Raw genomic sequence first — 144,179 nt, 5'->3', positions numbered from 1 at the left:
AGTCAAATGTGCGTTCGCATATCCAATCCCGTAAGTAAGTTCATATGTCTGGCATACATTGTCACGTGTGTGCATCCTCTACAAGTGGTTGTACTTTTGTGTACTTTACTGTGCAGTACTGTATAGAGTACAGAAGTACTGTATCTTTATTTCAAGCCCCCGCCATCAACATCAGGAGTGAATGAAGTTGCATCTTGCCCTCCATCTCCTATTGCTGATGATCCTTCAGTCCTACCATCTCCCACCTCCTCTCCCTCCTCCAGTCAGTAACTCTTCTTGCCTGTTCACTCAATGCCAGCTCCTTTAAGCCAGGTGTTGTACTGTACTACTGTACTTTTCAAGGTACTGTACTGTAAGATTTATTTTTTTATGTTTGTGTTTGTTTTTTATGTATTATTTGTGTGAAAAGTATTATAAACCTATTACAGTACAGTACTATATAGCCAATTGTTTTAGTTGGGTACCTATGCTAACTTTGTTGGACTTAAAGAACAAATTGGACCTAATGAACGCACTCTCAGAACAGAACTCGTTCGTATGTAGGGGACTTACAGTATGTGTTTCAGGAAGGCTGAGGCTTTTGTTTTGTCTCTAACACCTGAATAGTGCCTGACTTATAATAGCTACTAAATACATAGTTTTTTGATGAATGAAGCAATCATTCATAGTAGAAGGAATGAAAATACAGTGTGGATTGTGATTTTCTGTTGGAAAGACATATAATAGGACACTGTATCATGGGAGATCTGGAAAACTAAAAGGAAATTGAGGGAATGGGGTGAGTTTGGGGTAAATAGGTCAAGATATGAAGTTCAGGGCAAATAGGTAAAGATATGTATCAAAATAAAGTAATGACTCAAATTCCTGTGCTTATCATATTCTTAAGTGAAGTGTTCATATAGATACAAAGTAAAGGTTTTCACTTTTGGGTTAGCTTGCTTTTTATCTTAAACAAGTAAAGATTTAAACAACAATTAGAAATGTAGTAAGATTAATGTGTGACCATGAAACCATTAACTAGCTAAGGGAATTCTGGATAACAAGTGGAAGTTAAATTAAAACAAAACAAAACAAAACAAAAAACTGTACATGTATCAAAAAAAAAAGACATGTTGTAATATCATGGCATGTCTTTTATACATGAAAAATAAATAAAAAGAATAACATCTATATATGTGGCTCTGTATGTATAGTATCTCCTTTAATCTTCACAATGGCTTCACGGCGTTGGTATTATTATATCTTTTATAGAGCTTAAATCATTTGTCTGGACACATATCTAGTCACCAAGCCAATTTTAAGGCAACCATCAATACAGATTTTACTCTTACTAAACTTCTATTTCCAAAAGTCCAATATCTATACCTCAGTGACTGTGGGCATATTACTTCCTGTAACTGGAAGCACTTTTCCTTTGCTTATTTTGTTTGTTTGTTTTGTTTTTAGTCTGGTGTCATCTGAGGAGTATACAGTGTAATCACAGGATCAATGCTTTTTAGAGATTACAGGTTAGAAATCATGGCAGATGTCATCCATAGAAAAGAGAAAGGGAAAAAGGAGAATCTGAGTGTGTAACTAATGTTTAGAGACCACGAAGCACACACATGAGAGAGATTTCAAAGGAAGCTGCTCAAAATAACAGCCCTGGCTTTTCATAGGTTGTCTTTGACTTATAAAAATGGAGCTGAAATAGAGCAAACAATGGAGCTGACAGTAGGCTAGCATGGACCAGAGCAAGTTTAATCAAAAGGGAGCTGAGTCATTGTGTACCCAATTCTCAACATTCCTGCCTGCTAGGGAAGAGGGAAGCTAGGAGAGGGTGAGAACTGGCTCTGGCTGAGGTTGCCAGGGTGGAATGAAAATTTCCAAACCCTGATTGTTAGAGAAAGGAGTTACAAATCCTTTGAGTGTGCATGAAGTTTTCTTCATGAATAAGCAAACAACATATGGAAAATCATATCTTTTTTTCCCCATAAAAATTAACTACATCATATCAGAAGTATTTATGGAGGCAGAAAACTAAAAACCCTCTTAGAAAAAGCATCCTCTTTCCTTCATATTGCTGCTATCCCTTAAATGTCACAAATGCCTCAATCATGGCATTTATTGTATTGTACTGAAATTATATATTTATGTCTTTCTGTGTGATATATCACTGACCTTGCCTTATTCATTTTTTTTTAAGCTTCGAGGCTTAACAGAGTGCCTGGTACATAGAAAGCATTCAACGCACTTTTGCCGAATCAATGAATTCTGTTTGCAGATTGAAAGACACGGCGACTGTGCAAGGGAAAGGTGACTTTTAGAGAGGATGGTGATCAAATGCTATGAGAATGAAGCTGAGAAACTGCTGTTGTCACTCAGCACATTTAGTATCAGGGAATCCTGATTATACATAAGAGTTTGAGCACCACAAATAGCTTATATTCACAAGATTCAGGAAAAGATGCATATGAATATTTTTGTGTTTTCTTCCTAGCTCATTAATGATTGTGAGTATAACAGGAAAGGTCACTAGTTACTTTATAATGATAGTTGGAAGAGGAAGCATCTACACAATTTTTTTTTCCCAAAGTACTAGGGGAAGGTTATTGAGATTTTTGCCAAGATTATAGAGAACATCATGTTTCCTCTGGACTGCTACTGCTTGAAACTCTTCTGTGAGCTTAGAGAAATTTTCTTTTGTTACTGCAAAGAGTAGCATAAAAATTTTTGAGTGAAAACAAAAATGTCAAGAAGTATTTCCTGAGGTTTGATACCATGAGACATTCTAATTACATACAGTTTTATCAACATATTCTCCAAATATTGGGATTGCAGTTATGACAGGAGTCATTTATTTTTGTCTTTGACATATTGGAATTTTCTTTCTCCCTACCTGTGGGGTAGTATATGGAGTGGACCCTAACTAGGTACAAAGCTTTTAGCTTACTTTTACTTGAACAACTTTTTTTTTTTTATTACCAAGACTGTAAAATTCTTAATTGGAATACAGAATGCCCTTTCTCTTCATCTCCATGCTGCCCAAGACATGCCTTAGTCAGGCATGAATTCACCAAAACTCTGTTGAGTGTGTGCGCTGAGCCAGGCATTATAGGAAGTATTGGGGGTGAGTGAAGAACAAGACAGCCAAGTCCTCTGCTCTCATGGCCCTTATTGCCTAGCTGGGAAGAAAGTATTTGGTAAAATACATTTGATGATGGGAAATGAGAAATAAAGGGTGCTACAGATGTATAATCTGGAGCCATAACCCCATTTAGGAGTTCTGGAAGATCTGAAAAGGCTTCTTTGAGTAAACATATGAAGAATGAGACTTAGAGTAGCACTTGTCAAGTACCCCATTGCCCCTGCAGGCTGTAAAGGTAATTCAGATATTCAAATTGATAATATATTTCTGGACAGTAATTACTATTTCTATAACATAAGCTATTTTTATGATATATATATAATATAACATAAATACTATAATTATACTATTATATATTATAATCATCATACATATTATATATTATATATACTATACATTGCAATATTGAAATATATTATACATTTTACTATATATATATATATAATTGCCAGTTAAATTTTTGGTTTGTTAAAAAATTAAAAGGGTTTCTTTAAAGAGTTTATGTGGTTATTAGGAGAAACAATCGGATCTTCATTTTTTAAAAAATGAAGCAAAACTTATATTATGTAAAACAGTCACTAATTGAGAAAACATTGTTTAAAATGTAAAATGTCTGGATAAGTTGTTTGCATTCCATCTAATTGGGCAGTATAGGTCCAATCAGCAAAAATCATTCTATTTTAGGAAAAAATGACATAGTCGTAGATTTTGTAAATGATTCACGAAAGCTATGTAAAAGGCACTTTACTCACTAAATTAGTCCAACATGTTTTCCAGATACATGATCTAAACAAAAATAAGTTAGTTTCTGATAACAATTACTAGCAAAAAGGAAAAGTTGGATTTATTTAGGCTTCCACTCTTAAATCCCTTTGATATTTGAGACTAGGTATTGTTTTAAAGAAATCTATGAACAAAATAATAGCAGCAATGGATATATTTAACTTCCTTCCTTTTTCTCTCCACAATAGCAAGCACTGTTTTGAACAAACCTGGGTTGTGTTGGGACTGCGCTACCATGTCCTATTTTCATCATGTCATATACCTAGCAAAAATCTGATCCCATTTTTATCTACAAAATGTAGTATGCTACTATAGCAGTATTTAAATAAGCATAGTTTGAACACCTACCATAATTATTTTATAACTTTGCCAGACTATAAAACAACATGAATGGCCAAGAAAGCCTCACTGAACTGTTCCCAACTTATTTCTCCCAACTTTGGCATTGTAAGGTGCTAAGATTTGGTTCCTTTTTCTTTTTCATAGATTTAAAAAATGTTTTCTTCCAATTTTGAAAACTCACATTTTCCGTGCTTTTTTGCGGGACCAGTCACAAGTGACAATTTCCATAATGGGAAAAAAATCCTTCAGCTACCTAGAAGAGGCATTCAAGTCTGGAAAGGGCCTCAGAAGTCATGTAACCTAGGCTCACTTTAAATGCTTGAGTTCTTTTTACAGTATACCTGCCACGTGGTGGTCAAGCTGCTGTTTGGATGCCTTCAGTGACAGGGTGTTTTGCTGTTTCAGAGACAGCTTGTTCCCCTGCTGTCAGCCCTGGTTTAGACATTTATTCTCCTTTTCAGCCCAAATATATTTTCTGGTAATTTCTTCCCATGATTTTTAATGCTGTCCATTAACTCTGGGCCACGTTTAGTGTATCTATCCCTCTCAATCTCACTCCATGCAAACAGCCTCTGAGTTTCCTAGACATGGCTCTTGTTCTCTGGGGAGGACAGCAGCACTGAGAGTGGTGACTGGTCGGGGGGGCAAGGCTTGTGTGTAGTTCTTGGTGTGTGAGGGTTTGGGGGTGGGAGAGGTAGAAAGGTATGTCTCAGAAGTAGGAGGGAAACATGAGGGCACTAGCCACCTGGAAATAGTACCACAAGGGTGGATGAGAGGGAACAGAGCTTGCTCACTGAGAAGTTTGAAGGCAAACTTGGCTGACTTCACTGTTTGTCTAAGACTGTATGCAAAATGTATCATGTTAAAGTGATATTTTACTGAGGGAGATTATGAATTATTTTCTGTCTTTTCTGTCAAAAAGAAAGCTCCAAATATACTCTTAGAGCTCAAGGTAAAATCACGTATAATTTGAAAGTGGCTGCAAGCCCAATGCGCCTTCAAGAAAAAATAGTGGTTAAGGGAGTAGACTCTGGGGTCAGACTACTTCAGTTCAAATCAAAAGCCTACTACATGGGATGTTTGATCTGTGGGTCTCAATCTCTTCATTTATAAAAGCAAGATAATGATAGAACCTACTTCATCTTACAATTGTGAGGGTTAAGGGAGCTTATATTTTCACAGTGTATTAATTTATTTCAACATTATTTTATATCTTTGATAAGCCAGGTATCCTGCCTGGTACTGAATCTTTTGAAGGAAGCAGAAATTTAAATTTGTTTTTGAATATTAGAACAAATGGTATTACACTGTACTTCTCTATGATATTCTCCTTGATTAACATTTTCAGTAACTTTATATTAAACCTCAGATTTGGGGAGTGAAGTTAACTGGCTTCAGAACTCATGGAAGATTAATATAGTTAACAGACCGTTTATGGTTCCACCAAAATATCGACATAGTTAGGAAGAAAATATGAAAAAGTATTTTGTCACTAAATTTTGCGTGTCACTTTTTTGTTGTTGTTTACTAGATTGTCTTTGCTTGAACAATAGATCCCTAAAAAGCCTTGCTTTTAACATCACATTTTTTGCAAGAAGGAATGTCAAATATTTTTCAAGAAAAAAAAAATCTAGAGCTGAACTTGAGTTGATTGAGATGCATTAAATAAATGAACAGTTTTTACCTTGTGTTACTGAGATCATTTATTTCAATTGCAGTGAGTTTCTCTCTCATAAGCAATCATTCTGTATTTGAATTACCTCTGTGAAAAAGAAGAAAAAAAAATCTACAAACTCAGTTTATGTCTTTAACTTCTCCAATACATACCATGTTTCAGCATCAATGTCTTCTGGTTTTGTTTTCTTAACAAGGAAGTCAAGGACAAATTATCCTCTTATTGACTTTCCTATTGTGTTAGACTGAATAACTATAATATCTGTGGTTTAGAATATTACTAAATATTTAAAATTTTTCAATGGTAACAAACTATTCTGGTTGCTATTTTTTCATAAGAAAATACATGGTTTCAGGTTACTCTCTAAGTATGTATTTTCAAGTATTAAGAATAATTGGATACTTACTAAAGTTTGCAAAGATATGTGAAAAATGAAAAGAGGGGATCAAATAAAAAACTGTACCTTCTTACATGTATGAGTGGCTTTCAACTGAGGAAAGAACAATTTCCACATCAGTGCCAAAGAGGCCAATGATTCTTACCCTATGCCTCAACCAAGACCCAGAAAACTACAGTAAATTATGTCTTACTGTTCTCAGTACATAACATAGACATTTGACCTCATGTTGCAAAAGATCTCATATATATGAACTAGGGAAGAGAATGTTATACTTGGCCATGAATGCTACATTAAAAAAAAAAAGAGATTCAGTTACAGTTTACAATTTTGTTAATATGACAGATTTATTATTGTTTTGGAGTGCTTTCTCAATCATTTTGGAAGCTTGCCTCACAGTCTTTCTCCTTGCCTGTAGATAGATGGGCACTGGTGAAGAGTTCTACTCAGAGGTTAGTGAAGCCTCATTGTACCTTATTATCAGTATCCACAGTCTCTTGTCCATGCAGGATGGTGCCACTCAACCCAAAGATACCTGGAAAGTAGAACATTTTTTAAAACTGGAAGAAGTTTTCAAAATCAACTATTTCAACTATGTTATTTTCATAACATGTATGGAAGAGTCAGCTGAGCTCCACATGAGCAATGTAGCATATGTGCAGGAGCCTGGGTAATGTAATGGTTACAAACCTTCACTCCTATTGCCTAGACGTTTGACTTGGGCAAGATTACTATTTTATAACTCACCAGGCCTCCTTACTTTCATTATTTATCTAATGATCCTCCAAATAGCACTGCTCTATTCTGAGGAATAAAAGAGAGAAAGTGTATATAACAGAGCAGTGTATTCCATTACCAAATCAGAGAGAGGGGAAAGTCCTCAAACAGATTTAATCTAATTGCATATTGATCATATGTTGAAGTTTTCACTTCCCTTCATAGAGCCATCCCTCTGGATATACATGCCCTGAGCAATTAATGTGGAGTCACCCAATGGAGTGGGCTTGATTGAGATCTGAAAAAAAATTCAGGCTCAGAGAGATGGTTGTCCTGCCAGATAATCCACTAGCAATGTGTTGGTGATTGTCTATACATTGTCTGTCAGCAGATAGTAGGGAGAAGGATAGCTTGTTGCTGACTTATCTTACAAGTGACGTACAAGTGACTAATTTGTACTGGTGAAAGACAGTGGCTCTTTGCTTGATGCTCAGGGTCTCTCAATCATATCTCATTCCTCATGTCAATATTTTTTTTTATCTAGTCTGAGAGTTTATGCACACACACACACACACAATCTACAGGGACCCACCATAACTTTTCTCTCTTATAATTTGGCTTTGGAAGATAAAATTTAAGTATCTTGTTGCATTTCTTTTCTATTTCCACAATATAGCAGACACTATTATTGCTCATCTCTTCTCTACTTATTTTTTGCATTGGAACGCCAATGGAATTCAGATGACAGTTTTCCCAGTTAAAATACTTACCTCATCTATCCAGATTCCCTTGTGGCTAGACATGGCTATATGTGTTAAATATGGCCAGGAAGATATAAGTAGAAATAGATCTGGTGGGGCTTCCAGATAAGCTATTGTTTTTCTGATTACAAGAATAAATAAATAAAAGGTCAATTTGGCATGTCTTCTGTGTATCATTCTCCCCTTCTTCTTGTCTTGGGCACTAATATAATGCCTGCATATGAAATGCTCATCCTATGAAGATGAACAAATAAAAAGTTGGAACACAGAGAACTGGAATTAATTTTGGTCTTTGACAACTTTTTTGAGCAACTATGCCATCCTAGGACTGCATATTTCAAGAATTCTTGTTACTTGATCAAGATGGCAGAGAACAAAATTAATACAGACATCTGTTGCATTTCTATATATTAACAACAGAGTATCAGAAAGAAAAATTAAGAAAACAATACTATTTACAATTGCCTCAAAAAGAATAAAATACCTAGTAATAAATTTAACCAAGGAGGTGAAAGACCTATACTCTGAAAACTATAAGACATTGATGAAAGAAACTGAATAACACAAATACATAGAAAGATACACTGTGTTCATGGATTGGAAGTACCCAAAGCAAACTACAGATTTAATGCAATTTCTATGAAAATACCATTGGATTTTTTCACAGAACTAGAAAAAATAATTCTAAAATGTATATGGAATCACAAAAGACCCCAGATAGTGAAGGCAATCTTGAGAAAGAAGAATAAAGCTAAGGGTATCATGATCCCTGATTTCAACCTATACTGCAAAGCTAGAGTAATACAAACAGTATGGTCCTGGCACAAAAATGGACACAAAGATCAATGAAACAGAATAGAGAGCCCAGAAATAAACTCATTCTTATAAGGTCAATTAATCTATGACTAAGGAGGCAAGAAGACAAAGTGGGGAAAAGACAGTCTCTTCAATGAATTGTGTTGGGAAAACTGGACAAATAAATGCAAAGGAATTAAACTGGACCACTTTCACATATACAAAAATAAACTCAAATTGGGTTAAAAACTTAAACGTAAGAATTGAAACCATAAAACTCCTAGAAGAAAATGTAGGCAGTAAACGCTGATATCAGTCATAGCAGTACCTTTTTGGATCTGTCTCCTCAGGTCAGGCAAGGCAAACAAAAGCAAAACTAAACAAGTGGGACTACATCAGACTAAAAAGCTTCTGCACAGCAAAGGAAATATCAACAAAACAAAAAGGCAACCTACTAAACAGGGAAAGATATTTGCAAATTATATATCCTATAAGGAGTTAATATACAAAATATACAAAGAACTCATGCAACCCAATATCAAAAAAAACAAGTAATCCAAGTAAAAAATGGGCAGAGGATCTGAATAGACATTTTTCCAAAGGAGATATATAGGTGGCCAACAGACACATGAAAGGATACTCAATATCACTAATTATCAGGAAAATGCAAATCAAAACCACAGTGAAATATCGCCTCACACCTGTCAGAATGGTTGTTATCAAAAAGAAAAGAGGAAAAAAAAAAAAAAAAGAAAACAGGGGCTTCCCTGGTGGCACAGTGGTTGAGAATCTGCCTGCCAATGCAGGGGACACGGGTTCGAGCCCTGGTCTGGGAAGATCCCACATGCCGTGGAGCAACTGGGCCCATGAGCCACAACTACTGAGCCTGCGTGTCTGGAGCCTGTGCTCCGCAACAAAGAGAGGCCGCGATAGTGAGAGGCCTGCACACTGCGATGAAGAGTGGCCCCCACCCGCCGCAACTAGAGAAAGCCCTCACACAGAAATGAAGACCCAACACAGCCAAAAATAAATAAATAAATAAATTTATTTTTTTAAAAAAAGACAATAAATAAAGATGTTGACAAGATATGGAGAAAAATGGAACCCTCGTACACTGTTGGTGGGACTATAAATTGTTTCAGCCACTATGAAAAACAGTATGGAGGATCCTCAGAATATTAACAATTGAACTACCATATGACTCCAGCAATTGTACCTCTGGGTATCTATCTGAAGAAAACAAAAACACTAATTCAAAGAAATATATGCAGGAACTTCCCTGGTGATCCAGTGGTTAAGACTCTATGCCCCCAGTGCAGAGGGTATGGGTTTGATCCCTGGTCAGGGAACTAAGATCCCACATGCCATATGGCACGGCCAAAAAAACCCCCCAAAAAACAAAGAAATATATGCACTCTTATGTTCACTGCAGTGTTATTCACAATAGGCAAGGTATGGAAGCAACCAGTGTCCATCAACAGATAAATGGATAAAGAAGTTGTGGTATATATTTGCAATGGCATATTACTCATCTATAAAAAAAGAATGAAATCTTAACACTTGAAACATCATGGATGGATCTAGAGGGTACTATGCTAAGCGAAATAAGTCAGACAGAGAAAGACAAAATATTATATAATTTCACTTATATGTGTAATCTAGAAAACAAACCAAATAAACAAACAAAATAAAATAGAAACAAACTCGTAGATACAGAAAATAAACTGGTGGTTGCCAGCGGGGAGGGAGTGAGAGAATGGACAAAATAAGTAAAGGGGATTAAGAGGTACACAATTCCTGTCACACAATAAATAAGTCAGGGGCGGGGGGTATAATTTACAGCCTAGGGAATATATTTGACAATATTGTAATAACTTTGCATTCTGACAGATGGTTGCTAGACTTGTTTGGAGATCATTTCATAGTGTATATAAATGTCAAACCACTCTGTTGTACACCTGAAACTGATATTTTATGTCAACTATACTTCAAGTAATGAAAAACGATTTCTTGCTATATGATAAAATGAAACCCTGGGTATTTGCAAACCCTCACTGATGTCTAAACAATCCTCTTTTCATAAAAGAAAAGGAGATCGTGTTTAGCCATCTGGATTGGAGCAGGTGCCAGAGCATAGGGATATTCCCAAAACATGATTGAAGTACTTCAATAGCAGAAACAGCATTATTACAAACTATACTCTGAAATGTTCTCCTGTCATACATGAAAATTGCTTAGTACAATGTCTATCACAAAGTAAAGATTTTACAAATTGAACTTATTTTTAGAGGCATGTTGAAAATGAGAAAACTCATGTTTTCTGACTCCAATTCCAATGTCCTTTCCATTATACCACTACTTGGATCAGTAACCCAAGAAGCAGTGAGCACCCAAAACCAGTAATTCACTATATGAATTAACATCTGTCCCTTGGGAAAGAGTCTAGAACATAGCTACCAGGTTAGAAAACAGTCTAAAACTCCTTATGGGACCTTTATTTTCCTACCCCAAAGATCTTCTAATTATTATTATTTTTTTTTTTAGTTATTGTTTTCCAGCCATAAACTTCTTTGTTGGTGTGATGAAGTCAATGGACCCATTCTAGAATAATACTTTTAAATGCATAAAATCACATGCATAGACTTTAATAAAAATCAGAGAAATGAAGTGCAGTTATAAAAACACCTGTAACCCAGAAATTTTTGAAACAATTCTTCCTAGAGTTATAAGACTCATGACCTGACACTTTTGCAAAGGTGTTTCTGTTAATAATGTTATTGCCATTGTGACATAAGACATTCTTGAAGAAGAGAAATAAATATCCACCATTAAACCAGGGGCTGCCTCTTCGTTCAGTCCTTGTGTGATAAGGGGCTAAAGAGCTTTTGTGGTTACCAATGGTAAGATGGATTTTCACGAGCACTCACATGTACACACAAATTTTAAAAGGTTAATATGTGAAGCTGACTCCCAGGTAGTTATCAGGTGCCTTGCTCTTCTCAGAGTGTAGCCAGCAGATGGAGCGCTGCAAAATTATGTGATGATGAAGCTAGCTATATATGTAGAGTGAGGGTCTCCTGAGTTATCAGATGGAATCGGGTCTTTTGAATAATGGAAGATTACCAGGCTTTAGGAAGAAGTAGGGAAAGAGAGGTGATGGAATGTGGGGAAAACACATAAAATCATTCCTGTATATATCAATCATATATTCCGGTATGTATTTGTAGGTACTCTAATTTCTACTAATTGCAAATGAGAGCAAAGGGCTTTCTAAGATAAGGATTTAGCATAGGCAAAATACAACTCAACTATGGATATTAAGTCTTCAGTTATTTGTATTAGACAGATTTATAACATTTATCACATTTATCATTTCTCTTAATATCAATTGGTTATTTTACCTCTTGGTTATTTTATGCACACAATATACAATTCTAAGTCACTCAAAGCAAAAACACTTTTCTTGCATGATGTACGTAGCATTACCCAATAAGTGGCTAATAGATTGTATTGAGTCCCTTATTGGTGCCTTTATGCTTTCTTGACAGTAAAGAAAACCAAAACTCAGAAAGAGAATAAAACACTCCCCCTCAAAAAAAGGTTTTCCTTCCTTTCTCCCCTTCCCCCAGTAACTGTCATTCAAACCATGATTGGACTAATTGCGTTCAAATACATCAGAATATTTTTATATTTCTAACTATGTACATATTCTCAAGGTGAAAATCTGTGAGAAATAATTTGTGCAGCAGTGCTTTATAGCTGCCAAGAAATTTGGCAATTTCCTTTTGACCCAGGGACCAATGAGTTGCATAGCTTTTCCACATAATCAGACTCCTTGGTGCCTGGGGAAACCTCACATTCCACCTTGAACTCTGGTTGTAACTTTAGTTCCAACTGGGAGCTGACCCTACTTCTTACTCTTTTCCTTTCCATTTGTATGGCTTCCAGAATCCAGTCTGAAAGTCAGTCCTGGAGAGTTGTTTTCACACTCAGGTTATTATTATTTTTTTTGTAATATTTTGGCAAAGAATTAAGCTAGTGCAACCTTCAGAGGTCTATTTGTCTAGCCAACTCAGACATGGGTCAGTGGAGATCAGGAAATAACAGTGTCCAGAACTATCCTATCAGTGGTGTCTGTGTCCAGATTTGTGGGAACATACGCCCACCTCAAACTGTATGAGGCTTTGATCTTGATTTTGCCTGTGACATAAAAACATTGTACAGCTGTGAAATAATGTCTGACTGTATTCCTCTGAGTTTGTCACGCCACACATTTGACAAGACTGAACATTTAAGAGGATTCAAGGTTGTACAATGACCTTTAGGTAGTATTGTGAAAACTAAATTTAGTAGGTTAAAATCGTTGTGGCATGTACTATGTCTCTCCAATCATTTGAGAAATTTCTTTTAAGTAAAATTGCATTAATCTGAACTTTCAGTTCTGTATTGTCATACTGTTAGGTTTCTTACAACTTTAAATGACTTAGAAATTTTCTTTCTTTTAGAGCTCAAAGTAGAAAGAATTTTTCTTTTATTCATGAAATAGCACTGATACAGTTTAATTAAAAATTACATACATAGATTGATTAGTAAAATGCAAAATATTATATATTACCTTTAAACCAAAACATATATTGCATTAACAATAGAATTGTTTTTACACAGGAGGATAGTATTGTTTATTTAAACACTGAGCGGGAAAGGAACTATACTTACACACACACAAAATGAGGAAATAACCCCCAGGTTACAATGAAATGTCTATGAAATGTGAATTAAAATAAATACAAATATTTTTTTCCAACAGGCATGCCCAATACAGTGGTAACATTTACAAATTGCTAGCAGCATTTTAAATAAACTTAAGTTCAAAGCTTTCTGCTTCCATTTTGACACTATTAAAAACACGATGTTCAGGTTTTATTAACATTTTAAATCTGAAAGACATTATGCGTATCTTGCTAAGGCTCCTGCAAAGTATGTTTGCATCACTATCATATTGGGGCTAAAATTTAATGCATAATGCACATGGGAATAGATATATATAGTCACTTGAAAAATGTTTACAAGTAGAATGGACAAGATTCTTTAGACGGTTTATGTTAAAAAGAATCAGAAATATTGTATTCAGTCTGATTCTTTAAAAATTCATTCAAAAAAAATTTCATTCAACAGGTGGGACTGAGCAACAACTGCTTTGCAAGCTTTATGAGAGATGAACAAGACATAATCTCTGGCCTTGATGTATTCAGAGACTAGTGGAATAAATCTGTACAGGAGCAATTGAAAAAAATAATGTTGTAAGCGCTGTAATGGAGGTTGTATGTGGTCTTAAAGGAGGAGCATTAGAGAGAAAGTACTGAGGGTATTGGTGAGAGAGAAGATGAGGGAAGAAACCAATACTATATGAAATTAAAGATTTAGAAGAGGGTATAATTCATGAAGTGAGGTGCCATTGGTGATTGGAAGAGCCGTTGAACAAAAAAACAAAGAACAGAGGTTGAATCTTTTATTTCATATGTTAAAAATCAGGACAGTAGACCCCAAATGGAGTCACTTATGCTAAGACCCACTTCCCCAACAGAGACTTAATTACAGTTTTGGCTCTTCCAGAAACGGAATCTTTAAAAAGTCAGTTAGGAATCTTCTGATCAGCACTAGTTAAATCATCTGCCTGATAGACCCCTGTCGTCTCCTAAATGAAATTAGCCTGGCAATAACAGACCCAGTTTTGCCTGGTATAGCTTCCTTGTTCCTGTTCCCTTCTGGGTATGAAAGTCTTTCATTTTGTACAGGTCCTCAGAGCTCCCTTCTAACTGCTACATTGGATGCTGCCCAATTTAAATCAATTTTTCCTCAAAATAAACTCTTAAAATTTTAAAAATATGCCTCAGTTTACCTTTTAACACATAGACGTGACCTTGGAAATGGTAGGCAACCTTTTGAGACTTCTCATGTCTAAATTAAGGTTACTATTGACAATATCAATCATTTGTTGTAAGCATTAAACAAGCTAATTAATATGGCTTGCCCAGTAAAACTCTTAGCACATAGTAACAGCTAAACGGGTTTTTATTTCTTTCCTCTACCACTGAACATGTGAGTGAATGAGTCTTGAGATGATTATAGCCACCAATCCTGGAACCTTCCAGATGAGTCAGATGAGGACCCAGACACTTTGGAAGAGACACATCATCCCAGCTATGCCTTGTTTAAATGTCTGACAGTTCAGAGTCCATGAACATAATAAATGATTGTTTTATACCATAAGTTTTATGTAACCTGTTATCCACCATCAAATAACTAGAACACACCCCAACCCCAAACCTTAACTCTAAGGCTGGATTTATTGGTAGAGACTAGAGATGATTGCGGTCATTCAATATGCATATAGCCTGTAAATTCATTCTTTGAACAAGACTGGGAAGATTGAGGTGCCTAACAGCAAATGGTTTAAATATTCACTGAAAGTCTCAGGTCAATACAAAGGGCTTAAAGTCAGGACTTAGAGAAAAGGCAGGGTGGGTCCAGGAATTGGAAGTCTCAGAGTCAGTGAACTAAGACTCAGAGAATAAAATAACTAGGGCTGTAAATCTTTGTGGTCATAGAATGGAATATTAAACAGTAAGACTCATTGATGTAGTAATTTTACCTAATCAGAAGTTTTCTTATCTTCATAAGATGCGGTGAAGCTGACTCAGTTGGAGTTCATAAGGAGTTTTGAATACATTTGCAAAAGGCTATAGAAGATTACTATTAGCAATGTAGATTTTGTGACATAATTATTAATGCTCACAGTAACAATAATGATAATATATCACTCAGCTCTTTGCCATAGTCCAAACTGTTCAGCAGAATATTGTTCTTCCTTTATTGTTCAAAAATAATTGAGATGAAAAGACAGGAACAACGTCACCAGCATCAGGCTCCTGTCATGAAAATCAACTGCAACACATCAGGGAGTAACAAAAATCATGTTCAAAACAATGATTCCTATCATCTATCTTTAGGGTGGGGAAACAATACAAAAGCAGCTAATATTTACAACAGCGACCAGAGTGAGATATTTAACAACCTGTAATATGAGTGCCAACTAACTTTCAGACTATGCTATGCATTATGAAGAAAGAGAAATTACTACACAATATACCACAGAGTAACTGAAGTTCTGTTTTGCAACATCAATCATTGCACAAGGTTTCAGAACAAAAAATGTAGCAAAAATAGAGAGACAACTACAGAGGACAGTTGAACACAGTTGTGAATGTTTGGTAGTAGAAAAGAACAACTGGGGAATTCCCTGGCAGTCCAGTGGTTAGGACTCAGCAATTCCACTGCCTAGGTCCTGGGTTCAATCCCTGGTCGGGGAACTAAGATCCCACAAGCCGCACGGCATGGCCAAAAAAAAAAAGAACAACTGATGGATTAAAACAAAAAGGAAAATATTGGGGAAAAGGAACAATGTTACTGTGGGAATGAGATAGTCCTGGAAGAGGAATGGATGATTGAGGACAAAGGTTCATGGTAAAGACTTCACATTAGAGAAGAAACTATTATTCTCATATGTCAGTGAACATAATAAAACTGGACATGAATTTAGAGACACACTGAGTTGAGGAGCTTGATAGGAGGGAATCATAAATTCAGGGATCTCAAGAAGAATGTATTTCAACTACAAAAGCTGTGTGAAGTTAAGAAGACAGTCAAGAGTAACCTCAGAATAGAATTGTAGAAGAAGTTCTATGTAATCAATAATACATAATTCTTCAATATCCAAAAATTTATTGTCAAACTGCAGTAGGAGATTTAGACACAGTTCTGAGGAAAAAGAAAAAAGAAAAAGAGAGAGTATATAGTGAGAGGTGTGTAACACGCACAACCCGTACATTTCAGAGGATAATATATCAAAAATGTTTACACTACAAATACCGTATGCTGGTGCACATACATGGAATCTAAAAAAACGGTACTGATGAACCTAGTGGCAGGGCAGGAATAAAGACACAGATGTAGAGAAGGGACTTAAGCACACGGGGGTGGGGAGGGGAAGCTGGGAGGAAGTGAGAGAGTGGCATGGACATATATACACTACCAAATGTAAAATAGATAGCTAGTGGGAAGCAGCCGCATAGCACAGGGAGATCAGCTCAGTGCTTTGTGACCACCTATAGGGGTGGGATAGGGAGGGTGGGAGAGGGCTCAAGAAGGAGGGGATATGCGGATATATGTATACATATAGCTGATTCACTTTGTTGTACAGCAGAAACTAACACAACATTGTAAAGCAATTATACTCCAATAAAGATATTAAAAAAATTAAAAAATAAAGGTGCCAAATGCGAAAAAAAAAAAAAGTTTATACTAAAGAAAAGTTTGTGAAATTCTAAGTGTTGGCCCTGCCCGCAGCTGAAAGAGGTTCTTTCTAGTCAGTTTTTCATTCTGTGACTCTGCCATACTGCCCTACCTTAAAAAGGATCAGTGCCATAGCCAAAAGTAATATCTATCACCTAAAGATGTACATACCCAATGGCCTTTGAGATGACCTCAAGGTAGCTCCCAGTAAGAACATACCATATTGCATGATCTGATCAATTTCCTCTCAAACAGTGTGATATCAGGAAATAAAGAGTAATAGTGAAATAGATATAGTAGTAGATACAAAATGTACAGCCATAGAGAGACAGGAGAAAAAGAATTGGAAACACAGAGAGAAACACAAAGATGGGTTGAGTCACAAGAAAGCAGAGCCACTAGAACAAGAAGCCACCCACTCTTCTGCGGCATGTGTAAGGTATGGGGGTGAATGGATGCATGGGTGTAATCAGGTGCTCAATGAGGTTACCGATCAAAACTCTAACTTGGTATAATCTGCAGTATCTGCAGTGTAACTCAATACTATGGTTCATATCAGGAATCAAGTTCTTAATTGAACTCCTGAATTGCAAAGTACAAGAGGTCCAAGAATCATGATGTTTGGATCCTATGTGTATTCTGCTTGCTCAGATATTCCCTGCAATATGAAATTGACTAATGGGTTGCCTATTCACTTTGATCTGGTCTGTTCACATGTTCTAAGAAAATCATCAGAACTTTGAAAAAAATAGAGTCATATAAAGTATATTTATATTAATAAAAATTATGTTTCAATAACTATGCAAAGGTTAAATATATATCAGTGTAGGCAGGTGTTAATTTTTATTCATATGCTAAAGCAGGTGTTTGAAGCATAAGCATTGAAAGCGGAATCATGTTCACTATATAATATTAAGTGAAAATAGTGATTAAAATTTTATTATAAATTTGTAAATATATAGATATTAAAGAAAAAACAAAGTAAATTCATCAACATTGATGTTAATGGTGGCAAGTGCCGGGCTGGATAAGAGGCAATTTTCTTTCCATCTAATGTGTTGTCTTATTCTGTAATGCACAGAAGGTATTTGATAATTATGACATACTAGAAAGAGTCACCTGAAACTAAAAATTAAGGCAAGAAAGACAATGTCTTGCTTAAAGTTTACGTTTTTAGTACTTTAGGGATTATCTGCTTCAATCCAACAAGAATATTAATTCCTATCTCTCCTCATTTTAGGATAATGTATCTCAAGCTACGGCACTGTTTTAGTACCTTCTCCTCAGTTCTGCCTGATGACCAGTGGTCCATTATAGTTTTGTTGCAGGAAGGGGGACACCTTCCAGGGCCTGAGAGTGGGCTCTTGTCCAACACTCAGAAATGAATTGTCCAAGGAGACACACATGCTGACAAAGCAGGAGACTTTACTGGGCAGGGGCACCTGGGTGGAGAGCAGGAGGCTAAGGGAACCCAGGAGAACTGCTCTGCCACGTGGCTAGCCGTCTCAGGTTTTATGGTAATGGGGTTAGTTTCATGGTTGTCTCTGGCCAATCATTCTGACTCAGGGCCCTTCCTGGTGGTGCACACATCGCTCAGCCGAGATGGATTCCAGCGAAGAGGATTCTGGGAGGTTGGTAGGACATATGGACTGGTGTCTCCTTTTGACCTTTCCCGAATTCTTCCGGTTGGTGGTGGCTTGTTAGTTCCGTGTTCCTTACCAGGACCTCCTGGTTAAGATAACTCATGCAAATGGTTACTGTGGTGCCTAGCCAGGGTGGGTGGTTTCAGTCAGTGTTTCCCCTAAAAGTTTTCAGGGTAATCTAGGTTCTTTCTTATGGAAACCTTGAAATGATGGCCAGAGATTTAACATGTAGCGTGTCAAAATACTCTCAAGGCATTAATATCAAATAAAGATCAGAATGCTGGTAGGTAACGCACATATTAAACACTGTTTCCATCACATGAAGGGGATAACACTCTCTTCCTAGTCACCACCCCCTCTCACCTGGTTACTGCCATAACCTCCTAACCAGCCTTCCTGCTTTACATCTGGCACCCTGCCGTCGGTCTCAACATGACAGCCGGAGAAAATTTTTTCAATTATAAGGATCATTTCACTTCTCTACTCCAAACTTCATAAAGGTTTCCCATTTCATTAAAAATAAAAGCACAAATGTTACCAAGAAGAATTTACATGATCTTTCTTCTCTGCACCATCACCCACTAGTCTTTTCTTTGCTCACAGCATTCTAAGCACCCCGGGCTCCTCACTGTTTCCTGAACACAGTGTGCAAACACTTCCATTAAGGTCACTGGCCTGGCTGTTCTCTCTGCCGGGAATTCTCTTGAGTCAGATATCTGAGGGGCTACCTTCTCAACGAGTCCTTTAATGATAATCATTTTGTAAATTGTAACCAGCACCTAGCATAGTTCAATCACTCATAATTCCCATTACCCTGATTCACCTTTCCTTTTTCTATAGAATTTAACATATTTTAATATTCAAAATAATTTGCTTATTTATTATGTATAATATTTACTGTTTGTCTCTACCTACTAGAATACAAGCTCACAAAGGCAGGGATCTTTGTGTGTTTTAATCACCAGTGTATCCCAAGTACCACGATTTGTGCTTGGCCTACAATAGGCGCTCAAGAAATATTTGATGAATGAAAGAGTAAATGGATAAATACATCTTTTCTTATGCTCAAATAAAATAAAAGGAAAACGTAAATTTATTAAACTAGAAACAAGTAGGCATAGGTTTCCCAACAATATTTTTACAGCTTTTTAAACAAATGCGTTATCATTAGTATTCAAGGTTATCCCAGATAACGTGGAAATTTCATCCCAACTTTCCAAAAGAAATAATTGGTATGGCAGAATCAGTGGATAACTCCAAAACCTTGTGCTCCCTCTGGTTGTTTCTAGGAAGAAACTGCCTAGCCAGGGATTACATTTCTCTGTGTGACTAGTTCCTGCCAGTAGAATTTAAGTAAAAGTAACGTGTATCACTTCCTAACCAAGGTGACTACGTAAGTGGGTGTACTTATTTCTAAACCATCTCTTTACCTGTCTGTCAGCTGGGAATAGAGAACTCCGAGACATAAGAAGATAGAATGTCACAAGATGAAAAATCCTCGGTCCCAGAATCACTACATGGAGGAAAGACACCTGCGAATTAATACTTGCATTTGATTGTTATATGAGTGGGGAATATACATTTATTATGTGAAGTGTGAAGTCATTGAACTTCGTGGATTTATTGGATATAACAGTTGGCATGACTTTAAATGCAAAAAATAACTTAGTTAGGCTCTAAAGTTAGGCATCATGTATTTGCAGAGGATCACAATTACAGAATTCTTGGTCTTCTAGAACTGCACAGTTCAAATGCCCAGTCAGAAAAACCTAACTTCCCATAATGAACCATTGTTGCTGAATGACATTTGTAAAGTCAAATGTTTGAGGAAGCTGTTAATAAGAACAGCATACTATATAGAGTCTGATTTTACAACCAAAATTTATTTGTAATGTAATTACAAAAAAAATGTAATAGATGAACTAAATGAGTGTAGGTAGAAGTGCTTGCTAAAGGCTTATACCACATTTAGTTCATGTGAATGATTAATAAAGGATTATATAAAGAAGTTATGGTATGAAAGAGGATATATAAATAGATGAGAGTCTCCAAGAACATGTGCAGAAAACTAATGGCAGATATCATTCTCAGATAAATATAAAAAGAATTTAGAAGCCCATTCTTCAGATTCTAATCTGGGTGCCTTCACTTTCTGAGCTGCAAAGTTTCGAAAGAAAGAACAAGAGCAGCTAAAAGATATTATCAGTTGTCATAATTACTGATGAATTAAACAACTCTTCCTAAAAATTCAGAATAAAATATATATATTTATTCCATAAGGTGGATCTATGCTATTTCCATTCTGCCATAGTAAAAAAAAAAATTCTGAAGAGAACTTCGTTAATAAGACTATCAGTTTACAATCTAAATATCAAGACATGAAAATATTACTGCTTTATATCCTCATTTAGAGTTAATTAAAAATTCTTCAATTTCTGAATAAAAAATTTAAAAAATATGTCCTGTCTGCTGAAGCTAAGAAAATTGGCTTCACAGCTGGCTGACTGGTTCACTCAGCAAGAAATTGGTCAACTTTCCAAATCTGAAAAAATGCATTTCACACAGTGCCAAGAATCATAAAATTGCTAAGCCAACTGGGAGTTAAAGAACTCAGACAAATTAGACCTGGTTTGGAAAAATAAGAACAGTTCAAATCTTCACTGACCCTCTCAAGCTAAACTATGTCTAACACTTGGACCCATTTCACTGAATTTTCTAATGTAACTTTCTTAGTGTAATAAATATTCGGTCTTAAAACTCTTCATAGCCTATGGCTTCTCAACAGTAATCCATTCTTGATTTCCTTGCCATGTTCTGGCAAGCTAGCTCACCTTTTCAGCATACACGTTTCCTTTTTTGACCTTCAAGGGAAGAGAATCCTTGGTGTTTGTCTAGAATATTATGGCTACAATGTAGGACGTGCCTCCTACCACTTGGCGAGCAACATAAACTGTCTCCTGCTCTGTCTTGCTAGGAAGTTGAGAGGAAGTTTGCCATTTATAGTGTTTAATATATTTCCTGTAAATGTGTAGGAAATGCTTGTTTGAAGTTCTGAAGCAAACTACCTTGATATTTACAGAGATGAGATAAACTACTTGATGAAAGAAATCACATTCAAGAAAGGATCCTATGAGAGGAAGGCAGCCTGTTTATTTACATGAAGATCAAAGAAATTTCAAATGAATTGAGACTACATTTTTTTTTCCCCTGAGTGATTGCAAAGAAAAATCTATATGGCTGAAAGAGAAAAGTGGTAAGTCTTTAATGACTGTATTTTGAGTTTTTGTATTAAAAAATTAGTAAGCAAAATAAAACCATATGCTTGTAAAATTTTTAGTTTTTAAAAAAAAATTCTACATTTTCCACACTGATCAATATTAAATTATAATGAAATAAATTAAAGTTATAGTTCATTGATATTGTGCTTGGTAATTTTTTAGAAATTACGGACAACTGTGCTTATTCAAGCACAAAGAAAGCTACACTTAACAAATAAATGCTATCAATGATTAAAGGCCTTTATAATCAAAGCCAGTAGAGTATTGTATAGATGCCAGGATAATTTAATACAACCAAGAGAATTCCTCTAAATACCCAACACCATAATGATTTGCTGCCTAATACAATATTCTTCTCTCTAGAAAAGAATAGATATTGTCCCCAAATGAGAAACTTAAGAGTGCTGTTTCATGTGAGGGAAAACCACACATTCTTAAATCATTAGCTGTTCCCTTCTTTTATGTAATTTATCTCCTTTTTCTCTCTTACTAAGGTTGACTGATCTTTAAAGAATAGGAAGGAAGGCAAAAATACAATCAACTTCAAAAATCACTTTGGCACAGCGCAGCAAAATTCATCTAATTAAAACATTATACAGTATGCTAATAATTATGTTTCCTATAGTGCCTTTTCATCAAGGATTTCAAAGTCAAATTTACAATTCCTCAATTATGCTTTGGACATCTCTAATCCCGACGGCTGGTAAGTCTTCCTCCCTTCCCCCTTCCTAATGTGTGCTCAAAGTTCTAACTGAATTTAATGGACTATCATTTTGCCTCCAAATCTGCAAGACTTGGGTTCTCTTTCAACTTCTTTTGCCTTTAGCTGAGTGACTGATTCTGGGTAATTTGTAAGCAGAAGTTGGGCAATTTAAAAATGTTCAAAATCTGAATTATAGGCTTTTAAAACTGAATAAGCGTTTATGACTTTTTAGTCACAAGTGCTTAGCTTAAAGAGAAGTACCAAAATTCTGCCTTCACAAGCTAAAGGTGATTAGCAAAGAACGAAAGTAAAGCATGGAAGTTAGTGCTTTTAAGGTCCTTATAAACAATGGCATCTCTAAATAGATTAGCTGTTTAAATATGTGCTATTGCCCTCATAGCCCAAGTATTTCTTGAATGTACCCCCTCCCCCTTATCTTAACAGATATATAAAACTGTATTTGACTTAATCCCTGTACACATTATCAAAATTCCCAATCAGTTGGGTCTAACTAAGGCAATTTCACTGAATAATGTTCCTTCTTCTATAATTATGCTGCCTGTGGTCATTAGTCTCTCAACAGGCCCTTTCTGGACTTCTGTAACTAGATTTATTTTTTTCTGCTTTAAAAAGTAATGACTATCTTGAGATAGATAGATAGATTTTTTTTTTTTCTTCCTTCAAAACAAGAATATTTGTCTACCGATTTTGTTATGTCATTTCATTTTTGAGGCTTGGCTTTTAACTGTTCTGATATTTTCTTTTTCTTGAAATTCCTTTGCATGATTCAAACATTTAAAAAGCTTGCCTTAACTAAGTTAGAATTTTTTATTACCACAGTTTTAAAAGCACTAAATGTTCAGCTTGGCACTATATGCTAAGGCCTAAATTATCTAGAGTCTAATTCCAAATCTGTCATTAACTGTCCATGTATCGTTCAGCAATCCAGATAAACACACTAGTTCTTAGTGTCTTCTAAAACAAAGTGAATGACCTTAATATGTCGTTAAATATTAAGAACTATGCAGTTCAAAGTTAAAGCTTAATTCAGGTGCCTTGACTTTCCTGATACTTTATTAGCTAAAAACAACAATGCAGTGGGTATTAAAAGCCTACTCTCTACAAGGTACCGTGTCAGTAGGACACACGTTAATAGAAAGAAAAACCAGAAATGATCCTTCCTTCATTCACTCTTATATCTGTACAATTTTTACCTGTTTCCATATATAGTATTTTATTTGACGTTCCTAACAATTTATGAGATGGAAAGGAAAGTTATTATTAGCCCCATTTAAGAGATAAAGGCAAGTATCTTCAAAAAGATCAAGCATTAAAAAAAAAAAAAAAGATCAAGCATTTATTAGAAAATTCTAGAGCAAGTGAGAGAGGCAGAACTAAAACTATGTAAGAAGTTATTATTGCTACATATTGATTAGTGTGCACTGTTTTTGAATGACATTCTTTAGGCCTCTCTTCCTGAACCACATAATATTGTCCCACTGTGAAACAAGCATTACAATTTTGTATTTACTTCTAATGCATCTCAAAGGGAACCTTGTTTAATGATGTAACATTTGTAAATCTCTTTGAATAAAGGAATCATTTAAATGCAAAGTACTGGTGAACATTATCCCCTTTACTCTCCCACTGAGTACATAAAAATCAAATAGGGCTAACTGTGATCTTTTAGGAACATAAAAATGACATAAATTGACTCTTTGCACCTTCCTACACCAACCCCTGGTAAAACTGTGCACCTCAGGCAAATTTCTAAGTGAGGTTATGCTGCCCAGGCCACAAGTTCTCCGTAGAGCATAGCGGGGGAAATTGACAAGCTGAAAACCTTTCTTAAACTTGCACTTGGTCTCAAATCAGCAGGTATTGGGAATTAGTTTTTCACACAGCTTGAGCAAATGCATAGACAGAGGGGAAATCATGGCTCTTGCACAGGAGGGGAAATCATGGCTCTTGGAATCAAAAATAATGCTGCATGACTGAGAAAAAGAATTCTGCACAATTTTACCAGTCCTGCTGCCATTGGCCATTGTGAGCACCTCCTCTTCCTCTTTTCCTCTTATTTCCTTCCAATTTCCACTTCCAACATAGGCCTTTAACATGTTGTTCAAAAAACTCTGCTATTGGTATCCTAGTGGGTTTGCTGCTTGAATTTCTTAATAAACTAGATTTCCCCAAATTCAACTCTCTTTGATCCCATTCTTGACTAGGATGTACCCCTTCACCTATCCAATATAATTCCTAAACTTCCGCTTAGGATATTAAAAACTTCACAAGCAGTGCCTGACTTTCCTCTTTCATCCAGGCTGTCATTTTTGGTGCCCTTTTGCTTATTAATGTTTCTGAAGGATTTCTCATGCCTCCCCATATGTATCTCATCTTTACCTATGCACCAAATCTGCAAAATCCTGCTTAGACACATCAGAGAGTGACACATTTTAAAATTATTGATGTAAAATCTATGTACAGTGAAAGGCACAGATCTTAAATGAAAAACTCAATGAGTTTTGATAAATGTATACATCCTGTAAACAACACCCCCAAACAAGATATAGGACTTTTCTACTACCCATTAAATCCCCATAACCCTATAAGCTATCAGTACTGTGGCTGGCTTCTTTGCAATTCCATATAAATTCTAGATACCATTTATCAGGTTGAGAAATTCCCTTCTATTTTTGGTTTGTGAAGGGCTTTTATCATGATCGCAGTTTAAATTTTGTCAAATGATTCTCCTGCACCTATTGAGATGACCACATGATTTTCCTCATTATTCTGTCAAAATTTTTATCAATTTTTAAAAATATTATACCAACCTTGCATTTTCAGGAAAAACCCAACTTCACATTGTTGTCTTATTTTTTTATACATTTTCAAATTTGATTTTCTAAAATTTTTTAAAATTTTTGTATAAATATTTATAAGTGATCTATAATTTTTTTTTCTTGTATTGTCCTCGTTTGGTTTGGTGTCATGGTAATGTTAGCTTCATAAAATCAGTTGGGAAGTGTTCCTTCCCTCTTCCTCCATTTGCTGAGAGAGATTGTGTAAGATTGATATTATTTCTTCCTTAAATATTCTATAGATATCACAAGTGCTGTTGTATTGGCTTAGAGTTTTCTTTGTGGGAAGGTTTTTAATTACCACTTCATTTTCTTTAGTAGATATAGGGTAATTAAGGTTTTTAATTCACTTGAGTCAGTTCTGGTAACTTGATTTTCAAAAAAATTTTGGTTGCCTCTAAGCTAGTTAATTTATTGTCATAATGTTGTTCATCATCTTCCCTCATCTTCATTTTGCTGTTTAAAACATGCAGCAATGCCCCCTCTTTAATTATGATATTGGTAATTAACATTTCATTTCTCTTTTTATTGATCAGTCTAGCTAAAGGTTAATTGATCGTATTTTTTTCAAAAAAATTTTTTGTTTTTCTCATAGTTGTCCATTTTCTATTTCACTAATTTACACTTTTACTAATATTACTTCCTTCTTATATAAATTTAGATTTAATTTGCACTTTTTTTTTCAGTTTCTTAATTGGAAGCTTAACTCTTGGTTTTGAACATTTCTTCTTATATAATGTAAGCATTTAAGTATAATTTTTCTTCTAAAATTAGTTTTAATTGTAATTCACAGACTATATGTATATATCATACAGATATAATATATAAATATATAATACATCTAAAATATACTTTGTATTTCGTTTACATAAATTCAAAAAATTTAATATTTTCCTTGTGATTTCTCTTTAGTCTCTCAGTAGTTTATAAGAATTTTTAACCGCTTTATTCAGATATACTTCACATACCATATACTTCACCCATTTAAAGTTTACTATTCAGCCACTTTCAGTATATTAAGAGAATTTATTACCAGAATAAATTTTAGAATATTTTCATTTTTCCAAAAAAGAAACTCAGTAACCCTTGGCTATTTCTACTCATTTCTCCTATCCACAGCTATATGCAACCACTAATCTACTTTCTGTCTATACAGAGTTGTCTATTCTAGACATTTTATATAAGTGGAATCATATATGCGGTCCTTCTTGAGTTTTTTTTTTTTTTTTACATAGCATAATGTTTTCAAGTCATACTCATGTAAGCCAATTTCTTATAATAAATCCCTTTGTATAAATACACAGATATCCTATTGGTTCTTTTTCTCCGGAGAACCCTAACACAGATTTTGGTACAGAATTTTGGTACAGAGAGTGGTTCTAGAGGAATAAAATGTTAGGTATGGGTTTTCTTAACTGATTCTGGGGTTTCCAGAATAGCTGTCTAATCTGGTTAGATTTAAAGACACTAATGTCTCTATTTCTAGTAGTAAATAGAGCACTGATAGTCCATGGCATTATCTGGCCATACAGATAAGCAAAGATCACAACTGGATATTCATAATCAAACACTTATAAGAAGCAAGGATCTAGGTGACAGTGTATATGATACTTTCGAATATTTTTGTCAAACTAACAATTAAAGTGAAATTGGCTGGTTGTTCCTAAAGTTGCTGGACAAAGCGGGGAAGAAAAATAATGTGCCCAGGGATTAGAATTCCCAGCTCAAGTGCCACGTAAGTGACCTGAAATCTTCCACGTGTGCCCTCCAAGAGACCTTTGTCACCTATAGCCACAGGGCTGAGATTGCTGAAAACCAAATCCAAAGCCTCATGCTGTGAGTGGCTGAATTACAACCCAAATTGAATTCCCAGCCTCACTGGGTATCTATTTTACAAAGTGAGGACACTAATTAGGAAGGGATGGGATCCTCAAAGTTGGAATCTGGATGTGTGAGAAGAACCTGAGATGAAGCTGGGGAAACTGAGCCCCTAAATTCCTGAGTCTTCTTTGCCAGTAGAAGCAGCCTCACCACCTCACCTGAGGGAATTAACCCTGCACTGCTTGAGGAAACTGTAATGGCCTCCCCTGAAGCAGTTGCTCTGCAAAATGATGTTGATCCTCCTCAGAACTCATCCCCACGACCCCTCTTTTCTACTAGACCAATAACTAGATCCAGGGAGCCCAGCAGGCCCCTGGATGAGGTACAAAGTGTGACCCTGAAGAGGTGTGCTAAAAATAATGACTTGAATTTTCTAAGTCATACAGACAGAAATTCAGAGACTATATATGAAAATGGATATTAAAGGAGTGGTATAATGGTGGAAAAAACCATAAAGTTAGATCAGGCTAAATGTATTTCTATGAGCCCACTAAGCACAGCTATTGCCTTTAATGTTGCAGCTCAGGGAGTTAGAAAGGGGTCTAACTGGTCATTGGTTGGTTGGCTGAAACACAGACCAAAAAGTAGCCCACAGTAAATGAGTTAGAAGTGCCAGACCTGCCTTGGTTTACTATAGAGGAAAAGATTCAAAGATATGGGGAGATTGGAATGTTACAGTAGATTTGTCCTTTAAGACCTACTCGCCCACCCTGGAAGGACTGAGAAGACACAATTTTCCCCATGACTGTAAGAAAAATATTTTAAGACTTCTTGAAGAGTTCTATGATGGCTATTCTCTGTAAGCCAGATCTTACAGTGAGAACTGTGGGCACTGAATTGGGAAACTTAAATGCAACGGGAGTAGTAATTGGATCCAAGGGTAATGGGGGCCAAGTGGCAGCACTCAACTCCTAAATGCAAGGTGGGTAGTAGTTACCACAATGGACAGCAGAGTAAAAGCAACATGTGTAGCAGAAGTGTTATTGTTAAAATATTCACTATACTCCTTATAACATCCTCCTCATTGGGCCCATCCTGTGATATTATATTCCCCACCCAAACTTTCTCACAATTGGAAATGTGACTTATCTTGACCATTGTTATATGAGTAGAAATGACATGTACTCTTTCTAAGTAGAAGCTTTAAAATTATGGCATGGGTCTTCTGTGTCTCTTTTTCTTCTGTCACAAGAATGGCTCTACTCTAGAGAGGGGCTCTTCCTTCGCCTAGATCCCAGTGGGAAAGGGATGTAGAGCAGAGACACAGACAACATATAATGCAAATAAAAATTATGCTTTTGTTTTTATGAGTTACTAGAATTCAGATATGTTTTTTATTGTAGCACAACCTCATAAAACTGACTGTTACTCTGTGGAATGCCATGTAGTAACTGGAACTCATGTTTGGATCTGAAATACTTAGTGGTGATTTTACAAAATGAAGTACAGTGTAAGTTCTCTAACACAATATTAGTTAAGTAAATTAAAAACATAACAAATGAGTCAAACTACATATTTTAAAAGGGTGCATACAAATTCAGTAAAGCATATCAAATACATTACAACTTTTGCCTGTGGGAGCTAAGGAAAATGTGAATGAAGAACAGAGATAAAAATGTGTAAAATAATAAATGAATATTAACCTACGTATGCATATGCTTACATGCATAATACTTATATCCTTGAAAAGATGAGAAATGTTGAAAATGTGAAAACTAATAAGAGTATAATTAACTCAACACTGCACCTGAGGACCAAAAAAGGAACAAACAAAATTATCAAAGAAAGAGAGGAAAAAAACAAATTTTAGGGAAGTTAATAGAGGAGAATGTTTCACCAAGTAGGCAGATATTTAACAGCACCAAATGCCATGAAAGGTCAAAGTAGAGAGGAATTGACAAGTGACTATTTGCCTTGCCTTTTATAAAGTCACTAATGCAATCCTATACTTCTATAAGTGTAGATATTATGAAAGCATGGGGCTGATTTAGAAGGGAAATTTGGAAGCAGTTTGTCAGGGAACTGTGTAATTGCATGTATCCCTCCCTCCTAACCTTTTGCAAGAGAGAAGTGGATTTGATAGCTTTAATTGTATATCTAAGCTGGAAAAAAATTCTTTTCACGGGTTTTGTGGTGACAGCACCTTAGAAGTGTTGGCCAACTTACAAGGTGTTGTGGAAAGTCCCTTTGGCATTCAGCAAAAATTGTCAGTCACTTTCTGTCTACTCTTTGAGAGATGATAGTTGTCTTACTTTAGAACACGTAATAGTTACTTTTAAATAAGCTTTTATTTCCTTGCTGTGCTTTTTATTTACTGAGCCCACTGGACTAGTTTCTGCCAGCTCAACAAGGTGTAAGCGCCTAGCAGGTAAGGGCTGGCTTCAGTTGCCTTGTATTCTCCAGGTGTGCTCTGTGTCCTTGGCAGAACACTAGAGGACAGAAGCCTCTGCACAGTGATGCTTGTAGCTTTTCTCCCTTTCTGATTTCATATTTGCCTAAAAGAATTGAATTTGTGGCAAAACAAAATTTTGTTCTGTAGTTTGTCTCAAGATCCCCATGGTCCAAATTTTCGATGGCTACATTATTCTACAATTTTTATGACCTTAGAGCTTCCTGATATGATACTTGTTTATCTCTCCTTCTCATGCTTATTTTATTGGAAAGATGTTGGGGAGTTTGTGATAAGGAAGTAGAATCTTAATTTCTCAAAAAAAAAAACCTTTAGTTGTGAAGTCTCAACAGGAAAAAATGTTTAAGAGAAAGGAAGATAAGAGAACAATACAGAAATTAAAGGAGATGATTATTTTTTTAAATTAGAATTGAAATTTTTTGAAACATTAATATTTTAAGTAATAAAAGTAGATTATTGTATTTGAGTAGATTGAAGGATACAGGCATTTAATTCTTAACCTCAGTTCACTTCCACCTCTCACAACATTCTCCCAAGATGCATTATGTGTTATGTAAATTATTTTGAGTTCATGATAAAAGAAAATTTTCCTGAAGTTTGATCAAAGGAACAATAGTCTTAAGAGGTATCCTTTGAAATAAGGAACAATTCTGCCTTCTATATTATCTTGGAGACTCCCAGTGCACATAAATATATTAGAAGCTCTAAGATTAACTGACTTAAAGGAACTGTTTAACTTGATTTAATATAATTTTTCCAAACTTATTTGATCCCATAAAGTTTTTTTTTCTATAATAGCTATTAATTTGCCTTGGAAATAAGACTTTTTTGGAGCATGCTTTGGTAAATATGGCAAGGGTATTTGCATGTTAAAATTGTGATACTTGATTACTATAGTGCCTGACATAACCTTCATTTGGTAAATATTTATTGTAAATTTAAAGCCAATGAATTTACCTTATTTCAGTTGACTAAACAATAGCTTAAGATAATTAGCAGAGGTGTTATAATCCCTGCTGAAAGGAAGAGGAAATGAAGGTTAGCAGAATAAGTAAATTCCCAAAGGTCATGCATCTAGTTGGTTGAGGAAGTCAGGAATTAAGGGAGATTTTTTTCAATTGGTGATTTTTTGCACCAGTGTCAATTTATTAGGCAAACATCTAATTTATTTAATAGCTATAGATGACCACATTGTATAAATTATCCCCCCAAATAATTTTCAAAAACCAAATATTATGTTATAACAATGTATAGTGATCAAATAGAATAACAATCAAAATTTTGTTCAAGCTTCTAGTGTATAGCCCAGTTATCAGAAAGAATTTAAGAGATAGGATAAAGATAACATTCTAAATTAAGGAAAAGGCAAAATAAGTTTTAACCATTGTTCGATTTTTAAAAGAAGCCAGACACTGTAGTCATGGCATTCATTTTGGTATAAGACATAGTGAGGCCAGAATATACTATCTTGCACTGAGCAGTAAAAATGGCACTCAATTTTTTTAAGTGTGAATAAATATTATAATGTATTCTAAAATTCCCAGCAGCATAAAATGACCTATAAATTGACATAAATTCTATAAATTTCTACAGTCTTTCAGATTTCTACACCCTGAAGCAACCACACTCTCTTGAAATGAGCTCTAGCTCATAAGATTAGCAAATAGGTAGTGAAAAGGAGCAGGAACAATCTGCTTAGACATTCACACCTACATATCGGTGCTGAAGGCACAAGGACCAAGGAAAGGCAGTGCATCCTGCATCCTGCTGAAAAGCACGTGGCTTGTCCATTGCTTTAGGAATCTTTGATCAATGTAGACCTATTAAACACAATTTAAATTTATATTTATCTTCACTATTACATCCCAGAAGGCTTCAATATTACACTAAACTTTCACCATCTGTTAAGATCCTCAGTTTATTGTGGAGAAGAACCAACATTAGTCTAATATTATTCATGGGCTATGTCTGAATTTTTCACTTCATGACTCTTTAATATTGCATTAAAATGGAACAAAATAGCATTGATTTCTTAATTTTAAAACTAGAACTCTTGCCAAGAAAAGCAGCATCTATATCAGTTTATTACAAACCATTTCATAAACTTCAAAGGATCTAGCATAATATATATACCTAACAGGCATTTAATAATTGCATTTCCATTAAATGGTGAATGTGGCAGAATGCTAGAGGCTGTCTAATGTTCATTGGTCCTTTCTTTCACTGTTACATTTTACCCATATTAGAAAAGGTAACCTTGAAAAAAAACCTATATTTTTCAGTGTCTTTTGTAACTTGCAATATATAGTACAAGTTTTACCGATTTTATTAATGGCATATGAACAGAAGTTATATACGACACTCCAGTTTTACCCTTTAGTAAAAACAGGCCACATACTGCCCTGGTCTCTTTTTCCATTCCTGTGGCTGAGAGATGGAGGAAACTTGAACCTGAGAGGGAGGCTTCGTGTTGAGGATGGCAGATCTGTTCCTATAGCCTTGGACTATGTACCTCTGAACTGTTATATGAGAGAGAAATAAACTTCTTTAGTCATTGTATTTTGGGATTTCTTGTTACAGCAGCTTAGCCTAACATATAGTGAGCTGCATGGAAACATATTCAGAAAAGGAGGTAGACATGGATCCTTCCCCCAAGTGTAATACCAGCAACAGCAGGAGGAAGAATAAATTATTAATAATAAAATAATACTTCCGACTATCCTATCATTTTGTGGTTTAAGAGTTTAAGCACTTTAATATTTAGTGTCGAGAACACTTCCCATCTGTGTGACTGTGCATGCCATTTAAATATTCTGTGCCTAAGTTTCTACATTTGTTAAATGAGTATAACTTCCGTTCAATGTTGCTTTGAGGAATAAATAAATATCTGAAAGGTTGCAATAGTTAGACATTAATTGTCCCATTCTAGTCTTTTCTAATATATTGCATTGCCTCTATATGCTAGAGGGTTTGAGTTTCTCTCAACCTAGGTTGTCTAGAAACCTGGGGCTCCATGGACATAGTCTCAGAAATAGACTTTCTGTGATTTTTAAAAGGGTTCAATTATTACTCAAATTTGAAAAGATGGTTTATTAAGTAAGCTTACCAGCTGAAGAGATTATGTTTTATCTCTGCATATACCTTTGTATCTAATGTTATGGTATGCATATAGTTAAATGGATGCCTTTAATTACATGTTGTATTAAATACATCACCTTTAGAAACTATGATGATTAGCTAGTACATTGAATTATTTTACCCTGTGGACATTTTATAATGTTTTTGAGGAGGGATTTTTTGCTTAAAAATATGATTTTAGTATTACTGTCTCATAGGCAACTAATTTAGGCAAATAGATAATCTGGATGAATTAGATAAATTAGCTCCATCTTCAATTTTGTTTTTTAGTTTTGGTTTTGTTACTTTATTTTGACATGTGGATAAGTCACTCCGTGACTTAAAGATTCTTTGAGTAATTATTCTATCTGAAGCATATGGAGTTCAGTTTTAAGCTATGGGGCAGAGGATAAAAAGAACACTGTTGTAAATTTTATTGTGATTATATTGAATTTTAATAGTTCATTTAACTCAGGATAATTTGCTTCTTAGATTACTAGATAATGGTTTTGAGGATGAAGCAGTATTTTATTCTTTTCTGTATACCATCATTTGCATAATGCATGTAAATGGAAGAATGAGTAAATGAATGAATGGATAAGAGAGTGATAAGCCATTAAAATACTCCCACCTTGGGTTATTAGATGCTGCTTCAAAAGCTGGCTGTGTAAGGAGAGCACACTCCTCTCTTTTTCTCACCCTACAATCTTTTAGGAATTATTAGATGGAGAGCCTGATGTGCCTCTGAAAAAACAGTTAGGTCTACTGTGGCTATGCTGTGTTCCAGAGTCAGAGACTGCTATAGATTGAATGCCTGTCCTCGCAACAAATTCATATGTAGAAACCTAATCCCCAGTTTGATGGTATTTGGAGGTGGGGCTATTGGGAGGTGATTAGGTCATGAGTGTGGAGCCCTCGTGAATGGGATTAGTGCCTTTACATTAGAGATTAGAGACCACAGAGAGCACCTTCACCCCTTCTGCTATGTGAGGTTACAGTAAGAAGACTGTCATCTATGAACCAGGAAGCAACCCTTCAACCCTAATGCTACATCTGCTGGTGATTTTATTTTGGATTTGCCCATCTCCAGATTTGTGAGAAATAAATTTCTGTTGTATAAGCCATCCAGTCTATGGTATTCTGCTATAGCAACCTGAACTGACTAAGACAGAGACCTACCTTCTCCCACCACTGAGGGGAACATATTCCTTTCTCCCATGCACATACATGTAACACTGGGGATCCTTCCATTGCTGTAATAATTGGATATTAATATAAACTCTGTGCACTAAAAATTGGTTATGGAAATAAATTGTCTGTACTGGGAGCAGGAAATCGAACAATTTTGCTTTATTTTCCTTATTCACAAAGAAGAATCGAAGGAAAACTTAAAATAATAGAACTTTTTCTAAATCAAATATCTAAAACAATTTAAAATAATTTAAAGAATATAGAAATGCTGTATATATTGGCCTACTCTTTTTGTACTGGGATATATTTCTGCTCTTTTCATTTCAACAGGCAACCTATCAGATATGTGAGGGACTTCCTGTTTTTCCCAAAATTTTCTAAAATTTGCTGTTTAAATGCATTTTAATCCAAAGTTAAGGAAAGAAGACTGTTTCAAAAACTCTGGAAGACAAAATTATTTCAAGTCTTTGAAGGAATTGAATAAAATATACATTTTCAGAAACTAATTGGAAATAAAAGATAATCATGAAGTCTGCAGATATTTATCCAGAGGTTGTTCTCATTTCCCTCTTCTAATTGAGGCCTCCTCCTTTGGAGCAGCCAACTATGTACAACCCTAAGTAATTTCTCCTGGTATAAAGGATGTGCCAGATAAGCAAAAGAGGTTGAAATATTCAGAAAACTAACCAGGACCTTATATCTGATAAACTATCAGGATTCAATGGTTAGATGAAGCTATAGAACTTTAAAGACACATTGAAGCTACCACTTAAGAACTTTCGGCCAAAAGCGATTCTAAATCACAGAAGTGCCAAAGTTTACCTGAAAAGTTTATATGTTTTTGCTTTCAAAGTTTCATGAACAGTTTTCTACTTAGATCCTATAGAACATAATGATTAGAAAAATCCTTTAAACTCATTGAAATATAGTCAGAATTATATGCATTTTTTCTTAAGTACCAATTGCTTATATTTTAAAAAACTTGCTCTTTTAAAAAGATTTTTTTTTCTAGCTTTATTGGGAGTAAATTGACATATAACATTGTATAAGTTTAAGGTGTAAAATGTGATGATTTGATATGCTTTGTGAAATGTTTAATAAATAGGTTAGTTAACACAAAGTTAACATTTTATTTTTTATGGTAAAAACTTTTTTTTTTTAATTTTATTTATTTATTTATTTATTTTTGGCTGTGTTGGGTCTTCGTTTCTGTGCGAGGGCTTTCTCCAGTTGCGGCAAGCGGGGGCCACTCTTCATCGCGGTGCGCTGGCCTCTCACTATCGTGGCCTCTCTTCTTGCGGAGCACAGGCTCCAGACGCGCAGGCTCAGTAGTTGTGGCGCACGGGCCCAGTTGCTCCGCGGCATGTGGGATCTTCCCAAACCAGGGCTTGAACCCGTGTCCCCTGCATTGGCAGGCAGATTCTCAACCACTGCGCCACCAGGGAAGCCCCTGGTAAGAACTTTTAAGATTTACTCTCAGCAACTTTCAAGTGTACAAACAGGGTTTTTAAACATAATTACCATATTGTGCATTAGATCTCCAGAATTATTAGTCTTGTAATTGGAAGTGTGTACATTTTAACCACCTAAACCCATTTCTCCCATTTCACCCCACCCTATCCCTGGCAACCACCAATCTACTCTGTTTCTAGGAGTTCAGTTTTGTTAGATTCCGCATATAAGTGGGAAGATACGGCGTTTGTCTTTCTCTGTCTGACATTTCATTTAGCATAAAACCCTCAAGATTCATCCATGTTGCTGCAAATGTCACGATTTCCTTCCTTTTGAGGCTGAATAATTTTCCATTGTGTGTGTGTATATATATATACATACATATATATAACTTTTTATTTTATCTGTTCATTTGTTGATATACACTTAGGTTGTTTTCAGGTCTTGACTGCTGTAAATAATACTGCAATGAAAACGGGGGTGCAAATATCTCTTTGAGATCCTGATTTTATTTCTTTGGATATGTGCTCAGAAGTGTAATTGCTGGACCCTCTGGTTGCTTTAGTTTTAATTTTTTGAGGAATCCTATTCTCTTTTCCATAATTGCTGTACCAATTTACATTCCCACCAACAGTGTACAAATGTTTCCTCTTCCCCACATCCTAGTTAGCATTTATCTCTTGTCTTTTTGATAACAACCATTTTAACAGGTGTGAGATAATATTTCATTGTGGTTTTGATTTACTTTTCCCAGATGATTTGTGATGTTGAACACTGTTTCAGGTACTTACTGGCCATTTGTATATCTTCTTTGGAAAAAGGTGTATTCAGATCCTCTGCTCATTGTTAAATCTGTTTGGTTTTTTTTGTTTTTTGTTTTGCCATTGAGTTGTATGAGTTCCTTATGTATTTTGAATATTAATCGCTGATCAGATATGTGAGTACAAATATTTTCTCCCATTCAATAGGTTGCCTTTTTATTTTGTTAATTGTTTCTTTTGCTGTGCAGAAGCTTTTTAGTTTTACATAGTCTTATTTATTTTTGCTTTTGTAGCCTTGCCCTTCCTGGCCAAAAATCATTGCCAAGACCAATGTGAAGATTTTTCCCTATGTTTTCTTCTAGGAGTTTTATGGCTTCAGGGTGGGACTGGAGGTTATGCCCAGTAGTTAGGCAGGACTGCCAATTTTACTTCTCTTCCCAGCCATGAATGTAGAACAGGATCCATGGCCAGTATGGCCCATTTACTGGGGACCCAAATCATGTAGAATTGCTATCCCAACTCCTTGGCCAGACAGGGCCACTGGCTTTGTTCCGCAAAAGAGCAGAGACACTGTTTGGTATCTTTACTCAGGCTGCCAGAAAGAATGGATTCTGCCCAGATCTGAGCCCTGGTTGCTGTAAGCCCCGCCCTCATCTCTGCTTCTATCTGATCCCCAGTTGTTAAGCCCCACAGATTCCCCCATTGATCCCTGTGAGGAGAGATCCAACTGTGCCTCCTGGGGTGTCTGGCAATGCTGGGGAAGCTGGATGCACACTTCGGGTTTTCTTTTCCTCACTGGAGAAACCACAGGCCTAGAAGACCCCCCTCAGGGCAGGCTGTGCTGGCCTAGGGGAGAGGCAATTCGTTCAGAACGAACCCGTACCTCTTACCCTTCTAATAACTCCTTCTTGGACTCTGTAGTCCAAGGGGGTGTTTCAGCCTCATCCCTGGGGTTCTGGGATTCTCACAATAATGTCTTGTCTACGGATAGTTGCTAGTTGGTCTTCTTGTAAGGGAGACTGAAGTCAAGAATGACCTATGTTGCCATCTTGAAGATGTCAGTTCAAGAACTGGAATTTAGAGGGTGTATATCTGATCCTGTATCTCTGGAGACTGGGAAGTCCAAGATCCAGGTGCCAGCAAGGTTGCCTCCTGGTGAGGGACCTCTTCCTGGTTCACTGCCAGGAAATCTTTCTGTGTCCTCACATGGCAGGAGGACTAAAATCTTGGTCTTAATTACAAAGGTTCTTAAAACTATGAAATAATGGCCCTAATCTCTGCTTTTGTTTGACAGTAAAACTATTTGTGAATAAAGACCACATTGTTTAGATTGGATAATGTATTTATGATGACCTCATTTAGAGCCTTTTCTTGGATGGGTTCTAATTTTAAAAATACACTCTGATTTAGGATTCAAAAGTATGGCTAGCAAAATTAAATATTACTTCTCTCTTTTAATTATCTCACTTGAAGGAAACCTAGTAGGATGATATAGGCTGACAACGTCATCGCTCACTCTTCCTTTTTAGTGGAAGATATACAAATTATAAGCATTCTTCCCATGAGGAATTAGAAAGTTTCCCATGGAAGATTGGCCTTGTAATTTGAAAGCCAAAATAACAAGCAGATGTCACAAACATTCAACAAACAAAAAAATCCCCTGAATATTTTATTTTCCCACTTATAATTTAATTTGTCACTGAAAATATGACAATTATTATTATACACAAAGTTTTATAAGATAGGAAGGCACTTCATATGCTTCAATAATAGTTACCCAAAAAAGCCTGCAACCTAAGAAAAAAAGCTTCTATTTAGAAAAAAAACAATCAACTCTCTCTTATCAACCACCAACCATGCACTATAATTTTAAACAGCTTTTCAGCAGAGTATTTCTTCTCTGCCCAATGACTGGTTTAAAATGTTTCTCAGCCTGTGGACCAAAGACTCTTGATTAGCTGTGTCGGACATGTCCTCTTAGAAACACTGCAGAGTTGCACTTCAGTGCTTCCATTTTGACATGTCCTGTTAAGGGTTACAAAAAGTCATCTGAAGAGGTTCATAATGAAGGAGGATAAAGAGGAGGAGAGGAAAAAAGGCTTTGCAAGAAGTCGAAAAATTTAACAAAGAAATGGCAGCTTAATGTGGTGGGTCTGATTATTTGAATGGGGATGACGGTGATGAAATTGGACAGAAATTGCATCAATTTAGTTGTTATTTTTAATGTACTAAAATGTCAGTTGTAGCTATTTTAATGACTGGGTAGGAGATTCTGCATATGCATTTCCAAGTGAGAGTTACAGGTGAAAAAATATATTATTCTTCTATTACATATGTATATCAAGCGTTTTTCTTACATAAAGAGCAATTAAATCAGAGAATTAATTGTACTAAAGAACTACTGTTTGGGAAGCATCTTTTGGTATTCTGCTCATTGCACCAAAAGATTACACTGTTTCAATTTTGTGAATGAATGTTCATTCTTCAGCTATACCCAAGAAGTTTTTATTCTACAATTTCTAATTTTCTTCATCGTTAATTGTAAAACCTATTTTGATTTTCTTTTTTTTATCCTTCTCTTGCGTCTTACCCTCTCCCTATATCCCTCTCACTTCCTTCCTTTCTCTTCTGCCTATTTCTTGCTTCTTTTTCCTTTCTTCCTTTCTATAAAATTAAAATTGAATAAAGATGATGATTATTTTTAGGTACTTAGCGTGGTTCGTGTGACTATAACTGAGATAATTTTATTATTTGAAAAATTCTCCATAGATATTTCTAACTACAAACAAGATAATATACTGCAGTTTCATTTGAATTGTAGATATATCCCTCAATTATCAGAAGAAAAAAATTTTAATGCCTAAAGGAGTTCATGGCTTTGCCATGGCTTTGTCATGTCCTTACTAAAAGTCTTGAAAGATTTACCTGAGCCTAAAGATAAGTACTATCTTATTTGTTGTGCATTAAAAGTCATTCATGGTTTGACGTCTTCCTACCTGTTTTTAATATTTGCAATGGCTCCCCCATACACTCTGAACCGGAACCACATTACTCATTTTCCAGAACATCAAACCAGACAGGTTCTTCCTGGACGCCATGCCACTTTTTACACTGATATTTTCTCCTACCCACTTTTCTGCCCAGGAAACCTATGCATTCATAAGACTCAGTTAAAGGGAAGAATCTTACTTTTCCACCAAGGAAGAATAACTTATATCTCAGTCCTGGTAGAGCGCTGGTATTTTCCTGTTTTCTAGCAGTTATCACTGCACAGTTTATATATACAGAACTCTCGGAGGGCATACACTTATCTTGCTCATTTTTTATTCTTAAGGTTTGACTATTACAGTGACTTGCATTTGGAAAGGGGTTAATAAAGTGAATGTGGAGTGATTCAAATAATAAATAGTAACAATTTTTATAATAACAAAAAATTATATAGCACTTACTATATACCAGAACTGCTCAGAGCACTTTAAATATTTTAATTTTTTAAATGTAATCCTCACAACTGCCATATGTGGTATTTTTCTTATTTTACAGATAAGAAAACTGATAAACTTAACAGAGATGTTAAATAATTTCCTTAGGGTCACACTGCTGGTGGGAAATATCCAGCATTTGAATCCAGGCAGACTGTTTCCAGAATCCAAATTTGTAATCCTTGCCAATTCACTTCCTGGCTGAAGAACATTCAATATCTCCCCATCTTCTACAGGACGGATTCTACTCTTCTTAGCAGAGCAAAAAAGGTCCCCTTCATTTTATGGCTTCTGCATAGATTTTCAGACACTTATCTTTCAGTTCCCCAAAGCTGCTCTCATATTGAAATATTTGTCATTCTGCCAACACACTATCACATCACTATGTGTATGATTTTTCTCTCCTTGAAGGCTATCCGCCCCAACCCATGCATCCATCTGACTGGGAGAAGCATTGTCATCTTGTGGAGAATGCTCAACCATCACCGTTTTTTGGAAGACCTCCTAGACAGTTCCTCCCTGAGATTTTCATCCCTGAGTGCCAAAGGATATGTAGAAATGCTGGTTCCACGGAGGCAAATTTTAAGAACCACTACTCTTCATTGCTATATGCATAGATGAAAATATTAGAATTTTAATTTGGAGAGACAAAGCCAGCACTGAGATGCAATAAACCAAAAGAACAAAATAGTCTTGTTTTGTACAAAACTGCAAGTTCCAGTTGATTCCCTTTGTTACCTTTGGCCCAATTTATTGAAAATACAAATTTTTACAGTGGGCATGGTATAGTAGCAATAAAGATCAAGCTGTTAATGTACGGTTTCAAATCAAGATAGTTTGTGAGATTAATGCTTCTGCCTATGGGTTATGCATTGCTAATTCCAGCTCCACAGAAATGAAATGTCAGGAGCAGCAATGTGTATTTTATTACTTAATTTGTGGCCTATCTTTGGGTGGGCAGAGAATCAATGTCCTTCTATTAGCTTCCATATTTTGCTTTATGAGTTCCATTCCTAAACAGTCTGGTCATTGATGAACACTTCACCTTAAATAGCCAGTCATCTGATGAAGAAAGCTGGGCACTAGGGATTAGAAAACTAATGTCAGTGCGAGGGTAATTAAAAGTTATACCCAGATATTTCACAGCCCAGACAGGAAAGTAAGACTGCACTTTCATTTTTAAGGGCAGGGAAAAGGCCAAATGAACTACAAATAAAACAAGACAAAATAAACAAAATAAAGAATAAAACAGAAAAATCAACTTACTTTAACAAGAAGCTACAACTTAAGATCTCACTCTGGAAAATAACCTATATTCAGCCATGTATACCTCTTCATTTTCAGCTTTTTCCCCTACAATTCTCTTAGGAATGGAAATAGGCATCTTGTAATGATAGTATTTCTAGCTAACTGGAACTCCTCTATTACTAGATTAGGGGAAGAGAAAGAATGACACTGGTTATGATGAATGTAGAGAAACCTCCTCTGGTTCCATTTAAGGGTCATGGCATAAACTTTCAATTTCCTTTTAGTATCTGTGGAATTCAAAGTGGAATTTCTCAAATGGCAAGAGAACATTATGCCATTGTGGTGCCTTTGACCACACACAACTCTCTGCTTTGGGGCACCCTTTATCGTGTTGATGTGGTACACAATAGTCAAAAGAGTGTGAATTCTGGAGTTAGACCTGTGTTTCAGTTCTGAAACTGTTACCACCTAGCTTTATGAATTTGAGCATAAAACTGACAAGCACTTAGTTTTATGCGATCTTTGAAGAAAAGCTTTCTTACCTATAAAATATAAATTCAAAAAGGGTTAATTTTCTGATTAAACTAAATAATATAAGTATAAAACCTGGCTTATAATATGCATATAATTTCATAAATATTTTACTGATACAAACAAAAAAGCAGAATCTGTACCTGTTTTCTTTAGAAATCAAGGAGATTTGACCTAAATTTTCTTTTAGGTCAGCAACTTAAACTATCAGATTAAAAGCAAAAACTAAAATTGCTTATAATGTTAATTTAAAATAAACAAACTTACGAAGCACAATTTATTAAGAAAAGAAAACCACAAGAAAAATTATATTCCAGACAAAGTCATTATTCTATTAAGGGTTATTAGATAGTCAAATATTAAGAATTTTACATAATTAATGTTAAAAATCACTTTCTTTAAGTACTAAAGCTACTCTGTTTTATTATATGCCATTTACTGTGACAGGGAATCAACTAATTCTAAAAATTAGAATTGAACTAACTCTAAAAGTTTTCCCTTTTGGTGTAAATTTGTAGCTTAGTGCTCTCTATTTTTCTCCCCAACTTTAGATAACCCTATTTCTTGTTTGACATTTTTTATTTTAACATTTATTGATTTAATGGGGTTATAGTGTCCTTTTAATTTATACCATGAGGCAATGATGGAGCACATCCAAGGGGAATTTTGCAGAGACTATTGTTAGTTGAGCAAAGGTCAGTATGTAAGAGATGAGGCTGAGAGGTTGGATTATTAAGACAAAAGTAGGTGTTCTGATGTTAACATGGAAGCAGCAGAACAGAAAACAAAGTCCTACCCATGTTGCTAAAACTAATGATACAAACCTGGTGGTGGTGCTTGCTTCCTTGCACAGGTGAATGTTGGATTTCTAAAGCCAGTGTCCCACCGGTCAGAATGGCCATCATCAAAAAATCTACAAACAATAAATGCTGGAGAGGGTGTGGAGAAAAGGGAACCCTCTTGCACTGTCGGTGGGAATGTAAATTGATACAGACACTATGGAGAACAGTAAGGAGGTTCCTTAAAAAACTAAATATAGAACTACCATACAACCCAGCAATCCCACTACTGGGCATATACCCTGAGAAAACCATGATTCAAAAAGAGTCATGTACCAAAATGTTCATTGCAGCTCTATTTACAATAGCCAGGACATGGAAGCAACCTAAATGCCCATCGACAGATGAATAGGTAAAGAAGATGTGGCACATATATACAATGGAATATTACTCAGCCATAAAAAGGAATGAAATTGAGTTATTTGTAATGAGGTGGATGGACCTAGAGTCTGTCATAGAGTGAAGTAAGTCAGAAGGGGAAAAACAAATACTGTATGTTAACGCATATATATGGAATCTAAAAAAACAGTGCTGGTGAACCTAGTAGCAGGGCAGGAATAAAGACGCAGACATAGAGAACAGACTTGAGGACCCGGTGGGGGAAGGGGAAGCTGGAAGGAAGTGAGACAGTAGCACTGACATATATACACTAGCTATCTGTTTTACATTGCTAGTGGGAAGCAGCCACATAGCACAGGGAGATCAGCTCGATGCTTTGTGACCACCTAGAGGGGTGGGATAGGGAGGGTGGGAGGGAGGCTCAAGAGGGAGGGGATATGGAGATATATGTATACATATAGCTGATTCACCTTGTTGTACAGCAGAAACTAACACACCATTGTAAAGCAATTATACTCCAATACAGCTATGGAAAAAATAAGACTGAGAAAAAAATTAATTAATTAAAAAATAATAATAAAGCCAGTGTCCACTTCTTGTAAATGTATTTATTGCAGACAAGTTTAGTCTTATATGACTACCATTTAACATTCATAGTGATGGTGATACAGATACAATTTGAACTCAACTTGCTAGATACTTTATAACAAATTAATTTTCTCCAGGAACTTTCAGAGGTAATGACTCTTGAATAACACCAAAAGTGGTTTCTACTGCATACAGTACATACGTCTGTGTAACCGAGCAAGTGGCCTTTTTGCCTACTGCACAACGGAAAGACCAAATACTGAGGCAAAGGTCTTTTGCAGAGAGAAAACATTTTATTGCAGGACATCCAAGCAAAGGGACAGGAGGCAAAGCTCAGATCTGTCTCCCCAGTCTGGGGTCTGGTCAGACTTTTATGAGATAAGGGAGAGCGGGTTGGTATGCAGAGCACTGGCAGGGCAGGTTTTGATTAGAGGCCTTTGGAACTGGGCCCTTTATGGTAAGTTATGGTAAAAGGGGCTCCAGCCCTGGGTTTCCTTGGACAACAGACCCTTCACTTCGCAAAGGGTTCCAGAGTTCAGGTTCCAGTCTTGTCTTGGTCTTTTAGTTCCGTAGGGGAAGTGTAGAAACTTTGGTTCCCCTTGTCATTTGAGGCCAAAATTTTCTCCTCTGTGCATGCTTCAGCTGCATGACTCGTGGTCTTGTTTGGTTGTCTCTGAAAAACAACTCAGTATCCTGTTAGAAACAAGATGGGGCCACTTTGGGCTGGTTCTGCAGTTACATCTGGACTGTCAATTCCATTTGGGCTCTCTTTGTGCTCACCATACATATCTTCTTTCAAAAACAAGAATTTTGGGGCTTCCCTGGTGGCGCAGTGGTTGAGAGTCTGCCTGCCGATGGGGGGACGCGGGTTCGAGCCCTGGTCTGGGAAGATCCCACATGCCGCGGAGCGACTAAGCCCGTGAGCCACAATTGCTGAGCCTGCACATCAGGAGCCTGTGCTCCACAACAAGAGAGGCCGCGATAGTGAGAGGCCCGCGCACCACGATGAAGAGTGGCCCCCGCTTGCCGCAACTGGAGAAAGCCCTCGCACAGAAACGAAGACCCAACACAGCCAAAAATAAAATGAATAAATAAATAAATTTAAAAAAAAAATTTTTTTTGTTCTTCTTATATGCCCCATTTCAAATAAATAAACAGTGAAAGTATATTTACTTAGAATAACATTATGCCAAATGAGGAGCAATAAGTCTTCAATTTAAAGCACAAGAGAGAAAAAATTGAACCATGTGCTAGTTTCATGACTGTCCTGCAGTAAAAAATAGTAATCAATATATACAACTGCTAATTTTAAAAAGATATGGACTAATTGTATATCAATACATGTACCTGCATGGTATAATAATTAAAATAACTTTATGAATTATTCCTATATAAAGGGATAAATATGGGAAAAAAAACCTTTGAAAGTGATTTTTTTTAAGTAAAGCTTTTGCATTTCTTTTTATGTATCAAAAAAGGGGAAAAATAGTGACTTTGTGTCTTTTTTTTGGAATAGCATCAGTTCAGAGAAACAAGATGTCTTTACTGCAAAAGAGTGAAAGAAAAAGTCCAAGTGTATTTAATTCACAGTCCAAATGCATCACTGGGAAAAGAAGGAAAAAAACAATTGGGAGGAGCTCACTAATTTTTGACAACCTGATAGATGTAAGAGGAAATCTCATTGTACTTTTAATATGTAATCCCCTAGTTACTATTTTATTTAAATATTTTTATTGGTTTATTGGCAATTTGGGTTCATTTCTTGTGAAGTTCCTTTTTTTCCCTTCATTGCTATTGAGTATTTTACCTTTTTTCTTATTGATGTGGACATTTAGCCTGGATACTAATTTTAATTTGCTACATGTTATGTGAATATGTATGTCAAACATGTAAAGATAGAGTGGAAGCCATGCAAGAAATTGTGAGACCTTAAATTTAAGATAGTGAGTAGCCTTGGAAAAGAAAGAAGGAAATGAGTTGAGGGAGGGTGTATATCAACTCTTTTTTTATTTGTTAAAATTCTTGAAGTAAAAAAGGCAAAGTGGTAAGACCTATTTAACCCCACCTGAGAATGGCATTGTACAAAGGCTCAGATTCCTCAGGGATGAGGGTCTTGGTGGCCTCAGGTAAGCTCAGATTGGCATAGCTTCTAGTCAAGTGTGGGAGAGTCTGGAATGGGATGTAGAAGAGGGAGGAAATGAAAACCACTTCCAAACTTGAGACCAACTGCAGCAGCACAAGCTGTAGTTCATTTCCCTGATCTTCCTCTTTTTAATTTTCCCTGGATAAGAAACCAATTAAAATCCTGGAGGAGCTGCTCCCAGATGCGGTGAACTGACTGTGAAGCAGGTGTATCCAAGCATCACAAGCGGTAGATTGTAGCTGATGGTGCGATTCATCTTCCAAATCTTTCAGGACTGAAGTACTCCATCCCTTGACGGCTGGGAAGCTTGGCTGCTGGTAGCTCACAGCTGCAGGCCATTGTGAAAATTGTTCTCCATCAAAAGAGGTTTCCTCACTCAAGTTACAGCCCCCTCCTTAGGTAGTTGGCAACCAGTGACCCAACAGTGTAGGAATACAAAGGCCTGGGTCCCTCTCCTCGATTTGAGATTCTCTGAAGGGCCGGCCAGTTTCAGAGCTCCCTGTGGGAAAGGCTGAAGCCATTATTGCCACTACAACACAATTTTACCTTACCTGTGCCCACGCTTGCTTCTTTTGTTCCCTCAAAATTAGTGTTCATGAGAGCACTCTTCAGTCACCAAATCTCAGAGCCTCAGATTCTGTTCCTAGGGAGCCCTATCTATGACAAGGCTCTAAACCTTAAAATACAAAGACAGAGGGAAATTATTTTTTGCTTACATTTAGGTTGTCAGCCTGATTCAATAGATAGGAAAAGAGATGAGAATTTAGGGTGGAATCTTTTCATCAATATGTCAGTGCTTTGGAATACAGTATGTTTATATTTGACTTCTGAGGAATCTGGGCAAAATAGGACAAAGAAGGCTCAGAAACCTTGAAATTGATCTGCATTTATGAAATTCATGAAAGAAAATTGGTCTATTTTCGTACATTGAGATTTAAGCAATATACTAGTCCCTTTTTTCCCATTTGTTCACTTATTCAACATCTATTAAACTATTCTTGTATGAGAGTTACTGTTCTAAGCACAGATAATTCAAATAAGATGTAGTTCCCAAATACAAGGAACTAGTGAGAATACAGATAATAGACCAAAAGTTATAAACAGTGCAATAGTTGCTCTAATAGCCATTTACACAGGATCCTCTATGAGTAGATGGGAAAAAAAATAGATGTGATGGAGTAGAGGGCAGCTAAAGGCTTCTTGGGGCAAATAATGATAGAGTTTACCTTTTAAGGACAAGAAGAAATTACTTAGGCAGGAAATCTGGAAAGGGGAATGTGAAAGTATTTTATGTGGAAATTACAATATGTTCTGAGACACTTAAGGGAGTGAATTTGATGTAGTTCGGTACAACTACTATAAACATATTGCAGAATAAGCCTAGAGTGGTACATAGTGGTCAGGCTCTGGTGGTTCCTGATATAAAGGAAATAGATTTGAATTTAATCCTGCCAGAGAGAGGATGGATACTTTGAAGGAGTCAAAATGGAGGAATCTCTGAATGTAGGCCACTATACTTTCATCCCTAATTTAAAGATCAAAAATGTAATCTTTGGGTCCTGGATTTGCATCCAATGGTATGCAGAGTAGTTCTACCCCTTTTCTAAGGCTTCATAACATGACACCAATAATCTAGATCTACGTCAGTCAGAATAATGTCTAATGATGTGGAGGTGTGTACAGAAACTCACAAGGGATAGTGAAGCACCACGGGGCTGCAATAAGGGAGAGCCCATCACCACAACTGGAATTGGATGGTTACTGAAATCCAGTTTCTCACAATCGGAACTGAGCCCCTAGAAAAAGTTAAATTAAAATTCAAATCACATTAAATTTCCATGGCGGGGGATGGTGAGGGTGTGATTAGAAAAAATATCCATAACATTGAATGGGAGAGGGCAAAGATGATGACAAATGAAAGTTGATTGATAGGCACAGGTTTACAGGAACCTCCTAGTGTCTATGACTAAGGGGGAGCCATAATACCGTGGAGTCCAGCTAATGTCAACCATAGAAGACAGCCCAGAGTGCAGGTGAGCTCAGCTGGTGGCTTCCACAGATATCAAGCTCTAGGGAAGAGAGCAGAATGGAGAAGGTTGGCGATGCAATGGGCCATGGGGATAGAAATGGAGGTTACTCGCATAGGATCCAAATTGTAGGAGAGAAAAAATAATTCTCCTTCTCTGCTTCTGAGTTCTTAGCTGAGACCCCTGTAATCAAAGATAGATTAAAAGCAGGAAAACAGAATTTTATTAACATGTATACCTCATGTACACATGGTAAATACCCAAGGAAAAATGTGAAACTCTACCTCTGTAAGTCTACCTCTGTTTACCCTGTTTGTAGGGCATGGCCCTTCCATGGTATTTGTCTCCTGAAACTTAGAATTTTACCAGGAGACTTCACTTGCTTCTTCAGAGGTTTTCAGCTTACCTCTCCAGCATCTTGTCCTAGGTAGCTTCAAAATTTGTGAAGTGTTTTGTGAGGGGGGCCAAGCACGTACGGAAGTACATACTTTCTCCCTTTAGTGTGTTTTGTTTCCTCATCACTGAGAGATTGGAGGAAGTTCACTGTCTTTAAGGAGAGGTCAGCTGAGCTCTCCACACCACCACAGCGCACAAGATCTCTGCAACCGTCCATGCATTTGAGTTTGCCCAAGTGTCAACTTTGTCACTCCTAGTCCTTCTCCCTAGGCTAACACTGGTCTTTAGTCCACTCCCAGAACTGGCAAATGTTCCCAGAGCCAACACAGCCTGTGATCATCAGCTCACTTTCAGTGATTCTCTTTTCTCCATACTTATAATACACCCAGGCTTCACTGCTTTCGTAATTCTTTGCTACCTTTAATATTGAATTTCATTTTGTAATTTTCTAGCTTTTCTCAAGTTGGAACAGTAGAAGCATTGGCCCTCCTGGTTTACTTTACTACCAATTTTTTTTTTTTTTTTTGGCCATGTAGCTTGCGAGATCTTAGTTCCCCCACCAGGGATTGAACCTGCATCCTCAGCAGTGAAAGTGCTGAGTCAGCCCTAACCACTGGACCACCAGGGAATTCCCTACCAATTTTAAAATAAGAAAAATTCTATAGGGGTAGGAGATTAAGAAGTAAAAACTATTAGGTATAAAATAAGCTATAAGGATATATTGTACAACATGGGGATTATAGCCAATATTTTATAATAACTATAAGTAGAGTTTAACTTTTAAAAATGGTAAATCCCTATATTGTACACCTGTAACATATAATACTGTACAGCAGCTATACTTCAATTAAAAAATTAAAAATAAAATATTCTAGACAGTGTTTTCTCCCAACACGACAATTTTAATTTCCTCATTCATTAACTTAAAAAATGCATAATTAAGAAAGCTAATATGCATTTATTAGTACTTTTAAATAAATTTGAAATTTATTAATCACAACAGAATTTATAAGCACTTGAAAAAAATACTGCATATAGGTTATAATGTATTTTCAGACTATAGGCCAAATACTTTTGTACGTTGATTCCGGGGGCATTGCATAATCACAAGTTACAGATTGGCAGCCACATGATTAGTTGCTTTAATGAAACATAGTCAAACTCAATAGCCTGGGCAGTGTTAAAAGATAAACTGAGGCCTATTAAAATTTTAAGAGTGTATTGGAGGAAAAATCTATTTGAATCAGGCAGTGCCAAAGCTAAAGCTGTTAGGAACACTATACTGACAGGAGCCAGGGGAAAAACTTTTATAGAAAAAAAGGTGAAAACAAAGAAAGGAAATTATTTAATTGGCTATAGCTTAAACGTTCGCCTTACTTGGAAAAGCCTAGTTGTGATTGGTTGCCTTAGGTTTTGGTTTCTAAACCTTGAGGCATTTATAGGCTTAGGTTTTGATTTGTTACATAGGCTGCTAAGGCTTTAGAACCACCTCCGTCTAATGGCCTCCTTGTTTAATTAACAGCAGGAATTAATTAAATTCTGCCAATTCTAAAGCCAGATCTCAAAACCCTGCAACCTCCTCATAAAAAGATGAACTTGTGAGCAAATTAAATAATAGTATGGGTCTTCTGTTGAAAAAGTTTGGGGTTTGGGAAATTTTTGTTTAGTAACTGCATTATATAATATTAAATGTTACATGGCATTATCATTACTATTAAAAAATCTACACTTTGTTTTTGTTTGTTTGTTCTTTAAGGGAATGATGCAATAGGAAGATTCTGGAGATAGTATTCTGTGCTTATCTTACCTGCTTCCAATACAGAATCCAGGTTTTTTGTGCATCCCTGGCTGAAAGGATTTTTGTTATTAGACTAAAGCACAACTTGCTCCTAAACACTCTGTTTTCTAAACTCTGTTTTCTGGAGTATCTGATTCCTAAATGAGACTTTGGGGGAAGAAAAAATTTTCCCTCTACTCTTCTAGGTTCTTGGCTGAGATACATCTGTAATAAAAGATGGATTAACAGGAGAAAAACAGAAGTTTAATAACATATATACCTCCTACATTCATGGGAGATACCTAGGAAAACTGAGTAACTCCCTGAAATGGCCCAAGCCACCATTTTAAATACCATCTCCAGCTAAAGACAAAAGATGTTTGAGGGAGGGGATTATGGGAAGTTACCAGGGAAAAACACAGTAAACAACAGTAAGGTTGTTATGCAGATTTAAGTCATTGCCTTCTCTATTGATAAGCGTTTCTAGAGACTTAGAGTCATTCTTCTGTTCCTGGTAGAGAGAGGGAGATGCCGTTACAAATGGAGATTTTCCTTGTAAATATGAAGGCTTCTTACAAAAGGGTAACTTCTACTTGGTTTTCAGAGCTTCTCCTATGTCTGCACCTTCTTGAAAATAACCAGGTCAAGGTAATCCTAATGCCCAAGAGACATATTATAGGGTTCAAATTCTGCTCCCCTTCAGTATAATGCTAAAGGGAACTGGGAGTTAGGATGTGGTAAATGAGAGTAAAGGAGATAAAGCTTGGTAGGTCCTGCTCCTGGGTGAACTCCAGGGAGATGTCTAGTTCTGTGAGAGGATTGGCCACCAGACCCATGGCATCAGAGTTCCTGGAAAGGACACCCTTGCCATCCATAGTGGTGTGTTTTTAAGTGACCTATATATAAGTGACCATGTGAGTTTTAAAAAATAAATATTACTGAAAGTCTAATGATCAGAGTCTTTTCCCTAGTTCTCCCATATCCGGACAAGTTTCTTTAATTCTTTTATTCTCCTAGGGGAAGAAAGAGAGTGAACGTAACAACTAAGATTCAATTTCCTGGCAAGTCAGTCAGACAAGCTCTCAATGTCACATTTAAATACATGTTTTAAGTTTTCAGTATTTTTCCTCCCCAAATTTTATGGTTTCAAAATCAATGTAAAATAAAGTACCAAAATAGACATTCAATAAATCAAATTATTTGTTAGTTACAACAAGGATGTAAAGGCATCAACACTGGTTAGATAACTGGGCTCCAAACCAAGCATCTTCCCCAAGAAAATTCCCAAAAGAAAAGCCAGAATCCTGAGCCACACATTAATCTACCTGAATTTAAACCCTTTGAGTATTTTACGTATGTACACAGAGCTAACAAATCCTCATCGAATTTTTTAAGCATTTTGTAATGATAACTGCAGGAATTATTAAAAAGAGTTTCAGAACTGGCCCAGCAAGAGCTGAGTGAGTGCTAGTTGTTTCAGGATCTGTTGTAGAATGAAAAGGCAATATATGAAATTGTTACTGAATGAAAGTTTGTGTGCCTGACACACAGTGGGGCCAAACAAACTGGAAGGTCGGACTTTGGAGCAGAGAAAGGTTTATTGCAGGGCCAAGCAAGAAGAATGGGTGGCTCGTGCTCAAAAACCCTGAACTCCCTGAAGGGTGTCAGGGAGAAGTTTTTATAGGCAAAATTTGGGGTGAGGGGTGCAGGGTGTGTGACTTTCTTCTGATGGGTTGGTAGTGAGGTAAAGGGGCGGTGCTCCAGGAATCTTGCACTCATTCTGAAGTTACCATCCTCCAACTGGGTGGGAGCCTTTGTTCCTGCAGAACAACTCAAAGATTTTGTTATGTATATCCCTAGTGCAGGAACCAGGATCCTGCTTTAATAGCTGCACCATCATTGTTTCTTGATTGCTCCTCCTTTGTTTCTACATTCTCTTACTTCCCTGATTATTAACTATTTGAATCTGCTCTTTGGTATTAAAGAAGGTCTAGGAGACTGAAACCTTTATCCTGCAAATAAGAAATGGGGGACACAGAAAGGTGTTTGTACCTGGGAGGACCCCAGCAGAGTCCTGCTCCGTTTCAATATGAACATCTTACTGAAGCATCATTCACAGGCTCTTTAAATGAGGGAAAGACCTTGTGCCTCTCCCCACACCAAATTCCTCCTACTGAATGCCATATCCTGGTTCAAAACTTATATTTTACTCAGTGAAGTGGCAGTTCCTAAGGAGTTAATATTTTAAAAGAAAGGAAAAAATGAGAGTAAAGGCAGTTTCTAATAGAAATTATTTGCAAAAATAAATCCCATTGTAAAATGTAAGGATTAATGTATTAATCAGAGCTTTGTGAACTCTCACATTAAGCAGCTTTGTTATGCTAATTCACTTGTAAATGAAGAATGGAGTGATTCTCCCATTATTGAATATCATTCTTTAAAGCCTGATTTAGAATAATAAAGATGTCCTTTATGCTTGTAAATGATGCTAAGTTTTAGATCAGGAGTCTATTTTAGTGAAAAGTCACCTTATTTTTTCAAGTTACTACATACACATTAAACTTTATATTTAGTTTTATCCAGCCCATGAAATGTACAAAAGAAATATCTTCCCCGGAAGGAAATGACAAAAAACAACCTTGGGAATTTATTTCCTTACTATCTCCCACTAAAAGGCCAATGTATCATAAACTGAGGCAAATCTCAATGCATTCACAACAGAGGTCACAACCTGCTGACTTGAGGGTTACAGATTCAAAAATGGTGTCCAGTTTTCTCTTTAATGGTTTGCTTTTTAAATATTTGAATTGTTGTAAATATTTTTAAATTAAGAGATTACATACCAACGTCCTGATTTCTGGATTTCTGTGGAAAATTGGAAGACATGACAACCTTCAGACTTGGAACAATCACCTGGTGGTGAATAGTAGCTATTGCTAATAAACCAACATTCTCTGCAGTTCATACCAAATGTTAGGTGTAATGTATCATCATAACTTGTGCTATAGTTCTTAGAATTACAAGAAAAGTGATATATTCTTATAATCTGTCTCTAATAAAATAGGAAAATAAAAGATAAACTGGGAGAGCTATAATCTTCAAGAAAAATACTTTTTGCATACAGTAAAAATATTATTACATTTTAAAATCAAAAATTATTATACTTTATAAATAATACAAGTACACATGATAAAATCTACCACATAGTTAAGAGTGGCAACCAACATAAGAAAAGAGGACCAACTGAGGAAAATCTCAATGAACTAATAAAGAACTGAATTTCATCAGGGTTTCTATATTTTGTTGATTTTTGAAGGCTGTTTTTAAGTCAAATGCTGTTATAAATTTAGTTATTTCTAACATAAAAATAATGGCAAAATGTTTTATAGATTTTAAGTTTATAATTGAGGATCCACTGCATGTAATACAAAGTAAAGGTAACAAGCATTTGCACATTTCAATCTATCTCAAAATACTGTAGCTCAGCTTATTGGAGAGACAGCTGGGGATTGACAGAAAAAGGTGTTGGAAAAAGTAAAATAATTCTATTGCAGTTAATTAAAAGGAGATATTAAAAATACCATACAGTTATCCATATTTCTCTTGTTGTAGTGAGAACTGGTTAACATTTTGGGCATGGAGGTTCTGAGAAGCAAAATATCAAGAAATGACTAATTTTTTGTCTGTTGAGAATTCTGAATTATTAATTGGTTAAGATGAGTAAGCAAGAATACAGATGCTCCTCTGGTAGTAACAACAGATTTAAAAATTAAAATCAATGTTTTGAAGACCATGGTGCTTAAATCAGTCCATTGCTTTCAGAAATTCCCGTAAGATAAAACACTAAAATTAAATATATTAACACTTGGCAATTAATAATATAAATTGAATTCTCAACAAACCATTTTCACTTTTCTTAATTAATCATTTGCCCATTAGAATATTTTTAAAATGATGAATTGAAATTTTATAAGTAAACTATACATAATCATTGAAATAAATATATGTAAACAGTCTAAGTATGTTGAACATTGAATTAATAAATTGGAATAGAGCCTTGAAGGGCCATTACATGTCTGCACCAAAATGCAAGACAATGATTTATTTCAGCCATATTCTGATAGAGTATTAAAAGTTTATTAAATGTGTATTTCCTGCATCTCAATTGCTTATAAAGTTTTTAGTAAAAGATTTCTTTTAAATTTGATTCAAATCCCTTTCTCATTAGGTCTTAGAAGAGTACCTAAAGACAGTCACACACATATAAAATTGATGTATACCGTACAATGCTGCTTTTTTGGCCATTCAATATCTAAAATATTGTCATTATGCTACAGTTATCCCATCCCCAAGTTTGAGTTTTCTGGCAACAGGTATCTTAGCCCGAAACAAACATATATTCCATTGCCCAAGCCAAACAATTTTCCAGACTTACCCATGTGTGCCTCAGCTAGCCCCGGTGCCAAAGAGAGCTCAATCTAGTATTTATTTTAACCAGCAGCAACTTGTAAAGTAAATGTATTTGCATTCTTAATGATCAAATATTTAGAATAGTTATACTAACATGAACATATTTTTTAAATGTAGAATTTAAAGTTTAGACCTGTCCAAGCATTTATCTACAGGATTTTAATTCCGTATAAGGCATTGTTTCAAAGCTATTGCCCCTGCAAATCTTATTAACTCTGGCTTTACATAGACTAAGAAAATGTTAAGTCATTAAAATGAATGCTGTTCAGTCCAGTCATCACAGAAATTATTTCTTGCATTTTCTCCATTGTAAAAATTCTCCACAGAATGTCCTAAATGTCCTTATTTGTGAGTTTAATGGAAAGTAGTCAAGAACAGACTCTGGAGCCAGAATACTTTGATTTGAATTCTTGTTCTGCCATTTAGAAACTGTATGACCTTAGGCAAATCACTTTACCTCTTCTTGGCTCAGTTTCTTCATTAAACATGGTTGTGGTCAAGATAAAATTAATTTATATACATAAAGCTTTTAAAGCTGTTCTGACAAACAGTAAACACTGCATAAATATAGCTAAAATTTTCAACTTTCCTATTTTTTCTTCCTCTGTTATAATGCCCATTAAATTTATTTATAATAAATAACCTTATATTAATTCCTGTAACCTTAGTGAGTGCATCTACGCATTCCTCATGTATCAGGTGACTATAGACTAAGTAATAGTTCTTCTATTCAACCACATATTCATCCATAAATTTATTTATTTAGTAACCAAATATTTATTAAATCACCCTTTTTCCAGCCTCCTTTCTAGATTCAAATGAAGCATACAGTCTAGTGGAAGAGTAAAACCATGAAAATGAATAATTACAGCAGATCTTCTATTAAGATTATAGTAACAGTACTTAAATTTGCCTGAGGGGGTTCAGAAAAGCTTTACAAATTAAATAAATTTTGAGTTGAAACATGAAGTATGAGTAAAATATGTCAGGCTGTTAAGGAGTGTGGGAAGACATGCATGAAAAGGAGAAGAAGGCCTGGCAAATCAACCCTCACTCTAAAGACTAAATAGAAGATATCCTAGAGAAATTTGAAGGCTGTAGAGCACTAAAAGTAACCATAGCAACAACCAACCTCAAATTCAGTCCAACTTCTATCTAGGTTAATTCAAACTTCCACATTAATGTCTGGTAGAAGGAAGCATAACAATCATTTACCTCAATAACTAACGACCCTACTTAAGCTGTCTAGCTTTCAACAAATATCTATGAAGCATCAAGAAGGAAAGAAAAAAATAAACACCCTGTGAAGAAACCAACCAACCAACAGAACAAGACTTAACTATGATGTAGATGTTAATCCATTTGACAAAGAATGTAATATACCAGTGATTAATATGTTTAAGGGCTTAATGGAAAAGGTGGACAGCATACAAGATCAGATGAGTAATTTCAGCAGAGAGATGGAAACTGTAAAAACTGAGAAAGAATCAACAGAAATGTTACACACATATGCACACACAGTGATGGAGAGGAAGAATACTTTCAGTAGCCTCATTTGCAGACTTAACATAGCCAAAAGGAGAATCAGTGAACTTGATAGACAAATACAAACTTATAATTGGAGACTTAAACACTACTTTCTCAGCAATTGATAGAAGTAGACATAAAATCAATAAGGACATAAAAGGCTTGAACAAACTGACTTTACCTAATTGACATTTATAGAACTCTCCACCCAATGAACACAAAATGCACAGTATTTTCTAGTGCACATGGAACATTCTCTAAGATGGGCCATATTCTCAGCCACAAAACAAACCTTAACAAACTTTAATGAATTTAAAACAATACAAATCACATAAATGATGTTCTTAAATGATAACAGAATTTAAAAAGGAAACAATAATAGAAGGATGTCTGAAGTGTGCAAATATATGGAAATTAAACACTGTATTTCTGAATAAACTATGAGTCAGAGAGAAGTCTCAAGGGAAATTAGAAATATTTTAAGCTAAATGAAGATTAAAATACAGCATATCAAATTGTTGGTTATGTAGCTAAAAGAGTAATTAGAGAAGAATTTATAGCAGTGACTATTTGTATTGTAAAAGAAGAAAAGTCTCAAACCAGAATTCTAAGCTTTTACATTTAAAAACAAATTGAACTTACAACAAGCAGAAGGAAGAAATTAATAAAATGTAGAGCAGAAATAAATGAAATTGAAAACATGGAAATAGTACAGAAAATCACTGTAACCAAAAGCTGGTTTATTGAAAAAAATCAATTAAATGAATAAACCTCTAGACAGACTGAACTATTAGATAAGAGAGAAGATGTAAATTATTAATAAATGAAAACAGAGACATTACTACAACCCCATAGAATTAGAAGGATAATAAAGAAATACTATGAAAAATTCAGTGCTCATAAATTGGACAATTTAGATGAAAGAGCTATTCCTTCAAAGAAACAATCTACTAAAATTTACTCAAGAAGAAAATAATAAATCAAATCATTGTACTTCTATGAGGGAAATTAAAGTAGCAATTTAAAATATTCCAAAAAGAAACTTGCAAGGCCAGATGATTTTATTGGTGAATTATAACATTTACAGAGGAAATATCAGTTCCTTAAATTGTGTTAACATTTAGGGGAAAGTGTGTGAAGGGTATCCAGGAACCATCTTATTATTTAATTTGGTTATTTTACAGTAATTCCAAACTTATTTCAAAACAAACAAACAAAAAAAAGTAGAGGAAAGGAACAATATATGATGCTAAAAAGGTTGAATTTTGTGAAAAGGAACATATCGATGTTTCAAGCTGTTGAAGTTTCAGAGAAGTCTTTAGTCTTCCAATTTGGATTTTTGTCAGAATTTTCTTCTTGGGATTATCTTGACTATTCAAAACTTATTGCAAATGTATACTAATTAAGAGTGAGATATCACCATTGATAAAGACATATCGATCAATAAACAGAATAGTGTTTGGAAATGGAGTCCACAATTGATTTTTGACAAAGTTATCAATGTAAATCATTAAGGGATCCATAAATAGTGCTATAAAATGAGATATCTGAATGGGTAAAAATTAAATCTTGCTGGGCTTCCCTAGTGGCGCAATGGTTAAGAATCCGCCTGCCAGTGCAGGGGACATGGGTTCGAACCCTGGTCCAGGAAGATCCCACATGCCGCAGAGCAGGTAAGCCCATGCACCACAACTACTGAGCCTGCGCTCTACAGCCCGTGAGCCACAACTACTGAAGCCCTTGTGCCTAGAGCCTGTGCTCCGCAACAAGAGAAGCCACTGCAATGAAAAGACCGAGCACCGCAACAAAGAGTTGCCCCTGTTCGCCGCAACTACAGAAAGGCTGCACGCAGCAACAAAGACCCATTGCAGCCAAAAATAAATAAATAAATAAAGTAAAAAACCCAACAATAAACAAAAAAAAAAACAATTAAATCTTGATCCTCATTTCACAACATACACAAACATTAAATCATAGTAAAAACTAAAATAACATGGTTTTAGAAGAAAACACAGAATGCTTTCAAGACCCTTGGATTGGTAAAGATTCCTTAAATAGGAAATAAAGCAAGGGCTCTCTTTTTTTCATAAAAATAGTAAAATTGAATTTCTTCACAGTAAAAAAGTTAGGTATTGGAAAATATAATATTAAGAAAATTAAAAAGGCAAACCACAGACGGGGAGAAAATATTTGCCATAAATGTATCTTTCAGAATTGTTTTCAGGATATATAAAGAAGACTCCTTAGAATTCAAGAAGAATAAGACAAAAAATCCAATTAAAAATGGGCAAAGACTTGAAGAGACATTTTACATATGAAGGCATAAAAGTGACCAATTAAATACATCAAAACATTCTTTAAGTCATGAGTCATCAGAGAAATGCAAATTAAAACTGCAATGAGATCAAACACACTTATTAGAAAGTCTAAAAGTAAAACGATGGGACACTCTAGACAATGGTGGGTATGTGAAGCACATCTCATAATTTGCTGATGGGAGTGTAAAATGGTAGAATCACTTTGGGAAACATTTGGCAATTTGTATCAAAGTTAAACATTCATCTCCTCTATAACACAGCAATTACACTCATTTCAATCCTGAAATTCCTGAGATGAGTAAAAACATATGTCCATAAAAAGACTTGTACTAGTACTTTAATAGCATTTGAAAGCAACTCAAATGTCCAGCAAAGGGACAATGAATGGTTAAACAAATGTGGTATATTATACAATAGAATATTACCTAGAAATGGTGAAGGCTAGACCCAGATTCATTGTGCTTAGAAATACATTTAAAGAGGAAACGTGAATCAATAGTGTAAAATACGTCTTTTATACAATGTGTTCTCAGTGGGACATTACTGCTTTTTTGTGGCAATTTAGATGCATGAGTAGTTTCACATATATTGGAAGGTACTTCTGATATTAACTTGAGGTGAGTCAGGGAAGCTAGACTTTTGGCAATTCACGGGACAGTACCACATAAAGATTTTTTTCTACATTTTGAGCAGCTTTTGAAAAATCCGTGAGATATTTATATAGCAAAAAAAAAAAAAGTTGAGTTTTTTCACCTAAAACCCCACTCCATTTAACTTGACAAATACTTTTGTGTAGTTTTATTACACCATGTACTTTTCAGAAAAGCAATCATCATGTAAATCAACAGATGATTTTACTTTGCCAAGAGTTGTTCACTATTTAAGAAAATCTGAACACAAATAGCAATGTAATGTTTGAGATTCCAGTACAACACATTTTTATCAAACTTCTAGTTGTTGGATTAAGAAATAGTCTACATTCTAGTGCAAGTATCTTATATTTCATTATATCTCTGTGTATTTATGTACAAACATTTTAAACTAAAATGTATATTATTATAAGGTATTTTTCATCTTTCCTTTATATTTAGAATTTTGTACTACTTTTTATTTATGCATTTTTTTCTTTGTATTATTTTATTGTACAATAGTTGGCATACAATACTATATTAGTTTCAGGTGTACAACACAATGATTTGCCATTTATATACATTTTAAATTGATCACCACTACAAATCTAGTAACCATCTGTCACCATACAAAGTTATCCCAATATTACTGACTATATTCCCTATGTTATACATTACATCCCTGTGACTTATTTATTTTATAACTGAATGTTTATACTTCTTAATAACCTTCACCTATTTTACTGCTCTCCCCTCTGATAACCACCAGTTTTCTCTCTGTATCTGAGTCCGTTCCTGTTTTGTTTTGTTTTTTTATTTGTTTTCTAGATTGCACGTATAAGTGAAAACATACAGTATTTGCCTTTCTCTGTCTGACATATGTCACTTAGCATACACCCTCTAGGTCTATCCATTTTGTTGCAAATGACAAGATTTTATTCCTTTTTACGTCTGAGTAATATTCCACTCTCCAGTGTATATTGCACTTCAGTCATTATATTCTTCAGTTCTGATAGATTCTTCTTTAGATTTTCTATCTCTTTGTTGAAGTTCTCACTGAGTTCATCCATTCTTCTTCCAAATCAGTGAGCATCTTTATGACCATTGCTTTGAACCCTTTATCTGGTAAATTGCTTATCTCCATTTCATTTAGTTTTTTTTCTGGGTTTCGTCTTGTCCTTTCATTTGGAAGGTATTCCTTTGTCTCCTCGTTTAGCCTAACTCTCTGTTTGTATTAGGTATGTCACCTACATCTTCCCATCTTGAAAAAGTGACCATATGTAGAAGTGTCCTGTGGGGTCAGTGGAAAAATCCCTCCTGGCCATCAGAACCAGGTGTTTCAGGAGTATCTCCTGTGTAGGTTGTGTGCACCCTCTTGTTGGGAAGCAATTACTGTGGGTGTGCTAATGGGTGGGGCTGGCCCTCAGCCTAGCTGGTTGCATAGCTCAGCAGAGACTGTTACAGAGGCCCCAGTGGGTGGGCTTGATCCTTGGCCCAACTGTCTGAGAGGCTCGGCTGTGACTGCTGGTAGGTGGGGCTAGGCTCTGACCTGGCTGGCTGAGAGGTCCAGCCAAGACTGCTGTGGGCATGCTGACGTGTGGGGCTGGCATCTGGTGAGACTGGTTGTGAGGAATGGCCATGACTCTTGCAGGTATACTGGTGTGTGAGGCTGGCCCTATGAAGGGGGAACCACTCTGGAGGGAAACTGGTGCCAGCCAAGTCCACCGGCCCAGTGAGGCCGGCGGGAGCAGCCAGGGCAGGGTGCACGGTGATAGCTAGGTTGACTGAGAGTGACAGAAATGGTGCCTCCCAGTGTCAGGCCAGCTGGCTGATAAGAGGGTTTTAAAAAATGGTGCCTATCAGTTTTTTCCTAGATAAATTTTCACCTGATTTCTACCCCTCTGGCACCTGTACCAATATTATTCAATGAATCTCCTTCTGATATTTCCCAGGTACTTTTCAAGCTATTTCCTCTCCACTAGGACTTGGAGTGAGTGAGTCTGTGCATGAGCTCTTCAAGAGCAGAGAATCTGGACTTCCCTGGTGGCGCAGTGGATAAGAGTTCGCCTGCCAATGCAGGGGACTAAGGGTTCAATCCCTGGTCCGGGAAGATCCCACACACCGCGGAGCAACTAGGCCCGTGCGCCACAACTGCTGAGCCCGCACACCACAACTACTGAGCCCACATGCCTGGAGCCCGTGCTCCGCAACAAGAGAAGCCCCTGCTCGACGTAACTAGAGAAAGCCCGTGTGCACCAACGAAGACCAAACACAGCCAAAAATAAATAAAATTAAATCTTTAAAAAAAAGAAAAAGAGCAGAGAATCTATTTCTGACATCTCTCCCACCTCTCCCTATGTAAGCCTGGCTGGTGTTCAAAGCCTGATGTTTTGGTGGTTTGTCTTCCTGGTGCAGGTCACCTGGGTTAGGGAGCCTGTTGTGGGGTTTGGACAACTTACTCCTGGGTGGGAACTTCTATGCTTGTAATATTCCTCCTGCTTGCGGGTCACCACACTGGGGGTGTGGTTTCTGACTACACTGCATTTTTGCCCCTCCTACCCATCTCAGTGTGACCTTTTCTTCCTTATGTTATTTCCTTTTTTTTTTTTTTAAAGGTGAAGTGCCCGGCCAGCTTCAGGAGCAGCTTGGCAACCCCACAGTCCGCCTCCACCAGCTGCCGCATTGCCATGGTGACCGCTAACTCTTGCTGTGTGTGGAGCTGCACCTGTTATTTCTTAATTGTAGAAAATCTGTTCTGCTGGTATTTAGGTTGTTCTCAGAGACAGTTGTTCTACACGTAAAAAGTTTTGGTGTGTATGTCCATGAGGTGAGTTGAACTCAGGATCAGAGCCATCTTGATATGGACCTTGCCTGTACTGCTATTTTAAAATATATACAGTAGGTAGGTTATTATCTATGCATTTCACTTTAGGATAGAAATTTGGGTGTTAAAAATACCTGTAATATAAAGAAGGTGGTAAGTCTGACAGAGTCTAGAATCATGGTTTTAGAAACTTGTGAAAAGAAGCAGAAAGTGACGGTATTAAATGTGTATTTTTAAATTTTTTTTATTTAATGTAAAATTGGGAAGTTGAGAAGGTCTCAGGTCTATAGAAGAGGCAGCAATGGAGAAGAGGTTAAACGTACAGAAGGACAATATAAGTAGTATTAACTCAAAAGGATTGAATGAGATAGTTAGAAATATAGTTTGTCCTAATATACCTAATAACAAGATATACCTGATAACTCCTACACGAGTGACCATCTGTATCAGAGAGTCTTAGTGATTATTTCTGAGTAATTTGTTGTTGTTTCCCATGTTACTATTTCTCCCCCCATTTGACTCTAAGCTCCTTAAGTAAAGAGACCATGTTCTTCAACCACATACATTGCCAAGCAAATAAACTGGCACATATTCGTGGCTCTCAAAGTTAATTACCCATTCGAGTATGGAGTCTGACATAGATGCTGGATGCAGAATGGAGATGGAACATAGAAGGGTCAGGGGTAGACGGACAACTTTTTTTCACTAATAATGTATCTATCCTCTCCTCTATCTACTTCTTTTATCTCTGACTTTAAAATTTCAGAGAATGTATGACAGTGGGATCCCAGCCAAACATAATAGATCACTTGATTTTGACCTTCGAAGCAGTCAAACTTTAACTAATAGTTGTGACTTGTGGGATAAATTACTTTGGCAATAGAGGGTGAGTACCCCATGTGCAGGATCAGGTTAAAGTTACAGTGTTTTGCTATACTGTCTTGCCATGGCATGACTCTTCTGTATACCAAAGCTTTAGAGCTATTCGCATTTCAGTTACAACAGTAACAGCAAAAAACTATTCTTATCTCTGTTTTTCAGATGAGGAAACTCAAGCAGGTGGTTACATGACATGGGTAAGATCAGTCAAGAAGTCAGCAGGTTGAAAACAAACACCAGATTTCCTGAGGTCAAACCTTGTGTTCCAAAAGTACATGTTACCAAATCATGCAGAAATATAATAATTGAAAGGAAATATCTCTGAATTTATTCTTCCAGATTTTGATCACTTGAAGTCAAGTTAAATGAAAAGCAGATTCTGTAGAAACTTAGATAACTTGAAAAGTATTTACTTTATAATATTAAATAACATGTATAGCACTCAGAAAGCACCTTCTCAGTTATGAGCAAGTTCTGCTTGGCACACTTACTAAAATTAAAAGATACAAATTCTATTTCTAGATTTAAAACTAACTCATTTGATGTTGCTTTAATTATTTTAATTATTTAGATTTTAAATACTCAATCCATACAATAAATATAGAGAGATATAGAGATATAATTTTTCAAGCCAGTGCATTATAAACACATTAATTAGAGTGTATAATTCACAGCATCCACCCAGGAGTAGGTAAGGGTCAACTATTATTCACCATGATTTTAAGAATGGAGATCAAAAGAGAAGTCAGATAAGTAGTGGTAAGAAATTAAACTGCAACCCTTTATGATGGAAAAATGTTCAACATTTTACAGAGTCATTCATATTGCAATACCTTAGAGTACGAAATTATGAAAAACAATATCATTGTTATCCTCTGGCACGCTCTTGTTCCTTTCAAGATTTATTTTTACTCATAGCACTTGACCCAATCTGATCTTCATGTTTTAGAATTGTAAGCTTTACCAGAGAGGAGAGTTTACCTTGATTTTTCCCTTTTTTAGAAAAGTGATTTGCACATAGTAAATGCTTAAAAATATTGATTGTATGAGATGAATACAAAAAATTCTGACATAGATTAGTTTAATCAAGATTTTTCTGAGTTCATATATTTAAGAGAACTCCATGTAAATTATCGACATGTACAGCTACATGTTAATACTTACACTATGTTTAAGTATGGAGATATGCTTGCCAAATTAATCACAACAAAAGATATGATGTGGTCTTTGCCTTGTCCTTGAGGAGCTAAAATTCTATACACAAAACAAGAAAACAACTGAACCAGAATATGATTGTCAATATTTTTCACCAGACAGTAAATGTTGGGAAATAAATGGGTATTTTATTGGAGTAAAAGTTAACTTCCATGGAAGAGAAAAAAGAGAAGTGGAAGGAAATAAAGGAAGAACTCTGCCACATACATTTTTGGAGCCAACATATTTAGAGCTATATACTTTTTAGTGTTGCTACACAACTGGCTCATGGACAAATGCATTAGTATTTGGACGTAATCTTTCCACTAGAGAAAGTAGTATTTAAAATCATTCCAGCAAGCTTTGAATTGATATGGCCATACATTTTTTAAAAAATAAGGACAGCCTATTATGCCATTATTTTCTGAAATTCCAGATAAGTTTGTAAGTCTTAGAAGTCAATTCAAATACTCTCTCTTATTCTTTGGGTCATATCCTAGAAAGAAGCACAGCATTTGATTAATAGGTGTGCAATAAATCCTTCCTACATAAATGAATTAGAAAAAGCCAAAGAAAAGAAAAGCTGGCATTTTCCCCAAATATTATATATGAATGTAATTATATTATTATATTCCATTTTTACTGCTAATGTGTCTACGTTGTCTCAATCCATATGGTTATTATAATCATAAGCATAAATTCACTCAATATGTTATACTAAAAGATTTAAACCCCGCCGTTCATCTTTTCAGCCAATATTTTCTGAGCAACTGTGGATACATGGCATTACCTCTGCCTTCAAAGAGCCTTTAGTGGAGAGAGCACATTGCAATCTAGATTGACAAGCAAAAAGCAAAAAGTTAGGGAAACAAAGATGCTATGGGCACTCAACCTTTTCTTTGGGAGTCAAGGTATTAGTCAAGATACATTAGACTTCAGCTACATATAAAAGAACCTCCAACTCTCAAGGCTTATAAACATGTATTCCTTACTCATGCAAAGTCCACTGTAGGTATCCAGGAGGGCTTTGTTTCATATGGTCATTCAGAGATCCAGTCTGATGGATACTGGGCCATCTGGAGCATTGCTAGTCTCCTAAGCATAAGGAGAATGAGGCTAGACAATCACTCAGAATCTTTTTACTGCCTCGGCCCAGATGTGTCACACAGCACACATCTCACATTTCACAGAAATGTCCAAAGGTTACTTGCAAAAACAAGACAGAAACAGAATCAAACTAATCTTCAGAGAGATAAGACAAGACATTGATTCTATAAACAAAGGAAGGATAGAAAAGTGTGTGAAATGATTAAATAAACTCTCTGAAATTAAAAATATGAGCACTGATAGATGGGACTTCTCTTTCTGTTCAAGATAGAAAAACAAGGTATAGCTTTACTCTCCTGCTTGAAACAACCAAAATACCGAATAAAATATATGAAACAATGGATGACAAGACATTAGACATCAGACAACAAAGGACAGTGATCCCAAAATTGAGAAACAAATAAACTGAGCACTATATTAAGCCCAGATATTGCTTTGAGAGAGTTTCCAGGCCATGGCATAGGGAAGAGACACTCAGGTAGAGCCCAGCAGACCCTCTGACCTGGAATAAAGGAAATGAGCATCTGGAGAGAACAATCCAGATAGAGTTCAAGGGCAGAGTACTGAAGAGAAAAGGGAAGCTCAAAGAGAGAACCCTGGAGATCTACAGAGGGTCCCCTCAAGTGTTCAGCTATGCACTAATGAATGCATATGTGAAAGGAAGTTACCTGGAGCCAGAGAAAGGATCATTGGAAAGAATTAGATGCTCACACAGGACTGGGAATAGTGCTAGTTTCCACCAATTAGATGGGAAAACTTCAAGATCTGTGGTGAACTAAGTACACAGAAGGGTCTTGCCTTCGTGAGGAGGAATTAGCCCTAGATTAAGCCTTGCTTCAGTCTCTTAGCAAACCTTAAAAACAAGAACTGAAAGGAAATCATTTCTAAGTAACTAAAACATATCTCAGAACAAAGACTAAGAATGTTTACAGTAATACAAACATATCTACCATCCAAAATGGTAAAATTCACACTGTGAGGCAGCCAATAAAAAAACAACAGGCATGAAAAGAAGTAGGAGAAAAAGACCCATAATGTGGAGAAAAGTTAACGAAAACTGACCCAGAATGGACTTGGATGTTAGAATTAGCAGAGAAGGACATTAAAACAGTCATTAATAACTGTATTCCAGATGTTCAAAAAGTTAAGTAGAGACAAGAAAGGTATAAACAGCCCCAGATCAAACTTAAAAATGAAAACTATAATAACTGAGATGAAAAATGTACTCAGTGAAATTAATAGCAGATTACACATTGCAGAAGATCAGTGAACTTAAAAATACAGCAAAAGAAACTATCCAAAATGAATCACAGAGAGAAAAGAGAATTTTTTAAAAAAATGAACAGAGCATTGGTGAGATGTGGGACAGTGTCAAGTGGCCTAATATACATGTAATTGGAATTCCTGAAAGGAGTAGGTGGAACAGAAAATGTTTGAAAGAATAATGGCTGAAAAATGTCTAAGTTTGGTGAAAACTAAAAGACCCAAGATTCACAAATCTCAAAAAATCCTAAGCGCTCAATGTTTTTTTTTTAACATAAACAAAACAAAAAACCAACTAGACCAAGGTATACCATTATCAAATTTCTCAAAACTAATGATACAGAGAAAAATTTTAAAATAGCCAGAGTAAAAAGACATACTATATACAAAGGAACTAATATGTGGATGTCAGTAGATTTATCTTCAAAAGCAATGCAAGCACAAAGATAGCAGAGGAACATATTTAAAATATTGAAAGACAAAATAAAAAACCTGCCATGCTATAATTTTTCAGAGAGAAAAAAATTACTCACATACAAATAACTGATATTAAGAAAGGCATTGTATTTCTAACTGTAACATCTGAAGTTGGAAGACAGTGGCACATCGCCCTCAATGTTCTGATAGAAAATGATTTCTAATCTTGAATTCTTTACCCAAACTAACAATCAATTTTGGGGGTAAAGGAAATATATTTTCAGGCATGCAAGTTCTCAAAACTCGCCCCCCCCCATCCCGTGTTCCCATTCTTAGGAACTCATTGGTTATGTATTGTAATTCCAAAACAGAAAAAAATGGAACCCAGGCAATAGAGGATTCAATATAAGCAAAAGAAGAAGAAAATTCCAGGATAATGATAGCAGAAAGTTTTAGAGAGTAAGTACAGCAAGTCTAGAGAATGCAAATCTAGGGTCCAATTAAAAAATTTAAAAGATACTGATTGATAATTATCTTCCAAGTTAAGAAGAAGTTCTATTGGATATTTTGGAGTTAAACTAAGAGAAAACAAAGCAAATAAGTAAGGCAGTTATTAACTCCAGTGTAAGCAGAAACTTATAGAAGAAATGACTGTATAGTTTTAATATACTACCTTGTTCAGTGGTAAATAAGATTTAAAGTCATAATATGAACACTGATTATTAATGCAACAAAATTATTATATGATTATACTGGAAGGATGTAATTATATATACATAATTATACATGTGCAAGAATGTTAAATCCTTGCATTTGTAGTGATAAAAATGAGTTTATTACACATTATTTTATTATACTTTCTTTGTAGAAAAACGGACAGAAAAAGCCTCAGCCTTTTCTCCCATATCACACCACTATTTTGTCTTTAAGGTCACCTAGAGAAGAGGGATTTTATTTCACTTGTGTAAATGCCTTAGGATTTTTTTCTTTTTTTAAAATATATATATATATATTTATAAATTTGTTTTATTTTATTTTTGGCTGCGTTGGGTCTTCGTTGCTGCGCATGGGCTTTCTCTAGTTGCAGCGAGCAGGGGTTACTCTTCGTTGCGGTGCGCGGGCTTCTCACTGCAGTGGCTTCTCTTGTTGCGGAGCACGGGCTCTAGGCCCGCGGGCTTCAGTAGTTGTGGCACATGGGCTCAGTAGTTGTGGTTCGTGGGCTCTAGAGTGCAGGCTCAGTAGTTGTGGCGCACGGGCTTAGTTGCTCCGTGGCATGTGGGATCTTCCCAGACCAGGGCTCGAACCCGTGTCCCCTGCACTGGCAGGTGGATTCTTAAACACTGCACCACCAGGTAAGCCCCATTTTAGGGTTTTCTTAAACAGACTCTTTCTTGTCTAAATGCAGCAGTATCTTTGCTTGGGGGGAAAAGGACCAAGTAGAGAATTATTCAGGTCTACTGAGTAAATCATTTAGAGCCAGGTGACAAATTTCTAGAGATGATAAATAGCTCTATAGGCAAAGGCAAGGCTACATTTCCTTTGGGGCAATGGGGGATGATGAAAATCATCAATGAGCTGCTAAAGAACAGAAAAGATGCAAATATCCCTAATGTTCCTCAGTGATGTGCCAAAAAGGTATTTAAAATGTTAAACTATTGTTATAATTTGAAAGCATGAAAATTGTATAAGCTGCAAACAGAAAATGGAAAAGATAGAATCATAAATTTGTGGATTTTTTCTCTTTTAATAACTGACAAAAACTGATTAAGTGGATTCTGTTGACACTTTTTTTTTGCAGCAGGTGGAAGCTCTTATCTTAAAGCTAAGATTGCTTTGAATGTTAGTTTCCCTGTGTTATGTAAGTTTAGGGATTTGAAATGCAAACATGTGTGAGATAAAAGATACAATGTAACATGTATTCTAATACACAGTAATGCATTGCCTTTTTTTTTTTTTTTTTACTATTAAATAGCACATTCTGGTTGCAAGCATTACTCTCCATTCAGAAGTTAAGCTAATTTTTCAAATAAAAATTATTTTGTGTAATATGAATTTCTCTTAAAACAGCTCATGTCACCAGTTTAACCTAGTAGTTTTCCTTGCCAATTCAGTCATAGTTCTTGAAAACCACATACACTTGGTTCAATACCAATAGACTAGCTGAAAAAAAGATAGAAGAAATGAAACATTATACAGTTTTTTAAAAAAAGACTCAAGGTGAAACTGTTAAAGCTTGTTAAAATTCATGCATCTTTATGAAAAACTAATTATATCATATTTTAATCATGTTTTGTAAAGGGGATGTTTCTCCTGCATTCAGTAACTTAATTGGTACAGTAGAAATTTTAAACTGACTTTCACCTTTGGTTATGGGTTGTAGTTTTAGCAACAGCGTTTCAAAATTTGCAAAATAATTTAATAAAAGTTCCAGATTCCAAAGGTTGTTTTAGAAAGAAAATATGAAAAAATTGAGTAAGAGCAGTATTTATAGTTTGGCAAAGGAGAGCTTTTTGGAACCAAGTAACAAATAGTTCACAATCCGTTGCTTGAGGGCAGAGAGTGTGACGGGGTATCAGCAAGTGGAAAAATTGGGGGGAGTAAATCCTTTAGTGGAATTATTTTCTTCTTCCCAGGTATATGAAGCATTGGTCTTAATGATACCCTGCTGGGAAAACAAGGTGTTAGGAATGATACAAATTGAGACTCCAGCACTATACTGTAAGTGTAACATTTAAATGTTTATTCAGAAAAATTCTAATTAAAATGAACAGTATTATACTGTATGAGTGAGGCTACAGAGACATGATAATTAGCACTTCTGGATTATTTATAAGGAACTTTGAGTTCTTCCATTTTTTGTTTGTTTGTTTGTTTGTTTTTAACTCCAACCTAGAAAATCCTCAGAGAAATAAATGAGAATATTCAAATAAACTATAAACCCCTGAAGTTCCCAAGGCTTTTCCGAGGGCAGAGGAAAAAGGGCGTTGTGAGGTAGAAGTGCTTGGGTGAGCGTGCATTTGTCTTTTTCTGTGGGTGATTCTAGAATGTTTGGGGACTATCTTGGGATCTCCCATCTCTATTTCCTCTCGTGATCTATAAGTGGATCTTTCCTTCGTTCACTTAGAAGGATTTTAGTGATGTGGTCAAGTGATGTGTGAAAATGCTACTCTTTGACCAACACAGGGAACCATTAATTAGAGGATGGTGTTAATGTGATAACGATTTGGCTTTAACCAGCTGAAGACAGTGCGAACTAATACCATTCAATCCCTTGGTCACTAGGTCTTTGTGGAGAAAAACCCAGGGTGGGAAAATCAGGCAGGATGCCCTTCTGTACATTCCATTCTCCACTCCCGCTACGGCTTCATTTCTTTTCTGTAAATCTTGTTTTAAATCTTCCATTTCTCTTTAGCTTATGATTACATCTCTTATTGAAAGCCATTTATTTTACTTTGGATGATAGATGGTTTGTGGAAAGAAATTGGACTGCATTAATACATCTCCTGTTCTATGTATTGGAAGAATCTTGTAATCTACAACAAAATGTCACAGATATCAAAGAAACATTATAATATCTGCCGTGAAAACATTTCTATACCTAAGAAAAGACCTTAAAAAACCAATGTTTTATTTTATTGACAAGCTCACAAAAATGTGCGCATATAAGTTAACATATGCTCTAGTATGTACATATGGAGACATTTCTGTAGTTAGGTAAGCATAGTCTCTTTTACTGGTGATAGCCACACGTGATAGTTTGGTAGGGTTGTGGAGCCTCTCATTAAATATCTGCTGATCATATAAGCAATTATATGTAGATTTGTATGCTGTCCTAGGAGATCTTGAGAGAGAAACATTTGCCTTTGCTCTCTACACTATTAGTGTTAACTATCAGAGGTTTTTTTTTTTAATTTTAAATTCCAGATTATTCCAGGAGAGTACCAGCTGTCATAATAACCCAAATCTGCCATTTGTAACCTGGTGCCTTTTAGAATTGCAAACTCCTAGAACGTGCCATTGTCATAATAAAAGCTAACGTTACTAAAATGCTTACTACACGTCAGGTGCATTCATTATATAAGCTCATTTAATATTCACAACACCCAGAAAGCACTACTGCTACTACCTCCCTTACAGAGATGAGAAACTGTGGCAAAAGGAACTTTGGTAAATGTTCCAAGGTGGGAGCTGGGATTCAAGCCAGACAATCTGAGTGAAAAGCCTGCAATCTTAATCATTTTGTTCTACTTTCTCCTCTCCTCTATCCTAATGCTATCTCTTTGATGGCTCACTTAATCCCTGCCCATGTGTTAATGGGGAGGAATTATCTATTTTATTTGTTTGCCTTAGCCCATTCGGGGTGCTATATCAGAATACTACAGAGTGGGTAGCTTATAAACAACAGAAATTTATTTCTCACAGTTCTGGAGATTGAAAGATCCAAAGTCAAGGTGCCAACATGGTCATGTTCAGGTGAGAGCCCTCTTCCTGGTTCACAGCTGGTGCCTTCTCACTGTGCCCTCTCAGGAAGGAAGAGAGGAGGGAGCTCTCTGGAGCCTCTTTTATTAAGGCACTAATCCCATTCATCAGGACTCTGTTTTCATGACGTAAGCACCTCCCAAAGGCCCCACCTACTAATGCCATCATCTTTGGGGGTTAGGATTTCAACATAAGAATTTGTGGGGGACACAAGTATTCAGACCATAGCATTATTCATTTCATCAGGAGTCTTTTTGTGGCAGTATATCTTGTTTTTTGTCATCTGTTCTATTTGATATTCTGGTGGTGGGAACGTCTGACAATTGGAAGGTGTAGACATTCAGAGTTTTTCAGATCATATTCTCTCTCTCTCTCTCTCTCACACACACACACACACACACACACACACACAACACTGAGTAATCTTTTAAAATGTCTTTTGATAATTTATGTGAGAATATGGAGGAAATATTTTAGAAAGGCATATTTAAGAGGATAGAGTTATCTCAATTATACATAGATTTTCAAAGTAAAATTTGGAACAAGAACTTTGCAACAATAATATCCTGATAAAATCAAGGGATGCCAAATGTTTGTTTAGCAGAACCTTAGAGAGTTGTAGTACCTGGTTGGAATCACAACAATCCAAGATGTGATCATCATTTTTCATGTCCAGAAACTCGGCTGTGTCATTGTGCTCAAGCAACACACTTCCACGGCTTCCAGTCACACCAGAGACTATTGTATAAATGAAGATGCAAGTGAACTAATTCATAATGATAATTATAGTTACCAAGTGAGCTATATCTTTTATGTTTAGTGATCAAAACTTCTTTACTTGTTGGTCAATTTATGTTTGAAGACAAATTATAAACTGAGGGTTGCTTACTGAACACAAAAGAAACCAAGGAGAGTTCGAAAGAACCTCCAAAACTGATATGACTTTGTTGTCACATTTTAGTTACTACCCAAGTGCTTACTTCTGAAAGGAGAGAACCCAGGTTATAAAGAGCGACTTTTCTTATCATCTCTTATGTATAATTTTGTGATTTTTGAACCTACTTATTAACTAAAAGTTTACTTTTTTACAAAATGAAGTAATCTATACTTTCATCAATTTTATGAATATTTAAGAATTTATGAGTATACATACATGCATAAGTATGTTTCAGAAACTATTATTCATATTAGTTGTGCTAAATTTAAGTCTTTCACAGGAGACATAATAGAAAACCTCTCCAACAGATTTGCAGGAAAACCCTTTCTGTGCATGGCAAATATTTCATTACATTCTAGCGTAGAGCGAGACAATATAAATGATATGTATCAGAAATAATATGCAAGACTCCTTTTAATTTTCCTATCACTTTCATTTTTGTCTTTCTACCACTCCAATTTTGTTAAAATTGTCATTCAAAGACCATTTGAAAATTATTAGCGGTTTCAAAGCTTTATTGGATTTGGAACTAATGTGATGCCAAAAACATAACTGACAATTGCTCTGAGTATTCATTTCTCTCCCAATTTACAGACAATCAAGTTTGTTCCCACCTTGTGAGACTCAGCCATCAGTCACCTTGGTCTATCAAAACAGTCAATCTACATAATGGGAAAATGTAAAAATCCTGAGGTCAGAAAAGAGCTCTTGCTACATGAAAGCTACAGAATATTTTATTAAAATATCATAGCAATTTCAACTTTGCATTCAGCATAAGTTGGAGAAATATTTGATGTTCTCTACTCTTCTTCCCAAATGAGGTAAAAAAATAGAGTTTTTGAGGGTAAGCTATCTTTTTAACAAACTTTCTCGAAAAAAAATTTCCCACTATCTCACTTTTTAATCTATAACATAAGCATGTTTTTTAAAATCTATTCTTGGAACAAGGAAGAATAAAGTACCATTGAGACAGGCTGGGAACTGGAACCCTTTGCTGCAATGCTTGCACCTGGACAAAGTCTCCCTGAGCAACAAAATACAAAGAAACTATATGGGACTAAAAATAACTGTGTGAATGTGCAGTTGAGGCAAATTCTGGACAAAAGATACAAACAGACCAAAGAACCCCCAACTGCCTTTTTTTTTTTAAACATCTTTATTGGAGTATAATTGCTTTACAGTGTTGTGTTAGTTTCTGCTGTATAACAAAGTGAATCAGCTATATGCATACATATATCCCCATATCCCCTCCCTCTTGCACCTCCCTCCCATCCTCCCTATCCCATCGCTCTAGGTGGTCACAAAGCACCGAGCTGATCTCCTGTGCCATGCAGCTGCTTCCCACTAGCTATCTATTTTACATTTGGAAAGGTGTATATGTCATTGCTACTCTCTCACTTCGTCCCAGCTTACCCTTCCCCCTCCCCATGTCCTCAAGTCCATTCTCTAAGTCTGACTCTTTATTCCTGTCCTGCCCCCAGGTTCATCAGCACTTTTTTTTTTTTTAGATTCCATATATATGTGTTAGCATACAGTATTTGTTTTTCTCTTTCTGACTTACTTCACTCTGTATGACAGACTCTAGGTCCATCCACCTCACTACAAATAACTCAATTTCGTTTCTTTTTATGGCTAAGTAATATTCCATTGTATATATGTGCCACATCTTCTTTATCCATTCATCTGTCGATGGACACTTAGGTTGCTTCCGTGTCCTGGCTATTGTAAATGGTGCTGCAGTGAACACTGTGGTATGTGACTCTTTTTGAACTATGATTTTCTCAGGGTATGTGCCTAGTAGTGGGATTGCTGGGTCATATGGTAGTTCTATTTTTAGTTTTTTAAGGAACCTCCATACTGTTCTCCATAGTGGCTGTATCAATTTACATTCCCACTAACAGTGCAAGAGGGTTCCCTTTTCTCCACACCCTCTCCAGCATTTATTGTTTGTAGATTTTTTGATGATGGCCATTCTGACTGGTGTGAGGTGATACCTCATTGTAGTTTTGATTTACATTTCTCTAATGATTAGTGATGTTGAGCATCTTTTCATGTGTTTGTTGGCAATCTGTATATCTTCTTTGGAGAAATGTCTATTTAGGTCGTCTGCCCATTTTTGGGGTGGGTTATTTGTTTTTTTGATATTGAGCTGCATGAGCTGCTTGTATATTTTGGAGATTAATCCTTTGTTAGTTGCTTCATTTGTAAATATTTTCTCCCATTCTAAGGGCTGTCTTTTTGTCTTTTTTATGGTTTCCTTTGCTGTGCAAAAGTGTTTAAGTTTCATTAGGTCCCATTTGTTTATTTTTGTTTTTATTTCCATTTCTCTAGGAGGTGGGTCAAAAAGGATCTTGCTGTGATTTATGTCATAGAGTGTTCTGCCTAAGTTTTCCTCTAAGAGTTTTATAGTGTCTGGTTTTACATTTAGGTCTTTAATCCATTTTGAGTTTATTTTTGTGTATGGTGTTAGGAAGTGTTCTAATTTTATTCTTTTACATGTAGCTGTCCAATTTTCCCAGCACCACTTATTGAAGAGGCTGTCTTTTCTCCATTGTAAAATCTTGCCTCCTTTACCAAAGATAAGGTGACCATATGTGCGTGGGTTTATCTCTGGGCTTTCTATCCTGTTCCATTGATCTATATTTCTGTTTTTCTGCCAGTACCATACTGTCTTGATTACTGTAGTTTTGTAGTATAGTCTGAAGTCAGGGAGCCTGATTCCTCCAGCTCCATTTTTCTTTCTCAAGATTGTTTTGGCTTTGGGGTCTTTTGTGTTTCCATACAAATTGTGCACATTTTTGTTCTAGTTCTGTGAAAAATGCCATTGGTAGTTTGATAGAGATTGCATTCAATCTGTAGATTGCTTTGGGTAGTATAGTTATTTTCACAATGTTGGTTTTTCCAATCCAAGAACATAGTATATCTCTTCATCTTCTGAAGTGTCAGGAGAAATACAGGGTTTCGGGAGTAAAAGCAGGGTACTGCACATGTCCCTTGCACTCAACACCACCAAAGGGGTGGGCAAAACACCTAAGCCACCCCTCTGGCCCCACTCCTGGACCCACCCTTACCTTCACCCCATAAAAAGAACCAGCTCGCCCCTCCTAGGGGAGTGACCAAGGGAATCTGTTCTTTTCACTCCCTTCTGTAGCCACAGGAGCCCCAACAAAGCCTTGCCTGAATTTCTTGTCTGGTCTCTCATCAATTTCTATTGATTATGGAAGGCCAAGAACCCTGGTCAGTATCACCATAATTTAACCATATAATACTTATTTATTCTATTTCAGTCTCCAATCAGTACAGAAAACAAAATGTCAGTTAATATTTAGCATTAGATAATAAGACTCTTTCATTTCACCTATGCTTACCAAGTGTTACCAAGACAAAGGATTAGTTACTTCTTTTGGTACTAATTTCTAGCAAGCAGCCTAAATTTTAAAGTAAATAAGTTGTTTGAGGATCTAAAGAGGAAAAACTGCAGAGGGAAAAGACTTAAACTAATTAAGTTTCAGATTTTAATGAAGTAAATCATAAATCAGCAAAATAAAGACATCCAATTTTAGAAAAAAGATGTTAGTGCACTTATAGTAGGTTTCATAAGTGCTCTGAAAGAATTTGTATATATTGACTCACATATGATAATTATTAAATAGATAAGGTTTTCATATTACCCTCAGTGTTTCATGTAAAAATAAGTCTCATAAGTCTCATGTTTTGAAACTAAATTGGAGTCATTTACAATTTTCATATAATAGCTTATCAGGGTCTCTTGGTGTGAAAAAATGCAAACTCAGTGAGGTACTTCAAGAGAGCCAGACTAAGTTGAAATATTGTAAAAACTGTGTAAGAAAGAGTTTCAGTTGGGGGATTATTGTTATGGAGAGCATTTAATAAAATTGCTACCAAGAGGGAAAAAGAAAACTATGGCACATATCTCTTCATGAGGAGGGTGTTTTAGACTTATCTTTTGAAAGCTGAAAGAAAAAAATTGGTACCAAAATTTATTGATATTATGGTTCTCAGCAAGAATAGAGAGTAAAGTATTGGGGTAGAGCTGAAAATGAACCTGCAGGTCTCAAAGGAGTTCAGTGTCTGTGGAAAATTTTTGAAGAGTCTTATAACTATTTAAATCTCTTTTTAAGGCTAATTTAAAGCAAGAAGCTTCTTGAAATTGGAAGAAATGTGCTGAGTGGCTCATCAAACAGAAGAGCACAGATATGCAGCACCAAGCCAAACAGAGCTGAGGGCTGTGTTCCTGGCTCCCTGACAACCTCTTGGCTCCTCAGAGGTCCTGGGGAAATGTTCGCTTTCTTCTCAGCAGATAGCACTCCCTTTCTCATTCTAGTTTTCTTCTCTTCTTTCTCTTTTTTTTTTTTATAATTTAACTTTCTGTGACTTTGTATGGTTCATTCCTTCAAATATTTATTGCACCCCAACTGTGCGCTAGTCACTGATGTTAAAAGATGTAGAAGATGCAGCCTCTGTTATTGAAGAACTTAGGGACTGAACGAGCTGCAAGCAAAACACAGAAACCAAACCCTAAACCCCAAGTGCAGACCCATTTCATGATGACTTATGATGCCGGACACATGTTCACATGCTCATTGGTCATCTGTGTAGCTGCTCTTGTGAAGTGACTGTTCAAGACTTTTGCCACTTTTTAATGTGTCCTTTGCCATTTTATTATTGAATTTTAGGAGTTTTTCTATATTGTGAATACAAGTCCTATTGTCAGTGTTTTGTGTCACAAACATACTCTCCCAGCCTACCACTTACCTGCCTATTTCATTAATGGTGTCTTTTGACATTTTTGTTTTTAATTTGTTTTTCCCATCTGCCTTTTGTTTGCTCTCTTTCTCCTTCTTTGGCAGGTTAGTCAAAAATATTTTCATACTCACCTGTTATCCTTTATTGCCATTTTAGTTATGCCTGTTTTTGCTATTTTTTAGTGGTTGCTAAATATGCAATTTTAACCTATCTAACTTATCTACTTTCAAAAATGATTCCATTATTTCATGAACAATGATGAACTTTACAATAACATATTTATATTACTAATGTCTCCTCTCTGTTCGCATTGTCATTTAGTATTTTATTCTTGTATTTATGCTATATAGCCCACACTACATTATTATTTTGACTTTAAACAGTCAGTAATTTTTAAAGAGATTTAAAGATACACATGCATACACATAAACACACATACATGCATATTTATATACATATATGTATATATATAAAATAACTTTTAAAAGGCCTTATGTTAAACAATATATTTACACTCTTTCATGTTCTTTGATCCATTCTCCAGAATTACATTTCTATCTAGTGTCAGAATCCTTTAATCTTAAAATTTTTAACTTAACTTGGATTACAGGTTTAATGGAGAGAACAATTTTTCAGCTTGTATCTTGCTGAAAATGTCTTTATTTTGTTTTTATTTTCTTAAATGAAGGCATAATTTACATATAATAATTTTCACCCTGATAGTATATGTAATTGGTAATTCTTCATCTTCTGCTAGGTTTTTAGTCTGGGAGTTGAGTTAATCTATGCAAAAACTGAGCTGGATTTGGGTTTGATTGTTGCTTTTGTTGTCCTTAGTTTATAGATTATCTACTCTGTACCCCAAATTTAAAGTTTGTCATTTTTGCCATTATTACCTTTTAGAGATTTGTTTTCCTGGTGCAGGATTTAATCAAAAATCAAGCATTGACTTCAGTTGTCATTTAGTTTTAATTACCTTTTAAACTGGGACAGTTCTGCAGCCTTTCTTTTTCATATATGACCCTATTATATTTGAAGAGTACTTACAAGGGTCTTTTGCAAAAGATCCTTCAGATTGGGTTTGTATGCTGTTTCCTCAGGATTAGATTCAGAGTTTGTGTTTCTGGCATGCATATGCAGAAGTGGGGCTGTGCCCCTCTCAGGGCATCATGTCAGACAACACAAGATGTCAGTTCATGTCATTATGCTTTCTGCATAGGTCTTATCTTCAAGGTAATTGCAAATTCTCAAATCAACAAGAGCCGGGTGAAAAAGAGGTTGGAAATCTGAATTGAGCTGTTGTTGACATCATAGAACTAGAGAATTAACATTGGAGTTCAGGACTAACCAAGGAAAAAGATAAATGGCCCAGGTAATAGCCCAACCTCAACTTGGATTCCTGGAAAGTGGAAATAGTCCAGAAATAGAATGAACCTTACAGAATCTGCAACCAAGGATCTAGTCACTTTCATTCCTGATTTGATGGAGGTGATCTACCCCCACTTTTGCTGTAGGATATCTGTAATTTTTATGTAAAATGCCTGACATTCAATAAAAATATACAAAGTATACAAAGAAGTAGGCCCAGACCTAGGAAGGAAAAAAAAAGTAAATAGAAACAGAACAACATGAGCTCCACATATTAGGGCTATTAGATATAATTTTTGAAATAACTGATTATTACATTTAAGATAACAGATACCAAGAAAGAGAATTTCATCAAAAAATTAGAATAACAACTTATAAAGCAAAAGTCTTATCTGAAAAAATATAATACATTCTAGTCAATGTGCTACAGCAGATGAGAAACAGCTAAGGAAATAATTTGTAAATTCAATGATACTAGAAAAGTCCAGATTGGAAAATGTTAAGAAAAACGGGGGAAATGGAGGGAAAAAAAGCATAAGCATTATGGAAGACCTGATACAGAGGACCAATGTATGTATTGTAGAGTCCCAGAGGAACTGGGAGTTAGAATGTGTAGAAGAAATGTTTGAAGACATACTTGTTGAAAATTTTCCAAAACTAGTGAAAGAATTCAAGTCATAATTTCAATAAACACTATTAACATGAAACAAGATGAACATAAGGAAGATAATATATTGTGACATCATAATACAATACTTTAAATAAAAATAATTTTAAACATCTTAATAGAGTAAAAAGATACATTATATTAAAAGAAGGAAAAGCAAATATGTCAGCTGCCTCATCAACAAAGTAATGAAAAACAGAATACAGTCAAATGGCAAATAAACTTATGTTTAAGTAAAATGCATCCAAAAAAAAAAATTAAGGAATACGGTAAATTGAGTTAAAGTGTTCTAAGCTTTTAGTGTTTTTGGAGTTGTAAAAGGAATAATTTATATTTACTATAAATAAATTTATAATTTATAATAAAGTCTCATAAGCCCAAGTTTCCAGTAGTAATATCTAGGGTAATTCATGAGAAATAGTAAAAGAATGTATACATAGAATATAGTACGGAATGGAACATAAAAATGGGATCAGGAAATGCCTGAATAACTTAATAAAGGCAAGGAGAGAGAAATTAAATAAACTTGGAATAAATGGAAAAATTAATAATAAGTTAGAATTAAGTTCAAATAAAACAGTAATAAAATATATATGAACTAAATACTATAATTAGAAGGTAAAGATAATCTGACTAGAATAAAAATAAACAATAAGAAATATATTCTGATTACAAGAGACACATTAGATAAAAAGGAAAGATAAATTGTTTGAAGAAAGAAAGTTGTGATATAAAAACAATAGCTAAAAGAAAGCTGACATATTTAAACTAATACTAGCTAACTGTAAAATAAACTTAAAGACAAATATTTTATAGAGATAAATGGGAATATTTTATAATAGTAAAATAGTCAACACAACAAGAAAACATAATGATTCTATATTTGCATGCAAATACAAACATTGCTTCAAATATATAAGGCAAAACTTGAAAGAATTAAAGGAAAAGCTAACAAATCCCAAAACTAGGAGACTTTAGTATAATTCTGTCATTTACTGATATGAAAATTAGATAAAACATCAGTATATGAATGATGCAATCAAAAACTTTTACAAAATTTTTATATGCAGAGTTTTACATGCAACAATGGCAAAATACATATTATGTCCAAGCACACATGAAATTTTCATTAAATTTGATGATATGCTGCATTAAGCAACCCACCATAGTGTCAAAGGATTAAAATCAGATCTTTCTTTGATTAGAGTGGACTTAAGGTAGTAATCAATATGTAAAATTACTAAACATTCCTGGATGTTTAGAAATTTATCAATATATATTTATATATGTTATGGGCTAAAAAAGAAATGAAGATGAATTTAGACAATATTTTAAAGTGAATGGTAACAAAAATATTACATATCAATATGAGTGAGATGTAGCAAAAACATAATTTGGAAGGAATTTATAGCCATGAATTGATGTTTTAGGAAAGAATAAAGGACAAGAATCTATGGTGTTCATCTCAAGAAGTTATGTTTAAAAATTTAAGAACGTATAAGGAAGGAAAAAAGATAAGAGCATTACTCTTTGAAATACAAAATATATATAAAATAGAGAAAATCAACAAAGACAAACATTTGTTCATTTACATGGCTAATAAAAATTTATAAACTCCTTGAAACCTGACAGAAATGAGAAATGGTGGTCTCCTTGGTGGCACAGTGGTTGGGAATCTGCCTGCCAATGCAGGGGACACGGGTTCGAGCCCTGGTCCGGGAGGATCCCGCATGCCGTGGAGCAGCTAGGCCCGTGCGCCACAACTACTGAGCCTGCGCTCTAGAGCCTGCGAGTCACGACTACTGAAGCCCGCGTGCCTAGAGCCCGTGCTCCTCAACAAGAGAGGCCACCACGGTGAGAGGCCTGCGCACCGCAACAAAGAGTAGCCCCCACTCTCAGCAACTGGAGAAAACCCGTGTGCAGCATCAAAGACCCAATGCAGCCAAAAATTAAATAAATGAATAAATAAATAGATTTATAAAAAAAAGACTATATTAAAAAAAAAAAAATGAGAAATGGACCAAATATTACCAAATAGGAAATTACAAAGGAGAGATCACCACAAATCTTATATATAATATATATATATATATATATCTATGTGCAAATATTGTAAATTATCTTTGGCTGTAAATTTGACAATTTAGATAAAATGGACAAATCCCTAGAAGAGCAAAACTTATCCAAACTGACTCACAAAGAAGTAGAAAATAAAATTTTTTTAACTATTAAAGAAATTGAATCTGTAATTTTAAAAAAATGTCCCACAATAAAATCTCTAGACTACATAATGGCTTCAGTAATGGGTTTTCCCAACATTTACGAAATGTATAAAACAACATTATACAAACTTATCCAGAGACTTTACAAAGGAGGAACTACTACTCACCTTGTTTTACAAGGCTGCTCCAATTTTAACAGCAAATGAACATTTTAGGCCAATTACTCTCATAGATATTAAGGAAATCCTAAGTAAATTAGCAAATTGAATTCTTAAGAAGTAGAATTCAGAAATATACAAAAAGATCATCTATCAGACTGAGTTGAGATTATATCAAGAATAAAAGATTTTTTAAGCTTTGTTTTTTATCTAAGTATAACCTACATACAGAAAAGAGCTCACATTGCTCCATGCATTTTCACAAAGTGAACCCACTTGTTCAGTCAGTCCCCGAATCAGGAAACAGAACATCACCAGCCTCCTAAAAGCTCCCTAGTGGGCCTCTTCCCGGCAATGAGTCCATCTAAGGGTAACCACAATTGTCATTTCTTTTTTCTCTCCCTAGCTTTCCTGAGATATTATTGACATTTAACATATGTAAGTTTAAGATGTATAAGGTGATGATTTTTTAACAATTGAAAATTTAATTGATGTAATTCACCGCATATATAGAATAAAGAGGAAAAAAATCATATGAAAATACCTGTAAATGTAGAACAAAAATTTGATAACAATTGAACATCCATTTATAATTTAAAACTCCCTGACACTTTGAGAGTAGTAGGTGGTTTCTTAATCTTATAAAGTGTATCCAAAAAAAGCAAGCATGATATTTAACCATGAAATACATAAAGCTTTCTACCCGAGATTTTGAACAACACAAGGTGCTCACTAGCACTACTTCTGTTTGAGGTCATAGTCAATAAAATAAGACTTTAAAAAAAAAGAAAGAAAATGGGTTGAAAATGTAGAAATAAAACTTCCGTTTAGTGTACATTGTGACTTCCTCCTCAAGAGCACAGTATGAAAAGGGGAAAATAAGAATAACTTTATAAGAAAGAAAACATGACAAATCAGTCTCAGCCCGTGATCAAGGTCAACATCAACAGTCATATATCATACAGATAGTATGTACCCTTGATGAGATGTGATGAAAAATAGTATATTTACCTCTGTGGCTTTCCTCCTCAAAACCCATAACCCCAGTGTAATCACGAGGAAACTATCAGACAGATTCAAATAAAGAGGCATCCCACAAAATACCCTACCAATACTCCTCAAAGTTGTGAGATCCTTAAAAATAATAAAAGTCTGAAGAAACTGTCAGAGCCTAGAGGAATCGAAGGAGTCATAATTACTAAATGTAATAAGGTATCTGGGATAGGATCCTGAAACAGGTAACAGATGTTAGGTAAAAACCAAGGAAATCCTAATGAACTATGGACTTACATTAATAATAGTGTATAAATATTGGTTCAGTGATTGTGTAAAATGTATCATACTGAAGTAAGACATTAATAATAGGAGAAATGGTATGGGGTATACAAGAACTCTGTACTATTTTAACATTTTTTCTGTAAATCTACAAATGTTCTAAAATAAAACTTTTATTTAAATAATATATACACATGTTTTACTTTAAAAAAGAGATGCGTGTGGAAAAGTTTCTTTCTAAAGGTAAAGGACATTTCTTCCAGAATAGGTGTTATAAATCTAGCTGATCCAGGTGTAAGCATATGGCGTAAATAAAAGCTAGACTCATGAAATTGTTCATACCACAATGCCCGGAGGTGTGAGTTAAACTTGGTCAATATACACAACACATCATTTTTTAAAAGTCCCTGTTTTTCAGGAAAATGTAAAATTCATTTTCTATCACAATTTGGATTATTTTAAATAAAATGGCAATCTCTGGAAGCAAAAACATTTATAGCATGCTTGTTGTAAGAGATGGCTTTTAAAAATGGGTTGCATTAACAGATTTCATTGTTCATTCTTTGAGAGTCTATTTATAGCATTATTTATATGTCAACTTGATGGTGTTCTTTCATCATAAAGCCTACTTAAATTAGAGTTAATTGGGTCATAAAACAAAATACAAACCAAAGGAAAAAGCATGTTATATTTAAGAATGAAGTTATTTCTAGCAGGTGTTGGTGGAGAAAATTGTTGGCCATAGAAAGTTCAAGCACAAATTGAAATAAGACCTTTTTGTGACATTTATAAAGCATAAATGTTACAAAGATTGCAATGAAAATTTAATGAAGACATGTAGAATTACCTCAAAGATTAACAAACTTACATTACTTTAATAAAAAATTATTACTTTTGATCCTTAGCCAACGTGGTATTGCTTTATATTTCTTAAATTTTTAATTTTTTGCTCTTTCTAACTTTAAATCTAAAGACAATACATGCATAATATTATCTATCATTAATATTTAACTGCTACAAAACAGTTTATTTGTTCCTACTTTAAAATGTAGGATGTCATCACTATTAACATTTTATGACAAATATAATTCGTTATTGAATGTGTTAGGAAAGGAAACTTCACAGCCTCTTATGTTTCAGAAGTTTCCATTCTCCTCTCTACAAGTGAGAAATTTTGGAGGAGACATTTTGGAGCTTTTGGTTCTGCTCACTGGAGAAATGAGCCATTGCTAGTCCAAGTTCACTAGCTACAGTGCATTGTAGAGCAACCCTCAGCATCCAGTTCCACTTCCGCCTTTCAAAGAGACCCTGAATATTCCAATTCTGACATCAAATGGGAGAGTTCACTCCGATCTACGGATGGGCTATTTCTGGCTTAAGCAGTCAGCGTATTTCCACTCCCCTCATCAGTACATCAGTAAACCTCAAATCCATCCACTTTACTACTTGTGTGACTTGGAATAAATTATAAAACTGCTTTTTCTCCAGATGTAAATTACATGTCACACTTCCAACATTGGACTAGGTAGGGCCAGGATTAAATGTGTTTGAATAAACAGAAGTGCCAAGACCATTGACTGGTACGCCACAAATGTTATTTTTATTTCTTTCCTTTCCTTACACAGCAGTTCTAAATGTTCTTCAGCAGTTTAACTGTCAAAGGCTCATACTATTCAAAATACTTTGGTGAATGCACATAACCTACAAAATGAAGCCCAGACTCTTTAGATTGATATTCATGATTTCCCACCATGAAGAAGGACCCCCTTTACAACTTTATTTCCACCACAAACCCACCTTATTACTATGGTTCCCAGATCATACCATGCACTGCGTGCCTTGTGCATTCAGAGATGTTCTTAAATCTACCTGGAATTTTGTTCTTCTCTTCCTGTTAAAAACCTACTTATCCTTCAAAATTTACCTTACATTTCCTCTCCTTCAAAACTTTCCTTAATCTCTAGATTAAAATTATATCCTCTGTGTCTCCACAAAACTTGGATTTTTTTTTTGTTCTTTTTGATTTTGTTTATGTCTCCACTCCTAGAATATATCTCTAAATCTCTTTTTCAAAGTATCTAATAATTTCCTAATTAATTGTTATTCATTTTTGTTATGAAAAATAAGCTTCAAAGACTGTGAAAATTATCTAAATAATATTTAACAGTTGTGTACACTATGAGGCTAAGATACTGGGAAATATATCCTTCTGGGGAAGAAAAAGAAAAACTCAACTAAGATCTCACATTAAAGAGTAATATTCATTTCTGAGTTGTCTGGAAGGAAGAACTTATGATGTGTTGATCTTGTTGCATACACAAATAACTGGAAGTTGAATATTTGAATATTTTGTAAATGTTTTGAGAACTTGGGAAAGCTTTTTGTACATTTGTAGATCAGTGAGGGCACAATGTCCCAGAAAGCTAATTCAGAGCCATTGAGAAGCATGAAGAAGCCACACTTATCTGATTGACTGTATCAGTCTTTTTCAAGATTTAATTGTATAGCCATATGGAAAGGGTCTAGCTATTCATTAAAATTATGAATATAAAAGCACTTTAAAATTCTATGCTATACTCACTTTGAAGATAAAACTATATTTGATACATGTTTCTCCTGAGTAGATGCATTGTAGGAAGTTAAACAGTTGGCTTGTATGCATTTACTGTCTTTATGAGGGGTGAGGAGATGTCTCTAGGGAAAGGAAAGAAAGTGACCTAGCTAATCTCCTTGTCAGACCTTCAATTAAATGTCTAATGATATATTCTCAGAGGAAGAGACCTGATCTATTGAATGCCTTTAGCAGGGTATCTCTGGGTAAAGGATTAATTAGATCCAGAATCTATAGAACATGAGTCCCTGGAGAATATGAAAGCTATACACTCCCTGGAGTACAAAGTGGAGACTTTTTATAACATAAATGACTTCTGTGTAAGGTAACTGCATTAAAATTACTTAGAAACCTCATTTATTATTCTGGGCCAGAGGTGCATTTCTAATGCAAGAAGAATATTTTATCCATAATTTTAAATTGTTTTTTGAAGGAGGAATATTATAACATTTAGACCGCCGTATTATTGGAAATGAAAATCTTGATATTTTTATTTCTCCAGAAAAGACTAAGACCTTATGTAACTGACAATTCAGAAATAAAAATGTGAGTTGATACATGAGTTGAACATCTGGAAGTAAAAGTCGTCATTTTTAAATGGCTAATTAATAGTGACAGATTATAGGAATAAAACATTGGTTTGGGTTTCTGAATTGGTCTGAAAAATAACATGGAAGATTATTGCCATAAGTTTCTGTTTTGTATTTCACATTTATCTATTTTTTTCATAGCATTCAAAGAAGTTTGTATTTTGCTCACAAGGACTCTCTGAGCCTCTCTGTGTTTTGTTGTTTAATTTAGAAAAAGGGTCTCCTGAGGATAATACTATTTTTTTTAATGAAACATATTGTTTAGCTTCTTTTTTCTTTATTTAACATGTATACAACCTCTCCAGGATTTATATTACTAGGAAAATATATTTCATTATTAATGAAAAATACATTTTTACTCAAAAGTTATGCATGTTGAATGAGATACGTGAAAAACACATACAGAAGTTAGAACTATAGATAATATTTTGCACAGATTATCACATCTAACAAGTACACCCACTTATAGGGAAGGAAAATCTATGCCTTCAGCAAGGATGCATATCAGCCCAGCTGAATTAGACATTTATTATACAACTCAAGGGTTTCCTAAACACACCTAATTCAAACTGGCATGGCAGAAGAATTAGTTCAGTATTTATGTTGAAACTAGAAAAATGAAGGCTGCTTACCACCAAGTAGTAAAATGAGACCAGATGATGTAGATAATATTTCATATTTTGCATCCACTTAGATATTTTTATTTGAAAAACATAACTTGTATAACCTAGGAATTTAAGCACTCAAATGTACTATAGAGATAAAACCTTGTGAGAAGAAGAGTCTGGTTTAAGATCAGTATACGATAAATGTAAAAAGTGGATTATGAATTCCGCCTCACACTTAGATGTCGAAACAGGAAGTAGATGTACTCTTCCCCCTGAAGCAACTAGGAAAAATAAGACAAAATATATAAAACAATGGCTTTTAAGACACTAGACATGATCAAATGAACAGTGATTCCCAAGAGACTGGAAATAAGCAAGGTGAGTCCTCTGATTGTCACAATGTATTGCCTTGAAAGAGTTTCTGGGAAGGGAGCAAGGAGGTGTAACCCAAGCATTGCGCCGTGGGCTCCCTGAGTTGAGGTGATGGAGCTGAGAGTCCAAGAGACCAAACTGGTCGGAGCTTGCAGCAGAGAGTACTGGAGAGAAGAAAGCTGCAGAGAGAGAGAGAGAGAGAGAGAGAGAGAACTCCAGATGCCTGCAGAGGATCTACCTTGAGTATAGAGGAGAGTACTGATAAGTGCACACATGTGAGGAAACTTCAGGGGCTGAGGAAAGGGTGAGAGGTAATAGTACCTGGTGCTTGTAGAGAGCAGGCAATAATGTCTACAATGTCTCAACAGCCAGTCTAGAAAACTTCAGAATTCCCTGGGCATCGGACACAGAACTCAGAAGGATCTTACTTTAGTGTTGGGCATAATTTGCCCTAGACTGAATGTTGCTCTGGTCCTGATTAATAAGTCTTAAAAGCAAAACCAGAATGGATCAAGCTACTTCCAACTAACTTAACTGCATCTCAGGAGAAAAGTTCTAGAATATTTATAGGGATAAAAGAAATCAGAGCTCAAGGAAGTAAAATTCACAATATCTGTAAAAGAAGTCACCCTTTTTCTCTGTACTAATCACAGCACTACTGACACCAGATTGAGAGTTTTCTACACCAAGCAATTCTCCAATTCTTGGTGGACACAGACCTGGTATCCTACCATTTAACTAAATTTTCACACGAAATGCCCAGAATTAGTGCAGATCCCTCAGGTTAAGGGCTCAGTCTGATAAGACTGCTCCCCACTTCAGACATTAATCACAATTCCCAAGTTGTCCCCTCACTTCTGATAGACCAGCTATAAATTGGGAGTACCCATGACCCCTTCCTCAAGTTCAATAATTTGCTGGAATGGTATAAAGTAGAATAAGGTTAAATATCAAATATCAGTCATGATTTTTGATATTTCACCTCTATGACTTCTAATGTATTTACAAGAACTTTTCTCACAATAATTTGCATTTAATTTTATACTTCCTTTCTAATTTATCCCAAGATAATGATTTTATAATTAGTAATAAGTGAATAAATAAAAATGATATGAAACTTTATTCAGAATGGACTAATATTAATTCTGAAGTATTCCATTTCTTTATTAGCATAATAAAAACATTTTAATACTATTTGGAATCACCTTATTTTTTTCCCTCACAGCATTACTTGAAAGCTTAGAATTTAGAATACTATCTTTGGGTTTCTCCGATGTCATAAGATGATAGGAAGAATATTAAAACAACACAACATAAACATACAATATTATATATGAATTTTTATGGTAACATTTTGATACATAGTGTTATATATTACAAGTTAAATGTGCTTTTAAAAAGTTGTGTATTTTAGAAAAGCAAATAATTTTAATTATGAATAAAAATATAAGTTTTGTAATATATTTTATATTTTTATATATATAAAATACAAAATCCAATCAACTATGTTATCTACCCTTATAATAATATAAAAGCTTATAGGGATATGTCCTTATACATATAATATATGCATCTTTTCACTCACTCTGACATTGAAAATATCTATGGAGAATGAAAAGCAAAATTTGGACCTCATTCTTTTGTGCAAATTCACTTTTGAATATACTTATTTCACATTCCAATATGAGGTTCAATATGGAAGTCTTCAAGTTTTGCTATAATTCTTGAAAGGCAATGGTATAGAAAGCAAGAAAAATAGCCGATTGTCACATGGTATTGATAGACTCATTTGTGTTGTTCTTTGCAGAATACAAGTGCTCCTGTAGTTAGCACTGTCTGTGCTGACAAGAACACATCTGCTGGTAACATGCAGATTTTGCTTTGTTCTTCAATTATAGCTATAACTTCATTTCTGATACATACCCTTCTATGATTGTAAGAAAGAAGATATGTGAGGAGCCATTTATCTACATCATGACTCTGATAATATCCTTGCCTGTTGCCACAGAAACCCAGATCATAGTCATATGTTACTGTGAAAATAGGAAATATGAGTATATTAAGACTTGCAGCTCCATTCCTTAATTCTTATTTTATTTTGACACAAGATCAGATCTCTACTTGATCTGTCTTACAACACCTGTTACCTGATAGCTCACTTTCATTCATATTTTGCTCTACAAGAGGAGTGTCTTGGAAAGTTGCACATGAGCAAATGGAGATTAGCACATAGTGCATTGAATTTTCTTCTACAAATATATGCTAGACAGATTCTGGTAATTCTAATGGACATATTGTTATAAGATAAAAATTATGATAACTCTATTTCTGATATATTTATATAATTACACAAAACTATCAACTTATGAGTTTTTAAAAACTCTTCATTAACTATACCTTCATATGCATAAAACTCATTTTTATTCCCCTTGGCAATAATGGGTCATGTAGGTCACAGTAACTGGATAATTTTTTCTGATTCTTTTTACTGTGCCTCACAGACCTAAAAAACATCAAAAAGAGGTCCACATTTTGCTTGGCTTCATATTTTAGAGAAGTTTATATTCGTCCACAAGCCTTTTTACTGTCTATTGTTTGAAGGTTAAAACATAAATCTTTCAACAAAAATAAAAATTGTATACGTATGTGCACCCATTTTCTTTGTTTGTGATATAAACCACTGGAAATTAGCAATTAAAAAAGGCTACATAACAGTAAGTATATATCATTCTACGATTTATTTGATCATTCTAAAAAATTTTGTTCATCTTGCATTTTGACTTAGGAAACTATGCAACCAAACACTAAAATAAAACTAAATCCTTCTGTCAGAATTTTTCAGTAAGAAATGTAAATAGAATTTATAACTATTTTTTCCTTTCTTACCACCTTATTTAGCTAACTTGATCTAAACTAGTCAGGTCGACTCAGATGTATAGATTCTTTTAATAGTCAGAAAAAATAAAATGCACACATATTGAGAGTACAGTTTGATGGGTTTGGACAAATGTACTCAGTCCTTTAACCAGTATCCCATCAAACTACCGAACTCTTTTACCACACTAAAAAGTTCCCCTCCATCCCTTTCCAGTTAGTTCTCATCTACACTCTCTGCTCCAGATTCAGCCATTATTATTATTTCTCTCCCTAAAGATTAGTTTTGCCTGGTCTATACTTTCATATAAGCCCTAATCTCATTCTTGGGGCCTCCATCCTCATAACTTCATCTAACCCTAATTACCTCCCAAACTCTCTACCTTCAAATGCCTTCTGTTAAAAAAGAGACAATAGGCCCAGCGTACGTGTTGTGGGGGTTGGGGGAGATTCTCGTGAGGCTGAGCCCTTAACCTGTGGGATATGACACTGTCTCCAGGGAGACGGTGTCAGAATTGAGTTAAAGTGTAGTACACCCAGCTGGTGTCCTGGAGACTTGCCTCCACATATTTGGTGACCACAAGCGCCATACGTGAAGTGTCCCATGAGTGAAGTGGTGGTGTGAAAGAAAAGGAGAAGCACAGGAGATAGACTGAAGTTTTTCTTACACAAGAAGCCTCTTGTGTACTCATGAAGGTGGACAATGTAATTAGCTTCATCGTGTGTAATTAAGTTAGAAAAAGCCAACAGGATAATGGGCCTATGAAGACAAACAACGAATTGAGCAGTGAAAAGAGAAGTGCGAGATCAGATGCAAAATTAGTCAGACCAGATGGTGAGAAGCCTTGCTTGCTTGAGGCAAATGGGATTCAGTAGATGTTTTTGAAGGGGGATTAAGGTGAACAGACTTGCATTTTAATAAAAATCACCCCTTTGTGAGGTGAAGAAAGGCTTGTGAAGTATAAGAAGAAGGCCTAGGGCAAAACTCAAGGAACAGCAACTTTAAAGACCAGATGGAGGTAAAAGGGGTTTTGAGACAACAAAGAGAAGTGAGCTTAAAGTTCCGAGCCAGTGAGAAGGAGGAGCAGGAGACAGGATGGGGTCAGCTGGGCCAAGGTGGGCAAGTGCAGGGCAGAGAATGATCAGTAGTGCCTGATGCCGCAGAAACATAAGGGCTGTTTTCAGATCCTTGGGTTTTGCAATTAGGAGGTTATGGGTGAATTTTCCCACTGCTGTTTTACTGGCATCTTTGATGTGGAAGCTTTACTATGTGATTCGGGTGTAAATGGGATTTGAAGAAGTAGCCGCAGTAAAGAGAGTAAATTTAGTCTTATCAGAAGGCAAGAGACAGAGGGAGGAAGTGACTCTAGGATAAAGCAAGTTGAAGGTGAGGACTTGTTGGTTTTTTTTAGACAGAATTTCCTACCTCGTGTTCCCAGAGCACATTTTTTAAGAGTCTTCTGCTGAAGAATTTATTGTGTTTGCCTTGTTAATGATAAATTTAAGTATGTATCTATGACTGTAATCTCAACTAGTTGGTGAACTCTTGGCGGACAAGGATTATATTTTATTCATTATCTTAATCCCCGTAGCATGTAATTTCTAGATGCATAAGAAATGAGAATTTAATAAAATTTAATTCATCAGTATGTAGTATTTCATCTTTCAAATGATTCTCAAGTATTTTATCTTGAATAACAAATCTTGTCAGTAGTAAAATGTAAAATACCCCATGTAAGTCTTTCTAATGAGAGACACCACAGTACAGAGCAGTTTCCGAAGTGTGGTCCCCAGACCAGCAGCATCAGCATCATCTGGGGACATGTAAGAACTGCGCATTCTGGGACTGCACACAGACCTACTAAATAGAAACTCTAGGGCAGGAGCCCAGCAATCTGTGCTTTTACAAGCCCTCCAATTGATTCCGATTTGCCCTCACATTTGAGAACCATTAATAAAGAGAAACCAGACCCTTGGATTTAACTAAATCTGTTTTCACATCTTACTTTTGTCATTTATAAGCCACATGAAGTCAGAATGCTTTTAATAACTCCAGAATACAGTTTCCTTAAGCAAGGTCATGGGAACTACCTCCAAGTATCATTATGAAAAGTGAGTGACACAGTAGGTGAAAGCAATTATCCCATTGTCTGATAAAATGTCGATATTAAATAAATGTGAATTTTCCTATTTTATAGACTCTGTGTTGCTATTATGGAATTACGGATTTTTAGAGAAACCTAGAAATAACATAGTTGAAATGTGTGTGGGGGAGGGGGGTGAAGGGAATTGAGGTAGGCCGAGCACTTATATTTGGCAGTTGTCCTGGGTGTTTTTTCAATAGTGTCATCTAGATTTGAAACAAGGCTTGTCTCTCCTCAAAGGTTATTTTATTTTTAGCATCACTCCAGGTAGCTTTGTGCCAAGAATGAGTTCATTAATTACAAAAAATAAAGCAAAACAAAACAAAACAAAAGGGTTTCTAGTATAAGGAATTCTAGCTTTTCACCTCAAAACTTCAAATCCTTTTTTGTTTTTAAACTTGTGTGGGTGGGGAGTGGGGGGCGGGTGGTGGGAGGAATGTGCTATAGCAAATGCTTCAATAGCAAAATTCTAAATAAAGAACATTTCTCATATTTGGAGAAAATAAAGGCACTATTGCTTGTTTGCCCTGTAAATGCATTTTATCATCTGGGCAGGAATGGAAAGATAAAAGGATCAATCACAGAGAAAGGCTCGCATTTTTCAGAGCTTTGTCTCTTTCTATTGTTCAGCTTTAGCAAGGGCATTAAAAGAGCTTCCTATAAACAGCATTTATTCATACTGCTCACGCTTTCCTATAGCTTTCCCCCCATCCTCTACCTTTAAATGCAAGGTCAGCTCTACACTGTTATGAAGAAAACTGTTTTGAAATCTCACCTCCCCCTTTCTTTCATGCTTCAAATGTATCTCTGAGCCCTGTTCTTGAATTGACATACATTTAAAAACAATTCAATCATGGATTGATCAGCTGATCCAGTGACACACAGACTACAGCTTGCTCTTGCCATCGTTTCTTTGTTCTTAGTGGGCCTTTGTTTGAATCCTGCAGCATCAGCCCTGACTGTAATAACTGATTGAGCTATGCTACAGGGCACAAAATAACAAAGGAAGAAAAATATGAACAGTTAGTGAAAGAAGCCCTGGGAAAAGAAATAAATGTAGTGTACCCGAACACTGCAGCATTGATGGAATCCTAACCAAAGCAAGATAAACCAGGTGACTATCTTTATTTTAATGTTTGGGAGGTGAATTCAAGGAGAGACGTTGTGTTCCAAGAGCAATGTGAAGCCATCCAAAGATCATTCCTAATCTAATGGGACAAACACACCCACACATAGATAAATTCTGAACTTAAATGGCCTTCAGAGTTGGAGCTCCTTAGATAATATGGTAATGAATATTTTAGAAAAGTCTACATGGATAATAGTCATCAAGTCAATAAATACAGGCTGGCTACATCTCTGGTAATATTAGCATATAAATCCATTTGACTGAACCATTCAGAACTCAGCATTTAGCCTTTCCCATGAATTTGAATAGGACCTAATAAAATCCCTAAACTTTCTGTGAGGTTTGTATATACAGGAGGAAATCACAGCCTTTTCAAATCTCAGGATTGGAAAGGACCTTAAAGGTCAGATAAAATAACCTTGTATTGATTTGTTTGGGAAAAGCAACATTATCAAGTTGTGTCTATTGTAAACTCACATACAAATGGTAATTTGGGCAAAAGCTCAGCATCTGGGGCACTTTAATTGCTGACAATTCATGAGGCAAGAATTTCAGAAAAAATTCTTTAATCAGTGAAAAAGATCATTTTGAGCTAAGTGCCTTTTGCAAGAGGACATAGCACTTATATTGTGTTAAATGAAGAGATTTCCTTAAAATGTTCTTGTTTATACCTAAATAGGCTGGCTTCTTAAGATTTCCTTCTCTTCCCTCCCGTTCTTCTTTCCTTTATTCTCTTCCCCCTCCCCCTCTCTCCCTCTTTCCTCCTTCCTTCTTCTGTGCAAAATAAAAACTAGTTAAAAGCTAACAACAGAATTCATCTCAGGAATTGTTCACAAAGACACCTAATAAAGCTATTTAGTCAAGAATATGAGGCTGTGGAGAGACAGCTGGTTGGGGCTAGATTGCTGTATGTAAGAATGTAACAGGATGTGTGTGTGGGTATGGTCAGGTGGGAGATAGAGGGGGGAACCTGAGCATTTCCTTTGAACTATCTACCTGTGAAGGATGTCCAGAGGCTGCAATAGTTACAATAGTTTATGAGCACTGGTATTTCAATTTTTAAAAATATTTACTGGGCAGCACTATTGTTTAATGCCTTTTTCTTTAAGCCTCAAGACTTTCTGATAAACTATGCTCATATGAAATCATCTTCTGTTAAGTGGGGTTAAGTAAAGATAAAACAAGCAGAAACCTGTGCTTCAGAGAAGTGATTGGTTCAAGATGGCGGAGTAGAAGGACGTGTAGTCACTCCCCCTTGCAAGAGCAACAGAATCACAGCTAACTGCTGAACAATCATTGACAGGAAGACACTGGAACTCACCAAAAAAGATACCCCACATCCAAAGACAAAGGAGAAGCCACAGTGAGATGGTAGGAGGGGTGCAATCACAATAAAATCAAATCCCATAATTGCTGGGTGGGTGACTCACAAACTAGAGAACAATTATATCACAGAAGTCCACCCACTGGAGTGTAGGTTCTGAGCCCCTCGTCAGGCTTCCCAACCTGGGGGTCTGGCAACAGGAGGAGGAATTCCCAGAGAATCAGATTTTGAAGGCTAGCAGGATTTGATTGCAGGACTTCGACAGGACTGGGAGAAACAGAGACTCCACTCTTGGAGGGCACACACAAAGTAGTGTGTGCATTGGGACCCAGGGGAAGGAGCAGTGATGCCATAGGAGACTGAACCAGACCCAGCTGCTAGTGTTGGAGGGTCTCCTGCAGAGGTGGGGTGTGGCTGTGGCTCACCGTGAGGACAAGGACACTGGCAGCAGAAGTTCTGGGAAGTACTCCTTGGCATGAGCCCTCCCAGAGTCTATTAGCCCCACCAAAGAGCCGGGTAAGCTCCAGTGTTAAGTCACCTCAGGCCAAAAAACCAACAGGTAGGGAACCCAACCCCACCCATCAGCAGACAAGCAGATTAAAGTTTTACTGAGCTCTGCCCACCAGAGCAACAGCCAGCTCTACCCACCACCAGTCCATCCCATCAGGAAACTTGCACAAGCCTCTTAGATAGCCTCATCCACCAGAGGGCAGACAGCAGAAACAAGAAGAACTACAATCCTGCAGTCTGTGGAACAAAAAACACATTCACAGAAAGATAGACAAGATGAAAAGGCAGAGGGCTATGTACCAGATGAAGGAACAAGATAAAACCCCAGAAAAACAACTAAATGAAGTGGAGATAGGCAACTTTCCAGAAAAAGAATTCAGAATAATAATAGTGAAGATGATACAGGACCTCAGAAAAAGAATGGACGCAAAGATGGAGAAGATGCAAGAAATGTTTAACAAAGACCTAGAAGAATTAAAGAACAAACAGAGATAAAAATACAGTAAGTGAAATGAAAACTACACTGGAAGGAATCAATAGCAGAATAACTGAGACAGAAGGACAGATAAGTGACCTGGAAGACAGAATGATGGAATTCACTGCTGCGGAACAGAATAAAAAAAAAAAGAGTGAAAAGAAATGAAGACAGACTAAGAGACCCCTGGGACAACGTTAAATGCAACAACATTTGCATTATAGGGGTCCCAGAAGGAGAAGAGAGAGAGAAAGGATCCAAGAAAATATTTGAGGAGATTATAGTCAAAAACTTCCCTAACATGGGAAAGTAAATAGCCACCAAAGTCTAGGAAGCACAGAGGGTCCCAGGCAGGAAAAACCCAAGGAGAAACATGCCGAATCATATAGCAATCAAATTGACAAAAATTAAAGACAAAGAAAAATTATTGAAAGCAACAAGGGAAAAACAACAAATAACATACATGGGAACTCCCATAAGGTTAACAGCTGATTTCTCAGCAGAAATTCTACAAGCCAGAAGGGAGTGGCATGATATATTTAAAGTGATGAAAGGGAAGAAGCAACAACCAAGATTACTCTACCTGGTAAGGATCTCATTCAGATTTGACGGAGAAATCAAAAGCTTTACAGACAAGCAAAAGCTAGGAGAATTCAGCACCACGAAACCAGATCTACAACAAATTCTAAGGGAACTTCTCTAAGTGGGAAACACAAGAGAAGAAAAGGACCTACAAAAACAAACCCATAACAATTAAGAAAATGGTAATAGGAATGTACATATTGATAATTACCTTAAACGTGAATGGATTAAATGCTCCAACCAAAACACACAGGCTTGCTGAATGGATACAAACAAGACCCATATATATGCTGTCTACCAGAGACCCAATTCAGACCTAGGGACACATATAGACTGAAAGTGAGGGGACGGAAAAAGATATTCCATGCAAATGGAAATCAAAAGAAAGTTGGAGTAGCAATACCCATATCAGATAAAATAGATTTTAAAATAAAGAATATTACAAGAGACAAGGAAGGACACTACGTAATGATCAAGGGATCAATCCAAGAAGAAGATATAACAATTATAAACATATATGCACCCAACATAGGAGCACCTCAATACATAAGGCAACTACTAACAGCTATAAAAGAGGAAATCGACAGTAACACAATAATAGTGGAGGACTTTAACACCTCACTTATACCAAAGAGAAAATTAATATGGAAACACAAGTTTTAAATGACACAATAGACCAGATAGATTTAATTGATATTTATAGAACATTCCATCCAAAACCAGCAGATTACACTTTCTTCTCAAGTGCACATGGAACATTCTCCAGGATAGATCATATCTTGGGTCACAAATCAAGCCTCAGTAAATTCAAGAAAATTGAAATCATATCAAGCATCTTTTCTGACCACAATGCTATGAAATGAGAAATCAATTACAGGTTAAAAAAAAAAAAAGTAAAAAAAACAAACACATGGAGGCTAAACAATACATTACTAAATAACCAAGAGATCACTGAAGAAATCAAAGAGGAAATCAAAAAATACCTAGAGACAAATGACAATGAAAACATGACGGTCCAAAACCTATGGGATGCAGCAAAAGCAGTTCTAACAGGGAAGTTTATAGCAATACAAGCCTACCTCAAGAAACAACAAACATCTCAAATGAACAACCTAAACTTACACCTAAAGGAACTAGAGAAAGAAGAACAAACAAAACCCAAAGTTAGTAGAAGGAAATAATCATAAAGATCAGAGCAGAAATAAATGAAATAGAAACAAAGAAAACAAGAGCAAAGATCAATAAAATTAAAAGCTGGTTCTTTGAGAAGATAAACTAAATTGATAAACCATTAGCCAGACTCATCAAGAAAAAGAGGGAGGGGACTCAAATCAATAAAATTAGAAATGTAAAAGGAGAAATTACAACAGACACTGCAGAAATACAAAGCATACTAAGAGACTACTACAAGCAACTCTATGCCATTAAAATGGACAACCTGGAAGAAATGGACAAATTCTTAGAAAGGTATAACCTTCCAAGACTGAACCAGGAAGAAATAGAAAATATGAGCAGAACAATCCCAAGCACTGAAATTGAAACTGTGATTAAAAATGCCCAACAAACAAAAGTCCAGGACCAGATGGCTTCACAGGTGAATTCTATCAAACATTTAGAGAAGAGTTAACACCCATCTTTCTCAAACTCTTCCAAAAAATGGCAGAGGAAGGAACACTCCCAAACTCATTCTATGAGGCCACCATCACCCTGAAAACAAAACCAGACAAAGATACTACAAAAAAAGAAATTTACAGACCAATATCACTGATGAATATAGATACAGAAACCCTCAACAAAATACTAGCAAACAGAATCCAACAACACATTAATAGGATCATACACCATGATCAAGTGGGATTTACCCCAGGGACGCAAGGATTCTTCAATATATGCAAATCAATCAATGTGATCAACCATATTAACAAATTGAAGAAGAAAAACCATATGATCATCTCAACAGATGTAGAAAAAGCTTTTGACAAAATTCAACACTCATTTATGATAAAAATTCTCCAGAAAGTGAGCATAGAGGGAACCTACCTGAACATAATAAAGGCCATATATGACAAACTCACAGCAAACATCACTCTCAAAGGCGAAAAACTGAAAGCATTTCCTCTAAGATCAGGAACGAGACAAGGATGTCCACTCGTGCCACTATTATTCAACATAGTTTTGGAAGTTTTAGCCACAGCAATCAGAGAAGAATTAGAAATAAAAGGAATCCAAATCGGAAAAGAAGAAGTAAAGCTGTCACTGTTTGCAGATGACATGATACTATACATAGAGAATCCTAAAGATGCCACCAGAAAACTACTAGAGCTAATCAATGGATTTGGTAAAGTAGCAGGATACAAAATTAATGCACAGAAATCTCTTGCATTCCTATACACTAATGATGAAAAATCTGAAAGAGAAATTAAGGAAACACTCCCATTTACCATTGCAACAAAAAGAATAAAATACCTAGGAATAAACCTACCTAAGGAGACAAAAGAGCTGTATGTAGAGACTATAAGACACTGATGAAAGAAATTAAAGATGATACAAACAGATGGAGAGATATACCATGTTCTTGGGTTGGAAGAATCAACATTGTGAAAATGACTATACTACCCAAAGCAATCTACAGATTCAGTGCAATCCCTATTAAACTACCACTGGCATTTTTCACAGAACTAGAAAAAAATATTTCACAATTTGTATGGTAACACAGAAGACCCTGAATAGCAAAAGCAATCTTGAGAAAGAAAAACGGAGCTGGAGGAATCAGTCTCCTGGACCTCAGACTATACTACAAAGCTACAGTAATCAAGATAGTATGGTACTGGCACAAAAACAGAAATATAGATCAATGGAACAGGATAGAAAGCCCAGAGATAAACCCACGCACATATGGTCAACTAATCTATGACAAAGGAGGCAAGGATATACAATGGAGAAAAGACAGTCTCTTCAATAAGTGGTGCAGGGAAAACTGGACAGCTACATGTAAAAGAATGAAATTAGAACACTCCCTAACACCATACACAAAAATAACCTCAAAATGGATTAGAGACCTAAATGTAAGACTGGACACTATAAAACTCTTAGAGGAAAACATAGGAAGTACACTCTTTGACATAAATCACAGCAAGATCTTTTTTGATCTGCCTCCTAGAGTAATGGAAATAAAGACAAAAATAAACAAATGGGACCTAATGAAACTTAAAAGCTTTTGAAAAGCAAAGGAAAGTACAAACAAGATGAAAAGACAACCCTCAGAATGGGAGAAAAATATTTGCAAACGAATCAACTAACAAAGGATTAATCTCCAAAATATATAAACAGCTCATGCAGCTCAATATTAAAAAAAACAAACAACGCAATTCAAAAATGGGCAGAAGATCTAAATAGACATTACTTCAAAGAAGACATACAGATGTCCAAGAAGCACATGAAAAGCTGCTCAACATCACTACTTATTAGAGAAATGCAAATCAAAACTACAATGAGGTATCACCTCACACCAGTTAGAATGGGCATCATCAGAAAATGCACAAACAACAAATGCTGGAGAGGGTGTGGAGAAAAGGGAACCCTCTTGCACTGTTGGTGGGAATGTTAATTGGTACAGCCACTATGGAGAACAGTATGGAGGTTCCGTAACAAACTAAAAATAGAATTACCATATGACACAGCAATCCCACTCCTGGGCATATATCCAGAGAAAACCATAATTCAAAAATACACATGCACCTTAATGTCCATTGCAGCACTATTTACAATAGCCAGGTCATGGAAGCAACCTAAATGCCCGTTGACAAATGAATGGATAAACAAGATGTGGTACATATATACAATGGAATATTACTCAGCTATAAAAAGGAACAAAATTGGGTCATTTGTAGAGACATGGATGGATCTAGAGACTCTCATACCGAGTGAATTCAGAAAGTCAGAAAGAGAAAAACAAATATCGTATATTAACACATATATGTGGAATCTAGGAAAATGGTACAGATGAACCAGTTTGCAGGGCAGAAATAGAGACAGAGATGTAGAGAACAAACATATGGACACCAAAGGGGGAAAGCGGCGGGGGTGCTGGTGGTGTGATGAATTGGGAGATTGGGATTGACATGTATACACTAATATGTATAAAATGGATAACTAATAAGAACCTGCTGTATAAAAAAATAAATAAAATTAAATTTAAAAATTTAATAAAAGAAAGAAAAAGTCCAGTATAAAAACAAAAAACAACAACAACAACAAAAACCTGTGCTTCAGTGATGGATTAACAAAGTGCAGAGAGAAAAGGCACAGGTAATGAGAAATGAGTAAATCAAGATTTCAGCAGAAACAGAAATTAATAACTAACACTTACTGAGGAGAAAGTCCATGGAACCCCAATATTTGGCCCTTTTCCTTTATGGAGAGGAATGGGGTTCCATAGATTTTCTCTTTTACTCTACAAAGAGCTACAAAGAGAAATGATTATTTTTCTCATATTCTCCAATGAGAAAACAGAAGCACAAAGAAATCAGGTCACATCCATAAAGGATCCAGAAAGGTCCACAGCTAATAAGCAATGTGAATGAGTTTCAAACCCGGGAGTCTGGCATCAAACAGAGAAAATAGATAAATAGATGGAAAAATAGGTAGATAGATGATAGATAGATAGATAAGAAGAGAGATAGGTAGATAAATGATAGAGTTGTGGATCTGATAGGGACAGATTAAAGGGATGAAGTAGGTGATTAAATAGTCAATACTACTAAGGGATCATACATAAAAAAGAAAGTATGGGAGACGCATGTAAGTTAATGATCACTCAAGAAAGCAGTCTTGCCTAACAACAAAACCGAGCAGGCTTGCTTAGCAATAAAACCATGCAACAGAAGCATGAGACATGCCCCAAAACAATAAAACAATGGTAGAATGAGACCCATATCCTGCCCAGAGAGGTCAGTAAGTTACTGATTCCTAGGACATGTCCCTCTGCATCACTAAAAAAAAAAAATAAGGAAAAGGTGACATTATACTAAAACTTGAGATGATTTACCATTTTTAGCATATATTATCACCCTTCTTCTAATTTAAATAGTGCCATGACAGTCCTGGTTTGACCATGTAGGGACAAGAAAACTCCCCCACCTGATGTGGAGAAGGAACTGATGATGGAAGCTTCATGTCTACTCAAGAATGAGGAAGAAGGTGGTTTTCTCCCCCTCCCCACTTTTCCTTTGATTATAAAATAGCCCACTAAGCTCTTGGCACGGCACCCTCTTGCCCGCCTGCCCACTTGTAAACCTTACAAGTGTCCTATTCTAATAAATCACTTCTCATCTATCACTTTGCCTCTCACTGGATTCTTGCTGCACTGAGACATAAAGAACCAGAGCTCTTCGAAGCCCCCTGAGATGCATTTCCGCAGTTTCAGATAGACTAGTTGTGTGTCTCCGAAATTCATATGTAATTCACATTCATATACCCCTCAATGTGAATTGTTAAACAACAAAAATTCAACTGAGTAAATTTAAGGATCAAACTGGCTTTATTAAATGATTCATGAATTGGATAGCATCCCATTTAGCAAACAGAAAAAAGTTCCGCCAAGCTGAAGACAGTGCTTAATCCATACCCACCAATTTTTGTGGCTTTTTGGCCTTTGAGATCCCCATTAGAAATAGTCTTTATCTACACAAAACACAACAGGCATGTGCACCTTAACATACCAGCAGTAACCAAAAGATATTACTGAGCCCTGGCAAAGAGAAGGCCCTGTGTGCATCACCAACAATTCCCATGGAACCTTGGATTGGGGCAAGGAATAAACCAGCAGACCTCTACAAGTGGGGACGCAGACGGGGAGCGCCACATGAATGAACTGAACACAGTTCCTACGTGAATCTTCAGACAGAATCAAGGGCAGAGGGTTTTCCACTCCAAAACTTGGGAATTGCAGTCTGAAAGTCTAGGGGCTTAGCTTCAGGTAGAACCGTCTGCCAGCTCAATTGGGCACCAGGCAGAATGGTCTGCCAGCTCAAGCCTGCCTGCCTTATATTGGAGAAGCAATTAGATCAGAAGCTCAATGTAAAGAGAGTGGAGCTCAGAACCAAGAGGAACTTGCCCACAGCCCTGGGAAACAGCAAGAAAGGCAGTGAACTCAAAAAAGGGTTTGCAGGTACCACACCTGTGTTTCTCATTGTCCTCAAATACCATCAGAAGTTTACATTGTGTCCCAACACTGCCACCAAATCTGTTAAACAACAAAAATTCAACTGAGTAAATGTAAGGATCAAATTGGTGTTTAGAATATTAGCTGGCATGAGGTAAGTCAGTCCTCAAACTCTAGACATTATTTTTGGTCAGAATTGTTTCCTTTATACATCCGTAGTTATTTTAAAATATTTGTAATAAACATTTTAAAGAACTTTTCACCTTCACCTCTTTGTCCAGCAATGTCCACTTGGTTGACAGTGGTCTTCATTATCTGTCTCTTCAAATTAATATTGTAATATTCTGAATGTACCTAATAGTCTGAAGAATATATCTTTTACATTATATATCAGTAGTACATTCCTCTTATTGCTGTAAAATGTCTTTGAGATTCTATTTACTTTATTACCTTTCCACTTATAGAAGTTTCAAATATCAAACAATTTTTGGCATAAATTAAACTGACCTTAGAACCCCTCAAGGTCCAATAACTATCTGGCTACAGTTTGATTTTACTTCATGAAGATATACCATATCTACTTACAATGGAATGAAAGAAGGAAAATTAATCCAGAAAAATTAACCAAACCTAGTTCAAAATATTGTTTTATTATTTTTATTCCTAATTTGCCCTAGTATTTTTCATCATCTACTATTAGAAGAGGTAATCTATAAATAACACAAATCTTTATTTATAATATATAACCAATCAGGAAGCAAGAGAACAAATATCTATAGTTGCAAGTCACCACTTGAAAATTTAAATGTTTATATTTCTAGGATAATTGTCTATAGAGAATAATAAAGGGCATCTTACCTAAAGAAATAAATATACTTGTCTTATTCACTGTCTCTCTCTCTCTCTCTCCCTCTCACGCATACAAACTTCATATATATTTCCTTATATAAACACAGAGACATAGCTTTGCACACTTCGTACATATATGTGATTTTTACATTGCACTGAAGAACAAATTTGGATACTTTAGTGTTTATATACATGAACACATTTGTATATACATATATGTACTTATACATCCATGTTTTGTTTATGTTCAACTAATAAACCAGTTTTAATTCTCTGTCTACCAGCATATAATCTGTATGTGAATTTTTTTTTTAATTAATTTATTGTATTTTTTGGTTGCATTTGGTCTTCATTGCTGTGCGCAGGCTTTTCTCTAGTTGTGGCAAGTGGCTCTTCATTGCAGTGCACGGGCTTCTCATTGCGGTGGCTTCTCTTGTTGTGGAGCAAGGGCTCTAGGTGCGTGGGCTTCATTAGTTGCAGCACATGGGCTCAGTAATTGTGGCTCGCGGGCTCTAGAGCACAGGCTCAGTAGTTGTGGCACACAGGCTTGGTTGCTCCACAGCATGTGGGATCTTCCCAGACCAGGGCTCAAACCCATGCCTCCTGTATTGGCAGGTAGATTCTTAACCGCTGTGCCACCAGGGAAGTCCTGTATGTGAATATTCTTTAACAACATGGAAACTACAAAAGTTAGAATTGGCTGGGAGGGATGAAAGAGGCAAATGTGAATTGATACATGTGGGCTTGGTCAATGTAAATTTTGCAAGCTGTACATCAATTTTGTAGACCTAATGATTTTTGAAAACCATTTCCAAGGCTGTTTATGTCTCATGTGGAAATCTAAACGCTATCTTACTGGAACTGGATTAAAAAATTTAGCTCTTGTCAAATATTGCTGGTGTCTGCTTTTTAAGTTTTCTTCTCCTCTTGACTTTAATACATGCTTAACCTTAGTAGGCCAAAAGTAGAACTCTCTAGCTAATATTTTTTCTTCCTATTGTGGAAAGGAATTCGTCTTTAATGCTCACATGGTTATTTGAGTTTTGCTGCAGAATGCTGTGCACTGCAGTTTTGCTTTGAAATGAATGATCTTTTTTTTGTTTTAAGGTAAACAATTTTCTGCTGTGTTTTTGCTGCACATTGTTAGAAGTCATCCTCTTGCTTAGATGTAGATGGTTTTTTGTTTGTTTTTTTTTTAAATCACTGCTGTGAACAACTAGCTGTTTGATCAGCAATGCTTCCTTTTTTTTTTCTTCCTCCTTTTGTATTGGACTTAGTCCCTGTCTGTCCTCTATGACACATCAGGATATGACTAGCTGGTACCACTCACAGTGGAAGCAATTTAATCTTTGTTACAAAAGTACCCTGTTTCTCAGAAGTCACATAAACATCTTAAGAAGAAAGGTTGATTAAATTGTTTTGGCCAGCAGTTATACTTATCTGACCACATACTTTCTTTGTGTGGGATTTGGAATTTTTTTCCCTTTCACTTTGGAGGGTATAATCAGGCTCAATTTCTCCCTGTATGTGCATGCTTTGTTCTTTGAGCATTTTCCACTGAAAAAGTGAATTTCAGTTGTTCTGGACTTATCTTTCAGTAGGAAAACCTAGTTATTGTTCAGCATTTTAAGAAGCAGAGATAATACCTTAGTTTTAAACTTCCAGTTGGAGCTTTGTCTTCTGGCCAGTGGGAAAAAAAATGATTATATTTCATAAACGGCATTTCACCTCCTTATAGACAGCATTTCATCCATCAAGTAGAGACTGTATACATACTAATGCTGGGTGAACGATCTGGTAAGAGATTCGTAAGAACCAGCTGAAAAATGATGTACTCTCCTGCTAACAGCCTAGTCTAATTTACCTTACATTTCCTGTAACATGAGAGAAAACTGACTACTGATGTTCTTTAGGACTGGGTTTAAAGATGATTAAGGGGATTGCAGTGACAATTCCCTTAATGTGTGTTCTACAAATACAAGTTAGGGATAGAATGAGAGGCATACAAAATACTTCATTTGTTGGGACAATGAAAGGTTAAAGTAGGGAGAAAAATAAAAGAACCTTACATTATTATGAGAATTTGTGAAAATAGGTGTATTTTACTAGATCCCTGTGAATGGATAACTTGGAAAAAATTATCCTTCTCTGATTAAGCATTAAATCCTTATATGTATTTCTAGCTATTTTGAATACAATTTCATAGAATTCATAAATTAGATTTATGTACTAGTGTTTAGAGATTGTTCAGCAAAATATAATAGTATTTTAAAAATACATATGCAAAACTTGAATGTTGAAGTGAAGATGCTGACTTATTTAAAAACCAAAGCTAAAAAAACCTGAAAAAGATATTATTTGAAAATGGAGGACATTTCAAAGAGTTTTACAATATTTAAATTACTTTAGTAAAGGGAATAAAGCTCTGTATAAAAATAAGAAAATAATGCATCATTATGAAAAATTTCTGAGTTTTCTTGTTGGTTGATCCCACAAGAAAGATTTTAAGAAAAATACATGATAAAATTTTGGAATAGAGATAATGAAAATGGGTCTTTGAAGGAAATGTTTGATTTACAACTGATATGCTGATCATTTAAAATGATTTAAATATTTATGAAAATATTTGCAAATGATGCTACTGACAAGGGATTAATTTCCAAAATATACAAACAGCTTATACAGCTCAATATCAAAAAGACAAACAACCCAATCAAAAAATGGGCAGAAGACCTAAATAGACATTTCTCCTATGAAGACATTTAAATGGCCAACAGGCACATGGAAAGATGCTCCACATAGCTAATTAGAAGAGAAATGCAAATCAAAACTACAATGAGGTATCACCTCACACCAGTCAGAATGGCCATCATTAAAAAGTCTACAAATAATAAATGCTGGAGAGGGTGTGGAGAAAAAGGAACCCTCTTACACTGCTGGTGGGAATGTAAACTGGTACAGGCAGTATGGAGAACAGTATGGAGGTTCCTTAAAAAACTAAAAATTTTGATTCAGCAATCCCACTCCTGGGCATATACCCAGAGATAACCATAATTCAAAAAGGTACATGAACCCCAATATTCATTTCAGCACTATTTACAATAGCCAGGACTTGGAAGCAACCTAAATGTCCATCAACAGATGAATGGATAAAGAAGATGTGGTACATATATACAATGGAATATTACTCAGCCATAAAAAAGAATGAAATAATGCCATTTGCAGCAACATGAATGGACCTAGAGATTATCATATTAAGTGCAGTAAGTCAGACAGAGAAAGACAAATATCATTTATATGTGGAATAAAAAAAAAATGATACAAATGAACTTATTTACAAAACAGAAATAGACTCGCAGACATAGAAAACAAACTTATGGTTACCAAAGGGGATAGTGGGGTGGAGGGGGAGATAAATTAGGAGTTTGGGATTAACAGGTACACAGTACTATGTATAAAATAGATAAACAACAAGGACCTATTGTATAGCACAGGGAACTCTACTCAATACTCTGTAATGGCATATATGGGAAAAGAATCTGAAAAGAATATACATATATTCATTTTTTAAACATAATTCTTTATAAATCCTGCTCTCTCCCATGTCTTTCTGTACTGGATTAGTATTTGTTTTAATCCTGTACATTCATGGGGCACCAGTCATTTTTAGTAAATAAGTTGTAGGTAATGTTCTTTTGAAAACTAAAGAATACCATAGGTTTTTATTAACTTAGCTAAAAATTAGCTATAATTTATTAATTTTGTTAGCTATAGCTTATGTAGCTAATTTATAAGTCCCATGAGACAGCAATATCATTTTTTCATTAGTAATACTCTTAGACAAAGTCATGGTTTCTGTAATAGTAGATGAAAAAGAACTGATGTCTACCTTGCTGTAATAAACTAAAAAATTAAAAGAAGTTTTGAAACCTATATGAGAAAGAGAAGAATCAAACACTTTCACACTTACAACCTTACCCTTATTCTCTCCCAAATACCAACTTACTGATTTGGGTTCTGCCACTTTGTTTTTGGTAAATCTACTGCAAGTTCAGACACAAAGCTACAAGGAATATTAAAAATACTGGGACAATGATTTTCTCTTCTCTGATTAAATATATATAGTATATAATCAGGTATACATTTACATGGATGGTGTCACTGAAAGAATGTGTAGTAAAGAATTTTTCATCGTAACCAAATTAGCAAAGTCAATTACTAGGGGCTATGATATAAATTTAGCTTATTATAGAGTAAACTACTAATAACACTCAGACTGGGAATTTTTAGACAATATATGAAATTGTGTTTTCACTAATCTGATGTAAATGATAAATATTTTTTATCTAACATTGAATCTTTATCTAAGGACAATTATCATTTTCATTATCATTTATAATTCAGATTCTTTAAAGACCATCCCTATTTGTTAATTAAACTTTTTATTTTGAGGTAATTATAGATTCACAACCAACTGTGTGAAATAAGACAAAGATTTCACATATCCTTTACCAAGTTACCTCCAATGGTAATATCTTGCAAAACTTTAGTACAATATCATAAGCAGATATTGACATTGGTGCAGTCAAGATACACGTTTCCATCACTACAACAATCCCTCTTGTTGCCCTTTCATAGCCACAATTACCCCCTAGTCTTAAACACTGGCAATCACTAATCTGTTCTGCATCTCTATAAATCGTCATTTCCAAAATGTTAATGGAATCCTACAGTGTGAGATACTTTTGGGAATGGCTTTTTTCACTCAGCATAATTTGTTACAGATTTATCAAGGTTGTTGCATTAACATAAGTTTTCATTTTTCTGGGATAAATGCCCAGCATTGTAATTGCTGACTCATACAATAGTTGAATGCCTAATTTTTAAGCCACTGCCAAACTGTTTTTAGAGTGTCTGTACCATTTTACATCACCACCAGTAATGTATGAGCAGTACACTTTCTCTGTGTTCTCACCAGCGTTTGGTGTTGCTTATCTTAACCATTCGGATAGGTGTGTAGTCATGTCTCATTGTGGTTTTAATTTGCATTTCTCTAATGGCTAATGATGTTAAACATCTTTTCATGTACTTACTTGCCATCCGTATATCCTCTTCAGTGGCATATTGCTTCATGTTTTTTGTCCTTTATCTAATTGGATCATTTATTTGATTTTATTATTTATTTATTTATTTATTTTGCCGCTCCACGCAGCTTGTGGGATCTTAGTTCCCCGACCAAGACTTGAACCTGGGCCCTCAGCAGCAAGAGTGCAGAGTCCTAACCAATGGACTGCCAGGGAATTCCCTGGATTATTTTTTGAATGTCGAGTTTTGAGAATCCTTTATATATTCTAAATACTAGTCCTATGTTGGCTATGTGGTTTGCAGATATTTTCTCCCACTCTGTAGCTTTTGTCCTTTCATCTCCTTTACAGGGTGTTTTGTGGAACAAAAGGTTTTAATTTTTATGAAGTCCAATTTATCATTTTTTCCTTTTATGGATCATGCTTTTGGTGTCAAGTTTGAGAATTCTTAGGCTAGCCCTAGATCTCAATCATTTTCCCTTATATTCTCTCTAAAAATTTTACAGCCTTATGAGTTACATCTTGAGTTAATTTTCATATGAGGTAAAGGTTGATTTTTTTTGTTTGTTTCTGTTTTTGTTTCTTAAGGAAATTCAATGTCTCAATACCATTTATTGAAAAGGCTAACCTTCCTCCATTGAATTAATTTTGTACTTTTGTTAAAAATAAATTGGGCATATTTCTGTCTTAAATCTGAGTTGTATTTTCTGTTCTATAGGTTTGTGTCTATCCCTCACCAATACCACGTAGTCTTGAATACTGTAGTTCCATAATAAGTTTTGAAATTAGGTAGGTTCCTCCCTGTATTATTCTTTCTCAAAATTGTTTTAGCTATCCTAGTTCATTTGCCTTTCCACATACATTTTAGAATAATCTTATCTATATCTACAAAAAGTATTGCTTGGATTTTGAGTTTTGTGAAATTTTCCATTTATGGAGAATTGGCCTCTTTACTGTGTTAGTGCCTAATCCTTGAAAACACAGTGTCTCTCTCTCCATTTATTTAGTTAATCTTTAATTTATTTCATCAATATTTTGCAGCAATTTTTAGCATACAAATCCTGTATGTGTTTTGTTGGATCAACATTTCTCTCTTTTTTAAAAGAAATTATAAATGGCACCATATTTTAATTTTGGTGTTCCCATGTTTATTACTAGTATATAGACAACAAAATAGATTTTTATATTGATCTTATATCCTGCAACATTTCTGATAACAGTTATTAGTTCTAAGAATTTTTTTTCTTAGGTTTCTTAGAAATTCCTACATAGAAAATCATGTTATATGAAATAAGGAATTTTTTCTGATCCATACTTCTTTTATTTACTTTTCTTGACTTTGCAAAATTGCCCATTATTATATTGAATAAGATTAGTGAGAGTAGACATCCTTGCAGTATTCTCATTCTTAGAGGAAAAGCATTCAGTCTTTCTTCCTTAAACATTTGGTAGTCTTCTCCATTGAAACCATCTTGGCTTGGTTGTTTCTTTTTTCTGGAGGTTTTAATTTATGAATTCAATTTCTTTAATAGTTACTGATCTATTCAAATCATCTATTTTATATTGGGTGGGTTTTTGTTTGTTTGTGTTTTCAAGAAATAGATTTGTTTTGTCTAAGTTGTCCAAAGAATGTGTGTAGAATTGTTCAGCGTATTGCCTTATTTCCTTATTTATGTCTGCAAAGGCTAGAGATGATGTGCCCTGTTTCCTGATGCTGGTAATCGTTTGATATCTTCCTTTGAGATCTTTTTGGTTCTTGGGGCCCAAACCCAGACTGAGAGAGGTTAGAGTGCCTCATTGCTGCTCCCCACATGGCCTCCACTGACACCCTTGGGGGTGTAGCCCTATTACCACTGGCCAGTAGTGAATGTCTTACTCTCCACTATTAGAGGACATCACGTATAATGAAAAAATGAAACAATAATGGAACATGAACAACCATCTATCAGAAAAGAATGTATTAAGATAACAACACATAAAGAAGATGTGGTACATATATACAATGGAATATTACTCAGCCATAAAAAGGAAAGAAATTAGGTCATTTGTAGAGATGTGGATGGATCTACAGACTGTCATACAGAGTGAAGTAAGTCAGAAAGAGAAAAATAAATATCGTATATTAACACATATATGTGGAACCTAGAAAAATGGTACAGATGAACTGGTTTGCAGGGCAGAAATAGAGACACAGATGTAGAGAACAAACATATGGACACCAAGGGGGGAAAGTGGCAGGGGAGTGGTGGTGGTGTAATGAATTGGGAGATTGGGATTGACATATATACACTAATATGTATAAAATGGATAACTAAGAAGAACCTGCTGTATATAAAAAAATAAATAAAATTAAATTTAAAAATTTAAAAAAAGATAACACAGTTTTCAAAATAAAAATCTTATTCTAGTGGAGGATTCAACTGGACACTACATGAAACTCATTAGATTTGAAGATATACTTAAGAAAATTTAGAGCAAAGAGGAAATGGATAAAAAAACTTTAAAAAAAATGAACAACAAGAAAAAAAACCCAAGAGGCAAAATGGGAAATGGGTTATGCATTTAATATAATTTCCATGGGGATATTAAAGTATATGGGAAAGAAGTACTAATTAACAAATAATAATAATCACAATTTAAAAGTTTAAAGATTTTAAGAAAAACTTGAAATATTTGACGTTAATTTAGATTTCACAAACTACTAAGCAAAAATAATTTTAAAAATTGGTAAAAGTTCTGAACTTTAAAATTATCAAAAACTACTTTAAGAAAAGAAAAATATAGGACACAAAAGAAGAGAATTAAGTTACTATTAATTATAGACAGTATGATTTTCTATTTAGAAACTTCAAGAGAATTAACTCTAAAAATACTTCAGTTAATGATGGTTCAGTAAAAACGCCGGTCTCAAAATACATTAAAAATTATATATTATTCATATAATAATGATAAAAATTGATTAGCTCTTACTGTGTTCAGGACTTTTCAAAATACTTTACATGGACATCTCACAGCAGCATTATGAGGTTGTTATTATCCTCACTTTGTAGATGAGAAAAGTGAGGCATAAAGAAAATAAATTGACCTTTCCAAGGTCATATACCTGGTAAGTGATACATAAACAGTACATCAAAATTTTTTCTCTTAGAAACAAGATAAAAATCCACCAGGATTCTGACTCTTATTAACATAAAAATATGTTTTATTGGGAAGATGGTATTAACCACAGAAATTAGGAATTGAGAGGAGGCACAAGAACTCACTCATCATGACACAAGGGACTTGGCTCCCTAGGGAAGGTCTTCAGATGCGTCCAGTTTTGCCCCATGAGTTTCATTCACAAAGGCTGTAGGGGGAGTGGATGGGTCTAGCTTGGGTCATGTGCCTACTTCTGGGCTGGTGGTTGGGAGGGGGAAGAAGGGTGGAAGTCTGTTGATTTAAAGGCTCACTGCAAATACATAGAGTTGGAGGAGCAGAGTTCCTCAAGGGAAAGGATACGAGGACACAAGCATCACATGTACATTTGAGACCTGGTCTCTTGGGAGGATGGCTACATGAGTTAGGCAGCAGCAGGCAGTGTAAATTCACTCTACAATAACGAAGGCATTGATTTCTTGCTGGAAGCTGAACATATTATCTGCTTTAAAGATTACTTGAGGGCACATTGAAGGGTCTTATGTTGGTAACTTTATATCTAGGATTCATTTTAAGTGGATTTTACACTTTCTATCTTGAGTCAAATCAAAGAGATGACCCTGAATAGAAGTATACTCCAGAGAATTGGGGGGATCCAAATATTGTTTTTCACTCGGTCAGACAGGGACTTTCAAAGGTACACTTCTTAAAGTACCATTGGTCATGGCACAGAAATTTAAAAGTCATGAAAAGAGTTGAATGCTAAATTATTGTTAGATTAGTGTCATCTGTTTTAATAGTGTTGGCATGCCTTTTATTTGAATTACTTTGATGTTTATAATGCCTTAAGAAAGATCTTGAATTTAACAATAAGCCCCTGAAGTAAATGTTTTGTGTAAATCAGGATTTCTCAACCTTGGCACGATTGATGTTTTGGGATAGATATTCTTTGCTCAGTGTATAGAGTCTGTCCTGTGCATTGTGGGATGTATACTAGAATCCCTGGCCTCTACCCATTAAATTCTAGTAGTACCCTTCCAGCTGTGACAATAAAAAAATATCTGCAGACATTGTCAGATGTCCCAGGTGTGTGTGGCTGGGAGCAGGGGAGGAGCTGCACAAAAGGTCCCTGGTTGAGAACAAGTATTATAGACACAAGTGGGAATCCTGGAAAACGGAATTACCAGAACACAATGCAGAATATCGCCAGATATGTTAAAAGGATAAAGTTCTACCCACCTAAAAAGGGCTAACCTCACTGTTCTGTAAGAACTTGACCTGCACACATTTTGATTGGCATACCATCCTAAGAAGTGAATCTCAACTGCGGATGCACAATTAGAATCATCTGTGGAATCTAAAAAAAAAAGAAAAATTACTGAAGCTTAAGCCGCAATCTAGAAAAATTATATCAGAAATTTTTGTGGTGGACCCAGACATTTTTATTTTTGAGGCATTCCCCATGGGATTCTAAATAAATAACAATCTAAAATGTACTAATCTAAAGTAATTGTCTTTAAACGTCCACCAGAATCAAGCCCCGGAAGAGGTGCAGGGGTTTACCACACTTGGATTCCTGTCTGATTATTCACATGGCCACAGGAATTGTACGGTAGACAGAAGGTGCAGGGGACAAAGTGCTTCAGGGCACTGCTCCAATGTTTACAGCACCTGGAATCTATATCCCAACTGGATGATTATTCAAACAAACTGAATAAAGGAAATTTACAGATTAACCAAGGTATTCTTTGATGAACAGGTAGTTAAAATTTTGATATAATTCTATATGGGTCCAGGCATTGTGCCAACTTACTAGAAAGCTAGTTAATCCACTTTTAGCATCAGAGAAGACTTCCTTGGGCAATTTTCGGTCAATTGTTAGTATACAGTGCTACACTAACTGTCCTGGATTGATCAGCAAGCCTGATTCATTGCCCATCTGTATCCATCCTATAGATCTAACCCCAACAGGTACTTTGAATCTTTTCTCATCACAGTAAGACAATCAAGAGAACATAGAAACTTTAGACCAACATAAAAGGGACTTAAAATCAGTCAAAAACATTGAGACTGGGGATGTTCTGCATCAGGTTCCTCAGAATCAGAGTTTTCCACATGATTCTTGTTCCAGTGATTTATTTATTAGGAGCTACTCTTAGGAGAGAGGAGTTGAGGAAAGCATGACATAGCAAAGAAAAAAAAACAAGCAAGAATGTGGTCTCAGCAGGAGACTAGCTTTAGTCTCATCCTATAAGGGACACTTTAGAGACCAAATAATAAGGCAGAGATAGACCCATCTTGAGGCAAGGGTGACCAACTTTTGGGCTTGCGGGAGAGGGAAAGTCTCCTGAGATTTTGTTTGGCTGAGTGCAGTTCTCTGGAGAAGTGTCTGACTTGTTGTCAGCCAACATGCACAGCAGCTAAGGGACCAGTGCACCCACTGATAAGGGGCCGACCACCAACAGCATTCACTAGAGTGTATACCACAATTACTTCTTTTGATATTTTCAGATGCACTATTCTATTTTAAGCATAGTTGAATCAGGGAATGTAAACTGGCAAAATAATGTTAAGATATCTGCATTTTTCAACACTTTAGTCATTTGTAAGCAAAACTTCCCTGTCATTTTCAGGGAGACTTTGAGATATAACCAGTCAATGCTGGTGGTATATGGCTTATGAAGATAAGATCACCTACTTCAAAAGTAAAAGGTAAACTTTTATGTGGCTAATTATTTGTTTTACTGAGAAACAAAAATCAAAAAATAAACAAATATTTCATAGAGCTTATGAGTTCATTTATTCAACGAATATTTATTGAGACAGATCTCATGAAGTGTTCATTCTAGTTGAGAAATAAAGGAGTAAACAAATACAACAAATAAAAAGATAATAGTTTGGGTTGTAATAAGTGTTATAAGAAAAAATAAAACAGGTAGGGGTATGGACACTAGTGGAGACGGGAATGAATGGGTGCTATTTTAGATTAGATGCCAAGGAAGGTCTCTCTGATAAGTTGACAACTAAGCCAAGAGCTGAATGAAGTGAGGGAGCAAGCACTTCAGATGCAGAACTTCCTAGCCTAAAACTGTTAAAAACATGTAATGCAAAATAATAAATTCAGTGGCGGTTTTCCATCAGCAAAGCTTAAGGCATGGACAAATATTTTTGTAAACCTGGTGTTATAGCACCAATAGCTGCCCATCACTGTCAGTCACTAATGACAAGATGTCTCTGAGCTGTACAAAGGAGTGAGGACACCGACACAGATCTGCTGTTTGATTTGAAAAGGTTTATGAATCTATTGTAAGAAGCCAACAACAGTATGTGGTAGGGAATTAACATCTTAGGGGTCTAATGAATGCTTAATAAAATAAATTCCCTTATTTCACCATAAATTTGTAGGTGTAATTTTATTATAATTTAATGTTTGTAAAACTTAACTTTTTCTAAAAAGTTTAGGAACATAAAAGGGCCTATTGGTTCTAATCTGCTCACTTAGAAGGCCATTACAGGTTTGACCTTAGGAAAACAGAAAACAACATAACTACATTTTATGATTATCAAAGGGATGAAGGATGAAGTCAAACAAAACTGTTCACGGTATCTCATAAAATGAATAACATTTTGGATTAAATTGTGAGCAGTGAACTGAATATCAATTTAACTTATTACCTATGTAGGAACTAAAATTTTAACAATTTACAGTGCTTTTCCACCTATTGCCTTATTGACTGTTAAAGCTCTTAGAGCATCCTGATGGAAAAAGACGTTTTAGAATCTATTTATACACATCTTCAATATGAATAGCCTCAACTAGTTTAAAAAAGTTCAGGCCCCTCTTAGGGAAAACTAGATTTTTATGTAAAAATTTGAATGATTTTTGTTTCTTTAATCATTATTACACCTGCTGAAGGCAGATCTAAAAATATGCCACATGCAAAAGAATAAGTTGTATATGGCAATGTTAAAGGATTGTTGGAAACTTTGGCTTTTTACTAAACAACATAGTTTTGTTTTATTTCAAGAGTAATATTAGGATAGCCTAATCATTAATGAAAGCTCAAGTCATTTCTACTTCAATTTCCTTTGTCAAAATTTTAGATTCTTTTTATCCATACTAATTTATTTGTGAGTATGATAATACCCTTGGGAATAAATGGAAATATTTAGTTTCTAATAATGTCACTTTTGTGAGTCAATTATTTAGAATGCTATGAACAGATGGTTTAATGAGAGAATTGAAGCGAATAGACTCATGCTAGTCCTATATCACTGACAATATATTGCTTCACAGATCTAAAGACTCCTTGAATTTTGACTTATGAACTAGAAATTACAGGCTGCTGAAGTAGTTATCTTATATTTGGAAGAGCCCAGATTGTGTGTGCTGATGATGGTATGTGTGCCTCTCTTCAAGTTTTACTTCAGACACATTTGTGTTAAAATAGAATAAACAGAAATTGTGATACATGAATTATTTTCAGAATCTAAAATATTCCTCTAGACATAAGCAAAATTTACTTATTCAAAAGTATTTTAAATTAATTATTCCAGAATAGATATTTCCACATTCAATGTTAATTATACCTTTATAAATGACATTTTAAAAGTATTGGAATGAATAACTTTAGGACCTTGGTAAGAAACGCATCTCATGTTCACGTCCTCAAGTCAAATATATGTGTCTCCAAATACAAAACCTTCGCTAAGTCAGACATATTATCAGTGAGGATTCTATTCTACTTAGAAGCATGAATCTGTCCCCCAAAAAGAATTTGTTGACAATTTTAACACTAGAAATAAGCAGTTAAAAGATGTACTTAAAAATCTTGAAAACAGTAACAATTGATTCTTGGGTAATTAATTCTAGATATGTATGTTCTATTTCTCCCCAAATGTTCACATTCCTTAAATGTGGTATTGGTTATATAACATGAATTAGAATCCATGAAACCCATATGTGTGATTGGTAAGTATATAGCATGGTATTTAGTAAATATTTGTAAATCAATTAATGAGATTCCCCAAAGCAGATTAAAGATATATTATATTGTGCAGAAAACATAAGCACATTTTTTGAGTCACTAAAGCATAATAAGTTTTTACTTTTCTTCCAAGTGGTGAAAATGGGAAACACTGATACTCACCTTTATTTTTTAAAGATTTTTTTGATGTGGGCCATTTTTAAAGTCTTTATTGAATTTGTTACAATATTGCTTCTGTTTTATGTTTTGGTTTTTTGGCCACAAGCCATGTGGGAATCTTAGCTCCCCGACCAGGGATCGAACCCGCACCCCCTGCATTGGAAGGTGAAGTCTTAACCACTGTACTGCCAGGGAAGTCCCAGATACTCACCTTTAGAAGATGTGAAAGTTTTAAAGATTTGTGGGCAGTTTTTATAAAATTAAGGCTATGATTTTATAGTTAATTTTAAATTATACAGATTCAATCTGAATCTACTTAATACTTGAATATCTAAGTACTCAACACTGTGTCAGGTTATATGGATCTTTTTATGGGAAGAAAAATCCAAGTTTACTTAAGCAAAGATGTTCTGTAAGATATACTTATTATTATATTATTGTAACTAATTATGAAAAGTAATATATATTATTTTATTATGCTCTATAACATATATACATTTATAACTTATATAATATACATTGTGTATTATATTATTATATTATAACATATTATTACAGTATTATTATTATAAAACCTCAGGAAAGTTTAGTTTAGCATCTAAATTGAGTGAAATATGACTGACATGAGCAGCAAGTAGAAGAAGGATAAGTGTTTTGGGAGAAGAGAGAATCACGTGTCTAACATTCTGAGGATTCTGTATTCTTCAGTGTTTCTGAAAGAGAATGTATAAAACTTGGAAATTTTCAGAAATACTAAATGAATTATATTAAACTCATTTTGAGTTTATTTTTGTATATGATTCAAGATAGTGGTCCAGATTTGTTATGCATGTAGCTGTCCAGTTTTCCCAATACAGTTTATTAAGAAACTATATTTTTTTCCCATTGTATATTCCTACCTCTGTTATCGTAAATTAATTAACCATATATGCATGGTTTTATTTTGGGGTCCTCTATTCTGTTCTATTAATCTATGTATCTGTTTCTGTGTCAGTACCATACTGTTTTGATTACTATAGCTTTGTAGCACAGTGTGAAGTCAGGGAGTATGATATCTCCAGTTTTGTTCTTTCTCAAGGTTGCTTTAACTATTTGGGGTCTTTTGTAGTTTCATACCCAACAAAATAAAAACTCAATCACTGAACAGACTATTCAGAGGTTAATTAATAGCAGCATCTCAGACCAGGTCTGCAGCTTCACTCCATTTAGGATCACATAAGCAGTAATTAGAGATAGAGTAGCTTCCTCTTTTTCTAAGTAATTAGATGATATTCTCATATGCACTTTGTCAGGGAGCTAGATCTGCCCACTTTGGGAGGGCGGTTGGTTCAGCTGAGGCTGCCTGCTTGTTGTAGTGGGCTAGGAGCTGCTACTGACAGAAGCCAGAAGGGCCTGGTCCACAGGGGAATGCCACGGTGGAGTGAGCCCTGTTGGCAAAGTAGACAGTGAGTGTCAGAAATGAAGCCCTCCAGCAATGGGTCAGCTCTGTAGATGGAGAATTTAAAAAAAAAAAAAAAAAAATGGAGCCCACCAGTGTCAGTCCCTGGAGAATGCTTCAACAGATTCCTTACCCATTCAGCACTCATCCTAAAATTAGTCAATGAATCTCCTTCATGAATGGCCCAGGCCCTTTGAAAGCTGCTGCTTCTGCAATGGGATTCAGAGAGAGTGAGTTTGTGTGCAACCCCTTTAAGAGCAGAGTCTTGGTTTCCTGCAGTTCTCCAGCTCTTTGGAATGAAAACCCCACTGGTTTTCAAAGCCAGATATTAAGGGAGCTCTTCCCCTTGGCGTAAGTCCCCAGAGCTTCAGTGCCCGATGCGGGGCTCCAACTCCATACTTAAAGAGGACCGCTGTTTTTGTGATATTGCCTCACACGTGTGAAGCACCATGCCAGGAGTGTGGGGTCTGCTCCATCTACCAATCTCAATTTTTTTTTCTCATTATATCCTTAGTTATAAAAGAGCTGTTCTGCTAGTCTTCAGGTAGTTCTCAGAGAAGGTTGTTCTATATTGTTGTAGTTTTGGGGTGTTTGTGGGAGGAGGTGAGCTCAGGATCTTCCTACTCCACCATCTTGATCATGCCTGCCTTAATCATTGTTTAAAATGTGCAAAGCCATGAGTTATTTGAGCAAAGAATGATCTCAGTACCCAATATTCGGTTAGAAAGTTGAGGTTAAAATATTTTAAATATGGTAAATAGTGCTGCTGGGTTGATTGATAATTCTCCAAAAGTATCACCACGAAAACCTATTGATACGTAAAAGCTAAGTTGGTTAGGCTTAAGGGTGAAGGCTCCCTTAATAGTGTCTTTATAGTGTTTCAGAAGTGAGAACCCTGAGGAGGGTATTTATCATGATTATGGACTTGGCTGGATACTTTTATGGGGCTTAGGACCTGGGGTGGATGATTTGCAAGATGGAATACTGGTTGGGATTGGCAGAGTTTGTGATATAGTAGCTTTGAACTGGTGGGCAGAGAGAGAAAAGGGTCTTCAAGTGTGTACTGATGCGTGAGCTATGTTAGTACTTCACTGTCATAGGTTCCAAAGCAAGTATTTCTTGGAGAAAGTAGCTAGATAATTTTTACCTGATTCCTGTGTTGTTTAGATTGTTTAGCACAAAATCAGGAGTGGATGCTTTGTCCCAGAATTGATCAGCATGGGACCAGGTAAGTGTGGTGGTTTCAGTTCTTAGCTGAACCCCAATGTTTTTTTCTTTCTAAAAAATCACCTTTGCAGGGAAGTTGCAAGTTATTTAGCTATTTATTATTTATTATTTAGTTCATTTAATAAGAAAGGAAACAAGAGCCTAAGCCTCTTACCATTTATATGAAAACATAATGCCTACACAATCGAATAATGGAATTTTCTATTTCTACAAGCTATACTGATATTTCATATTTCTATACATTGATTTTTTAAAACAATCTTTTTTCTTAAATGTCTTGACTTCCAGGAAACCTATGCGTGAAGGAACATTTTCAATAATAAAGAAGATAATCTTGAGAACTCTGGGAGTTGTCAATTAACTTTGGCTTTCTGCTTTTGACCAGGTATGATCCTGCCCTAAGAATGACTTCCTGTAAATAAGGGACATAAAGATTTCAAGTTTCTTTGCCTCAGACTCTTAGCTTTAGAAAATTACCCAGAGCCTGCCCTGGAGCTGAAATTGATGTCCCACGAACACCCTTTCCCTTTCTTTACTTAACATGAAACAAATCAGCACTAGGTACTCAAAGCTGATAAGAAAACTGGATCAACTCTAGCTGCCTTCCAACTCTTGTGGAAGCAGCTTCACTTGAGATTCGGATATTTGTGTTACTCTAGGTGAGCAATTGTTGATATTAGGCGGGGTTACAAGAACTTTAAAAACAAAGCATTTAGGAAATTGAAGCTGATATTAATCTGGTAAGAGTGCTAAAACTTTTTACTTGATCTTATTTTGTCACTATTTTTCATGGACTGCACCATTTAGTTGTATTTTTTCTTTTTTGCATATTTTCAGTAGTGTTGCTGATTTTTAGGATTTGCTCTAAATCCTTTAATCAGAAATAACTTTTTGATAGTCTATGCCCCATCTATTCTAGTTTTAATCTGTTCTAATGGTTAGAAGAGACAATTGGCATTCATTTTTAAAATGTGACTACAAGTGTACTGCAATGCAATAAAACTACAGTAGGAATCAGTTAATCTGAGTTCTAGTCTTGGTTCTCAAAGCATATAATTGTATAAATATAGGAAAGCCCTATGGGTCTAAAGTTTTTATTTGAACAAGTGAAGGTATTGAGCTATTTTATTAATAAAATTTTCCCATGTCTCTGAAGGCTTAATTTAGTTTTAATTATAAAATATCCATAGTAAATTAGATTGCATGTGGAAAGGGATGTTAAGGAAACAGGTTCAAACACGATGTCTTTAGTGTATTGTTGGTTATAGGGTGTGGAATGGATTTACATGTAACATATGAAAGTGAAATCAAAGGTCAAATTTAAATTAAATTTAAAAATCAAATTAAAGATTTAATAGACATCTAAATATTTACAAGAACACTTTTGAGAAAAAGCTTTAGTTTGTAAAACAGATGTAACTTTGAGCAAATTTAACATAGAGGAAAAAAGTAATGTCCCTAAACTGAAATCTGGGTATTTTTTAATGTCTTTTTCCTTGTCCTTCTGCTGACAATGTTGAATGTTACCTGAGCCTCATGCTCTGGAAAACTATGATGGTTAAGAGATCCTTCTAAGTTTTTGTTATTGAAAATCCCCCTTTTGTACTATGGGAAATAGCTTACCTCAAAGAACCCCCCCTTCTACACATGATTTGGATAGGAACTGCTGTCCACACTTTCTCATGACTCCTGTAAGAGTCCCAGATGGCTCCCTTGCTTCCCTGAAACAAGGCCAAACACAGACCTTTCCCCTTTTTGCCTGAACCTACAGAAAAAGCCAGACATAATGACTCTCCGACTTCCCATTCCTTGTCTCATGAATGATTAGCAGAGATTAGAAATGTTTGTCCCTCTTGAAACCAGCTAGACACGGGGATTAAACATTTCCTTTTTAGGTAACTGAGCGAGATTTCCCTGATTGTGTAACGATTACCCCTGTAATCACCCCACTTTTTTTTTAACATCTTTATTGGAGTATAATTGCTTTACAATGGTGTGTTAGTTTCTGCTGTATAACAAAGTGAATCAGCTGTATGTATACATATATCCCCATACCTCCTCCCTCTTGCGTCTCCCTCCCACCCTCCCCGTCCCACCCCTCTAGGTGGTCACAAAGCACCCAGCTGATCTCCCTGTGCTATGCAGCTGCTTCCCACTAGCTATCTATTTTACATTTGGTAGTGTATATGTATCAATGCCACTCTCTCACTTCGTTCCAGCTTACCCTTCCCCCTCCCCGTGTCCTCAAGTCCATTCTCTACATCTGTGTCTTTATTCCTGTCCTGCCCCTAGGTTCTTCAGAACCTTTTTTTTTTTTCTAGATTCCATATATATGTGTCAGCATACAGTATTTGTTTTCCTCTTTCTGACTTACTTCACTCTGTATGACAGACTCTAGGTCCATCTACCTCACTGCAAATAACTTTCGTTTCTTTTTATGGCTGAGTAATATTCCATTGTATATATGAATCACTCTACTTTTAACTTGTCTTCTCTCCCTCTAAAAGTCTAAGGCAAAACCACACTGCTCAGACCCTGATGTTTGGATCTCCCTGTTGCAATAGCTTGAATAAAATCAATGATGTCCTTACTTGTTTGGTCCTTGCCTTTGACCTTGTTTTCCCTTCTTCCTTTTCTCTCTCTATTTCCCTTTCTCCTTTCTCTTTACTTTTTACAGGATCAGCAGGGTTTCTCAGGTTTTATCAAGGTTAGGCTTGAAACACCGAGAGGACACTTCCCTTGCCTTGCTAAATAGTAAGAATGATGAGTAGCAGATGGGCATGTGTATACCAAAATGAGAAAAGAAAAGATTAATTGCATACTAAAAAGATAATGCTTCTGAGACGAACAGCATTTTAAGGACCACCTAGTGCTCAGTTATGATAGAAGAGTTAAATTTGCATTCATCATTAGGAAAACTTGGATTTGAGATTCCTGATTATAAGTCCCTCCAAATAATTGAGATTCAAAGTTGTCAACTTAAATAAAAAATAGAATGTGAATGTGTGTGAGTGTGTGTGTGATACATATGTATTTCTGACTGTTAGGTCCCTCAGATTCAAGAGGCCAAAATAGTGCAACTTAATTAAAAGCTGTGTGTGTGTATGTATGTGCTTGTGTGTATGAATTTTAATTTGTCTCCATTGAATTTGAAATATATAATTCCTTTTCTATCTGTCTATATGCGTGTGTGTGCAGAATGTACACAGTCATATATATATTACTCCTTTATCAAACTGAGGGGCAAATCAATATATTAAAAATTTTAAGATGGTTTCAGTTTTAAAGAAGTTTCTCTAGAATTATTGTTTTATAGTCCTTTAGTCTATAAAAGAATCCATTGAAAAAGAAATGCTGATTCAAATAGCTACTAGAATTCGTGTTATTTTTTATATATTTATCCTTGTGCTACAGCACTACTGTATTTTTACCTCAAAAAGATTTACAGATAGGCAAATCTCAAAAGTGTTCATTTGGATTGGAAGCAGAAAGACGTAAACGTTTCTATACTTCTCATATTATAAAGGAACCCACTCCTTCTCCTTGTGCAGGCACATTACGCAAGTGATGAGGTTCACAGTACTACGCAGCACGCTTTCTTGGATCAACACCAGAGCCTCAATTCCAACACATCTCAGAGGGTATTTTTGATGAATAAATTACCAAACTAATGAGACACACTAAGAGGTTAAGGATGGATCAAGTACTTAATCTTTTTAATGAAGGACACAGCATGAGACACATTCCTCCAAATAGATACAATAAACAACCTTCTAAAACCTAATTAGAATAAAAATACAAAGGTGCAAAGTCTTAGAATTTGCTTACCCCATAACAGCATTTTCTGCAACAGTGGAAAAACTTTAAGTTATCAACCTTATTTATATTTGAATCAGGTGAGTCCCAGAAGTTTACCAAGATAAAATAATGGTATTTTAATATAGAATTTTAATATGTCTTGATGGCATCTGAGTCTATAAAAAGTGCTTCAAAATATGGCTTTGGATTTTTTACAGAACTTGCCAGACCTTGAGAAGGTTCAGCAAACTTTTTTGGAAAACTTCTAAGAACACACTTACTGTGTGTACCTATGAGGCGATTGTGACCTGGATTTAACTTTTTGGGTATCAAATTTTGGGGGTATAATTTAGGATTTAATTAAGTTTTTGAGTTCTTATTCACTTTAGTTCAAATATTAAAAATAGCTTATATAACTTTAGTAAGAGATTTAGTGAAAACTGCCAGTAACAAATCAAAAATTTTTTCATGAGAAATTGTTATTTATTCTTATCATTTATTTATATCATAAAAACATGATAAGAACAACAAGGGAACAGGTGGCACATTGATCCAAGCAACCCACCTGGATTTAAAAATATAGCAAAAAGAGGTGGCACTTAGGAAGACTGAATCTAAATAAAGGCCTAACATTTGAATTGGTGATGTACATGCTTATATAATGCTTCTCTTTTCAAGTAGTTAAAATATAACAGATTAATTATTCTTTATCATTATTGCTGAGTGATTATAACATAATACTTTTATACAGCATACCCTAGAATAACATACTCTTTCATTCTCTAAATCTCACACCATCTGCTTGAGCTGAATGTTTAGAGTGTATTGCTTACTGCATGTCCTCCAGATATCACCACAGTATTTAACAAATCACAATTATGCAGTCTTTGGAAAGAAAGATTCCAGACTCTCTCTTTCCAAAGACTCCAGAATCTGTAGTAAATCTGTTTGACAAAGGGCTGTGTCCTAATTGTGACATCAGTAAGCAAGGTTTTACTTCTTACTGATAAAGAAAATGTGAGATATAACATCCTGAAGGTAATGAAAACACGGAAATTAAACTCAGTTGGACATATCCAAATTTGTACTAATCTCGAATACAAATTTTAAATGGGCTTCTTTATAAAAATCGTATCTCTATTCAGTAGAACTTAAATCATTGATTAACATGGAATGTCAATGGTGTGATTCCAGGAAAAAAAAAGTACGATTTCCATAAGAGATAACTGCAGTGTGTCCTTGCTATGAAATCTGTTCTACCAGGAGGCCATCAGGTACTTAGAAAGCATTAAGATCTACTCTTAGGAGAAAGACAGACTTCTTTAATACAGTTAAAAATATAATCTGTACTTCCAATTGTCTTGAAACAACCAACAGTTTTGCCCCACAGACAAGTATTTGATTCTCATGTGAAATAATTTGTTTCCATGGAGACTAATTCATCCTCTTGCACACCAAACCCTATTTAGTGAATCACTTTCTTGTTTATGACTCTGTGCCTTAGAAGAGTTTCCTTATAACTGTGAATCAGTTTATTTCCTTAGACTACTAGAATGTTAGCAATTACTTTTGGAATTAATTTGTTTTCAAACTGTGCTCTAAAAAGTTCTAGTGATTCAGTGAGGAGCATGAGGTGCTGCCTAAGGCGGATGGACAAACAGCTGTCCCGTCCCAGCCCACACCAGGCTGCCAAATCAGACTTTATGTAAACAGCTAAAAAACCAAAACCAAACCCCCAAACCTTTAAATTCCCTCAGTTAGAATATAAATAGAGGAAAAGTCATGGTATAACACATACATTCATTTCAGTATCTCAAAACATTTCTCTTTGGGAGCATCTGAGTTTATAGGACAAGTTGTTAGGAGACCTGAGTTAAACATCTGATTTTGTAGTTACCTGATCTGTGAACTTTCAGGTTTAAGGCTCCACATCTGTGAAAAAAAGGGTGGATCACTCAAATCCCCTTTAGCTTTGAAATAAACATTTTAAACAAAATTAACACCAATGATCACAAACAAATAGCATTTGTTCTTTGAGGATTATATTATAGCTCAGTTTTCCTATAATATGAATAAATAATTACCTCACATGACACTTATTAATAGTCAACATGAGATCACATATCTGTATACAGAAGTACACTTTCAATCATTCAGATATTTATAAATACCCTCATGCTTGTTTCCATTGAATAGTATTTGCCTATTTGTGACTAGGATTCTTTTATTCTAACCCAAGAGGCTTTCAGGCCCAGTGAACTATCACTGGTGTTTTAAGCAATTAGTTTCCTTAGAAACCTGAAAGAATCTGGAGAATTCATAAACCTTTCGAAGGTGTTCAGTTATTCTTCCCATATTACTCTACAAATTAAAAAACAAATTTGCTTCTTTATAATTTACACTTTCGTTACTTACGAAATTTTCAGTTGTCTCTGAAAAAGTTCATTGCACACATTTTATGGGAAACATGGAGTGTGTTTTCTTTTCTCAAAATACAAGACTCTCCATATTTATTGCTTTGTGGATTTTTATGAATACAAAACTTAGCAATTTTTATTTCCTATTTTGCCTTTTAGAACTTTAGGTAATAAAACTTGGTCAGAAGTACGCTAAATTATTAAAACCATAAATTTAGTGTGATTTCCTTTTAAAGACTTGCAATATTAATTTAGCAAACATTTTGGGAAATATTTGGCTTTTGCTTTTTTCTCTCTTCCCTCTTCCTGAAAATGGCACAAATCACAAGTACACAGTTCTATGAATCTTCACATAGTGAATGCCCTCCTTCAACCATATCAGAAAATAGAATATTACCAGGACCTTAGAAAGCCCTGTCACAGTCTCCCTCCAAGGGTGATCTCCATCATGACAACAGATATCAGAGAAGTCTGCCTGATTTTCAACTATAAAAACAAAATCATAGGGCATGCCCTCTGTTGTGTCTCCAGCTCAACCATTTGTTTTTTAATTTGTCCGTGAGTCTGCAAATAAATGTTAATGCTATCTTTTGATAGTCAACAGTCAAAAATAGTAGTTGAACTGTTTAGGGAAAAAAATGTTCTTACAAGTGTTGTACAAACATCTGTTCTTCATTATTACATATGATTCCATCTCAGGCAGGATCTTCTATCCTAATATAACAAAGCCTAGCTGAAAGTAAATGATGGATAATCAGAGAATAATCTAACCTCAACCAAATGCAACAAGGCTTCTCTTTCCCTCGGCTTTCAATTTCAGGGTGCAAACTGTATCTTAGAGACTGCACAGAATAGAGTTTCTCTCCTGAAGTGAATAATAAGGCAGACTGCGTTATGTGGGGCAGAAAATAAAAGAATTTCATATATGCGACTTTTGAATTGTAGAAGGAAAGTTAAATAGACTATATGTTATGCTAACTCCAGATTAGTATTTATTCATTCTCTTCCTTTTCTAACTTGCAGTTTGAATGGATATCACTTTTATTTCTACTGCTTGACTGTGTCTGGGTACTTTAGGTGGGGAGACATCTGTGTCTGATTTATTTCTGTATTTCTCAAACTTAGAGTAACTTTCTAAGCCAAAGTAGGTGCTTGTTAAGTGTGGTCTAAATTAATAAAATGCCAACCTTTCCATTTTTCCAAATCAAGCAATAATATGTAGTCAGAATCTCTATTTTTGCATTTATTCTGTAAAATGATGCCATTAATATTGGTTTTTGTCTTGAGTGCATTAAAAGTCTATCATTTCTGAGTACAGAAATAGTTTTTGTTCTATGTAATATAAGTACCCGTGTTATTCTCTTTAGAGTAAGTAAACATTTTCAAAATATTCTTGAATTTTCAAACAATAACTAAAGCTAAAGTGCTTTTCCAAAACCCATGAACTTTCCTTTTCCAATAGGAAAAAGTCTAAGAGAAAGTGGTAATTCTACCTTAATCTCTAAATCAATACATAATCATAGCCCCAAATTACTGAATTCCAATGGATTGATAGGTATTACTCTTGAATGCATCAATGGCTACCAACCTTTGCAATGGAAACAATCAGCGACAGGTCAGTGGGCTAGAAAAATGTATTAAAAGGAGAAAAAGAAGATAATCAGCTAAACAATTCCACCTCATGAGACAAAATGATGAGATATATTAAATTCAATCCTCAGGCATCATATTGCTAACCCTCAGAAAGTCAATATAACAAAGTAAACATATTTTCTAGTATTTTTTTTGGTGTAGTTCAGTCTACAAAATAAAAATAAGTTAGAGAAGAAAATAAAAGGAGTTATCTTTCTGTTTCTTCTACTCATAGTTGGTTTGAAACTGTTCCACAAGGCAGACATACATTTCATTAGTAGAACTGGACCTAAGTGACTCAGTAGTTTTTGTCCCACAAGAAGAATCTTTTTTTTTTTTAATTGCAGTATAGTTGCTTTACAATGTTGTGTTAGTTTCTACCGTACAATGAAGTGAATCAGCTATATGTATACATATATCCCCTCCCTCTTGGACCTCCCTTCCACTCCCCTCCCCCCCATCCCACCCATCTATGTCATCACAGGGCACTGAGCTAAGCTCCCTGTGGTATACAACAGGTTCCAACTAGCTATCTATTTTACACATGGTAGTGTATATACGTCCATCCTAATCTGCCAATTCATCCCGCCCTCTCCTATTTTAATTCCTAGCCCAGTGTTTATCTATGAGTATCATCTTGTTTAGATGTATTTAACATCTTCCAAGCATTAGTGACCTAGCAAAGGATACCGTGTGCAAATCTTTCCCTTTCAGCCCAGGAAGTTATTAGTTAAAATCATCCAGGAAATATAGTAGAGATTAGTCTCCTGGTCTAATCATCCTTCTAAATGGCAGCCATGCTTGAGCTGTGCAGCAAAGCAGAGGAAGAAGCAGAGAAATCGGAGAAGCCAGCAAGCAGATGGCTTAATTGTCAAGTCCATCGTATCCGTCACTGGGCCATGTGCTATTATGGCAGTGCAGGAAATGTTATTTCTAGGAACAGCATGAACTGCTGCTAAAGCCAGCTAATACACTTCAGTGGTAGCACCATTGGCCAGTAACATTAAATGCCACAGCCTGGGATAATAATAATTTTATATCACAGGCAGTGATATTAAAATATTTAATACCACACATAGTGATACAGATGCCTTTCCTTCTTACTCCATCCTAAAAAAGTAGGGGAACTCCAAGGTAATCCTCATGTGCCTTTAAAACCACTTTCAAAATGTAAGATACACTTGTGGGTTTGTTAAACATTAACTGTAACATTTACACACATATAAATTCCATCGGTACTTTTTATTTTTACCTTGAGAGCTTTAAGTCATGTCTATTTTTCCAGGATGATGAAAACTTATAACAGAGGACTATATTTTGTCATAATGATAACATAAAAATATTTATCGTACAAACCAATCTACACAAAACAATGCATAATAATCAGGTTGAAATGAAAGTTTCATTTCTGTCAATAACTGGATTGATATGAATAACAGTAAGCCAGTGTATTAAAGAGAAGAATATTATATCACATAAAAATTTATATTTAAAAGGTTTGTGGTGTTACACATGAAAAAAGGGAGAGAGAGGAAGGGGGAGGGAAGCGATATTTTAAGGATACTACTTTCAAATTCAGCTTTGCAAAGTAGTTAATAGAAACACATTTGTAAAAAAAAAGTAAGAATTACATATATAATTACTGCCTACATATATTCATATATGATTAATACAAGAGCTAGTCATTTTATTGGCAGGAAGGGAGAAAATAAAATGTCTATTTAGTATAAGATGATATATAAACTGTTGCATCTATTTATTTGGCAAACATCATATTTGCTTTCCTTGAAATAACAAGAACTTCACGTCTACATGTTCAGATAGTCATCATGCAAAGAAAGCCCATTCTAACTAAAAATACAATGAAATACCATAAAAAGGGAGTTTTTGAATTTGCAATTTTTTTGTAATTTTTTAAATTTTGAAAACATTCTCCCAATTTCTATTTCTGAAATATTAAGTCATACCTGAAATCTATTTGTATATGATTTAAATGTTTGCATCTGTATATTTTTGTAGTTTTTAAAAAGTAGCACTTTAAAAAAAAATGGCTTTTGCAGATATAGTCTCTTTTTGTTCCTATAAAACAGTAAGTCAATCCAAAAATTATGACCATTTTATTGAGGGAGAACAAGAACTTAATTAATTTAAGGTTCCACATGGGAACTCGGAGGTGGGGGGAGTGTGAAAGGAGATGCCATTAGCAATTGTCAACTGTCTGTGAGGCATCTTTATGTAATTAAAGCCAAGATCCTTAAGTTCTCTGGCTAATGGGGTCTAAGTTCCCTTTGCTCTCCGAATGGGAATCAGGGACACACCTAGCAGAGCCTGGTCTTCTGTTAGTCCTCTCAGAAGCAGTCCCTGCGGCAAGGATTCAGTTGCAAGTGATTTGTTAAGTTTCCCCAGGAGAAAGCAGGAGAAGCAGAGAGGGAAGAAGCAGACAAACAGCTGTGTGATTTCACTGGAAACCTAGACTCAGCCCAAGCCCTTAAGGATCTCTGTAGTATAACAACACCCTGGGATTGTCCAGACTAGAGGCAGAGGAGACAAGCTTCTGTGCATCTCATGCTAGTCAGTCATTGTTAGAGATCCTGGCTGGGCTGGGGGCATAAATTCCCCGCGCTTCTGGCACTTCCGGCTCTCCATGATGCTGAGTGCCAGGCCTCTGAGAGCAGCGGGTACAAGCAGTCAGCTGGAAAGAGCACTGAAGCTGGGAAGTGGTTGAGGGGATTGTCCACCAGTCCTAGGAGACTCAGAGGGCACGAACGGTGTCAGCTACAACTCCATCTTGCATGAGAACAGAAGGTCCAGCTCTTCTTCAGTTATTTCTGAAGAATCCCAACAAGGTTCTATCTTTTCCTTGCTGTTGCTTATTTCCCGTCCCTTCACAGAGACTCCTTTGGTTTTGTCAGTCTGCTCCCCTGACCATCTGGGAACTGCTCCTCCAAGCTGTACCCTTGCTTCCCTGGTCAGCTCTGCCCCGAGGGTCAGGCCTTTCTCTTTCATCACAATAACACAAGGTTGTGCAGTGAATAGACTTAAGTAAATCTTTAAGATAACATAACAGAATTACAAAGCAGAAAAGGAAAACTTAACTGGCCCCTAAGTGCCATGGTTATGCCTGTCCTTAGAGTGACCCCTCAGCTTTCTCCCTGTTCTGCAGATCCGAGCGGCCCCTTGGCCCCAAATAACATAAGAATCTTCCTCTTACTGGGCACATTCAACAAACTCTTTTTAAGGCACTAGAAGAAGTTAACAAAATAATATTAGAATTATCTTTTCAAAGGAAAAGAAAAAATCATCTTACCTCTTATTAAATAGAATTCTTACAGTCTAGTCTCACATATATACAGGTGGGCCACTTTCTGTATGCATATTTTCTAAAAGAACAGTAGATAGGTCCTGGCCTTACCTCTGCACCTCTAAATGTTCACATGAAAGGCTTAACCAAGGCAGATTTCAGCTTAGACCCTAGAGTGCAGAAACTGTTGCCTTTTAAAAATCAGCCCTGTTTAACCACTGCCCTATCTATATATCACATCTAGTCCACATGTCATTGCATATAAATTATTTTACAGAAGAGGAAGTTAAGTCATAAAACTTCAAGTGACTTTTAGAAGTCACATAGTTACTACATGGCAGAACTAGGATCTCACCTTGGATCATCTGATTCCAAATATACATCTTTTTTGTATTATTTCACTCTTTTATGAAAACGGTTACTATAGTGCCAAATGTTGTCTTATGTTTGTGTATTTCTTTGGAGGATTTAGAGGTCATGTGCAATATAGTGTGGCCTCTTAGCATATTCTAAAAAGCTATCCTCTGATTGGAGAATATCCCTCATTCTGAATCCTGCCTTCCTAAGACAGGAACTAGATTGGCTTTTCAGTCTTCCTAATAACTTGAGAACAAGAATACAATCCAGGAACCGAAAACTCAAATATGAGACTTTGTTGCAGAAGAGAACAATGTAAAGAAGCAGGCAGGACCCCACAGAAACCATCTTTGAGAGAATGGGGTGGTAAAGATGGCTGGCTTTTGTGGGCAGCATTGGTGAAGATTCTGACATTCAGTTCCAAGCATCAATTCTGTAAGCAATAGGCTCATTTCCAAATTACTAACTTGGGGATAAAATTCATACTTGCCTCTGTGGGTGGTTAAAAGGATTAAATGAGATAATGCATATACAGTGCTTAGAAGTGTGCATGACACAATATAAATCCTCAATATAAATTAACTTTTATGGAGATAATGGCGATGAAGATGATGATACGGTCATTATTCTGAAATCCTTCAATGAATTCCCAGATTTTTCAAGATAGAGGTCAAACTCCATGGCTCGTTCCACAAAGGCCTGCATTAACAGGGTTTTGCCTCCTTTCCTTCCAAAGTTTTCCTTCCCCCACACCATATAAAAGGATTTTGCATGAGTTAAACCCACATACTTCCAGTTTCTGAATATGCAATATATTTAGAATTCTCACTACCCTCATGCATACTATCTTTCTCCCACAATTGCTGTATTCTTGGCTATAAAATTTACTTGTCTTTCAAACGGAAGTATCTCTGGGAAGCTTTTTTGACCCAATTTGAATTGTTACTCCCTCCTCTCTGATCTCATGGTGTGATATCTATTTCCGTAACTCGCCATTTATAAAGTCATTTGGACTTACAGATTTTTCTCCCCAATACTCTTCTTGAGAGTATGAATCTGTCTTACTGGAATGGTCCCCCTCCTACTCCCTTAATCTCAGAAAACATTAAATCAAAACAACTTAAAGATTTTTGGTAGAATAAATAGGGAGACCCTGAATCAAAATGGCTAAATTGATGACAGCTGCATTCACTCCCTCCCAAAAGTATAAACAGAAAAACCTATTATTTATTTTTAAACATGTGCAAATCTTCCCTTATAGAAACAAACACAAAATGAAGTCATCAACCCATCCCCACATAGTCCTGCTCTCTCCCTCCCTTGCCCATGAGCTGTCTATACTCATTATGTCTACTTCTTCATCTCTCCCTTTACTCTTCAAAACATTTCAATCTGGATTCACTATCATTCCCGTCACACCACCAGACAGTTCTCACCAAGGTCACTGATAATCTCTAGGTCATTCAATCTAATGAGCGTTTTCGATTTCTCTACTTGCTAGACTTTTCAACTACATTTAAAAAATGTTAAAACATTCTCTTCCCTTTGTCTCTATGCCCCAATACTCCCCTGGTGTTCCTCTCACCTATCTGTACCCTCTTTTCCAAGCTCAGCCTCTTCTATTGCCTTTAAATCTTAGATTTCTTCATGGTATGATCTAAGACCTATATCTCTTGTTGTTTGATAGCCAAAAAAATTTCTTCTAAGACTATGGCTTTGATGTTTTAGATATTGGTGACACCCAGAGCCGAGAACAATGTCTGACATTCAGTAAATAGTCAATTTCTATTTGTTCAATGTATGATTGAGTAAATGAGCAAAGCATCAGAAAGTGAGAATGAGCTCCATTTTTGTGGTGTACTAGACCTTAAGATGAGCAGGAAAGAGCCCAACAAGGCTTTGTACAATAGTGGAGGACCGCTGTAACCATATTATATGACTAGAGTCTCTGATATGAGATTAGACTTTGTAGTCTCTGAAAAATATTTATCTATAAGAGGTATGTTATTTAATAACTCATCCCTTCAGGAAGCTCTGCTCATAGTTTGAAGCCCATGCTCCCCTTACAACCTACAAGTCTGGGCAGAATTGACCATATATACCTGTTCAACTTCAGGCCTAAGCTCAGGAAAGAAACAAAAAGAAAGGCTTCCTGTTGTTGGGAGGAGGTTGATCTTCCCCAGAGAAGCAGTAGGGCTTGTGGAACACAAAGGCTCATAGACAGGTATGGCATTTTGTCTGGAATATGGTCAATGTGCAAACATGAGAAGGAAGGATTAGGAACAAAAAGGAACAAGGACACCTTGTTATAATGTCTGTTGTTTGCTTTGACACATAGACACGATGGTATCCTTTGGCCTAGCTAGCTCATACTTTAACTCTAAGGGCAGTGAATTGTTCTATATGAGAAAGTACACTTCAGGGGTCTTCACTGGCAAAATATCAGAAAGGCCACACTCCAAAAGTATACTGTATGTAAGTACTATATAAATATTGTATATACTATGTGCAATATTATATATCAAAGAGACCAGACACATGCAGGAGATCAAATCTTCTGATTTCCCTAGAAATAATCAGAATCTATCATTTGTTGAGGAAACAGAGGTGGATATGGTAATACCTAGGTTGCATGACCTTATCACTTAAAACACATCTAAGACCTAGAACACAGCCTGAAGCCTAGTAAGTGTAGGACAAATGTTTTCAGATGAGGAAATTAATACATTTAGCCTTTAGTTTTTAAATATCAGTATTATTTCTTTTGTGAATTACAACATAGAAGGGAGTTTTCATCAGTAGTTGACTCAGTCCTCAGAGCCTGGTATTCTGGTAAGTGCTTAAGTCTATTTCCTGGATGAATGAATGCTTACTGGGAAAAAAAATCAATGAATGAATAAATAAAAATTGCCCCTAGATTCTAAATATTAAAGTGCATCATGATGGGACAAGAAAATTACACTCTGTGTGAACATATGAAACATATTCTTTAAGAAGCACATTTTGTTTCTATTGCTAGATATGTAAGATAATAATAAAATAATGCATCTCAAAACTTCCATATATATTACAGTAATGTTGCACAAATTAAGTTAGAATAGACTCTAAAATATTGGAAAATAGGTACTATCACATTTCTAAGTAAAGGTAAGAGAGAAAAGGAGTGGTTACCTCTTGAAAAGGTTCATTTTATTATTAGTGGTTCCTTAGCATTGAGACCCATGCAAGAGTATTTTCACAGTGTTGCTTTTGATCTTGTACTGTTAAAGGCTTTTACCAATAAAGCCTTTAACAATTTCTTGAACAACAGAAGAGGTAATGCATTTAAGAAGTGAAGAGTTAGTGATGGCAGGATGTCATCTAGAGATAGTAAGTGAATATTGTAAATCATTCCTGAGCCCTATACTCCTTGGGTCATCAAATGGAGTTGATATTTTAGACTAGAAGCCTAGAAACATGATTATCATTCAGCTGTTGGAAGTTGTTTAATGTAATGGAATTAACACAAACTAATCTCACAGGAGACTCACATATAAAACAATACCAATGAATAGTTTACATTACTACACAGATTTGCCACGTAACAAAGAATTTAGAAAAGTTGAATTTGTAACTATGGAGTTTTTTGGTATATATGAAATCAGAACAAAGAAAGTAGAACTTTTAGAGATTTTTTTTTTTCTATCTAGAATGAATTACCCACTGCTATAACAGAGCATGTATCTCCAGTGACTATAAAGTTCTTGTCTGCCAGGTGTGGCAGGAAGGAGTAGAAGGATTATTAATGAATGGAGATAAGTATATATTTTCAGTTCTTATAGAAGACTGAAAAGGGAATGAGCTTAAATTACATGCACTGGTTATATCCTTGTAATTGATTAAGTACTCATACTTTAATTGGCTTAAGTTCCTACGTAGAAATTTAGGAAACATACTAAGCAGAGAGTTTATAAAGGTGTCTCTTATCTTGAAAAACTCAGGGAGCACTATATAATTTCATTCTCACTCTAATGTGAAGACTCATTCCTGGACTTATATAGTGCTTGCCCCTTTGGCTCTGACATGGTTATATTCACCTTAGGTTACAATTCCAATTACTCCTCTCTACAGAGATAATTTACCTGGAAACTTTGTCCCTAAATGCTTCCATTAAGTTGATTCATATATATAAGTACACTGATTCTCTAACTTTAGTGAAGATAAAAATCATCCAGAATGTGAAGTAAAGTTTCCAATTCCCCAAAGAAGCTCCATACTTTCTCATTCTAAAGGTCTGTCTGAAACTCGGGAATCTGCACGTTTAAACAAATACCTCAAATGACTTTTAGGTGAGTATTCCAGGAACCAGGATTTGTGAAAAACCCTCATGTAGTGGTTTCATTGTATCCCAGAGTGTCCGTCTGTCCCACTTTCCTTCAATGTTGGGTGGGCTGGTGTCTGTTCCCATCCAGAGGACTGACTGGGTTACCCTGGAGCTAACGATCTGGCCTGAAGGTCAGCTGGTGCCCACTGGCAGACTCACATGTTCCAACAGGGACGCCATCTGTATTGATCAGTGCTGCTCTGATGTAATGAGTACTTATAGTATTTCCATATTACCTCTGCTAACAGCAGCTCTTGGTCCCTTTATTCGTTGAAGGAGAATCCTTTACGACTTGTTTCTGAAATAGCCTTGTTTTTTTCCTTTCTCTGAGGAAATATTTCTACTCAGATTTCCAACAAAGCAAGGCTAATGTTTTTCCAACTCAATAACCAAGATACAGTCTTGCTGTGATTTTTTTTTTTAAACATCTTTATTGGAGTATAATTGCTTTACAATGGTGTGTTAGTTTCTGCTTTATGACAAAGTGAATCAGCTATACATATACATACATCCCCATATGTCCTCCCTCTTGCGTCTTCCTCAGACCCTCCCTATCCCAGCCCTCTAGGTGGTCGCAAAGCACCGAGCTGATCTCCCTGTGCTATGCAGCTGCTTCCCACTAGCTATCTATTTTACATTTGGTAGTGTATATATGTCCATGCCACTCTCTCACTTCAACCCAGCTTACCCTTCCCCCTCCCCGTGTCCTCAAGTCCATTCTCTACGTCTGCGTCTTTATTCCTGTCTGCCCCTAGGTTCTTCAGAACCATTTTTTTTCTTTTTTTTTAGATTCTGTATATATGTGTTAACATACGCTATTTGTTTTTCTCTTTCTGACTTACTTCACTCTGTATGACACACCCTATGTCCATCTATCTCACTACAAATAACTCAATTTCGTTTCTTCGTATGGCTGAGTAATATTCCATTGTATGTATGTGCCACAACTTTATCAATTCATCTGTCGATGGACTATTAGGTTGCTTCCATGTCCTGGCTATTGTAAATAGAGCTGCAATGAACATTGTGGTACATGACTCTTTTTGAATTAGGGTTTTCTCAGGGTATATGCCTAGTAGTGGGATTGCTGGGTTGTATGGTAGTTCTATTTTTAGATTTTTAAAGGAGCTTCATACTGTTCTCCATAGTGGCTATATCAATGTACATTCTCACCTACATTGCAAGAGGGTTCCCTTTTCTCCACACCCTCTCCAGCATTTATTGTATGCAGATTTTTTGATAATGGCCATTCTGACTGGTATAAGGTGATACCTCATTGTAGTTTTGATTTGCATTTCTGTAATGATTAGTGATGTTGAGCATCCTTTCATGGGTTTTTGGCAATCTGTATATCTTCTCTGGAGAAATGTCTATGTAGGTCTTCTGCCCATTTTAGGATTGAGTTGTTTGTTTTTATGATATTGAGCTGCATGAGCTGCTTGTACATTTTGGAGGTGAATCCTTTGTCAGTTGCTTCATTTGCAAATATTTTCTCCCATTCTGAGGGTTGTCTTTTAATCTTCTTTATGTTTTCCTTTGCTGTGAAAAAGCTTTTAAGTTTCATTAGGTCCCATTTGTTTATTTTTGTTTTTATTTCCATTTCTCCAGGAGGTGGGTCAAAAAATATCTTGCTGTGATTTATGTCATAGAGTGTTCTGCCTATGTTTTCCTCTAAGAGGTTTATAGTGTCTGGCCTTACATTTAGGTCTTTAATTCATTTTGAGTTTATTTTTGTGTAGGTGTTAGGGAGTGTTCTAATTTCATTCTTTTACATGTAGCTGTCCAGTTTACCCAGGACCATTTATTGAAGAGGATGTCTTTTCTCCATTGTATATTCTTGGCCCCTTTATTAAAAATAAGCTGACCACATGTGTATGGGTTTCTCCCTGGGATTTCTATCCTGTTCCATTGATCTATATTTCTATTTTTGTGCCAGTACCATACTGTCTTGATTACTATAGCTTTGTAGCATAGTCTGAGGTCCGGGAGGCTGATACCTCCAGCTCCATTTTTATTTCTCAAGATTGCTTTGGCTATTCGGGGTCTTTTGTGTTTCCATACAAACTGTGAATTTTTTGTTTTAGTTCTGTGAAAAATGCCATTGGTAGTTTGATAGGGGTTGCATTGAATCTGTAGATTGCTTTGGGTAGTATAGTCATTTTCACAATGTTGATTCTTCCAATCCAAGAACATGATATATCTCTCCATCTGTTTGTATCATCTTTAATTTTTTTCATCATTGTCATAGTTTTCTGCATACAAGTTTTTGTCTCCTTAGGTAGGCTTATTCCTAGGTATTTTATTCTTTTTGTTGCAATGGTAAATGGGAGTGTTTCTTTAATTTCTCTTTCAGATTTTTCATCATTAGTGTATAGGAATTCAAGAGATTTCTGTGCATTAATTTTGTATCCTGCTACTTTACCAAATCCATTGATTAGCTCTAGTAGTTTTCTGGTAGCATCTTTAGGATTCTCTATGTATAGTATCATGCCATCTGCAAACAGTGACAGCTTTACTTCTTCTTTTCCAATTTGGATTCCTTTTATTTCATTTTCTTCTCTGATTGCTGCGGCTAAAACTTCCAAAACTATGTTGAATAATAGTGGTGAGAGTGGACAACCTTGTCCTGTTCCTGATCTTAGAGGACATGGTTTTAGTTTTTCACCATTGAGAAAGATGTTGGCTGTGCGTTTGTCATATATGGCTTTTATTATGTTGAGGTAAGTTCCCTCTGTGCCTACTTTCTGGAGGATTTTTATCATAAAATGGGTGTTGAATTTTGTCAAAAGCTTTTTCTGCATCTATTGAGATGATCATATGGTTTTTCTCCCTCTGTTTGTTAATATGGTTTATCACATTGATTGATTTGCATATACTGAAGAATCCTTGCATTCCTGCGATAAACCCCGATTGATCATGGTGTATGATCCTTTTAATGTGCTGTTGGATTCTGTTTGCTAGTATTTTGTTGAGGATTTTAGCATCTATGTTCATCAGTGATATTGACCTGCAGTTTTCTTTCTTTGTGACATCTTTGTCTGGTTTTGGTATCAGGGAGATGGTGGCCTCGTACAATGAGTTTGGGAGTGTTCTTCCCTCTGCTATCTTTTGGAAGAGTTTGAGAAGGATAGGTGTTAGCTCTTCTCTAAATGTTTGTTAGAATTCACCTGTGAAGCCATCTGGTCCTGGGCTTTTGTTTGTTGGAAGATTTTTAATCACAGTCTCAATTTCAGTGCTTGTGATTGGTCTGTTTATATTTTGTATTTCTTCCTGCTTCAGGCTTTGAAGGTTGTGCTTTTCTAAGAATTTGTCCATTTCTTCCAGGTTGTCCATTTTATTGGCATATAGTTGCTGACAGTATCTGTCATGATCCTTTGTATTTCTGCAGTGTCATTTGTTACTTCTCCTTTTTCATTTCTAATTCTATTGATTTGAGTCTTTTCCCTTTTTTTCTTGATGAGTCTGGCTAATAGTTTATCAATTTTGTTTATCTTCTCAAAGAACCAGCTTTTAGTTTTATTGATCTTGCTATTGTTTCCTTCATTTCTTTTTCATTTATTTCTGATCTGATTTTTATGATTTCTTCCCTTCTCCTAACTTTGCATATTTTTTGTTCTTCTTTCTCTAATTGCTTAGGTGTGAGGTTAGGTTGTTTATTTGAGATGTTTCTTGTTCTTTGAGGTAGGATTGTATTGCTATAAACTTCCCTGTTAGAACTGCTTTTGCTGTATCCCATAGGTTTTAGGTCATCATGTTTTCATTGTCATTTGTTTCTAGGTATTTTTTGATTTCCTCTTTGATTTCTTCAGTGATCTCTTGGTTATTTAGTAGTGTGTTTTTTAGCCTCCATGTGTTTGTATTTTTTACGGATTTTTTTCCTGTAATTGATATCTAGTCTTACAACATTGTGGTCCGAATAGATACTTGATATGATTTCAATTTTCTTAAATTTACAAAGGCTTGATTTGTGACCCAAGATATGATCTATCCTGGAGAATGTTCCATGAGCACTTGAGAAGAAGGTGTATTCTGTTGCTTTTGGATGGAATGTCCTATAAATATCCATTAAGTCCATCTTCTTTACTGTTTCATTTAAAGCTTGTGTTTCCTTATTTATTTTCATTTTGGATGATCTGTCCATTGGTGAAAGTGGGGTGTTAAAGTCCCCTACTATGATTGTGTTACTGTCAATTTCCGCTTTTATGGCTGTTAGCATTTGCCTTATGTATTGAGGTGCTCTTATGTTGGGTGCATAAATATTTATGATTGTTATATCTTCTGCTTGGATTGATCCCTTGATCATTATGTAGTGTCCTTCTTTGTATCTTGTAATAGTCTTTGAAAGACTATTCTGTCTGATATGAGAATTGTTACTCCAGCTTACTGTTGATATCCATTTTCATGGTATATCTATTTCCATCCCCTCTTTTTCAGTCTGTACATGTCCCTAGGTCTGAAGTGGGTGTTTTTTAGGCAGCATATATACGGGTCTTGTTTTTGTATCCATTCAGCCTTTCTATGTCTTTTGGTTGGAGGATTTAATCCATTTACATTTAAGGTAGATATTGATATGTATATTCCTATTAACATTTTCTCATTTGTTTTGGGTTTGTTATTGTAGTTCTTTTCCTTCTCTTGTGTTTTCTGCCTAGAGAAGTTCCTTTATCATTTGTTGTAAAGCTGGTTTGGTGGTGCTGAATTCTCTTAGCTTTTGCTTGTCTGTAAACATTTTAATTTTTCTGTCAAATCTGAATGAGATCCTTGCTGGGTAGAGTAATCTTGGTTGTAGGTTTTCTCCTTTCATCACTTTAAATATGTCTTGTCACACCCTTCTGGCTTGCAGAGTTTCTGCTGAAAGATCAGCTGTTAACGTTATGGGCATTCCCTTGTATGTGATCTGTTGCTTTTCTCTTGCTGCTTTTAATATTTTTTCTTTGTATTTATTTTTTGATAGTGTGATTAATATGTGTCTTGGCATGTTTCTCCTTGGATTTATCCTGTATGGGACTCTGCACTTCCTGGACTTGACTATTTCCTTTCCCGTATTAGGGAAGTTTTCAACTATAATCTCTTCAAATATTTTCTCAGTCCCTTTCTTTTTCTCTTCTTCTTCTGGGAGCCCTATAATTCGAATGTTGGTACGTTTAATGTTGTCCCAGAGGTCTCTGAGACTGTCCTCAATTCTTTTCATTCTTTTTTCTTTATTCTGCTCTGTGGTAGTTATTTCCACTCTTTTATCTTCCAGGTCACTTATCCATTCTTCTGCCTCAGTTATTGTGCTATTGATTCTTTCTAGAGAATTTTTAATTTCATTTATTGTGTTGTTCATCATTGTTTGTTTGCTCTTTAGTTCTTCTAGGTCCTTGTTAAACGTTTCTTGTGTTTTCTCCATTCTATTTCCAAGATTTTGGATCATCCTTACTATCATTACTCTGAATTATTTTTCAGGTAGACTGCCTATTTCCTCTCCATTTGTTTGGTTTGATGGGTTTTTACCTTGTTCCTTCATCTGCTGTGTGCTTCTCTGTCTTCTCATTTTGTTTAACTTACTGTGTTTGGGATCTCCTTTTCACGGGCTTCAGGTTCCTAGTTCCCATTGTTTTTAGTGTCTGCCCCCAGTGGCTAAGGTTGGTTCAGTGGGTTGTGTATGCTTCCTGGTGGAAGGGACTGGTGCCTGTGTTCTAGTGGATGAGGCTGGATCTTGTCTTTCTGGTGGGCAGGACCACGTCCAGTGGTGTGTTTTGGGGTGTCTGTGAACTTATTATGATTTTAGGCAGCCTCGCTGCTAATGAGTGACATTGTGTTTCTGCCTTGCTAGTTGTTTGGCATAGGGTGTCCAGCCCTGTATCTTTCTGGTCGTTGAGTGGAGCTGGGTCTTAGCATTGAGATGGAGATCTCTTGAGAGCTTTTGCCATTTGAAATTACATGGAGCTGGGAGGTCTCTGGTGGTCCAATGTCCTGAACTTGGCTCTCCCACCTCAGATGCACAGGCCTGGCACCAGGCCCGAGTACCAAGACCCTGTCAGTCACATCGCTCAGAAGAAAAAGGAGTAAAAAAGACAGTCTCTTCAATAAGTGGTGCTGGCAAAACTGGACAGCTACATGTATAAGAATGAAATTAGAACACGCCCTAACACTGTACACAAAAATAAACTCAAAATGGATTAGAGATCTAAATGTAAGACCAGACACTATAAAACTCTTAGAGGAAAACATAGGAAGAACACTCTTTGACATAAATCACAGCAAGATCTTTTGTGATCCACCTCCTAGAGTAATGGAAATAAAAACAAAAATAAACAAATGGGACCTAATGAAATTTAAAAGTTTTTGCACAGCAAAGTAAACTACAAACAAGATGAAAAGACAACCCTCAAAATGGCAGAATCTATTTGCAAACGAATCAACAGCCAAAGGATTAATCTCCAAAATATATAAACAGCTCATGCAGCTCAATATCAAAAAAACAAACAACCCAATCCAAAAATGGACAGAAGACCTTAATAGACATTTCTCCAAAGAAGACATACAGATGGCCAAGAAGCACATGAAAAGCTGCTCAACATCACTAATTATTAGAGGAATGCAAATCAAAACTACAATGAGGTATCACCTCACGCCAGTTAGAATGGGCATCATCAGAAAATCTACAAGCAACAGATGCTGGAGAGGGTGTGGAGAAAAGGGAACCCTCTTGCACTGTTGGTGGGAATGTTATTTGGTACAGCCACTATGGAGAACAGCATGGAGGTTCCTTAAAAAGCTAAAAATAGAATTATCATATGACCCAGCAATCCCACTACTGGGTATATACCCAGAGAAAACCATAATTCAAAAAGACACATGCACCCCAATGTTCATTGCAGCACTATTCACAACAGCCAGGACATGGAAGCAACCTAAATGCCCATCGACAGATGAATGGCTAAAGAAGATGTGGTACATATATACAATGGAATATTACTCAGCCATAAAAAGGAACAAAACTGGGCCATTTGTAGAGATGTGGATGGATCGAGACTGTCATACAGAGTGAAGTAAGTCAGAAAGAGAAAAACAAATATCGTATATTAACGCATATATGTGGAACCTAGAAAAATGGTACAGATGAACTGGTTTGCAGGGCAGAAATTGAGACACAGATGTAGAGAGCAAAAGTATGGACACCAAGGGGAAAAGTGGCTGGAGTGGGGGTGGTGGTGGTGGGATGAATTGGGAGATCATGATTGACATATATACAGTAATACGTATAAAATGGATAACTAATAAGAAACTGCTGTATAAAAAAATAAATAAAATAAAATTCAAAACCAAAAAAAGAAAAATAAATAAATAAAATTAAATTAGAGTTATTAAAATAAAAAGTTATTCAAAATAAAAAAATTAAAAATTAATTTAAAAAAAACAAAGCTAAAAAAAAAAAGAATGGACAGACAGGACCCTAGGACAAATGGTAAAAGCAAAGCTATACAGACAAAATCACACAAAGAAGCATACACATACACACTCACAAAAAGAGAAAAAGGAAAAAAATATATATCTATATATAAAAAAAGGAAAAGAGAAATCAAATCAATAAACAAATCTACTAATGATAATAAGCTCTAAATACTAAACTAAGATAAACATAAAACCAAAAACAAATTAGATGCAGAAAGCAAACCCCACATCTACAGTTGTTCCCAAAGTCCACTGCCTCAATTTTTGGATGATTCATTGTCTATTCAGGTATTCCAGTGATGCAGGGTACATCAAGTTGATTGCAGAGATTTAATCCACTGCTCCTGAGACTGCTGGGAGAGATTTCCCTTTCTCTTCTTTGTTCACACAGCTCCTGGGGTTCAGCTTTGGATTTGGCCCTGCCTCTGCCTGTAGGTCGTCTGAGGGCATCTGTTCTTTGCTCAGACAGGACAGGGTTAAAGGAGCAGCTGATTAGGGGTCTCTGGCTCACTCAGGCCGGGGGAAAGGAGGGGTACGGAATGTGGGGCGAGCCTGTAGTGGCAGAGGCCGGCGTGACGTTGCAACAGCCTGAGGCGTGCTGTGTGTTCTCCTGGGGAAGTTGTCCCTGGGTCACAGGACCCCGGCAGTGGCAGGCTGCACAGGCTCCTGGAAGGGGAGGTGTGGATAGTGACCTGTGCTTGCACACAGGTTTCTTGGTGCCTGCAAGAGCAGCCTTAGCGTTTCATGCCCATCTCTGGTGTCCACACTGATAGCCATGGCTCTCACCTGTCTCTCGAGCTTGTTTAGTTGGTGCTCTGAATCCCCTCTCCTTGTGCACCCTGAAACAATGGTCTCTTGCCTCTTAGGCAGTTCCAGACTTTTTCCCGGACTCCCTCCCAGCTAGCTGTGGCACACTAGACCTCTTCAGGCTGTGTTCACGCAGCCAACCCCAGTCCTCTCCCTGGGATCTGACCTCTGAAGCCCGAGCCTCAGCTCCCAGCCCCCCGCCCACCCTTGTGGGAGAGCAGACAAGCCTCTAAGGCTGGTGAGTGCTGGTTGGCACTGATCCAGTGTGTGGGAATCTCTCCACTTTGCCCTCTGCACCCCTATTGCTGTGTTCTCCTCCGTGGCTCCGAAGCTTCCCCCCTTCCACCCCCCGTCTCCACCAGCGAAGGGGCTTCCTAGTGTGTGGGAACTTTTCCTCCTTCACAGCTCCCTCCCAGAGATGCAGGTCCCATCCCTATTCTTTTGTCTCTGTTTTTTCTTTTTTCTTTTGCCCTACCCAGGTATGTGGGGAGTTTCTTGCCTTTTGGGAAGTCTGAGGTCTTCTGCCAGCGTTCAGTAGGTGTTCTATAGGAGTTGTACCACCTGCAGATGTATTTCTGATGTATTTGTGGGGAGGAAGGTGATCTCCACGTCTTACTCCTCCGTCATCTTGAAGGTCTCTCCGTGATTTCTCTATAGGTAGGGTTGACCTATCCATACATCTATGGCAATCAAATAACCTGGTTTCTTTCAAAAGTCTCAAGGTTATTTTTGGCCTATTATGCAACCCTTGAAACAAAAATTTCTCTACAATTAACATGGGTTACATACAGAATATATATGTGTGTGTATATATATATATATATATATATATATATATATAATCTAGAATTTATTAAGAATTTTCCTAAATATGAGATGTGAAAAGCCAGTAAATAGTATTAGGAGAGGCAGTAGATTGCTTTATTTTCTCAGGTCTTGTATTATAGATTTTAAAATTCATTTACTTCTCTGGCATTGTGACAGTGCAGCTGGGTGTGGGTGAGGCATGGTAGGAGTACATGGGCTATCAAGACTCCATCCAGCCTAGTGACTCTATTCATTTGTTCGTTTTCTATGTTCAGATGTGGCAGTGATGGGTGCTATTTCTGCACAGTATGATGCCTGTAGCCAGCACTGGCACCACATTTTTTTAGTGAGCGAGGTGTAGCTCTTTATTTTTCACATCTTGGCTGCCAGTCTATTTAATATAGACTTTGAAAGTAACACATTTAGCTAATAAGTGTTTAATCATTTTTTATAAATACGGTTTTAGAAAGCTGTGCTTGGAAAAGTCTGATTTAGACTCTCAATTATGTGTATTTAACCTGATTTCAACAGTCTATTGTGTTTTATTTTATAATACCTGTTCCTTAAGACATAATGCTCTGTCCTTCTTCCCTTGCTTTTTAGACTTTAGCCTTTAAATTATTACTTTAACTTATTCCATCTGCTAAATTGAAGTAATTAATTTTATGATATATTTGGAAGTAGGTGTATATACAAAGACTAATGAGACATATTTATCTCTATATTGTGTTGTTTTAAATTCTATCTATCTAATTAACAAAGGGGTACGATGTAGGGCTATATAGTGAGCACTCATATATTTGTGTACTTTTTTCCTGGAGGCATATAACATTTTGAAAAGAGAACTGTTAAAAAGGTGAAAAACAAAAACAAAAAAAAGA

Source organism: Balaenoptera borealis (genome assembly GCF_965194805.1).
Source record: "Balaenoptera borealis genome assembly, chromosome: 14".
Classification (NCBI taxonomy): Eukaryota; Metazoa; Chordata; class Mammalia; order Artiodactyla; family Balaenopteridae; genus Balaenoptera; species Balaenoptera borealis.
This window is presented reverse-complemented; position numbering follows the sequence as displayed.